General features: G+C 32.0%; 21 protein-coding genes and 2 long non-coding RNA genes across 38 annotated transcripts; 12 read left to right on the top strand and 11 right to left on the bottom strand.

Annotated features, from left to right (window-relative positions):
• On the top strand, window positions 203–854 carry LOC109352311. Its single transcript, XR_002108352.1, has 2 exons — window positions 203–490; window positions 574–854. It is a non-coding gene; the product is annotated as an uncharacterized LOC109352311 (long non-coding RNA).
• On the bottom strand, window positions 698–4,546 carry LOC109352277 (ATP synthase subunit delta', mitochondrial-like). Its single transcript, XM_019594193.1, has 2 exons — window positions 4,207–4,546; window positions 698–1,220 (listed from the first exon to the last, which is right to left on the bottom strand). The coding sequence occupies exons 1-2, from the start codon at window positions 4,465–4,467 to the stop codon at window positions 876–878; spliced, it is 606 nt and encodes a 201-aa protein (XP_019449738.1). The 5' UTR covers window positions 4,468–4,546; the 3' UTR covers window positions 698–875.
• LOC109352284 (ATP synthase subunit delta', mitochondrial-like) lies at window positions 5,747–8,878 on the top strand. Its single transcript, XM_019594206.1, has 2 exons — window positions 5,747–6,084; window positions 8,348–8,878. Exons 1-2 carry the CDS (start codon window positions 5,827–5,829, stop codon window positions 8,690–8,692), a joined length of 603 nt encoding a protein of 200 aa, XP_019449751.1. The 5' UTR covers window positions 5,747–5,826; the 3' UTR covers window positions 8,693–8,878.
• Window positions 9,916–13,199, top strand: LOC109352246 (pentatricopeptide repeat-containing protein At3g04130, mitochondrial). Of its 5 annotated transcripts, XM_019594173.1 has the most exons (4): window positions 9,916–10,009; window positions 10,918–11,023; window positions 11,479–11,564; window positions 11,788–13,199. In XM_019594173.1, exons 3-4 carry the CDS (start codon window positions 11,560–11,562, stop codon window positions 13,019–13,021), a joined length of 1,239 nt encoding a protein of 412 aa, XP_019449718.1. In that variant the 5' UTR covers window positions 9,916–10,009; window positions 10,918–11,023; window positions 11,479–11,559; the 3' UTR covers window positions 13,022–13,199. The 5 variants fall into 5 exon arrangements, with proteins under 5 accessions (XP_019449718.1, XP_019449693.1, XP_019449702.1 ...); XM_019594148.1 differs by having other exon boundaries at window positions 11,479–13,199; XM_019594157.1 differs by having other exon boundaries at window positions 11,442–13,199.
• LOC109352293 (putative invertase inhibitor) lies at window positions 13,876–14,543 on the top strand. Its single transcript, XM_019594219.1, has one exon. It carries the CDS (start codon window positions 13,946–13,948, stop codon window positions 14,516–14,518), a length of 573 nt encoding a protein of 190 aa, XP_019449764.1. The 5' UTR covers window positions 13,876–13,945; the 3' UTR covers window positions 14,519–14,543.
• Window positions 22,582–23,268, bottom strand: LOC109359492. The gene has a single exon (XM_019604220.1). The coding sequence runs from the start codon at window positions 23,266–23,268 to the stop codon at window positions 22,582–22,584; it is 687 nt and encodes a 228-aa protein (XP_019459765.1).
• LOC109352241 lies at window positions 27,981–31,810 on the bottom strand. The gene is made up of 3 exons (XM_019594136.1): window positions 31,625–31,810; window positions 30,022–30,396; window positions 27,981–29,762 (listed from the first exon to the last, which is right to left on the bottom strand). Exons 2-3 carry the CDS (start codon window positions 30,379–30,381, stop codon window positions 28,563–28,565), a joined length of 1,560 nt encoding a protein of 519 aa, XP_019449681.1. The 5' UTR covers window positions 30,382–30,396; window positions 31,625–31,810; the 3' UTR covers window positions 27,981–28,562.
• LOC109352230 (UMP-CMP kinase 3-like) lies at window positions 32,797–36,767 on the bottom strand. Of its 2 annotated transcripts, none has more exons than XM_019594114.1 (9): window positions 36,713–36,767; window positions 35,798–35,851; window positions 35,403–35,454; window positions 34,361–34,478; window positions 33,877–34,033; window positions 33,693–33,773; window positions 33,510–33,617; window positions 33,352–33,423; window positions 32,797–32,838 (listed from the first exon to the last, which is right to left on the bottom strand). In XM_019594114.1, the coding sequence occupies exons 2-9, from the start codon at window positions 35,825–35,827 to the stop codon at window positions 32,830–32,832; spliced, it is 627 nt and encodes a 208-aa protein (XP_019449659.1). In that variant the 5' UTR covers window positions 35,828–35,851; window positions 36,713–36,767; the 3' UTR covers window positions 32,797–32,829. The 2 variants fall into 2 exon arrangements, with proteins under 2 accessions (XP_019449659.1, XP_019449669.1); XM_019594124.1 differs by having other exon boundaries at window positions 35,798–35,841; window positions 36,713–36,735.
• LOC109352200 lies at window positions 40,234–49,394 on the top strand. 2 transcript variants are annotated; one of them, XM_019594084.1, is made up of 13 exons: window positions 40,234–40,595; window positions 41,309–41,386; window positions 42,018–42,163; window positions 43,724–43,787; window positions 44,213–44,280; window positions 45,571–45,829; window positions 46,027–46,158; window positions 46,288–46,394; window positions 46,473–46,526; window positions 46,639–46,722; window positions 47,640–47,803; window positions 48,198–48,347; window positions 48,995–49,394. In XM_019594084.1, exons 1-12 carry the CDS (start codon window positions 40,268–40,270, stop codon window positions 48,343–48,345), a joined length of 1,632 nt encoding a protein of 543 aa, XP_019449629.1. In that variant the 5' UTR covers window positions 40,234–40,267; the 3' UTR covers window positions 48,346–48,347; window positions 48,995–49,394. The 2 variants fall into 2 exon arrangements, with proteins under 2 accessions (XP_019449629.1, XP_019449621.1); XM_019594076.1 differs by having other exon boundaries at window positions 42,018–42,175.
• Window positions 49,839–52,478, bottom strand: LOC109352216 (protein ECERIFERUM 1-like). 2 transcript variants are annotated; one of them, XM_019594096.1, is made up of 5 exons: window positions 52,142–52,478; window positions 51,405–51,500; window positions 50,873–51,046; window positions 50,041–50,221; window positions 49,861–50,008 (listed from the first exon to the last, which is right to left on the bottom strand). In XM_019594096.1, coding segments are annotated over exons 1-5 (663 nt in total). In that variant the 5' UTR covers window positions 52,352–52,478; the 3' UTR covers window positions 49,861–50,006. The 2 variants fall into 2 exon arrangements, with proteins under 2 accessions (XP_019449649.1, XP_019449641.1); XM_019594104.1 differs by having other exon boundaries at window positions 49,839–50,221.
• On the bottom strand, window positions 53,967–64,402 carry LOC109352187 (protein ECERIFERUM 1-like). Of its 2 annotated transcripts, XM_019594056.1 has the most exons (10): window positions 64,276–64,402; window positions 63,460–63,683; window positions 61,882–62,114; window positions 60,054–60,273; window positions 57,432–57,807; window positions 56,270–56,578; window positions 55,533–55,628; window positions 55,001–55,174; window positions 54,169–54,349; window positions 53,989–54,136 (listed from the first exon to the last, which is right to left on the bottom strand). In XM_019594056.1, coding segments are annotated over exons 1-10 (1,875 nt in total). In that variant the 5' UTR covers window positions 64,336–64,402; the 3' UTR covers window positions 53,989–54,134. The 2 variants fall into 2 exon arrangements, with proteins under 2 accessions (XP_019449609.1, XP_019449601.1); XM_019594064.1 differs by having other exon boundaries at window positions 53,967–54,349.
• Window positions 68,144–69,002, bottom strand: LOC109352179. The gene has a single exon (XM_019594045.1). The coding sequence runs from the start codon at window positions 68,986–68,988 to the stop codon at window positions 68,287–68,289; it is 702 nt and encodes a 233-aa protein (XP_019449590.1). The 5' UTR covers window positions 68,989–69,002; the 3' UTR covers window positions 68,144–68,286.
• On the bottom strand, window positions 70,736–74,073 carry LOC109352122 (protein qua-1-like). Of its 3 annotated transcripts, XM_019593963.1 has the most exons (4): window positions 73,695–74,073; window positions 72,138–72,520; window positions 71,695–72,023; window positions 70,736–71,589 (listed from the first exon to the last, which is right to left on the bottom strand). In XM_019593963.1, exons 1-4 carry the CDS (start codon window positions 74,052–74,054, stop codon window positions 71,207–71,209), a joined length of 1,455 nt encoding a protein of 484 aa, XP_019449508.1. In that variant the 5' UTR covers window positions 74,055–74,073; the 3' UTR covers window positions 70,736–71,206. The 3 variants fall into 3 exon arrangements, with proteins under 3 accessions (XP_019449508.1, XP_019449490.1, XP_019449498.1); XM_019593945.1 differs by having other exon boundaries at window positions 70,736–72,023; XM_019593953.1 differs by having other exon boundaries at window positions 70,736–72,125; window positions 72,252–72,520.
• Window positions 72,029–72,270, top strand: LOC109352173. The gene is made up of 2 exons (XR_002108333.1): window positions 72,029–72,111; window positions 72,226–72,270. It is a non-coding gene; the product is annotated as an uncharacterized LOC109352173 (long non-coding RNA).
• LOC109352137 (2-alkenal reductase (NADP(+)-dependent)-like) lies at window positions 75,944–78,675 on the top strand. The gene is made up of 5 exons (XM_019593976.1): window positions 75,944–76,233; window positions 77,142–77,319; window positions 77,434–77,600; window positions 77,904–77,986; window positions 78,127–78,675. Exons 1-5 carry the CDS (start codon window positions 76,006–76,008, stop codon window positions 78,503–78,505), a joined length of 1,035 nt encoding a protein of 344 aa, XP_019449521.1. The 5' UTR covers window positions 75,944–76,005; the 3' UTR covers window positions 78,506–78,675.
• Window positions 81,082–85,820, top strand: LOC109352148 (2-alkenal reductase (NADP(+)-dependent)-like). Its single transcript, XM_019594003.1, has 5 exons — window positions 81,082–81,321; window positions 82,130–82,307; window positions 82,867–83,033; window positions 85,048–85,130; window positions 85,211–85,820. The coding sequence occupies exons 1-5, from the start codon at window positions 81,097–81,099 to the stop codon at window positions 85,587–85,589; spliced, it is 1,032 nt and encodes a 343-aa protein (XP_019449548.1). The 5' UTR covers window positions 81,082–81,096; the 3' UTR covers window positions 85,590–85,820.
• LOC109352156 lies at window positions 86,490–89,286 on the top strand. The gene is made up of 6 exons (XM_019594015.1): window positions 86,490–86,537; window positions 86,572–86,643; window positions 88,459–88,585; window positions 88,664–88,736; window positions 88,826–89,102; window positions 89,178–89,286. Exons 2-5 carry the CDS (start codon window positions 86,616–86,618, stop codon window positions 89,090–89,092), a joined length of 495 nt encoding a protein of 164 aa, XP_019449560.1. The 5' UTR covers window positions 86,490–86,537; window positions 86,572–86,615; the 3' UTR covers window positions 89,093–89,102; window positions 89,178–89,286.
• Window positions 90,221–93,132, top strand: LOC109352165. The gene is made up of 5 exons (XM_019594027.1): window positions 90,221–90,350; window positions 90,425–90,474; window positions 91,404–91,509; window positions 91,584–91,642; window positions 92,880–93,132. Exons 1-5 carry the CDS (start codon window positions 90,261–90,263, stop codon window positions 92,929–92,931), a joined length of 357 nt encoding a protein of 118 aa, XP_019449572.1. The 5' UTR covers window positions 90,221–90,260; the 3' UTR covers window positions 92,932–93,132.
• Window positions 94,895–100,789, top strand: LOC109352113 (glutamate--tRNA ligase, chloroplastic/mitochondrial-like). Its single transcript, XM_019593934.1, has 13 exons — window positions 94,895–95,126; window positions 95,265–95,383; window positions 95,653–95,774; window positions 96,196–96,375; window positions 96,749–96,867; window positions 96,953–97,001; window positions 98,337–98,438; window positions 98,593–98,695; window positions 98,811–98,874; window positions 99,205–99,319; window positions 99,482–99,582; window positions 100,067–100,220; window positions 100,326–100,789. Exons 1-13 carry the CDS (start codon window positions 94,897–94,899, stop codon window positions 100,551–100,553), a joined length of 1,686 nt encoding a protein of 561 aa, XP_019449479.1. The 5' UTR covers window positions 94,895–94,896; the 3' UTR covers window positions 100,554–100,789.
• LOC109352142 (2-alkenal reductase (NADP(+)-dependent)-like) lies at window positions 101,781–105,534 on the bottom strand. The gene is made up of 5 exons (XM_019593990.1): window positions 105,250–105,534; window positions 104,437–104,614; window positions 103,315–103,481; window positions 102,529–102,611; window positions 101,781–102,290 (listed from the first exon to the last, which is right to left on the bottom strand). The coding sequence occupies exons 1-5, from the start codon at window positions 105,472–105,474 to the stop codon at window positions 101,912–101,914; spliced, it is 1,032 nt and encodes a 343-aa protein (XP_019449535.1). The 5' UTR covers window positions 105,475–105,534; the 3' UTR covers window positions 101,781–101,911.
• LOC109352079 (uncharacterized hydrolase YNR064C) lies at window positions 106,608–112,741 on the bottom strand. 5 transcript variants are annotated; one of them, XM_019593899.1, is made up of 14 exons: window positions 112,591–112,741; window positions 112,446–112,554; window positions 111,423–111,477; window positions 111,262–111,317; window positions 110,508–110,608; window positions 110,184–110,253; window positions 110,002–110,071; window positions 109,638–109,694; window positions 109,459–109,526; window positions 109,279–109,359; window positions 108,545–108,622; window positions 108,314–108,469; window positions 107,665–107,817; window positions 106,608–106,774 (listed from the first exon to the last, which is right to left on the bottom strand). In XM_019593899.1, the coding sequence occupies exons 1-14, from the start codon at window positions 112,605–112,607 to the stop codon at window positions 106,697–106,699; spliced, it is 1,149 nt and encodes a 382-aa protein (XP_019449444.1). In that variant the 5' UTR covers window positions 112,608–112,741; the 3' UTR covers window positions 106,608–106,696. The 5 variants fall into 5 exon arrangements, with proteins under 5 accessions (XP_019449444.1, XP_019449437.1, XP_019449466.1 ...); XM_019593892.1 differs by having other exon boundaries at window positions 112,446–112,741; XM_019593921.1 differs by lacking the exon at window positions 112,591–112,741 and having other exon boundaries at window positions 111,423–111,482; window positions 112,446–112,563.
• On the top strand, window positions 114,083–121,101 carry LOC109352070 (hemolysin A). The gene is made up of 9 exons (XM_019593881.1): window positions 114,083–114,238; window positions 114,342–114,423; window positions 115,375–115,454; window positions 117,006–117,108; window positions 117,202–117,358; window positions 118,532–118,660; window positions 119,461–119,547; window positions 120,134–120,178; window positions 120,629–121,101. The coding sequence occupies exons 1-9, from the start codon at window positions 114,136–114,138 to the stop codon at window positions 120,803–120,805; spliced, it is 963 nt and encodes a 320-aa protein (XP_019449426.1). The 5' UTR covers window positions 114,083–114,135; the 3' UTR covers window positions 120,806–121,101.
• Window positions 121,731–125,600, bottom strand: LOC109352058 (FRIGIDA-like protein 3). Of its 2 annotated transcripts, none has more exons than XM_019593860.1 (4): window positions 125,457–125,600; window positions 123,602–124,659; window positions 123,250–123,419; window positions 121,731–122,473 (listed from the first exon to the last, which is right to left on the bottom strand). In XM_019593860.1, the coding sequence occupies exons 2-4, from the start codon at window positions 124,647–124,649 to the stop codon at window positions 122,054–122,056; spliced, it is 1,638 nt and encodes a 545-aa protein (XP_019449405.1). In that variant the 5' UTR covers window positions 124,650–124,659; window positions 125,457–125,600; the 3' UTR covers window positions 121,731–122,053. The 2 variants fall into 2 exon arrangements, with proteins under 2 accessions (XP_019449405.1, XP_019449413.1); XM_019593868.1 differs by having other exon boundaries at window positions 123,602–124,664; window positions 125,462–125,600.

Below are 141,114 nucleotides of genomic sequence, written 5' to 3'. Positions count from 1 at the left end.
AGAATTTTATACATTATCACTCCATTATTCACTATTCATTTTTAATCATCATTAACTTTTGAAAAAAGAAAATAATACAATGAATAGTGAATGATATATTAAATGTAGATAAATCTTTACACTGGGCAATGTATATATATTACACTCTAACTATAATGACAGAAATAAGTAACTAAGTAACTACATAAGTTTACTGTTATCTTATGAGAACTTTTTTGCACAGATGCTCCAATTATTGAAGTTGTTTCAAAAGTGGACGATGGTTCTTTAATGTGACTAGAGATGGTTTAAAATGCACAACCTTTTCCTTTAGATTTCTTTTTGCAGTTTCATGGTTTAACATGTACAAGTCTGCTACAAATTTTCACTGTGGTCAAACCATGTCAATATGATAATTAAAACATGTAAAAAAAATGTATCTTCAACATTATCAAACCTTACTCATCCTAACAAACACTTTTAACGAATATGCAAAACATAGTTTGCTTTTGTGTTCTCAGCTATTCAATTTGTGAGTGGAAATTTTGAGCTTACCCACATGCAAAAAATGAAGCCATATGGATAACTCATGAGCAAAGACATGGGTGGAGCCATATGCATAACTAAAAATCATATTGCCCATAATCCATAACATAAATGAAGCTTCTGTTTATAATTTCAAGATCTTGCTCATCTTCCCTGAGCTAGATGAAAGCTGTTGATAAATTATTTTATCAAAATTTACTTTCAACACAATACATGATAAAAATGTTCTTTACGATTCTGATTATACAAATGCTATTTTGGAAATTTGATTACCCGGAAACAAATCCATGACACATGGTCAGGCCAGAGTAAAAATCAATTATTGGAAAGGAAAAAGTGAACTAGAGTACTCAACCTGTGAGAGCTGAGTTGAGAGCACTATGGACATCAACCCCAATCTGAGCTTCAGCTTTCTCCAAATCAGTTGTGGCTGAGTTCAGCTTCTGAGTAAAATCTTGAAGACCCTTCTGGACCAAGTGTGCATCGATTTGATCGAGTGGTACAGCCTCAACAGCAATTACATCGGCAACGGAGTTTGCATGGATGAAAGCGAAGCCGCTGCTGACAAAATACTTGGTGATGTCATTCCCTTCATGTACAGATAGGACTCCTGGTTTCAACTCAGCAATTGTTGCAACATGTCCAGGGAGAACACCCATTTGTCCAGTTGTTGCTGGTACTATCACCATGTCCACCTGTTGTTACACACGAAATTCTACTCTACATTAACTACTCGGCATACATTATGTCATTTTAGACTCCACAAAGGACAAAGAATTAAGAAATGTCTTCTAGTAGGAAACATTGTTAGTTTGTTGCCAACATTTAATGTCCCAAAAGTAATAGCAATGATGAGGGTGGCAGTGGATGCAGCATGAGATAAAAGCCAGATATTAGATGTCATTCAAGATAACTACATTAATAAATTTCCAACTTGGCTACTTCGGATAGCCAAAGAACAGTCTTTCATGGTGGCACTGTAATATTTTTGAGAAAAATCTTAAGTCTTCAGTCCAATAAATGGAAGAATGGTTTCATAAGAACTCAAATTAAACACAAGATGTCCCCAAAAAATCACTCACACCCAACAAGCTTTAGAGGCATCAGTAATGTATCCCAACCCCAAAACATCTAATAAGATAAAATAACTTATTTTGAGAAAGAAAGGAATGTTCAAGTATAAGACTAACCATTTTAGCCGTTTGCATGGTCAGACCGGTTTAAACATGCCAAAAACCAGGTCTTATAACTGCAAATTGGGTCTGACTGTTTTCCATTTTTTTTAAAACTCAAGAAACCTAACTGTCTACCTTTCCTTGTGGACAAAGCCTTAAACCTCCCTTCCAGTATTATATGGAATTCTGTAGGATAAGACATCATTCCAGTTTCGGAGGTAAGAAATCCTCCAGACTTATTATTGTGGGAAATATTTCAAAGATGGAATACAATGGATCAAAAAGCATCACACAACATAAGGGAGATTCTTTAATTTGTACTAAAGTTTCTTCTGAGCTTAAATACCGATTGGTACAGAATTTGATGCAAGTTTCTAGGGCAATGATCAAATTCAAGGAGAAGCAGAGGGTCCACGTAGAGATATGTTAGGCAATATGAAGGAGATAGGTCAGATTTACAATAATTAGTACACCACCAATACAAGTCAAGCCAAATGGAAGGAAACTTCAAGAACTACTCGTGCCATGGAGATCAACCTTTAATTAGAATAGCTTTTCCTGGTAAAATAAACTATACACAGGGTTGCATCAGCTATTGCTAGATTCTTTTATGTTGTTGCATTTATTTAGTTGCACAAATCGAGCCTACTATTTGCTTATGATAAATGTCATTGCTGCTATTGATCCTGGTTCTAAAAGATCCAGTTATCATGCCATTAGTACAACATATAGTATGCTGTCTAAAAAAACAAGTTGTCAGTTGATTAGTTGAAAAAAAAACTGGATATACTCATGGCTGATGACCCAAAGTAATAGGCAGGTAGTTAATTTTCTTGTTACTTGTCCAAAAGAAATAAGTTGTCAGATTTGTTGATACATCTAATGTTGCTATAGGCTTATAGATGCTACAACATTTGTTAAGTTGGTTGAGTTTACTGGACCAATTAATGTTGTGAACTTGGTTATCAATAACGCTGCCAATTATAATCCTAAAACTCTCAGCAAACAGCTCAACCTCTTTAATTCCGTACAAGAATTTAATTCTAATGGCATGATAACTAGTTCCTTTTATAACCACCACACGGCCAATAGCACAGACATCTATGAAAGCTTATAGATTGAATTTGTGAAATTAAATGACATGCAGCAATTATCAAAGAGTCTAACAGCAATCAAATCAGTCGAAGTGGTATAGAGCATGCCAGTTTTAAGAAGGTTATATAGCATATTGGTTAAAAAAAAGGGATAACGGGAAGTGCAGACATTCCATGTTTAGGGATGCAGAAGGGGTACTCTTGCCAATTTCCTTTGCTGAGACTGAGAGTATGCCATGGACTGCCAAACTATTGAGTACTTTCCCAGACCAACAACCCTATACTTTTATAACATCAGGACTCCGATTTTCAAATTTTACTATGAGAAAGAGCAAAGAGTCAATGCATCATGTCATGTTGGCAGTATCATCGTAAACATTGTTAAAGAGATGAGAAAACATACAAGTTTCCAAATAATAATATAGATGGTTTCCTAAGTAATTATGACATACAGACATAGTAATATGCACCATCTTTGTTATGCCACATGTTGTAGTGTATGGTTCAGACATAGTTTAACGGTATGCAAATCAAACCTCACTTGAAAAGGAATTTCAAGAATTCATCCATAGAAGAGATTTTACCAAGACAAACCACAATTAATTGATATTTGCAGACTACATGTAACATAAGGGCAATGGAATCTGAATGAAGTAATAAATGACAAGCACATGTCTGGAAGAGGTGGCTAAAAACCACACTAAACGAATGTAGTATAGGCTCAGCAATGAACATAAATCAGTAGTTCTTGTGAGGAAGAAAAATAGCTTAAAAGAAAATTTAGCACCAACAAGATGGTTAAATGTTAATGGGATCCTAATTTCCATTTTTATTTCACTTAATGGATAATGTGCTGATAAAATGTTTGTATTACTCTCCTTTCCCAAGTTAAAGCATTCACTGGTCCATTTAAAAAATATATTTCATGAAATTTGGTGAAAAACGAAATAGCACTAGACAAGCTTATGTTCCACTACCAATAATCAAGGTTTCAATAAAACTACGCTAACAAAAAAGAGAAGAAATGTATGCACGGGCATTTATGAGTTTTATAATCCACCATTCATTTTCTGAAAAAAAAAAATAATACAAATAAATAGTCGGTGATGTAATAATTGTGTACGAATATTTACATCGACAGTGTGTAAATATTATACTCAACAAAAAACTTTAAAAACAATCAATTTGATCCCGGATTTTGCATCAAATTGACAAATGATATGCAAAGTCAGAACGGCATTGAAATTTTGTAATCTCATGGAACAAATTGATCTATTATATCAATCTGAGGACCATATTTTACTCGATCAATAAATTTAAATAAAACTCAGAAAATGGAAATATGAAATGAAAAAGAAAATAAAAACAAACTCATATGAAAATATAAAGAAATGACTGAGAAATGAATGTACCTCTTTGGAAGCTAATTCAGAAGAATAAGGAAGGACGAAATTAACAGTGAGCTTAGTAGGGAGAGAAGAAGGAATTGAAGGACGAGGCTTCAAGTATGACAATGGAGTCTTTGGTGGATCTATGTGTGGGCTCACTTTCTTCCATGCCTCCACGAAACTCGCATCTGTCGCTGGTTCCACGGGGAGATCGGTGGAGAATCGCTTTGATGCGGCGGCGGCGTTAAGGGGACGACGGAGGAGGGTTGTTGCTCGGCGGAACATGGCGAGGAAATGGATTAGATCGGTTTGTTGGAGAGAGAGAGTGTGTGTGAGTGTTGTGTGAAGGATGAAGGAGTTGGAGTTGTGTTGTGTGAAATAGTTTGGGTTTTAGTATTGTGGGCTTTCATTCTCTTCTACTATGGCCCAATTAATTTACCATACAATCATCATGTTGGTAACATTGTACCCAACATTGGGCTTAGATAGTAAAGGCCCACAAGAGAGTGGGGGAGCAAAGGCATAATTTTGGGGACTTAGGGTTTTCGGCTTTTTGCTTCATCTGGAAGACACTTAAAGTATTATATACTTAAACTTTGTTATATTACTTTGGTCGATCTGGATCGATGTGGATACTAGAGTTGAAATAAAAATCGAACATGATTGGTTTGTTTACTAAAAAAAATCAACACGATACAAATATATTCGATTTTTGTGTTTTCAACCTATTTTGGATCAGTTTTTCAATTTTATTTTTAGATCGATTAGGATTTGAATACACATAATATGCGTAGTAGGAAGTAAGGGTGGGCATTGATCATGTTGGACCGGGTAAGGGTCGTCCCTTACCTGGCCCAAAATATTTGTCAAATCATTTATTTGAACATGGATTCAGACTTATACCTAAACCCAATCCAACAACCTTAAGGGTTAGTTTGGGAGTTGGATTTTGGAGGGGAATGAATGGAAAAGGGAAGGCTTCAGAGCCATGAAATACACTTGTAAGATGACTCCTAAGCCATCATTTTCCCTTCCTTCCCCTCCAAAATCCAACTCCCAAACTAACCCTAAATGTCGGATGAACCAGTCTTTGAACCCGAACTCAACTAAGACCCGATCAAATATAATGCATATTCATTTTAGATAAAATCTTCTCAATATTACTTATTATTAATATGTAATTTAACATATAAAATAATATATGTATATACTGTTAAAAATATATATATGATGAAAAATTAGAGAATCAATAACACTTTCGACCAAATATGTGTCATTACTCTATACACATGCAAACATGATAAGTAAGTGACTATGTCACAGAACATGTCGAGCAATACTTGTCCCCCACCAATGTAAATACTGGTCGAGTCTAATTTTTGAACTCGAACCCAATCATAAGCTCAATGAGACTCAACTGTATTCAAACTTGATCATGACTGAGTCATATCGGATGAGCGGGTAAGTCGAATATCACTAAGTAGAGAGAGGACAAAAGTGACATTTTACTAAATAATAAATACATTTCATTTCCGCATATGAAAATATAGAGAGGAGAAGAAAATTTATCAAAACCTAACACTAATTTCATTTCCTCTTACTGCACTCTCTCTCCAACACACCGATCTAATCCATTTCCTCGCCATGTTCCGCCGAGCAACAACCCTCCTCCGTCGTCCCCTTAACGCCGCCGCATCAAAGCGATTCTCCACCGATCTCCCCGTGGAATCAGCGGCAGATGCGAGTTTCGTGGAGGCGTGGAAGAAAGTGAGCCCACACATAGATCCACCAAAGACTCCATTGTCATACTTGAAGCCTCGTCCTTCAATTCCTTCTTCTCTCCCTACTAAGCTTACTGTTAATTTCGTTCTTCCTTATTCTTCTGAATTGGCTTCCAAAGAGGTACTTTCATTTCTAGTTCCAATCTGTTTTTTTATTTTAATTTTTTGATTTTGATTTCATGTTTTAGGCTATGCTTGAATTGATAGAGATATGTGTAATGGAACTAAAAGGAATTGAATATTATTATGTTAATTTTGAACATTATGTGGCAATTGCATACAAATTAACACATACTGTGTTAGGTTCACCTTAAAGATATGGCCTTAATCATAGTGTTTCTCTAGCATTATCTCTATGTCAATTGTCAGATATAAACTATGTGTTCTGTTTTTTGTTTGTTTCTATTGTAATCATCGATGTTTTATTGCAACTTGGTTACAGGACATGGAAACATAAGCACGTGTAATTCAATTGCTATTTTCACCAAATTTTACTAATGTTTTAGAGAAAGGAAAATGATACAAACATTTGATCAATTAATTGAAATGAAAAGTAAACTCATCTTGTTTGGTGTTGAAGTTTCTTCTAGACAAGAAATGCTGCTTACCATTCATTTCTGATCATATGCTCCATCTTTGTGTGGTTTCGGTCAATTCTCCAGCCACATTTTCTTTCTATGTATGATACTTTATTTAGATTCCACTGCCCTTATGTTACATTTAGTCCACATCTTTCAATTAATTGTGGTTTGGAATTAATTTTGGTACGACTCTTTCTCCCTAAAATTATCTTGTGAGCAAAAGTGGGTATTCAAAATTTTGTTTTGATGATTATTTTAATAAGTTATATTGGTTTATCTTCTAAACATATGTATGACACTAACTGGGACCAACTCCACTACCAAAATTAGTTCGTAGGAGGAGGTCATTATAAATGATTCTTGGCTCTCCATAGTTTGGGATTCCCTTTATCAAGTAATTATCTGTATTTGTTTCCATAATGAGTGGTTTACTTGTCTGGAATGTAACAGACTCGGGGACAATTATTTGCCGATCTTACTGTCTTCTCACCACCCTCTTGATCTTAAATGCGGAATCATTTTGCTTTTATTACATGTCTTAACTTTATTATTTCATTTTGCTTTTTATTCTCTTCATTTGCGTAAACAAAATTTTAAAGAAGAAGAACGTGGCCTAATGCCAGGCCAAAATTATCATGCTCAACCTTTGCTATCATGGATGGGTTTTCCAGTAAGTTATAAAAATGCAATTTTTTAAATGCTTAGCCTTGTTCACATTTCAACTTGAGCATACTACCAAATGGAAACTTTATCAGGAAATGTATTTAATATAACCTATTCCTACTGGTTTTTGGTGTTAGGCTCTTAATAACATCTCTTTTATGAATTGACCATTCAGACTCCTTCCAGCATTGAATACTTTTCACATAAAAATGGCATCCTGTTTCAAGCGTGCTACTGTTAACTTCAACTTTCCTTCGCAAAATGTGTTTTGTTTTGCATACGTATGACACAACAAAGCATTCAACTGTACACTACAACCTATGATACAAAATATCTATCAGGAAGATGCATATTACTATGTCATAAAAGATTTCTAAACCATCTGCACCATTGTTAGAAAACTTGCATGTTTCACTCTTTTCTCATATCCAATTTTTACAATGACACTACTGAGAAAAGATCTTGCATCAGGTAGATGGGCCTCATCTCATAAAATTAATTAAAGCCTGCAATTTCTGTCATTCCCGTAATGTAGTTTCTGTTATGCCTGCCACCTTGCTGTTGAATTCAATTCCCTGTAATATGGTATGGAATATTCTGTTAGTACTTAGTAGTTTGGTCTTTTCCGGTGAGGTTGGTAAAATTAATTATATTACGCTTGGAGTAGTGTACTGTTGATAGCATCGGGAAAAAGGATGGAAATAGAAAAGAGAAATCAAAATATTTAGTAAATTTAATTTTCCAGTATGTTATTCCTCTCCACCCAGTGCACATGTTATTGGTGAATGTAATATGCAACTATCTAATCAATCCAGTGATTGGGCTGAAGTTGTTTTACAATTTCTTGAATATAATATCAATGCTACCAAGAAAGTATGTTGATGGACATGGTTATTAGAAGTACTTGTAAAATTTGTTGCAACGTAGCTATCAAGATTGACACATTTCATTCTATGGTTTTTACTTCTGCTGCAACTTTGGAATTTCCCCACCCTTGCCGTTCCCATTGTTTTTTGGGCTTTATATGTTAGTAAACGATAAGGGAGACGATATTGTTGTTCGTAGTCCCTGTAAAATCAAAAAATTACATATTGTATGCTCAGTAGTTAATATACAGTAGAATTTCCTATGTAACAACAGGTGGACATGGTGATAGTACCAGCAACAACTGGACAGATGGGTGTTCTTCCCGGACATGTTGCAACAATTGCAGAGTTGAAACCGGGAGTCCTATCTGTACATGAAGGGAATGACATCACCAAGTATTTTGTCAGCAGCGGCTTTGCTTTCATCCATGCAAACTCCGTTGCTGATGTAATTGCTGTTGAGGCTGTACCACTGGATCAAATCGACGCAAACTTGGTCCAAAAGGGTCTTCAAGATTTCACTCAGAAGCTGAACTCAGCCACAACTGATTTGGAGAAAGCTGAAGCTCAGATTGGAGTTGATGTCCATAGTGCTCTCAACTCAGCTCTCACAGGCTGAGTACTCTTATCTGATTTTTTCCTTTACAATAATTGATTTTCACTCTGGCCTTTGACCATGTGCCATGGATTTGTTTCTTGTAATAAAATTTCCAAACTAGCATTGGTGTAATAATCAAAGTTCCTAAAGAACATTTTGATCATGTATTGTGTTTGAAAGTAAATTTTGATAAAATATATTTTTCAACAGAACTTTTATGAAAATAATAAACTAACACCAAATGATTGATAAATAATGTATACATTACACAAGAACTCTATTTGGTTGGACACTGCCACATTGAGACCATGTTATATCTATTGATCTCTTTTTTTGTTGACCATTTTGGAGAAGAAAAGTAATGGGAATAATTTTCCCTTGTGAATTCACGTTTCAGTAAAAAAAAATGTAGTGAAAAGTAACATGATTTTCACCTTTTCTTTGAATGAGCAGCCACTGCATTTGGGAGAACAAGCCTTGGGCACTGTGTGTATATAACTAGTTCTTCACCTATTGGTTAGAGTTAAAAGTGATTAATATAAATCTTGGAAAATAAAAAAATATAATATCTATGTACGACTATGTAAATTTTTTACACAATTAATATATCATCTATAGTGGATAGTACAATAGTGTCAATGCATATCATTTTTTATCAACGAATGTTAGTTCAAGTGGTAAATGTTTAATTCTCTTTAAATAAGATCTCGAGTTTTTGTAGATGGAAAAAATATCCGTCGGGAGAGTTAGCCCCAATACCTATAAAAAATTTCGGCTCAAACAATATTGACTCCGGTGCGAGAATATTTATGGAAATAAAAAAAATGCATATCATTCTTGTGAGATATAAAAACTCTTACACAAGCTGAGATCATCTCTAATACCAGGGAAGAATCCAATAAGGTAAGTTTGATAATTTATAAAATTATTTTATTTAAAATGTGTATCATTTGTAATTTTTATTATACATGTCACCCTCCATTTCACATGCATATATTAAACTCTTCTAATTCTAACCAAAACTTTATGAATTTAAAATTTATGTATTAACAGTATAAAAAATTATTATTTATAGTACGAGTTTAATATTTCTAATAGTATAAAGTTTTTATATTATTAACACATTATTTATGATTAATTTATTTATATTACATATTACTTTTGTTTGATAATCAGTAGTTAATAATTAACGATAAATGATTGATGATGTAAATAAATATTAAATCCAAACTTGAAATATTTGTTGAATCATAGCATGTTTTCATTTGGGTGCTTAGTTCAGTTCAGCTTCTGCAACTCTCCAAACCATTTTCTGTTTTGATTCCATCATCTGTTCAGGTTGGTTTACTTTTCCAATTATCAGCTTCTACCATTGTATCAATTTTATGGATTCATTTTTTTTTTGCTTACTGCATTTACTAAATGGCTCGTCATGTGTTTGATAAAATGCTTCAACTAGAATAAAACTTCTATGAGTTCTATCAACTATGCATGTTTCATAAATGATTTTATCTATGGATTGTCCTTGAAATAACGAAATGTTAATGATCACTTGAAATAATGGTGATGCACCCTTTTCCTTATGTTTATGTAGTGCCCCTTTGTGGCTTTGTCTAACCTTTTTTCTCCGGATTGTTTTTGTTGTTGTTGTTGTTGATAAATTCAGCTTTTTAAGAAGCCATGTTCTCCAGCTTCTAAAAAAATCATCTTTGCCAAAATCACTTTTTTAAGCCTAAACAAAGGACCCCATAATTTGGGAGGTCTTTACTACCATTAGTACTATGTTTCAACTTTCAATCTTGGTTAGTAAACCTATCCATAATCTCCTCAAGTCTGAAGTGATGTGCGTCAAAATTATTTTCTTGCAGGCAAATGTAATTTGGCTAATACTTATCTAATCATATTCTGTCATTGATCACATATATGTAATAGCATATATGAAGTAAATTCATTAAAAAAATTGTTAAGGAAAGGGGCATTTATATTATTGAATTGTAAGCAGAGATGTCATAAATGGAAGAAAATAATTTGACACTATATTGACACATGTCAAGAGGGTGAGCCTTGATGAAATAGTAAGGTTACTACCTTGTGTCATAGAAGTCACGAGTTAAAATGTTAGATCAACCTCTCCGCTTATGGGGGAAAGGCTGCATACATCTACGTTTCCCATAACTTGCTTGGTTGGAGCCTCTTGTACTCTATTTGCAACTTTAGTTACTTACAATCTAATTTACTGATTTCAGCTTGCTTCCACCGAACAAATTTCAAGCTGTGCCCAAGAAAGTGAAGGAAGTTTGCATCCCAAGTTCTTCTATCGGTGCCATTGGCAGAGAAGAGAATAGTTTAAAGGTTCAGATTCTTGACCCCTTTTCTTTTCTTGTGTTGTTTCATTATTAGTAGGATCAGGACAATGCTTAGCTGTGAACTGCGTGCATATACTTTCCAATCTGCAATATTCTTCCCTTTATTTAGTTAATGAAACTTCTCCATTTGAATTAGCAGGATTAATGAAACTTCAATTTATATTTCTTTATTATATTGAGGAAATGGTGTGCACAATAATTAGCCCCAATCTTAAATTTTATTCCGTTCAACTACCACACAGAAATATGGAAAACATAACATACAAAGCTCTACTAGAATTGTGAGGTCATCATATTTCAATTAGTTTGCTCATATTAATAGATGATTATTAAGATATCAGTTTTTAATTTCAGTTTTTCATGGGCTCAAAGTTAATTTACTACATGCTTATATTGTGATGCAGAAATTGGTTCGTAATTATCATCTCTGGCCCTTTTCTGGACTGCAGTTGTTTCAAAATTTCTTAAAGTCAATCACATGCAGTCAATATATCGTGCTATTCTCTGGGGTTCCTCTTGCATATGTTGTAAGGCTCTTGCATCTAGAAATTTCTGTTCTTCATTAGCATCTTGTGACCTCGTAGGAACTAGAGGCTCTTGGCATAAAGAACAATGTCAAGATCTTAAGAGTTCTGCAGACATTCTTATTTCCAAAGTTTGCAAAGGAAGCAGTGAGGAAGAAATTCTTCAGTCTTTATTCAATGACCAAACTTGTGATGGTATACATCTGTCTCAAAACCTCATTGACAGGTTGCTGGATCGGTTTAAGGATGATTGGAAGTCTGCATTGGGGATATTTAAATGGGCAAGTTCACAGTCGAGCTTTAGACCCTCGCCAGAATCATATGATACGATGATAGACATATTGGGTAGAATGAAGCAAATGGAAAAGTTGAAAGATCTCTTAGAAGAAATGTGCCAGGACAGTCTCATCACTCTAAATACTATAGCTAAGGTAATGAGAAGGTTTGTTGGTGCAGGACAGTGGGAAGATGCTGTGAGGATATTTGATGACTTACAAACTCTTGGGTTGGAGAAGAACACCGAAACCATGAACTTGTTGCTTGATACCCTATGCAAAGAGCAATATGTTGAGCAAGCTCGTGATATTTATTTGGAGCTGAAGCAGCACATTGCTCCTAATGCTCACACATTTAACATATTCATTCACGGGTGGTGCAAAATCCGTCGTGTTGATGAGGCACATTGGACAATTCAAGAGATGAAAGGATATGGTTGTCGCCCTTGTGTTATAAGTTATTCCACCATCATCCAATGTTATTGTGAAGAGCAGAATTTTGACAGGGTCTATGAGCTTCTTGATGAAATGCAAGCTCATGATTGCTCCCCAAACGTGATCACTTTTACTACTATCATGCATGCACTAGCAAAGGCAGAAAAGTTCGAAGAAGCTTTGAAAATAGTTGAGAGAATGAGATTTGCTGGATGTAGGGCTGATACTCTTTTCTACAACTCGTTCATTTATACATTAGGGAGAGCAGGGAGAGTAGACGATGCTACCCATGTATTCAAGGTTGCGATGCCTCGAGCTGGTGTTGCCCCAAATACATCCTCCTATAATTCGATGATTTCTATGTTTTGTCATCATGCACAAGAAAGCAGAGCTTTCGACATACTCAAGGAGATGGAAGATTCAGGCCTTTGTAAGCCTGATGTTCAGACTTACCATCCATTGATCAAGTCATGCTTCAAAACTGGAAAAATAGATAGTTTGTTGAATGATATATTGAATGACATGGTCAATAAGCATCATATCGGTCTTGATATTTCGACCTATACGCTGCTCATTCATGGGCTTTGTAGAGCAGATAGGTGCCAGTGGGCACACCGTCTGTTCGAGGAGATGATCGAGCAAGGGATAGTGCCAAGATACAGAACTTGTCGGACGCTATTGGATGAAGTGAAACAGAAAAATATATATGAAGCTGCCGAGAAAATCGAGGTTGTTATGAAGAAACTGTGAATGCATGAGGCTCTTATTTGTGTCTTGAAGTTTGGTAAATAGTGCCATCAATAATATCATAAAATTAAAAGAGTGAGTGGCATCATACAACTGATACAAGATATCAGAGATGAAAGTGATGTATACCTAAAGCAATTTCCTTTTACTGTTATTTAATACTTTCATTTGCTTTGGTGCATACAAACATTTTTAACAAATCCTTTCACAATTTTAAAAAATGTGAACAAGTGTTTTCTTATTGTGTTTAATTTGCCCTTAGTATTCCAATCTTTAAGGTAATAATTTTAAATTAAAATTAAGTAAGTTTCCCTTGACTCAAGAAGAAGGGTTAAAGACTAGCTTTGGCAACTTGAGTTCTATAGTTAGTGTAATATAACTTACCCTTAAATCTTTTGTTATAGATTGTTTAAAAGGCAAGGTCATTGACTCTCTTTTATATACACAAAAACGGGTCTGATAATAAGTCTTATTCTTTCATCTCATTCCTTTAGATAATGAATTAATTCTTTTGGGGAAGACTGTGGTTGCCTTTCCAAAGACAACTATTTTGTAAAGGAATCAATCTTATTCTTTAACTTTATACGATGTACGAAAATGTCCAATTTTACGTAATCTCTCTTCAACAGATTCTATCCGATTTCTCCATACTTAATTACGTTTCCTTAATGTTTTTTGGGTGCACAAATCCCTCCTTCCCACAATGATAGCCTAATTAACTTAGCTTGCAATTCCTTCTTGTTTTAATGACAATTGATTCATACTTACTCTCATATAATAAGCATTCCTTCCCTACCTCATAAATTAAGAAAGCAAAACCTTTCCAAACACACTAAATACCCATTTCCACAACTATAAATTTCCCTTCACAATGTTAATCACTTAGTTGATAAAGTATAGAAAAGTTCAATACTCTAAACAAAGAAAATGAGTCCACCCTCTTTGCTCTCTCTCATGTTAATATTCTCCATCTTGTGTCATATCCATTCTACTCTTTCCACTAACCATCTCATACAACAAACATGCAAGAATTGCTCAGAAACTGATCCAAACATAAGCTACAGATTCTGCATAACATCTTTCCAATCAGATTCTAAGACCCTTTATGTCCAAAACCTCACTGAACTAGGCCTCATATCAATCAAGCTTATCAGGCACAATGTTTCAGATACCATAACTTACACCAAAAAGCTTCTAAATAAGAAGAAACTAGACCCTTTTATCAAAGAATGTTTAGATGATTGTCTTCATGTTTATTCTGATGCTTTAACAACTCTTAGAGAAGCTATTAGAGATTATAAGGGTAAGCGTTATGATGATTCAAATGTTAAGCTAAGTTCAGTTATTGATACTAGTACAACTTGTGAAGATGGGTTTAATCAAAACAATGGTGTCATTTCTCCATTGACAAAAAGAAACAAGGATAATTTTCAGCTTTCTGCAATAGCACTTTCTATTATTAACATGCTCAATGTGGATAAATTAAAGGGTGTATTTTGATTATATATTATGCTAAGATACTTTGTCATGTTTTTACTTTCGATAATTGAGTGTAATATCTATATATTGCTGACGTAAAGATTTACACACATTCAGTATATTATTCATCATTTATAATGAATGATGAAGTAACAGAATATAAAACTCTTACACTATCACTATGTATATAATAATTTTTATAATTTATCCAAAGTATAGCTCTTTGGTGTCACTTTCGTATTTATAATAATAATGATGTTAATATAATGGTTTTGCTATAACTTAAAGCAATAGTGTTTGATTTTGTCTTAGCTTATAATATTGGATATGTATGATTAATGCTATTTATAGAAGGTTAGTTACCATAAAATTTGTTCGAATATCAATATTTGAATTAACCATATTATAATGTTAATACTAGACCATTTAGCACCATAGTGAAAAGTAAACAATAGTATATGCATTTTTATGAATATTGCGGATAAAGAAGCTATTTCATTAATATAAGAGAGTAATCAAATATAAAATATAGATACTCGTACCAGTAAATCAATGGACGTAGTATATACAATTATTAGAAGGAGGATTAATTTTATGTGCTTACAAAAAAATCGAGAAATGAAATGAAAATATTTATAGGTAATGAATGAAAGAATGATGTGTGAATGCAAAAAATAAATGAGAAAAGACCATAACCGTAAAATTTGTACTAAAGAAAGACACATTTAATGTGATTAATGTTTATGCTCCAAAGATATGGCAGAGGAGCATTATAAGAAAAAAACTAGGCAGGATTTGGAAGGTGTAGTAAGAGAAAAAGTTTTTACTAATAATATGATGGTTTTTATAGCATTATGACATAGGAAACAAATAAGATTTTCCATATTTCTCCTCGTCTTTTGGTTTTATAAAGGTTGACTCCACTTAGCATAATTAAGACTTTATTGTTGTTTTTGTTTTTATTTTATAATAGCCAACGTGTGTTTTAAAAGCTAGAAAGTCATCTTATCACTTAAAAGAATGAGGTGACAAATTCTCAAATCGATCTATTTATTATATACACGAAAATTAGATAGGAATTATTACATGAACTTCAAAGTCGTATGTGGAGAGAACTGGATGACCAAACATAGTTTTGGTTATGAATGTAACTGTTAAGAGTAGACTAGAAAGAGAAAGATCAAGATAGAGTCACGAGAATCAAGGAAATTAAAAGGTGATCAAGGGCAAAGAATATACGAACAATATGTGAAATGAGATAGCACTACCAATTATGAAGATAAAAAAAAGGAATATAAAACATCTAAGACAAATTTACAATGAAATGGAATGGCATAAAACATGATCCTTTATAAAAATATTGAAAGTTGAGAAAATATAAGGCATATAAGAAAGACAACATTTAATAAAGTGAAAGATAGATCATTTCAAAGTACTAACTACATTTATATTTAGATTTTCTTTTGTTAAAAAAATATAAAAATTACATATTTTAATATGGGGTATCATATACAATAAGGATTTTTTTAAGGTCATATACAATAATGTTGAACTACATTTATATCTAAATAAGATGTTTTTATGTTTGTTATAGTATCTTTCCTAGTTAAGAATCAAAATATTTGTTATACTTTCTATTTTTATGATGTTATATAAATCTTCATGCATCACACTTTCCACTCCACACCAACGGGTGTTGATTCAAGTTCGAGTTTTGTAAATAGAAAAAATATATGTTGGGAGAGTAAGCCCTACATACTTATAGATATTTCTGACTTGAACAAAATTATCTCAAGTACTAAGATACATCTAAGAAACATAAAAAAAAACACTTTCCACTTCACTTTCCACTCCACTTTCCATTCCTATGTTAATAGGAGTGGGGTTCCTATTTTTTTCCCATGACAGCAAAAAGTCTCATGTTGTACTATCATATTTGAAACCCTCTAGTAATATTTTTTGCATACATAAACTTATAATACAATCTCCTATCACATGTGTAAGTGTCTTTATCTCTCCGTTGGTGGATATGTTAAGAGACCAAGGCTAATATTCACATATTTGAGGCCACTCACAGAAGAAAATATCTTATAACTTTTTGTTGTTGATAATGAGACTCGAACTTATAATCTCATGCACTTCATTCTTTTAAGTTTTCCCTTCATCAGATCACCACCTTATAACTCTGAAAAATATATACCTTTAATTTATTAAAGAAATCATAGACTACTTTTTAGGGGATTATGAAAATTGTATAATGTGATATGTTTCAATTTTGCAATAGAATTGATTTCTTTAAACTATGTAAAACTTAACATCAAAATTTTGAACAAAAATATCAGTTTATAAATTTAAATTTTAATGAATTCTAAAGTTTTAATCATTTTATCTCTATTATCATATTTTCATGTTAACCTTATTGAAGTAAAATTATGAAATGTAGTAAAATCATTATATGATTTATAAAAATAAAATATTAATAAAATAAAACATAAAAATGAAAATACTTAATATAAATTATTGTTTTTAAATGAATCCCTTATTATCATAGGCCTTGATCAGCTAGTATGTATGAGTTATGATTGGTTGAAAAAATATATTGAAATTAAAATTTTAATTATTAAGTATTTTTTTAATCAACCACATCTCATGACACATAGCGTACTAAGTCAATCAAAATAGGTTACTTTATTGGAATTTGTTTTTTATAAAAATATAAATTAATATTTTATATTATTTTGGGAAATACTATTGGTTAGGGACAGAATGACAGAATCTTTTAAGACATACGATCTTTATCTCATGAAGTGATATAATATTGAGAGACATAAAATATGACTCATACCTAAAAGACATATAAAATAGTTTGTCTTGTAATGTTACAATTCAGAATTTAATGATCATAAAATATTACTACCATGTTAGCATATCTTATCAATGCTCACTTAGTATATTTATTTCATACTAGAAGTTGAGTTAGAAATAAACATAATATGAGAATGCAAATTTTCCCCTCATACTCTCTATATTAAATATAATTGCTATTACCAAATATTTAACATGAAAAAAACTTGCAATACACTATCATATTATTATGCTCTTTCCTTTTATCATGTCCACTAAAGAGGCCCACATGTCCACTAAAGAGGCCCACATGTCTCTTCAATAAGAAAACAACATTATGGAAATATTATATGAGATAGGAATATTATCTTACAATGTTAAACAACTTTTTTGTCGATGTGTTGGTTCAGGTGATAAATACTTAATTCTCTTTAACCAATTTAAGGTCTCAAGTTTAAGTCATATGGATAAAATAAATAATCGCTAATAGAGTTAGTCTTACATACCTGTAGATATTTCCGACTTGGATATGATTACATTCGGTGCGAGAATATATATGAAACAAAAAACAACTTCTTTATGTAAAATATTTTGCAAGTTGGAGAACGAGGGACTTTGCATGAGTATATATTAGTATTAAATATTACTCAATCCATGTCTTTGATGCTCAACACGTGTCCCATTTGGAATCTAACGGTTGAAATAGGTTTTGCATGTTTAACGAGTATAAATTAATTAAGAACTTGAAACAGAAACATTGTGAAACTTGTCTCTTTGTCGGTGTTTCACTCAAAATCTAAAGCTGTTATATAATAAGCACTTATATGCACACAACTTATGGAAACACACACAACATTATTTCTCTCATAAATTTCTTCATTTTTTTCAGTTTGAACTAAGCTTTCTTTCTTCTCTTTGAGTTCATGTGATGGTGCAACTGTGATCCGTTTTGGTGTATCATAAAATTTTACACTTCATCTATTCATGTTTAAGAATTTTCTAGATTAAACTTTTCATAGCTCATTAAAGTGCTTTTCTTCATTTATTGCATGTAAATAATGTAATTAATATCATGGTATCTTATTATGATTTATGTTGTTTTAAGCTATATCATATATGTTAGATTTAGATCCATAATATATATTATTATCAAACTGTATGAGAAATTTGTACTTATTTATATATATATATATATATATATATATATATTATCAAAGCTTGTATTTTATGTACCAACAGGCGTTGGTTCAAGTGGTACATGCTTGATTCCTCTTAAGCAAGGTCTCGGGTTCGAGTCTTGTGGAAGGAAAAAATATATGTTGGGAGAGTTAGCCCCACGTACCTGTGGATGTTCCCGGCTCAGACAGGATTGCCTCCAGTGTGAGGAAACATGTGGGAAACAAAAAAAAGCTTGTATTTTATGTCCTTAAACTAGAATTTGTGGTGAGATTTTTTGATACACTAGCACGGGTCACTGTTGTAAGTCACATTATGGTTCTAAATTGGAAGAAGAAATTATGGAGAGCATTGGAACATGATCATGAAGGAAAGGAAGGTGATCATCTCCATCCGACAAACGGGTAACGAGTGACATGATGAAAAAATACAGTGTTAAGTTTTCGACCTGATTGGTAAGAAACTAATCTCCAAAATTGGTTAATCATATGATTAAGTTTGAACCCGTTTATATAATATTTTTTTACATATACATGAATTTAGAGATCATACCTAAAATTTCATATTTAAGTAACTTAGTTAGACCCTTTTGATTTAAACTATGACATTGAATTATATACTAGTGTATAGTATTGTATTTAAAAAATATATTTCATTTACGTACAAAATAAAGAAGCTAAAAATATCTTGTTTTGGTCTTTGACATGCAGGTAAAATTGAAGGGAGTAAAAAGTTGCATCTAAGACAAACAATAAATACACCAACAACTTATAGCAAAAATAGTACGCATTTTTATTCAAATTTAATTCCAAATATGCAGAAACGTAATTATCATATTAATGATTCTAAATTGTTGTTGAGATCATAATTATCATTAATTAGTTTTTTTTTTAGTTTGAGTCATTTAGGTTAGGACAACTATGAACAACATACATATTTGTATCAGAAGTTTAATGTAAGTAACGTAGGTACATTATTTCTCGAAGAGGTGATTGATCTTATATTTTTACATTCTTGGAATACCGTAAGTATTCGTTGTAAGAATTTCAACTTCTCATTTTCAGAATGGGTGTTGAACCCGTCTAATTGTCTTTTTTCTTGATAAATTTTGTGGTTATAAATATGATGAGTATCACTTGTTCTTCTAATTTACACATTTTATATTAATAAATTTCATTGTTGATAAAAAAAAGTTAAGGATCTAGTTAAATTAGAATATAATTACCATTAGTTTCACATACTATAGTTACAAAGTTTTGATTTCAATTTTCAAATATTAACTTACCATTATCAAATGAGTATTGTCATGAGTGTTTTGTAATAAGCTCAATTACTTTTACTAAAATAAACAAGCTCATTTACTCCCTCTCTCCTTTAATTTGTTTGTGTTCCTGTTAGGGCTATCAACCTCCTTATCATATGCAGTCGAAGTTATGTTATTGGAGTTATGACAGTTTGAAGCCTAAAGATGAGAATGATGATGTCTTCAATGATGGTTTAATTGAAATCGAGTATCAATATATGGATCAGGGCGTATTGGTTTGTAAAAGCATTGTGAATCAGTATTTGTCAATTAATTCACAAATCCCCAATCAAACTTGTCAATATAGTTTCTATTGTACGTATGTGATATAAGGAGATAATTTATCAGTTTTTATATTACTATTAGAGAATAAAGTATCTCATGATATAAGGAGATAATTTATCACTTATAGTCACTAAAATCATGACATGTGTTAGATTTAATTATTTTCTACAAAAATATTTCTAAAACTAAATGAAACAATACACCTCTCATAATTTTACTGACAACATGAAATAAGTTATATTCTAGTACGAGGAGTTACTTTATTATTACAAGAATTTGTTTTATGATGAACACACACATGATTCATAGGATTCCACACAATACATATGTTAAACGGAGGAGAACAAAGTCATGACACATTTTATATATTTTACACATTTAACACATGTTGAATTGTTTTACAACATGTGTTTATCAGTTTGTTAGCTAATTAGTTAGATAAGTTTGTTACATATTCATATACTATAATTAAGACTTTTCATGCCTTGATCAAATAATGAGAAATCATCATAATATCCATTTTACGCTTTCGCAATATTTTCGTAATACTTGGATTATCAACTCTCAAATCGATCGACACTATGTATAATTAGGATCATCAAATAATTCATGTAAAAAGACAGATTTACTAAATAAATTGACATATTTTCCATCAATTGAGAGTTGCATCTAGTGACCAAAAAGATAGATTTACTTGTAGTAAGCTAGAAATTGGGTGAATATAATTTCATAAATAATGAGAAATAGTTATTCTCAACAAATTTTAATATTGGAGCATTATTTGGGTATCTACTATTCAATTAATCTGACTTGCTAGGAGACAATATATATCAATTATGCTAAAAGTTGTAAGTTGAATTAAGAGGTTATTGTCTATCGTTGGCGTCTATGATAAGATCCGTTAGAAAAAAAAAATGAGTAGTTAGAAACAAAGTTAAACTATTGTGTTAATTTTTTATTTGGTGTCAAATTTTTATTGGATAAGACATGATTGAGAATAAATTTTTGGGATAGTTGATCTGCATTAGGAAGGAGAAATGTAAATTCAATTCTTCCAATGTGACTTTTCAATAAATTGCACACAAAGTGAAATCATAACTATAGATTAAAGGAAAAAGTGATAAATATGAAATTCAAACTTTGAATGTAATAACAACTCATGTGAAAAATGTGAAAGTCTAACTTCTTTTTATTCTTAGTCTCTACTCTATAGTCTTATTTTCGTGTTAATGATGTTATAATAAAAATGTAATATTTATGTGTTGTTGGTGTATAGATTTATACACCTTCAATATATCTTCTATAATTCATTTATATTATTTTTTAGGAGAGTTAATAATAACTAAATATAAGACAATTATAAAACTCAAATATGACATTATTTGTTGTTTAGGTAAGTTTGGTTAAATTATTCAAATTGAAATCAATTTGATCTGATTTTTTGGGGCAATAGTTTGATTCAACTATTTTTGTTGAAATTTAAATAGAAACTAAGAGAGTGAATTAATATATTAAATTTATTTTTAAAATGTTAGAGAGAGAATATAATATTATGAATTTAATCATTTATAGGAATAACTTGAAATTATGTTTGTTTATGATGTACATTACTGTAAATAAAATTTATAATTATCAAAATATCCATATTCTAAAAAATTTATTCTATTTATCAACGTACTTATACAGTTGAGAAAGCAAGAGTAATATTTTTTGATGTGATATAACTAGGGTAACAAATTTGCGGTAAATGATATTTGAATTCAACTATAGAATTAAAAAAAATTGCTATTTTCTTTATTTTTCTACAGTAAGTATGTAGTATAGAAATTATCTTTTAGTTACTTATAACGTAGAGGAGGAATCAATAGATTAAAAGAATAAATACAACATATCTAAAAATTCAAAAATATTATTAACAAAATATATATCTCTATTAATATAAATAAAAAAAACAAATATTATTCATTCATCTTAGGTTGACTCTACATATATAATATATAAATCTAAATAAAAGAAAATAAAACATAGATACAATTAGACAATTACAATTTTTAGATATGGTGAATGAAACATTTCCAAACTATTACCTGAGAATAAGAAAGTATGGAACATGAAAATATATTTACCTTATGAAAGTTTTATACCTAAAAATACAAAATATATCTCAAAAGATCACTTCTAAGAATCGAATATTTGAATTCAGACTTAGTTTAATACTTGAGAATCTAACCGAAATTACACTACCATTACTAAACCAATACGTTATTGATAATAAATTAAGAGAATATAAACATTAGAACATAACACCTGAACAACACCTCATTCATTTTTTTTTTCATACATTACATAATATATCTACATCATATGAACATTTTTTTTTAATTATGACATCATATGAACATTATATTTTAATAAAAGAAAATAGAAATTAAAATGAGAATTTGCAAAAAATAAAATAGTAGTGGGTGGGTCCCACTCAATTCTGTGCACACTTCCGTTTCTGATTCCCTCCAACCAATGGACTCAAACATATCACCATTCCTGAAACTCTCTTCCCTGACAACCCCAACCGCCACCTCTTCTCTATCGCCGCCGTCTTCTCTCTCCGACACGGCGACTTTTCGCCGATGCATCCGCCGCTCACATTTTCCTCCCTTGGATTTCCATGATCGGATTGCTCGCACTCGCGCCGTCTATTCTTCCGACGACCTGGGAGGATCGTCGAGAACCACGACGGCGACGGCGCCGCCACTGCTGACGATGAAGAAGGATCGCACGATTCGCGAGATGAGATTTCCGATTTGTTCGATCTGGAATTGAAAATGTTCGATAAGATCCATAACTTCCCGAGCTTCTTCTTCTTTGACGACGACGACGGCGGCGGCGTTTTTCCTTCACCGGAGAAGATAGGTCCTCCCTGAGGCGTGCTGTAGAACGATCGGTCGTTCCGGCGATCCGTTTTCCGGCGAGTAACATTCCCATGCTTTCCAATATCATCGGAAGCAGCAACAGCAGCAACAACAACATCAACAGCGGAGGCGCGTGGATAAACACGCGCTTGTTGAGCTTGCGCCTCAAAGAGTGGCTGAAGGCGGTGGCGAAGACATGAGGCGCAAACACCGACGGTGCTGGTAAGATCCTGTAAGTGTTTCTTACACCTCATTTACACCTTTCTTTGTTCAATACGACACCGTTTTTGGATCTGATGGAAAATTCAAAGAGGAAGAACCTTTGTGTTTTGTGTTTTGTGTTGTTGTTATTGTGAAGAGAGAATAATAGAAATAATAATAATAGAGATGAAAAATGTGAAAAATATTAGTTAAGAAGAAAACGACATAGAAACAGCATTAACAAAGTCTTTGCTGGATTACAACACCTCTTTAGGTGTATTTTATTATCATCCACTCTTTTTTTATTCTTTTCTTAAGGGTGCTTCACTCATATATGCACCCAAATTTGTTTCAGAAAATATGCATAGCGTTTAGGATATTCACATATACAATTTGTTAATTTAGTGGTGTAAGATCTTATTAAATCTTTGTGATAATCAAAAGATCAATTGTTTCGATTCACGAGAGCGACACCAGCTCCTTACTATAAGGTGAGGAAATACTCTACCAACAAGGTGTTAGTCTAGTGGTGTAAGCCCCCACTAGATTCCCAAGATCGATGATTCGATTTCTCGTAGCAACACTTATTGGGAGTAACCACGAACCCCGAAATATATTAGTTTCTTATAAAAAAATGTGAGAAAATACTCTTGATAATACCAAAAAAGAATGAGAAGATATTTTTGATAGCACAAAAAAAAATTTGTTTTTTAGGGGAAGTTATAAGAGAATCAACTTTATGATTATGACCCACTCTACTAGTTCTCCCACCAAGTGTATGTGGTTAGGATTTGTTACCCCTTCCAACTTTTTAGGATTTGAACTAACCAGCACCTTTTTATTCATTTGTTGGTTAGTGAAAAAAAGAAAAGAAAAAAGAAAGTTGTACAACTAATTTGTTATTATTGAGTAAATTGGTTAAAAAATGTGGAAAGGGTTCAAGTTTGGATATTTTTAGAAGTTTTGATTATATAAACAATGTAACATAATTATAATGATTACTTGATGTAATGTTTTGTCTCCCATGTTTTTTTGTGGGTAGTAATTCTTACCCTTATCTAATTCAGCTATAAATTCGTTATAATAAAATTGTGTTTTATCTTAATTTATATTAATAAACAATTTACCAGCTGTTTTTTTATAAAATAATAATCTAAAATGTTTAATGAGTAAATTCAGATTTTATATACCACATTTCTTTTCTGGTTTGAATATATTTAGTTACTTAAAAATTAATCTCTTTATTATGTATGAATATTTACAGCATTTAAGGGTGTGTCTAGGAGGACAAAGATCACATATCCTAAAAGTGTGTCCCACTTCATATCTCAAGCCAATCAAAGTGCCACTTTTTATTTTTAAGTTTTTTATTCACGTGTTAATATGTGATTGGATTGAGACCGAAAATGAGACAGCTTCGAAGACAAGTGATCTGATCCGTGTTTAGGGTTAGAGGTGGATTTGAATAGTTAGATCGTGTTTGAAGTTAGAAGTTTGAGGGTTCACACGTTGGTATTAAATATTAACTGAAATATTGTTGAGAATCTTTTCCTCAAATGGTCAATTTTCATGATGAGTATGGCCACGTTTGGAGAAGTTGGTATGGCTTATAAAAGTGGAAACTTGCATTGTAAATTTATCAAACTAATTGGTTGCTTTATAGTAACTCATCATAAATGTTGCAATTCCCATTTTGAAAAAAAAGAAGAAAAAAACTTCAACTCTTCTTTCCATTTTTTGTGATGTTGATGTCTATATTCAAATTTAAAATATTTGAACTTTTTTAGTATCCTTCACAATAATCATATTCAATTCTAGCATAATCAATTTTTTGGTGAAGAATATAATTAATTATGTCAATTTTTTGTGTGGATATTACCAATGATTTCTTCATTTTATGGTTAAGAAACTAATTCATTTTGGTTGCTAGCGGTCTCTCCTAACAAATGTCGCTTTCAGGAATCGAACTATTGATTTTTTAGTCATCCTAAGATTTAATTGGACATTATCAACATCGTGTTGACTTTATTAAATCCTAAATAAATCATGTATGAGGTTGATGGCAATAATATATTTTTATTTTGCTATATTTAAATGTAGGATGATATTAAAAAATTAGGATGAATCTATTTAATTACATCAACTCACATTATTAACAACTTTTTATAAAATATAAATTATCTTTTAATGGAGCAAGTTAAAAACAGATAAAGGAGTGCAAAAGCAGAGGCAATAGTATTCTCCTTCCATATTGAATGAAAATAAAGTACAATACTCATAAGACTAGTATAATATCTATATATATTTAGTGTAAAAATTTATACATAATTTTTTATCGTAATAGTATGATAATCAATACAACATCTCCCCAACAATTTTTACTTGTCTGTGAATGTATTTCCTTCCAAACAATCATTGGCTGAATACCATTATGCCATTCTTAAAACGTGAAAGATACAAAATCTTTTCTCCCAAAGTTATCCTTGTATTATGTTCCCTAATCCCTATGTTCATAAGGCTGAAGACCCTACTCCAACCATAAACGAACACATACATTATCAAATGTTCGATTCATGTTAACTATATATGTTGGGAAAGACAATCACATATCCTAAAAGAAATTAATTCTTTTACCAAAAGCTGAAGAGATACTATTGGTACTACCAAAAAAACTAACAAATATATGACGCTGAAAGAGCTAATGCTTTAAGGCACCTTCAAACTCAATCAAGTCATACCCGTTAGTACATCTACTTTGAATGCTCTTATTAAGGCTTAGGTAAGGCTGGTGATTTGGATTTTGCGCCAGCCTTTCATAGGAGGATGCTTGTTAATGGTTGTCTTCCGGATGTTGCTACTTTCATATCCATAATTGATAACTATTTTCGTTTTGGACCGGTGAGACATCGATTATGGATGTGAAAGTAGCAACAATTATTTGTTTGAGTTTATAGAGAAAATTTTGCATGAAGACAATATAACACATCACATTTAGAGATAAGTGCATTTATGTTTGTTGGTGTTATCATTTATGATTAAATTTTAATCAAAATTAAACTTTTAATGTCTTGACAAGATTTAAGTGATTGTCTCCACATACATACATTTCTATGCATAGTTATAAAACCGTACCGTACCGGCCGGTTCAACCGGAAAACCGGTGAACCGGCCCCCTAACCGGTATGGTACAGGTGTTGAATCGGCCAAGTATCAAAATCGGTCAAAACCGGTGAACCGACCGGTATTTTACTAAACTGGTTGGTTTATACAAATATATATATTTTTTAAAAAAACTTAAAAACTTAAAAATTCATTACAAGTTGACCCATCTTTCCAACATTTTGGTTCCTAACATTCGTGTGTAATCTCAGTGACATTTGTGTAATCTCAGAGTACTGTGTGAAGATAGGATTTGGTAGAAAAATATAATATTCATATAAGATAACTTTGACTCCTTGATGTTAAATGTTAAAACTCTAAATTTATTTGTTTTATAGAGTGAGTTATAAAGTTATGTCATTTATATATATTTTGTGGTTGGCAAGTGATACTTTTGGATTGATATATGTTTTTTAATTTAGATTTTGAATTTGTTAAAGACTTAAAGTTGTTTATTTATGAGAATTTTGAGTAGATTATAAATATGGATTATAAGTATGAGTATTTACCTATTTGGAATTTTTTTGTTATAGGTTTATATATATATAAATATAAGTAGGTATGTCTGGTTTAATCAGCATGCGGTTTAATTAGTGAACCACTGGTTGAACCACTATACCAGTACCTTGACCGGTTTGATAACCGGTACGGTTTTAACAACACTGTCTCTATGCAAGTCTTTCTCGAGTTTATATACTTTCTCTGTTCTTGTCGATTGTTTGTGCCAACACATTAAAAGTTTAATTTTGATCAAAATTTAATCATAAATGATAGCACCAATAAACATAAATGCACTTATCTCTAAATGTGACATGTAATATGTGTCTTCATGCAAGTTTTTATTGTTTCGAGAAAAAACTTGTATAGAGACACATGTAACACGTCATATTTGGAGACAGTGCATTTTATGGTTTCTGATGCTATCATTTAAGATTAAATTTAATTAGAATTAAAATATTAATGTGTTGTCAGGATCTTATTGATTATCTCTATATGGTTTCGTCTCCACACAAGTCTTTCTCTTAGGTTGGTTTCCTGATAATAATGCAATTGCAACCTCAAGCTCCCAAATCAAAACAACAGCATCACCTACTTTGTCCTGTTTCATCAGAATGTTAAACAAATCATTATAAACAACAGACTTCACTCCAACATTATCAGGCAACTCCCCATCACACCTCATCCAATCATACACCAATTTCGCGGAACCATGAAAATCTAATTGACAACTCAACCATAAAAGCATATTATAAGTCCAATATGAATGACTCAAATTCGACTTCGGAATTCAACAAACTTAAACCCCAAATTAGGATTGTGGAACCTAGTAATAACATATGAAGCAATCGAAGGAGTTAAATGCTTACTAAAATAACTTGTAAACCTATCAAATGAGTTATTCCTAACAAAAACAGTGCAAATTAACTTAACAAACCAAGCTTCGACCCTTCTAATTGGACCAACTTCTTCCGATTGGACCAACTTCTTCCGATGAGGTGCGATAAACGTCGTCACATGACCAATTGTTTTGAAATAGAACCTTAACAACCTCGGAAAGCAAAAAGAGGATAAACAAACTATTGAGCAAATATTGAATCTATCAATGAAGGGAAAACACACATCTAATTACATTATAGCAAATACATAACACCAAACTCAGAATCTACCAAAACAACATTAAATAAATGTTTCACATAATCGCACATAAAAGATGCAGGGACTATATTTCAAATTAGTTCAAATCACCTTAGGTCCCCCAATGTAGAATCTATATCATGATATGCATCAAGTTCTCCACCTACAACAACTCATAAAACAAGTATGAGTGTGAGTTTACTTAGTCAGATGACAAAACCTAGAGCAAATGAACACTAATCTATCATGGGGAACAATGACTGGTTACAGAATCAACTTGCATTCAATGTTTTCTTAAAATCCAAATGTAATATATACAACACATAGCTTCACACAGTGATATGATATCTTGTCCAATTTTGAGTTACCACATATAAAGTTTACAATTGTTGAACTTAAGCTAATTGGAATGGCCTACCAAAATGGAAAAAAGCATCATTCATCTTTTCCTTAAGCAATCCATTTGCCAATAGCACAACGCATTGATCACCTAAAATGCCCTTACAGAGAGTCCACGGATTTACGAACTTTCAGAGTCAGACTGATAACTATTTTAATGGAATCCATAACTCCCATCCTGTTGCAAACCCATATCGTAAATTTCAGAATCTGCATCTCTAGATCTTCGTGAAGCATAGCCTGAAGCCCCCCTACTATAATTCTTTCCTCGGACAGAATTACTCCCTCTCTGTTTCCTGCCAGAACCAACTCTTTCTGTATTCAACCGATTAGACCCAGCAATATCCTCCGACATAAACCTCTTCTCGTTCTCATCCCTCCTCATTCTACCATCATCACTCACCTCATTCCTCGTATGTTTCAAAGGAGGAGGAGATCTCCTTTCATCAGACCCACCAAGCCTATTATCATCCTTTGACATAAACCTCCTTCTATTCTCATTCGACGCCGTTCTATCATTAACATTCACTCCATTCCTCCCATAATTCATAGGAGAAGAAAACTCTCCATCAGGCCCATCAATATCCTTTGATAAAAACCTCCTTCCGTCCCCATTATTCCTCATTCTACCGTTTCCGTTTCTCCCATAATTCATAGGAGAAGAAAACTCTCCATCAAAGTCATTGATACCCTTTGCCATAAACCTCCTCCCGTTCTCATTCTTCCTCGTTCTACCGTTAACGTTCACCCCATTCCTCTGATAGTTCAAAGGAGAAGAAAACTCTCCATTAAAGTCATCAACACCTTCTGACATGAACCTTCTCTCATTCCCATTCTTCCTCGATCTTCCATCGCCACTCATCCCATTCCTCTCATAATTAAAAGGAGAAGATCTCTCTCCACCATCAGACCCGCTAGGCCCCTTAACACCCTTCGACAGAAACCGCCTTCCATTACCATTCTTGCTTCTCCTGCCATCAACATTCACTTCATTCCTCCCGTACCCACTCTTGCTCCTTCTGCCATCACCGCTCACTTCATTCCTCCCATAACTCAAAGGTGACGAAAATTCTCCATCGTCGGACCCATCATCAACACCTTTTGTAAAAAAGTTCCTTTCATTGATAATCCTACTGAATTCCCCACCAAGACTCCCCCCATTCTCCCCATCATCATCATCGTCATCATCGTCCAACTCAACTTTTCTGTAAGGCCTGATACTATGAACAACCCCTTTAGGAAAAAACCTAGCAGATGGCAACTCATCAGGAGTTTGAAATAATTGAGGCCCATCTTTATCACTCCACATATCAAACCCACCTGGCTTTTGAAACCTGTCAGCAAGAACCTTCACCTGCTCACACATTAAACGATAGAATTATGTAACTATGCATAAAACCAATTAAAAAAAGTGGCCTAATGAACGAGGCTCACACACAATGATGTATAGGGAGGGTAGTTGTATGCAGCATTATTGCTTACAAGATTTAAACCCGTGACCGCATGGTCACTCACTAAGCAACAACCTTAACTTTGAGCCAGACTCACCCTCTAAACCAATTAAATGAATTTAAATTGGGTTAAGTAAGAAAATAGCTAATATTATAGTATACCTGTTCATCAGCACCAATAGAGAACAAGTTAGGAGATTTTTCAACCACCTCCCAAGGCCTCTCAAGTTCAGAAACAGCAGCTTTGAGTTCCGCCCTTTTACGCATTTCATAAATCTGTCTCTCACGAGAAAGCCGAGCTTTGAGGAGCTGCTTCGCTTTTTTTGCCTGCATCCGTTTCCACTGCCACTTCGATACACCACCCGGAAACGTTCTTGGACCACCACCCATTCGAATTATGGTGGGTTTGGCTACGAGGGTTGTTTGAGAAATCTTGTTGTTGTTGCAGAAGAAGTGGCATTGTGATAAGGTTTTTGAGAAGGAGAGTTGTTGTTGTTGAAGGTTTGGGATTAATAGATTCATTTGCCCTTTTCTTTTCTGTTCCACAAACCCACAAAAACACATTATATAATAATCATAACTAGATATTAAAAAATGTTTTAATGGGATGTTATTTAAATCAATGCATACACCAATGTTATTAAAACCGGACCGATCATCAAACTGGTCAATATACTAATACAATGGTATAGTGGTTCAACCGGTGGTTCAGTAATTAAACCGCATGCCGATTAAACTGGACAGACATGCTTATATATATATATATGTGTAAAAGTATAACAATAATTTTCAAATATGTAGATACTCAAATTTATAATCCATGTTCATAGTCCTACTAAGAGTTCTCATAGACAAACAAATTTAACAAATCCAAAGTCTAAATTACAAACACAAATATCAATCCACAAGTATCTGTCTCACTTATCTAACTAAAAACATAAACACGTGACACAAGTTCACAAAACATATTATAAATTTGGAAATTTAACAAGAGATATTACAAAACTATACCTAGTTAAAGAATGGTAACTAGTACTTGATGGTAATAGCTTGGTTAAAGAATGGAATTTTTTTACCAAGTTCTCCAATTTCATATACTTAAATACACCACTTTCTTTAGAAATTAACTTTCCCCCCTCTTAGCATTCTCCATTTTTTTACTATTCTGTTAGCATTCTCCAAAATCATGAACATTGGTCGAGTGAATGGTATAAAGCATAACAAAAAATAACTCTGGATGAATAACAAATGAACAAATATATTGCAGATTATAAGGTGCCTGAGAAAAAATGAAGAAATATATTGCAGAGTATAATCCAGTGCTTGAGAACAAATATATTTACAAATTTTTAACTCGTTTCGTTGATTTTCTTTAGCAATGAACAAATGTTAAGTTGCAGATTATAAGCTGCCTGAGAACAACGTATTGCAGGCGAATGAAGCAATCCAACATACATGGACATAAATACTAGACGAACAAAGATCACATGTCTCCGTGTCTCTGGCCAATCAAATTCGGACGAGTACTATAAAAATGTTAGTTTATATTTTTATGATTTATCTTTTTAATTGAGTGTCACTTACATTCCAATTTCAAATTACTGTGAATGAACAAGACATATTTTGAGGCTTGTGAGTGAAGGTGAAAAATTAGTAAAGTAACTTCAACTAGAACATAACTAGAAAGAAATAATATTGTTACCTGAATGAGTAAACTAGGTTTTTCGCCCTAATTGAGTAAGAGTTTAATTTGTAATGTTGTTACCTAAGGTGAAGAAGATGCCACTGGAACCGGAAGATGCGCCGGTCGAAGAAGTGGAAACTAGACTCGACGGAGGCACGACGGAGGACGGATGCTCTACTCGCCGGAGAAACCGTGAGGAGGAAAGGGGATGGTGGACTCGACGGAGAAGGAAGAAGAAGAAGAAGAAAAAAGGGGATTTGTGTGGATTTGTTGGTCGAGAATAAAAAAGTAGAGAAAAATATGTGTTGGAGAGACAATATATACCTCTAATTTTCATTTGGAGTATTATTTTTTTTTGAGAAGTGAACAATAATTAAGTATTAATAGTGAATGATACAATAATAATGAATAAAATTCATATATTGTCAGTGTAGTTATCTACCAACACAAAAGATAAGGTGCATAATTATGAGTTATGATTGTCCTGTGGGCAGATAAGCCATTTTGTTTATAAGCCTAAGTATGATTCTCACATTTCTACCAAAATTTAAATACTTTTCTATTTACTTGCATTATTACATGAATATAATTTACACTTTATGAATTTTGCATAAAAATGATATAATTTCTAGGCATCAAGAGACTTTATTTGAATAGGAAATTTGCTTATCTACTTCAACTACCCCTCCCTACTACTTTGCTTCAACATTATTATGCATGAATAGTATAAATTATATTTTATTTTTAAATAATAAACATTCCATTAATATATGGTTGAGGACGAATAATCCTAGAATATATACACCATTGACCATACATTAATGAATAAGACTCATATATTTATAAAATCAATAATATAAATGTTTCTGGAAAAGGGAAACATAACCACATAAATAAATCCCATAGGACATTATTTATAAGAATAGAACATTTTCTATCCCACAACTCAGATATAAACTATATTTTTCTATATTTAAAAGCAAAATGGGAGGCAAACAGAAGAAGCAGCCATACCTGAAAAAACAATAAGGAAACAATAAATCAGTATTACATAAGATGCTTGAGCGTGTGACCTTGTCCACACAGATTGATCAAACATAGATCCAAAGGGTATACCCTAAAGAGAATTCATGCCTTACCAATTGGAAGGGACATTCACAGCTTAAATAACATTTTCAAACTTTACAGTAAAATGCATCATATGAAAACACAAAATATATAGGATCCTTTATTGATCATCGTAGCAGTTTTACCTCTGCATTTCCAGAATGAAGTCAAGGGTGAGTTCAATCAGCCTGCAAATACCACAAATGAACATCAATTCCTGGGACATTTATATTGTATAGAGAATGAATTGGAAATGCATATGCATAATGTTGATCTTTGATTAAACGAGATTAATATTATTCCTATTTATCAGCACTAAGCAATGATTTCTTATGACAATATGAATTTCATTTTGTATTTAGTGATATCTAAGAAGGATGTTCCTTATTTGGAAATTTATACAATAGTTATATGTTTATTATGTTTTACGGATTTTATGTACATATTTTATATGTGTATCCCAAACATATCGCATCCTACATTTTGAAGAAAATTTATATCGACATATCAATATTGGTGCTTCATAGGTTGAACCCCTATCAGGCTAGGGCTACTCTAGCTGAATTATAGTATAGAGCATTCTGAAACATCTTATGATACACTCTTAATTGACAAAGACTTTGATTTCCTAATTTTCTCTTTGATACAAAATGGAACTTGTACATATGAAGTTTTGACATAAACGGAACATATTGATTTACCTTTTCATTTTTTGGAGCAAAAATTGCTTTGACTGTCTCAAATATGTCTTGAACAGGCCTTGCAGCATCAATCTAAGAAAAATTTATGTCATGAGCATACTAGAAGAGGCAACTATGAATACCAAAAATATAGTAAATGCATAAGAAATATCAATCACCTTGCGAACTTTTGCCTTTCCATCATAATAATTAATAACTGGGAGACTAGACTCCAAGAAGACGTTAAACCGCTTCCTTATTGTTTCAATATTGTCATCTTCTCTGCCCTTTATTATCAATAAAATTATTAAGATGCTAAAAAACTATGAAATAAAAAAATCTTACAAGGAAAAAAACTCAACCTGGTTCCTACTAAGAAGTCGCCTCTCCATCTCTTCCTCAGGGCAATCAAAAAAGAGGACAAATGCTGGCTCTATTCCTGTCTACAAAGCCAGAATGCATTTTGGAAATTAAAAGCTAGTACAATTATCTATACAGGAAACAATTATAAATGAAAAAGTTCTATCTCATGAAAATAGCAATTACCACATTCTCAAATGCTGCACGGTTTTCCTCGTTGCGGGGAAAACCATCAATAAGAAATTTGTCATTGCCACTTTCCTGCATTGCTCGCTGCAGAAGCTTGATTGTTACCTCTGAGGGAACAATTTTTCCTTCTTTAATCATATTCTGAATCATTGTTCTGTCATACATGACAACATAAACATATATAAATGCCTAAAGATAATTCAAACCCAATATAAGATGGTAACAGAACAAACATATGTGTAACAGAATTAGTGGTTGTAACACCACTCCAAAAGCTAGCTCTACTAACTGATTGGGGGCAACAAATTAGGCAGTTCTTACATAATGAACTTTTTCTTTACTTTAATTACATTTTTTTTGTAAAAAAAGGATTTCTTGTGCTCCTTATACATAACTCTCTTACTTTTAGTGTCATCTCTTACAAAATTATAAAATTGTGAAACAAGCACTAATATATTTAGATGAAGCATAAAATATGTACCCATTTTCAGAACCAGATTTGATTTCTGCTCGCAGAAGATCACCAGCGCTGAGGTGAGTGTACCCAAAATGTTCCACAATGTTTGCACATTGGGTACCCTTTCCGCTGCCTGGGCCACCTGTATCATTATCCGATAAATAATCAACTTTAAATGTCAGAAAATATCTACCATAAATTCCAATGAGCAATAGAGGCATAAAAACAAAAAAAACTTCCTCTTCAAATGAAAAGGAACAGTGAAAGAAAGTAATGTGTTATATGGTAAGCAAATAAAGCAAAGTCTTTAAACTAGTGATAACTGGTAATTTATAAAAACTAATGCAAGTTTCATCCATGTTAATTGCATGACGATCGGTGTCGAAATACAAGGTTGTGGTTTATAATTTATCAAAGCAAAGCTCACATATTTTTAAACATGAGAGTATAATGCTCAAAATTATAGTATCTACAACGTAAAATTAGTCATGTACTTCCAAATTCATCAGTCAGATTTCTTGTCTACAAGGTAAACAGTATTCTGCAGCAAACCTCAAAAACGAATAGCTGAAAGTTCATGTTTTGGTTATAAAAGGTTTGTCATGAACTGAAGAACGGCAGAATAACCAAAAACACAACAAAAATTGATAGTCCTGGTGCCAAATTACTGAAGTAACAAGTGAATATCTAAAAGAAGAGGCACAAGCTGTCATTGTTTAACACTCAACCGTAAAATTAAAATAACGTATTGAAAAAACCATGAAAGTCTCCTATTATAGCATATTAAGTTGATCAGATTACATAGCTTTACTAAAGCATAAATATATTCAGTATTCCATTAGGATCATCAGATTAACTAGTAAAAAAACTACCCTCTTAGTATATATAACAAACTATTATTAATTTGTACAATATAGCAAAGATATAACATGGAATTTACAGTGAGCTACAGTCATATTGAACAATGTAAAATGAATGCAAATGCATCAGGATTTTGTCAAAAGCTAATTAGGAGGGTAGATGACTACAGAGATCCTCCACTTGAATACAGTCAATCAGGGCTCACCTAACACAAAAACGACAGTAGGATTTTTCTCTGTGATGCTTCCATTTACACCCTACAGTCAAATGAAGGACAAAGATAAAACAAAGAAAGATTGATTGAAATTGATACTGCATCAGAAGTTATATGATATCAACAACACAAGAGAAAAAGCTAAACATAATTATTTTTTGTGAAAATAACTGTATTTTACTGGACATTGCACCAATATATTCAATGAAATATTTCCCAATCAAGGAAAAATATATTTTCGAAGTTCAAACCTTCGAATTATGTATATAGCAGAATGAGAACCACAAAAAAAAAGCATTCACTTTAATCAGAATTTCGAAGAAAAAGTCTTATCAGAATATAAAAATGCTAGAAACAGGTCCATGTATAAAATAACTGTGAATTACCTTGTTTGCAGCCTCAACAACAGTTCCCATGAGCAGCTACTAAACTGTGTTTATCTGGGGTGACAAGAAAAAATAATGATGAGTCAATTAATAGTGCAGAAAAAGTATGTAAAACATGATACACAGTTATTCCAGAAAATTTCACTTAACACCATGGCACACATTTGATAAGGGGAACCCATTTGAAAACGCGGAAAATCACAGAAACTCATACTTGATCCAAAATATTACAGGTATGCAGCAAACTACTATTTAAATCTTCAGATGCTTATGCAACTCACCCAAAATTCAGCTGATTCATGACAGTCATTCACTTTTCGACAGATCAAAACACCCAAACAGAAAATTGCCTCTTTCAAAATTTTCAAGTAAAGCTGTCACTCAATTTCTATTCAGGGAAACTCCGCTAACCAAAACAGATCTAAAGAAAAGGATGCCAAAATAATGCCAAAGATACTAAAAGTGGTAAAAAAATTGCATGAAATGCACAACACATTAACTATAAACAAGTAGAAACATTATATCAGCTGCAAACATCAAAAAACTATGATGATCACAAAACTGAAAGTAAGATCACAATTCACAAATCACCTAATCAATTACAATTTGATACAATTGTTTTGAATGGAATGTACACAAAATTAACTAACAATAAGAATAAACAACATTTCAGTTGCGAAATCACAATTATCACAAAAAATGAGAGTAAGATCACAAATCACGCTCATGAATTACACATTTACAAAAATCCAGCTAAATATTCCAACACAGCAACAACAACAACAACAACAACAACAAATTGATCGATTCTTAACATAATACAACATTGAATGAATCCACAAACAGATAGAGATCGAAGATCAACGTACAGTGTCATGCAAATTCGTAGAATATGGAATGGGAATTAGGTCATACCTTTATTGACGAAGAAGAGAGATCTGAGAAAAAGTGAAAATGATGAGAAAATGAGGGAAGAAGTTAAATGCGCGTTGGTTTATATAGTGGATAGAAGGGTAAAATGGAGAATTTAAGTTTAAGAAAGGTGTTGTTAGTTTCGTGATTGTAAGTAACGGCTATCAAGCACGCTTTACTACTTTTCTTACACCGACAACCAGCTCTTTAGGGAGCAATATCTTTTATATGCATTTAATATTTTTTTTTGTTTCTCACTGGTATCCTAGACAATCCTTTCTGAGTCGGGAACATCCACAGCTATGTAGGGCTAACTCTCTCAGCGATCATTTTTTTCATCCACAAGATTCGAGCCTAAGACATTGCTTAAGAGAATTAAATATGTACCACTTGAATCATTGTTAGTTGGTATATACATTCAATATTTGATATATCAATATTATTTTTTACTTAAAAATCAACAATAATTAAAAATGGATGACACAATAATAATATAAAATTTCTTACATTATTTATACATATATATTTTTAACATATTAAAATTAATAAATATAAATTTAATATATATTAACTTTGTAACTAATAAGAATGAAGTAGTGATGGATAATATACTCTAGCTCTTTAGTGAGTATAAATTAATTATTAATTAATATATAAAATTATATATAAATAAATATTTGAGAATGAATCGATTTACTATAAGAGTAAGTGAAAAAATTATTCAACATTTAACCATTCATTTTATGAAAATCCGATGGTTAAGATTAACTCATTAATTCAAACTATTTTCCTAAATAAGATATGAAGTAGTCTTTTTCTATTTGCTCTTGGAATAAATGATCCTCTCTCCCTATATATTTTGCATAAATCATTTGTTTATCTTGTATATGGTGAAAAGTTATAAAATTAATTATAAAAGTGACTCTGAAAATAGGGTTTTCTTAGAATTGATGGTTAGAATAAAGAGTAAATTTAAAAACTTACTCTTAAAATAAGTGGATCTTTCCTATAAATTATATATATAAAATGACATATATTATGTGACAAAAGGTAATCGAAGAAACACTCAAAAGCAATTGAAGAAATAAACACTTTTAGAAAGCTGAAACTATATAATTACTTAGGTCCTTACAATAAAATGCATTTAACTACTATGAGATAAAAAATATCATTACTCTAAAATTATGATTTGTCTTAATCAATTTTGAATATTGATTGAACTAATATTTGAATTGTTGACTATATATCAAGAATGTGTATAATTATTGATGAATTTCTTATCCTAATTAATATATCACTTTATATGTCATAGTTTTTTATTGGTGGGAAAAATAATGACACTAAATTTTTAATTTAAATATATTTTTTAATCAATCACAAACAAGAATACAATATTATGAGACAATAAATATATTCGGAAATGTACAGTTATAGTCATCTTTACCGTAATATTTAATAAATTAAAAGTTTCCTTTTCATCCATATATATAAAAATATTGAAATGGAATTTCAAGGAATGATCTAGAGGTTTTATATGTCGGTGGTTGTTGTTTGGTTGATAGTAGCATTCGAACCTCGGGGTTATTAAGGTAATATCAAACCAATTACTACTTAGACCCACAATTTCAGTATCTTTTAGAGATTTAATAACTTATCTCGTCCAGAAAAAAACATTATTGGTTTAAGTGGTACATGCTTAATTCCTCTTAAGCAAAGTTTTAAGTTCGAATATTATAGATAAAAAAAATATCCACTAGGAGAATTAGTTTCACGTACTTATGGATGTTCTTGGCTATTAACTCAAGTGGGAGGAGTTTAGCTTCTTAAGAGGAAAAGGGAGAAGACCCTTTGCTTAAAGAATTAGAAACATAAGTGTGGTATTGTTAAGTAATAATTCTTTATGAGAAGTTATCATGTGGAGGTATAGTGTGGAAATTGTTAAAACACTTTTGATTACTTTACTTCAAATCAATGTTATAAAATGCATTTTGTTTAGTGCAATGTTGTTTCTAAATTTTACTTGGATCCTATATGAATTAATGTGAAACCAAATTACTCATTAAGTATTAAGTAGATTACATCTTCCGATATAACTATCTTGATAGATTTTACTAAGTCTATCTTATCCCTATTTGGGGTTAAAAACTTACAAATTTATTTGTATTAGTGTTAAAGGCTTTTGATTACTTTACTACATATCAATGTTACAAAATCTAACCGTGTACCCCAAAAAAAAAGTTATAAGATCGAGTTGTGTTAATTGTAGTGGTTAGAAATCCTATGAAAAGAAACATGCATTAAGCAGCTTCCATTGCAATCAAACCATCCTCGTCTTTGTCGGGCTAAGCCTCTTAACGACGACTAAAGGCTGGACATCTGAGAAGTACATTGATCAGACACACGCTTAGGGCTAGTGCTGGGACCATACCTATGCCACCCACCTGTCATACTGTCAACATAGGACTGCCACGTTGCTTGCAACACAAATATATGTCATACACCACATGCTACCTATAACTCTCACCTAACTTCATGTTGTACGACAAGGACAAACCTAAAATACGAATATTGAACCTACTACAGGCTATAAGTAAACTATCTATAAAGTACGACGTCCCCAGAGCCATCCATCACAGTAAAAGCAACCCCTTATTTTCGTCTGGCAGGCTGACAAGCCCACATGGTCGGCCATGTCAACATCATTTGCCAAGGAATATTCCATGCATCCTTCCATTATAAACAACGGGTTGACCCTAAATATCTATATTCTTTATCTTGCACTCTCATTATTGCATTTTATTCTCCCTAAACTCTTAACTCATTATACACTAACTTGAGCGACAAAGCAACACCTTTTTAGGTACCTCCACCGACAAGTTCAAGCTCAGCTCATACGACTTTAGGAAGGTCTCTTGCTTAGCTCACCCACCAATACCACACTAAAGAACACGTAATAATATATTTAATAAAATAAAATATATGTTTACATATTTCTATCCCAACTACTTTTTTCGGTTTCTTAATCATCTGATTAACAAGATATATAATTAGTATATAACAAATAAAAATGTGGGCACAATAGGTAAATAAGGAATCTAATAATATTTAATAGTCCTATAAGATTTTCTTCATATACATTCAATCTATCCTGTATCATTAACTTTTAAATTAAACCTAAGATATTAATATTCATGTGATATTAATGTAAATATTTATATATAATTAATACATTATTCATCATTCATTTATATTATTTTATTTTAAAAGAATAAGATGAATAATAGACTAATAGTTTATAAAACTCTTATTCTTTTAATATATATATCTATATCTCTCCAAGTAAAATACAATAAATGAACATATATAAGGATGATAAATTCACTATTTAAAAAACGTTATATTAGGAAGGTTTAAATATTAAAGAAATGAATGAATAAAATAAGAAAAGGAAATATAATTAATTAATTAAATAGTAACAAATTTGTGATAACTCAGATTTAGATCAAACTGGTAACAAACACAGTTCTTCATATTCCTCCAATTCAACCCTATTCCACAATGTTACAGAGAAGATTTTCGCTTTTTGGAATTGGAGATTCTTCTTCTTCTTCTTCTTCATCCAATTTGGTATGTAACAATAACAAAAACAATTCATTATCATCAAAGGGTGTTGCAGAAAAAGTGGTTCCAACACTGAAACTTGAAACTGATAGAGAAGTTTATAGACCTTGTGATCCACTTGTTGTGACCATTCAAATCTCAATTCCTTCAAATGGGTATTCATTTTTGGTAGAAAGACTCAGTTTTAAGATCAAAGGGATTGAGAAATTGGATACTCATTGGTTTGCTACACAGAAAACTGTACCTGGTTCTAAGCAGAAGAGAGGTTCGTTGGTTTCTTATAGCAGTGCTTGATACTTGCACTTTGGCTTTTTGTTAAAATAATCACTTTTCAATTTTACAGTTTTTGGGTGGGCTTTTATTTACTTAAAAAGTTGAAACTAAAAAAGCTACATTTCAGCTCTTGCTAGAGGTTATATTTCAGATATGAATGGAATCCCTGACATTGTTGTTCTAGAACCAAACTATTTAACAATTATGCTAGGACTTGTTGGTGCTAGAAGTTAGAGATTCTAGATTCTAAAAAAATCACTTTTTTTAGAGTAGCTTAGAGTCACTTCTTTTAAAATCTAACAAACATGCCCTTAATGTGGTTTACTCATTTAGGTTGTTTTTTTAATTTTAATTTTAGTGTAAATATTTATTGTTGTTATTGTGAAAAGTTCTGAGAAAAGAAATCTGTAAAAAAGTTTTATTATGTTTGCTATCAGCTATGAACCTCGAATGTGGTTAAATTAGTCATTTTTAGGTTCAGGGACTAGTTTGGCTGGTATTTGCGTTTTTTGGAGACCACGTTTGCACTTTTGATTTTAACTTAGGGGATGATATTTTTATTAGAGACTAAAATGAACATTTTCTCTTTTATTTCTAACATAAGATGAAAAATATATATTTTCATGTGCTACTATTGTTATCATTTTAATATTAATGTTTTCGTCGTCCGATAAAAAAATAACTATATTTGCATCTTTATTTCAGGTGAACATGTATTTTTAGAGTTCTCGACGCCAATCCTGATTGCAAACCAGATCGTTAATGCTGGCACCAGCAAATCATGTAAGCCAAATAATTTCTTGTTATTCATTCATATTAAGAGCAGCAGTCCAGACAGAAGCTTTTACCGAGTTTGTATAGTTAAGTAGAATGAAGACGTATTTGTAGGAGTTACAAGAGAAAACTCCTGAAGGATCAAGGGTCCATTTTCTATAGTCAGGAGCATAAGATGGATGAATTGTGTCAATTAAGACTAAAAGACTCTATCATGCAAATTCCTGAAAAGTGAAGGTTCGAAAGAGGAACGGTCCTGAGAGTAAAACTGGTAGACTGGGGCGTTATGCAAAGATAGGTGAAAAAGCCTAGGAAAAGACTCAAAAGGAGTGGTAGAACCCACCCAAACAAATTTCCAAAGATTAATACGAGAACCGTCGACCAAGTTAAGGACAGGTGCGAGATAAAAGAGGGTAAACCATGAGAAATAAATTTTCAAGGACAGCAAGACAAAAATTAAAACTAGATTGAAATTTTTTGTACACTCCAATTGTGAAATTTGTTTGATTGTATCCCTTGTAAGTTGCCAGTATACTTGCTTGGTGATCAAGCATGATATTGCGTACGAGCATGTCATGCTTTAGTTGTTAATCTTATTTATTTTATCAAGGAGGTTGATCATGTTGAATGTTAATTGCAGATGTGGTGCGAACTGTACTGCCTAACATCATTCCGCCATCTTACAAGGGTTCAAATATTCGCTATTTGTATTACGTTAAAAGTGCATTAACTGGAGGGTGGCTACTTATGGAAAATGGGCAATCTCGTCTAGAGTCCATAAAGCATGTAAATGATTTGGTTGGTTTTGCATTAATTTGCTCTGATTTATGCTGAAATGTAGAATCAATTTATTTGCATGCTATGAGTCTTGGCTCTAATGATGGTTTATTTTTTTTTTAAAACTTGCTTAAAAACATGTTTATTGTTTATTCGTGTTTTCTTGGGAGGAAGAGTTCTGAGAAGGAAAAGGAAAGAAAAGGCTTTAGGAGAAGCCTAAGTCTCAACACGTTAAACCTGATGATGAGTTTTCCACCAATAGCGGATAATGATAATGATGCAAGCAGATATAGAACCAAAATCTTGATCTAAACTTCAAATGTGCTTGACTTATTGAAAATGGCATATTTTAGAGTGTTTAGCCCGAGCGTAGTAGTATTACTAAACTGTAAATGTATATACACTACTTTCAGTTTGCTGCTGCTATTTGCTTCAATTCTTTAAGTTTGGAATGGGATAGTTCTTACAAGTAAAATGCTATCGCTTTTGCAGTTGTCTATTTGGGTTCATTCATATATAGTGTCCTTGCTTTATTTATCGGGTTTCTTTAGTTTATTTTGCTAAGTGGCAACAACAACAGAAGTCTTTTCCCAGTAGTTGAAGGTGCCTACATGGACCAAATATTTCCATTGTGTTTTGTTGTAAACTAGTTCTTTATGAGTGTAATTTCTATGCATTGTCTATGACTATGTGTAAAGATTTATACACAGTTAGTACATCATCCACCATTCATTTGTATTTTTTTTTGAAGAGTCGGTGATGATTGAAAATGAACGGCAGATGATACAGTGACAATGTAAAAAAATTCTTACACTATCAGTGTATACATCTTTTTCTCATTCTTTAGACAGGCCATACAGATCTAGAAGTCCTTTTTAATTGTTTCACTTAGAGTTTTTATTGGTCTCCGTCTACATTTATGGTTGGTCAAAACAAATTTGCAGTGTAGTCAGGTTACAAATAGGAGAAGTAAAATATTCTAGGCTTTCACATGTGCTTAGACATCAGGATTAAGATTTTATTGCATCATATGGTAAACAGACATACACCTAACTGAAAATATTGTAAAAACTGCTTTCTTTTCGAACACCTTGTGCTGCAGTTCCAATCCTCCCGAAACATCTTGGTATCCAAAAACGCAATTCAAAATAAATTCCAAGAAACATAGCAAGGTATTGAATGCTATAAAGTGCACATTTTCTGGGATGAGTTATAAAAAGGCTATATAACTGGCAGAAATCCCATCCTATGAAGTTTTAATAAATGAATTATTCCTTTTTTATGACATTAAATTTGAAGTTTAATGAATCTTAATTTTGGACTTACAAATCATGTTCTGAATTTATTCATAGGCTGGTGGGTTTTGCCTACGTATTTTTCAATAACTGTTGCTAGAATCCTTTATCAACATGATGGAGTATTTTACTTTGCAATGGGCATGAAGATGTTATATGCCACGAAAAGTCGTGTAGAAAACTATTTTTGTGGACATTTATTTGAACTTTTTATTAAGTTTTGATGTGCCTTTTTTTTAAAGATTTTGAAGCTTGTTTACTAAATATTTTGCAGGAAGTTCGTATTCCATTACAAATATGGATAAACCAGAAAAACACCGGCATTCTAATGGATGAAGGTTAGCTTGGTTGTTAACTTTTCTTTCTATTTTATGTTTATCGTATGTTTATTGCTAACCTATTGTAATAGTTTCTGACTTCCCTACGGAGGCATACTTTATTGTTTTTAGTTATGAATAAAACAATTTTGTCAAGTAGTGAATGTAAAGATGTTCTTTTTTATAAAATAAGATGCCTTTTTGTTAGCAAATTCAAAAAATATGCTTTAGTTGATGGAAATGGCTTATTTTCATTTTTGAATGTTAGCTTATGCAAACATAAGCTCCGCCGTGTTCCAGAGATGATGATGTGGTGTTAGCTTATGTTTATTGTTCTTTTGTTCTTCTGCATTTTTTTTCATTTAATGTAGCTTCAGAAAGTTTTAGTTATCTTAATATGCATTAAACATTCTAAGTAATATATCCGAGTATTTATATGTTTTCAGATATTGTTCCCCCTGCTACTGTCCAATTGGATATATTTTGGAAAGAGATGGATGGAGATGCTGATTGGGTATGCTATTGCTGATATTTTTTTATTGGGTAAACTAAACTTATCTGTGGTTTTAGCTTAAATTTATCTGTGACCCTCTGCTTTAAGAATGCCCTTATTGGGTTTTAATTCTAAAACATCGTATGTGCGAAATGTGAAATGACTCGAAAAGTTACACTTTAAGTTGGATAGAGCTGGCACTTTTTCTAAGAACAAAGCATCTATGTTTGTCGAAAACGAATACTGAGAATGCAATACGTGATAGTGACTTTCTAGGGAAATGAATGTGGGCTATAAATTGACAATACTCGGCTACTCACTATGCTAGTTTCTTTATTATGTTAATGCATCTTTATATTTATTTACTTTCTATTATAATATTTGTTTTTAACGGATGGCTAGATGACGATATTGTGTAGTTTTGGGAGATTCTGTTAATTCAAAACCAGGTGGTTTACTTTGATTTTAAGAACACTGGTCATAGGTGTGTGGAGATCTTAGAGGTTATATCTATCTTGAAATTTATTTCTTAATTTTTTAAATTACTGGCTAATGTTTATTTATTCATTTGATTTGTGGCTTGGCATTTGGATTTTGGATGGGCTATTTGCATTTTATTAAGAGTAGCCATGTTCATAACGCTTCGAGAAGCTATTGACTTATTCATTGATTTCGGGAAGGGAAAATGTTTGTATGGCAACTCGTTATTGTAGTTTCTATTCATGTCTATTGGAATTGATCTTCTGCATTTTGGCTTTCCTAATAATAACTAGTAGTACCAAAGCTGATGATTTGGGTAGGGCACATACTTTAATATAGTTATTGATATTATCGCGGTTGCGGCTGCTATTCAAGAAAAAACACACTTTGGTTAGACACTTAGACTATTGAGCTGATACTCCACTATCTACTTGAGCGGCACTATCTTTTGTGTTTGGTATCCTTGTTTTTTGACTCGTACTCGAGGAGGAGAACATTAGAAGGTTATGTGAGTGATGAAGCCCCTCGGGAGTAAGGAATGATTTAATTGAGGACCACATAAGTTAGAAGATCCATAGACTTAACGCTTTAAAATTTTGATTCTAGATATAGTGCCAGGCTCGGTTGTGGTTTCTCGCTTAGTCCATTGATGGAGGTCTTCCCAGATTTTGGCCTCCTATCATTATCAGCCTTAGTTAAACTCCACTTTCCCCCTATGAATCCAGATTTCTTAGGTATTTCTCTGTTTACGTTTTCTTTTGATGTAGTAACTTTTACTTACCGCATGCTATCGTTGGACCCTTGATATAACATAGAACCATTTCATTACAGGTTAGAGCAGATGATATGTATGATGGTGTTGATGAGGGATATGACAGCTCAAGAGACGATATCTCCTCTGTTTCTTCGTATAATCACTTGAAAGGAAACGTACTCAGAGGCTTTGGAAGTTCACCATCGTTGCGATCTTCTTCCACAAGATCATTGAACAGGGATACTTCTGCTTTAGAAGGCCGTCGAACAAGTGTATCTTCAAATATGGCACTTCCTCGACTATCAGCTGCCGAGGTGTTATCTGATTCAGGTCCTGGTGAGCAAGATAACCTATACCTACTGGTCAGTTTATATATGAAACTGCACATTCTTGTGGAAATGATGAATTCTGAAACAGTCTCGAGCTATGTTGGTTTGTTAATGTCTGGTACCCTGATTGATAGATGTCATCTTTTACTATTGCTTTGAATCCAAAGACTTTCTTTGCCGTATAATAATTCATTTAGCAAACAGATGTCTTATCAACCCGGAAGTCATTTGGCATTGTCTCCCCAAGTGAGCAACAGAAGCTCAGAGACCCGTTTTCTCCAGATGGTGCAGGAGGGTCGTCTTCGCCAGAAGCTGGAGCCATTGAATCTTTAGCATGTAACTTGATCAATTTTCTTCACTCCCATAAAGATTTTGCCTGCTTCAGACGGGATATAGATTGTATGTTGTTCTTCAAATTATTTGCAGATTATGCGTAAGCTAATTTTTTTTGAACATTTTCTGCAGCAGAAGGCTTCATTAGAGGAAGGTCTTATAACATCAGACTTGATGATCAAGTTTTGCTTAAATATTCCCCGAGAAATTCCGACTCGACTTATTACTTCAGTGATATGGTAACGTCAATTTTGTAGACTTGGATACAAGCCGAGAACAGGTTATGAGTCTAATCAAAATTGACTTCCTTGTTACAGATAGGAGGGACTCTTACTTTTTTTCACGAAGAAGTAGCTAGGAGATGCCTTGAGGTGACTGCCCATTTTTGTCAACTGTGGAGAGTTAAATTTATAGCTAACAAACTATTTGTTTTGTTTGATGCACTGGAAGGGAAACATATTATTGTTTTTGTTGTTTTTTTAGATCTCAATAACATTGGAAACTTCGGAAACTATAAATCGGCGATTTGTCCACCCTTCTCGGAGGAATTCACCTACAATCACCAAGGTATTTGGGCTGTTCTTTTAGCTCTTACTGTCACTGGCCATGCTTCTTTTGCATTTTTGCTGAATGCTTGTATAAAAAACCGGAGTTTCATTTAATCCATTTAGATTAAGGTCTTTGTTAATGGTTCTCCTGAAGTTTTGTTTGGTCTTCCTCAGCTCCTCTACCTCTTTTAATCTGACTATCTATCATTTTATTCACCTTTTCTCACTAGAGCCTCCCTCTTTTGGTCTACACCTCACATGATCCAACCTCCTTACGTGAGTTTATATCATTTTCTCTCAATAGGTGGTACTCCAACTTTCTCCCAAGTACATCATTCATGGTAATTTAGATCCTTATAGGTGTATTAAATATTAATCTGTCTCAAGATTCTCATTCGCTAAAGTTATTTGTTTTTGCTCTTGTCGGAACTTTACTTCCAATATTCACTACCATAGCTAAATGAAATGCTTCAAATAGTGGTCCAAAGCTATATGCACCATTTGCTATGGGCCTAAATGCCAATTGTCACTATGAGTGTGTTATTTGGTTTGGTTTGTTGGTACGTTTTGATCGGACAAAATGCCAGGATTATTAAATTGTCCATTTAGTGTCTTTGTCTGCATTATGTTGTGTCTTGGGCCGTGTTTTGTCTACCTATGTCCTCTCTTCTCTATCCAAGAAAAGTTCAGGAATATTTGAAGGCCAATATTTTGTTTTTGAAAGAATTATTCATTTAGTTTCTGTCCGTATTATGTTGTGTCCCGTGTCGTGTGTCATTTTTGCCTTTGTATGTCCTACCTTTTTTATGCAATAGTCAAGAGAAAAAGCAATAGGGTCATGATTTAACTATTGATAATTTGTTAATATGTCTATATTATTATAATGTGATATGAGCGCTTCTGATTCTGACAGTTATGTTCTCAATTTGCTTTTAGGTTCTGAGTGACCATCACGAGGTTGTTGCAGATTTGGTGCAGACAAGCTTTCTATTTTCTGTCCCCATGGATGGCCCAATGTCCTTCTCCACTGCACATGTATCTGTGCAATGGGTTCTCCGCTTCGAATTTTTCACCACTCCGAAGCATGTGGATTGGAAAAAGTATTTATTTCACCCTTGACCTCTCATACTGTCCATCCACTGCATGTTTTCTTTGCTGGTCTTACATGCAAGCATCTCATTCTACATTCCACAATCCACACTAATGCAATCTTCGGCCGCAGGCCACATAATTTAGTGTTTACGATTACGCTTTTTGCAATTCTCCATTCCAAGACTATTTGACACGTACATGAACTTGTCTTCTTCGGTTCGGCCCATTTTTTGTCATTTTAACATAATGCACACATATTATAGGCTTCCAAACCATTTTTTTGTCATTTCAACCTGCGCATGCACACGAAGTAGAATTGTCACTTTTTTCGCCTAGGAATAAAAAAGAATTGCTACTTTTAAGGCATTTGTCATTCAAATTTATATGGTTTTTGAACCACAGATATGAGCATCCTCTTCTGATTGAAGGAAGGGACAAAACTGAATGGGTTCTTCCAATCACGGTGCATGCGCTGCCACCTAGAACTCCTGCTTCTGGCACAAGAAATGAGAAGCTCTTCTCTTTGGATCCTATGTGGGTGCATAATTGAAGGTACTAGTGAATCTTTGATTGATGTTGAACTAGCTCCATTTTTAATTGGTATATGGTAATTAGCATTGATATTGAGATAGAGGTGGCAGTGGAGAGTGGTGCAAATTTAGGTTATCAATACCTTTTAGTTGTCTATGTTATTGAGATTTTGGAATTAAAAAATGGTAGCTTACTACACGAGGCTTCCACCTACTGGTGTCTGGGAAGGGTAAATGTACGCAGTCTTACTCTCGTAAGTAAAGAGATTGTTTCCGGGGTTTAAACTCATGACATCTAGGTTACAAAGACAAAAACCTTCATATTGCGCTGAGACTCACCCTCTCTATTGAGATTTTGGAATTAATAGAAAAATTATTGTATTTTAGAATTCTGAGAATTTATGAAACGAATACAGCACACAAACATGTAATTTTGCAGCCATTTTCGGGCTTGTTTTGACTGGCTGGCCAAAGTAGAATTGGCCATTCATCGGCAACAGTTTCGTACTCAACAGCATTGATGTAAAATTACTGTGTGAACTGAGATTTCCTGGTTGTTGGAACCTTGAGGGTTCTATGTTTTCTTCTCATATGGTTATCACTTTCTCATCATCATGATTGTTTATTGACTAAGAATAACTGGTTTTGATGTTTATTTGTTTTCTGCAGTTTGTATAAAAATACCTGAAGCTGATATAGTATCACTCAAGCTTCACTTCATGTACAAATTTTTTACACGATCGCTGGCAGCGAAATGTTAGAATGATCAGTTCTAGCATACCAAAATCGGGACAATTTATCGTGATTACAAGCTTCATCCTTCTGCCCGTTGTTTCTCGTTTTTCTTATTCGCCTTTTGCGGTGATTATGACTTAGAGTTCATCCACTTCTCGATTTTGTTTTCCTTTTCAAACCTGAGTTTCTTACTAAACTGTAACGATGAATTTTTCCTGTAGTTATCAAATTTTCAATTAGAGATTGAAGTGTTGCAGTTTGTCCCTTAGATTTGATGGTTTGGAGTATTTGGACATATTGGATTAACTAGAACTTGTAAAAATATAAGGTTCATTATCTACAAACATATGACATAAACAATGATGAAATTTTGACTAGGGGTGTGAACGATAAAGCTGTGTATATTTATTCTCGGCGGACTCAACTAGATAGGAGTCTCATGAAATACGCTATCCCTTTTATACAAGCAACCATTGATTCTAGACTGTGTTTAAAGAATGTTTTTTCCAATTCAACACTAATTGACATATTATTCATAATATTTTATTTCCAAAAAATAAAATGTAAAAATGAAAATAATTATTCATAACATATTATTTATTAAAAAAAAATTAATTTATAGGTGGATATAAAAATTGTAACACAATAAGTTATTTTGTTTCACATATGGATTAGAAAAGAAATTTTTATATTGAAGAGTGAAATATTCATATACTAATAGTGTAAAAATTCATAAGACAGTTAATGCATAATTTACTATTCATTTGCATTATTTTTATTTAAGAACAAACTACTATATATAACAAAATGATAAAGACAACTTAAACAAACTATAGGGTATTAATGTTGTTGTGCATGCATTATCATGCATGTAGTACATATATAAAGACTTATTTTAGGAAATGATAATCATAACTAGGATATTATAAGAAGCATACATGTTTGATTTTTCCCATATATTCATTCATTAATAATGACCTAATTCTTTGGATAAGATGGGACAGGAATAGGGATAGGTATAAACCCATGTTGAATAGTTGTATTCCAAACTTTGTCAATGTTATGCATTTTGTAGCCACACTCATTTTCATTCCATCCTTCTAAAGAGTGCACTATCCCAGCTATGCGCCATGCACTCATTACCCTCCTTGGCAACCAACCCTGCATTGTATATAACAACATCTTTCAAATCGAACTACAAAATATATCGATTATGCGTTGATAGTGTAAATATTTGTACACTAATTTACTATGACGAATTAGACAACTATATAATATATATTCGTTGTGCTGTTAATAAATGTATATATATGCATGTATTAATGTGTACAATAATTAATGGTGTTTGTTAGGAGAAGCTCTGAGAAACGCTGTTGTATGTAATACATACAACGATGCTCCTTGTAGGAAGTGTTATTGTATGTATAACATTCAACAACGCTCACGTTAGAGAGCGATGTTATATATGATACATACAACAGCGTTCATTCTGTGGAACATTGTTATATGTGATACATCCAACAATATTTTCTAAAAGGAGTGTTGTTATATGTATCATATAATAACGCTCTATAGAGAGGGACGCTATTATAAGTACAACATATAACAGAGCTCCATGCAGCTACTGTCCGCGGCATTGAATCATACCCGACATTCTACTGCACTTATGTAATCAGCGCCCGAAAATGCCGTTGAATCCTAAAAATGAGTGTTGTTGAATTGTAACTCTGACATAGTGAATATGTGGTGATGGTGTAAATGTTTTTTACCCTATATATACATGCATGGAAGTGAAAAGATGGTAGAAATTACCTCACAAGAATGAACATTTTCAAGAGAAGTTGGAGTTAGCATTGCAGGAGTGCAATGGAAGGAACAATCTTTGCGGTATTTCTTTGGTGGGAATTGTGAGTATGGAATAAATAATGTTCCTTTTGGTGCCTTTTTTTGTTCCTCTTCACTCAAATCTTCTCCAACTAACCATGTCTATTCATCAAACAAACATAGAATAATAAGGAACAATTCAATAACAACCACTATCAGGGTGAAGAGGGCGATAGTAAGGAATAGAGCGTAGGAGGTTGTGGGTTCGAGTCCCACCATCAACAAAAATAGGAGTTATAAGGGTGGTTTGATGATAGGGTGTAGGAGGTTGAAAGTGGAGTCTCACCACAACAAAATACTAACATATTAACAACTAATATACATATTAACCATTGCCGATAAAAAAGAAAAACCACTATCAAGGTTCTAACTTGTAGAATTGAGAACTTATTTAAGTGTTTCTTGTTAAGCAAAATTCTAAAATTGAAATAAGAAAATAGTTTTTGTTATGTTATGTTACCGTCTGAGTGAAACTTTTAGTCATGATCAAATTAGTTTCTGAGCCATTGAATGACTTATTGAGCTTCACATAATCATCTTCATACATTGTAGCAACCTGAAATAAAGTCACATGATCAAAATTTAAGGTAGAGATTTAAATAAACATTTTTCCCTAGATATCTAACAAGCAATATTGTCATAATTCCATAATCACAATTAATAAGACTCAGATTTTTTTTAAAAAAATATTTAGTTTAACACGTCATATTTTAGACCATTTAAAAGACCTATTAACCTGAAGAGATCAACCTATTTAGTTATATTATATAACAACGTTGATATTATACTATTTTAATATAGATAATATTATTATAAAAATGTATACAAAAATATAATTTAATTATTTGAGTTATATCGGTCTAGCTAAAAGTAAGCTTATTAGCCCATGTAAATAAGACATAATGACCTATTTCATGACCAATATAGTAGACCTTCAAATAGGTTAACATGTCGGACCTTTAAACAGTTACTATGAATTTTTTTTAAACAAGCTAAAGGTCAGGTTCAGACTTCTATATGATATATAAGTTCGGCCTATTTGAAGCAAAACCTGACCTAACCTAACCTGTTTTCACCTTCGTACAATACTAGTCCTAATATTATGATTTTCCTACTTTGCTGAACAATGTTGTGATTGCATTGTATTTTATAAGATTATTTGACTGCAACTACAATTTAAAACATTAATAAGCGTACCTGAACACCTTGCTGGCACAAGGTGTAGGCAATAGCATAAGCAACCTTGGTGAGTTTGCCCCTAAGTAATACTTGAGTTTTTCCTTTAGGAATGGTGTTAAGAACAATAGCAACTGCAAGAGTGCTTCCATCAACAACCTTAACTTTGAGCTTTGGATTCTTACTAACATATAATCCTCCATTCATGTTAAGCTCTTCATCTTGATTCATGAGCCCTAAGCTCACTACTTTTATGCCTTTTCTATCAGCATCCAATATTGCTTCCTCAATTATTCTGTTGATAGGCCCTTTTTGCCATTCTAGAAAGTACTGAAAAAATTTGAGCAGAAAGTAAATCACATCATTATATAATGTGTTGGGTTTATTCAAGTGTGAAGTCCCACATTAGATATGTGGGCATTGATATTGAGATAGAGGTGGCAGTGGAGAGTGGTGCAAATTTAGGTTATCAATACCTTTTAGTTGTCTATGTTATTGAGATTTTGGAATTAAAAAATGGTAGCTTACTACACGAGGCTTCCACCTACTGGTGTCTGGGAAGGGTAAATGTACGCAGTCTTACTCTCGTAAGTAAAGAGATTGTTTCCGGGGTTTAAACTCATGACATCTAGGTTACAAAGACAAAAACCTTCATATTGCGCTGAGACTCACCCTCTCTATTGAGATTTTGGAATTAATAGAAAAATTATTGTATTTTAGAATTCTGAGAATTTATGAAACGAATACAGCACACAAACATGTAATTTTGCAGCCATTTTCGGGCTTGTTTTGACTGGCTGGCCAAAGTAGAATTGGCCATTCATCGGCAACAGTTTCGTACTCAACAGCATTGATGTAAAATTACTGTGTGAACTGAGATTTCCTGGTTGTTGGAACCTTGAGGGTTCTATGTTTTCTTCTCATATGGTTATCACTTTCTCATCATCATGATTGTTTATTGACTAAGAATAACTGGTTTTGATGTTTATTTGTTTTCTGCAGTTTGTATAAAAATACCTGAAGCTGATATAGTATCACTCAAGCTTCACTTCATGTACAAATTTTTTACACGATCGCTGGCAGCGAAATGTTAGAATGATCAGTTCTAGCATACCAAAATCGGGACAATTTATCGTGATTACAAGCTTCATCCTTCTGCCCGTTGTTTCTCGTTTTTCTTATTCGCCTTTTGCGGTGATTATGACTTAGAGTTCATCCACTTCTCGATTTTGTTTTCCTTTTCAAACCTGAGTTTCTTACTAAACTGTAACGATGAATTTTTCCTGTAGTTATCAAATTTTCAATTAGAGATTGAAGTGTTGCAGTTTGTCCCTTAGATTTGATGGTTTGGAGTATTTGGACATATTGGATTAACTAGAACTTGTAAAAATATAAGGTTCATTATCTACAAACATATGACATAAACAATGATGAAATTTTGACTAGGGGTGTGAACGATAAAGCTGTGTATATTTATTCTCGGCGGACTCAACTAGATAGGAGTCTCATGAAATACGCTATCCCTTTTATACAAGCAACCATTGATTCTAGACTGTGTTTAAAGAATGTTTTTTCCAATTCAACACTAATTGACATATTATTCATAATATTTTATTTCCAAAAAATAAAATGTAAAAATGAAAATAATTATTCATAACATATTATTTATTAAAAAAAAATTAATTTATAGGTGGATATAAAAATTGTAACACAATAAGTTATTTTGTTTCACATATGGATTAGAAAAGAAATTTTTATATTGAAGAGTGAAATATTCATATACTAATAGTGTAAAAATTCATAAGACAGTTAATGCATAATTTACTATTCATTTGCATTATTTTTATTTAAGAACAAACTACTATATATAACAAAATGATAAAGACAACTTAAACAAACTATAGGGTATTAATGTTGTTGTGCATGCATTATCATGCATGTAGTACATATATAAAGACTTATTTTAGGAAATGATAATCATAACTAGGATATTATAAGAAGCATACATGTTTGATTTTTCCCATATATTCATTCATTAATAATGACCTAATTCTTTGGATAAGATGGGACAGGAATAGGGATAGGTATAAACCCATGTTGAATAGTTGTATTCCAAACTTTGTCAATGTTATGCATTTTGTAGCCACACTCATTTTCATTCCATCCTTCTAAAGAGTGCACTATCCCAGCTATGCGCCATGCACTCATTACCCTCCTTGGCAACCAACCCTGCATTGTATATAACAACATCTTTCAAATCGAACTACAAAATATATCGATTATGCGTTGATAGTGTAAATATTTGTACACTAATTTACTATGACGAATTAGACAACTATATAATATATATTCGTTGTGCTGTTAATAAATGTATATATATGCATGTATTAATGTGTACAATAATTAATGGTGTTTGTTAGGAGAAGCTCTGAGAAACGCTGTTGTATGTAATACATACAACGATGCTCCTTGTAGGAAGTGTTATTGTATGTATAACATTCAACAACGCTCACGTTAGAGAGCGATGTTATATATGATACATACAACAGCGTTCATTCTGTGGAACATTGTTATATGTGATACATCCAACAATATTTTCTAAAAGGAGTGTTGTTATATGTATCATATAATAACGCTCTATAGAGAGGGACGCTATTATAAGTACAACATATAACAGAGCTCCATGCAGCTACTGTCCGCGGCATTGAATCATACCCGACATTCTACTGCACTTATGTAATCAGCGCCCGAAAATGCCGTTGAATCCTAAAAATGAGTGTTGTTGAATTGTAACTCTGACATAGTGAATATGTGGTGATGGTGTAAATGTTTTTTACCCTATATATACATGCATGGAAGTGAAAAGATGGTAGAAATTACCTCACAAGAATGAACATTTTCAAGAGAAGTTGGAGTTAGCATTGCAGGAGTGCAATGGAAGGAACAATCTTTGCGGTATTTCTTTGGTGGGAATTGTGAGTATGGAATAAATAATGTTCCTTTTGGTGCCTTTTTTTGTTCCTCTTCACTCAAATCTTCTCCAACTAACCATGTCTATTCATCAAACAAACATAGAATAATAAGGAACAATTCAATAACAACCACTATCAGGGTGAAGAGGGCGATAGTAAGGAATAGAGCGTAGGAGGTTGTGGGTTCGAGTCCCACCATCAACAAAAATAGGAGTTATAAGGGTGGTTTGATGATAGGGTGTAGGAGGTTGAAAGTGGAGTCTCACCACAACAAAATACTAACATATTAACAACTAATATACATATTAACCATTGCCGATAAAAAAGAAAAACCACTATCAAGGTTCTAACTTGTAGAATTGAGAACTTATTTAAGTGTTTCTTGTTAAGCAAAATTCTAAAATTGAAATAAGAAAATAGTTTTTGTTATGTTATGTTACCGTCTGAGTGAAACTTTTAGTCATGATCAAATTAGTTTCTGAGCCATTGAATGACTTATTGAGCTTCACATAATCATCTTCATACATTGTAGCAACCTGAAATAAAGTCACATGATCAAAATTTAAGGTAGAGATTTAAATAAACATTTTTCCCTAGATATCTAACAAGCAATATTGTCATAATTCCATAATCACAATTAATAAGACTCAGATTTTTTTTAAAAAAATATTTAGTTTAACACGTCATATTTTAGACCATTTAAAAGACCTATTAACCTGAAGAGATCAACCTATTTAGTTATATTATATAACAACGTTGATATTATACTATTTTAATATAGATAATATTATTATAAAAATGTATACAAAAATATAATTTAATTATTTGAGTTATATCGGTCTAGCTAAAAGTAAGCTTATTAGCCCATGTAAATAAGACATAATGACCTATTTCATGACCAATATAGTAGACCTTCAAATAGGTTAACATGTCGGACCTTTAAACAGTTACTATGAATTTTTTTTAAACAAGCTAAAGGTCAGGTTCAGACTTCTATATGATATATAAGTTCGGCCTATTTGAAGCAAAACCTGACCTAACCTAACCTGTTTTCACCTTCGTACAATACTAGTCCTAATATTATGATTTTCCTACTTTGCTGAACAATGTTGTGATTGCATTGTATTTTATAAGATTATTTGACTGCAACTACAATTTAAAACATTAATAAGCGTACCTGAACACCTTGCTGGCACAAGGTGTAGGCAATAGCATAAGCAACCTTGGTGAGTTTGCCCCTAAGTAATACTTGAGTTTTTCCTTTAGGAATGGTGTTAAGAACAATAGCAACTGCAAGAGTGCTTCCATCAACAACCTTAACTTTGAGCTTTGGATTCTTACTAACATATAATCCTCCATTCATGTTAAGCTCTTCATCTTGATTCATGAGCCCTAAGCTCACTACTTTTATGCCTTTTCTATCAGCATCCAATATTGCTTCCTCAATTATTCTGTTGATAGGCCCTTTTTGCCATTCTAGAAAGTACTGAAAAAATTTGAGCAGAAAGTAAATCACATCATTATATAATGTGTTGGGTTTATTCAAGTGTGAAGTCCCACATTAGATATGTGGGGAGGAGTGAAAGAGTTTATAAGAAGGAAAAGCCCATGGAACTAATGCCTTAAAGTTTTAGTTCAAGACGTGGTGTCTCACTTATGAAATAGTTAATCTTATTAATATTGAAAATACATTAAATTTCACTTGGGTGCAATAAAATGTAAAGGTTTTTTTTACATTATGAATATATCATCAATCATTTCCATTATTAATACTACTGTATTAACCGACACTTTGTGTCTGTTACCTGCATATTCTTATAAAAAGTTTCTATAAATTTCTCAACTTATGCCTCTAATCATGATTAGTGTGTCATTGGATGTTTTTTCGTGTGGGTCAAAGTTTTTCTCCTTGGAGGGATGAAGAGAGAAATAGAAGTAGGAGAATGTATAAAATAATAGTGATACATTGACAGAAAAGAATAAAAGAACATATGAAAGTTTATTGTAGTTATTATTAGGATGTTACAAACGGATAAAATTGTAATATGAAAATTATGTCATAATGGTTACTAAATGAAATTATACAGGTTCAATTACATAAATATCCTTTAGGCATATTTCACATTTATATAATAGCAAGGACAACGTTATAATATAGAAATTACGCCTCTTCAATTACCTAAATGTAAAACCTTGATTTGCCCTAGATATTCAACATATTAAAGTCATGCAATATAATTATTAGGCTTCTATAAAAGATATTCTATATGTATAAATGAATCCAAAAACATGCAATTAATCATAATTTAATGTAAAGAAGTGAAAATGAATGTACTTACTTGGAAACTATACTTAGGTATTGCCCAAGTTTGAATTTTGAGTTTGTGAAAAGTGTTCCTTTCAACAATGAATGTGTGACCATAGAACCATGTGAGTATCATGGACCATGCTGTAATAGGCCACATTAAAGAAATGTACCATTTTTGCATGTAAGGTTTAGAAGCTAATGAAGGAAATCCAAGTCTGAGATGATAAATGGATTCAGGAGTAGTAAAATGTGTTAAGTGAATAACATTTGGTGTATCTTCTTCTCTTTTTAATGCTGATTCATGTAATTCATCTGAATTCTTGTCCATGGTGCCATAAATGTAATCATATAATGGCATAAATAAGGAGTAATTTGTTCTAAACTGGGTATGGTGCAATGAGTGGAACCTGCAACACATTAAGGAAAGATATAACAAAGTTTATAGGTTGTAATAGTATGCCACTCCGAATGCAGATCCATTGTCTCACTTTTTGTGTTTCATTGTGTCTCAATCCAATAAAAAATTGACACATACTTAAAAATAAAACAACATTTTAGTGTTATTTGGTAAAATATAATTGGTTTGGAATATAGGGACAAAAAGTGTTTGAGAAAGAAGGTAAAACTAGATACAAGTGAAAAGATAAGATCATTAATGGATCAAAATTGGTCTATAAAGTGTTTACAATTTTTGCAGCTTTACTTTTTATTTAATAAAAATATTAAGTGATCACTAAATATTGAGTAAATTTATATGACAAGAGAAAAGTAAAGATTCTACGTGCATGTTGAGAGGGATGAGAATCACCTATTTCATTCTTATCTAATTAGAAAATTTTATTTAATTAAAAAAAATTATGATAACATAAATTAATATTTTTATATTATTTTATGAAATTTGATTGATCAGATAGATAGTAATAAAAATTTCTCGGATAAAACATCCTTATATTGTGTTGAGAGAAGTATGTGTATTCTCCATTCTCATATATGAACTAGACAAACCATGTGATCCAATCAGTCATGCTGTTATCATGACAAGACAACTTTAAGACATTTAGTACTATGGTTTTCTAAGAAAGTGACAAATTTAAGAGATTAGAACCTATGATTTTTAATGTAGTATTTAATCATTGGCTTATGTTTAATTCTTTATTCTTATAAAACTATTATTCTTATATGTTACCTTTGTTAGAAGTTCCTGTGGTTTTCTTCCTTCTAATGAAATGAAAATTATCTTCAAGCATATATATTATTTATTAAACTAATGGAAATTACTATTCAACTACAATTTCAAGTCTCAATTTAATGTTCTATAATAAAATGATAAATAATAAAAATGTTAAAATAAATTGAAATCTACTATTTTATTTTAGAGTTAAAAATGTTAGTACTTCAATTATACATATTATTAATACTACGTTTCCATCAAATGTTAGTATAAATTTCAAGTTTTGAAAATATTTTTAAATGCAATCATAAGAGACTTCAAAATTCTGTAAAAGAAAATGACTTCGAAATTTAGAAATCATACATAAAGTAAAATTGAAATTAAAAATTTACTCTTCTCAAATATAAATATGTGCCCTAATTTATTCCATCACAATAAAAAATCAATATGAGTTGAATGACATATGTTAAGGATTTTAATCAAAAGCTAAATAAATTTCATTAGAAAATAATATATTTATCATTCTATTAGTTTTACATATGAACATGGTTCTAATAATTTTTGTAGCATGTATCATTATTCTACTCTCATAATAAGCTCTTAATATTGCGTATCTAATTAATGTTGAAAATTGAAACAGGTGAATCATAATGAAGAAAGATTTGAATATGATTCCATGGCTGTGGTTAGAACATAGAAGCATTAATTGATATGAAGAATATATATACACTGTTATTATGGCAGAGACTTTTTTCTCTTCATAGGTTAGATATTATATTGGGTTTTGAGTACCCTTTATAACAAGGTTTATAATTATTTGGTGGTTGAAAATTGATTTAGTTTTGGTTTTAATCTTTAATTTTTTTTGTTTGTGTTTTGGTCTTCTATATGTTTTAGAAATTTGGTTTTAATTGTTAATAATAATGTAGTTAAGATCCATATGTGACAATGTTCTATTAATGTTTGACATGAACAATTATTATTTTATAATATTATCTATAGAGGTTTAAATCAAATTTTAAAATATATAAAAACAAAAAAAATTAAAGAAAAAGTTACAAGAATGAATTAAAATCAAAACTTGCTAATTAAACTTTAGGGAAAAGAAAATATATTTAACCATTAATTATTTGCCTATTTGTATGTGTATATATATATCATATTAAGTACTACGAGAGAGCATCATGACTTAAATATCATATTAAGTTTGTTATTCTACTCAATGTGAGACTCCTAACATTTATCATTCCCTTTAAGGGTCGACATAACAGTCGCTTTCACTATATCGACACTGACTCGACGATATCTCTTTCTCTCTTGACAGCTTCACTCACGTATTCAGTAATCAGTAATGTACCTTAACCCAACCTATACCTAGCCATTTTCGTAACACAACTTTCAATATAAAATCGGCATGCTAGTATTAATAATGTAGATGTATTATTGCATATGTATAAGTATTTGAAGTAGTAAAATACTTACGATGGTGTATACATGAGATACTTGAGAGGAGGGAAGATTTTGAAGAGCCATTTAGGAACAATCTCAAAATTGCAATGACCCAAATTGTTCATAAAATCAATGTAAATGACATATCCAACCATGGCCACCAATGAGGCTCTTTGTGTGAAAACTAGGGTTAAAAGTGGAATTGCAAAAAGAAGGAAATATGATATGTGTTCTGCAAATGGATGTATAACAGCTGCAAACAAAGTAAGTAATAAGAGATTAATATTATTTTAGACTAACAATTCAACAAACATGTGCTAAAAAAATAAGAGAATAATATTTTTAGGATAAGATAATGAGAAAAAATGTATACACTAATACTGAATGAGTTTGATATATTTTTATTATATTATCCATAATTTAATCTTCAAAAAATATAATTTAAATGAGTAATAAATGATATAGTGACTATATATAAATCTATACTCTAACAATACATATATATTACACTAAAAAATAATAGTGGTTATGGAAAACAAATAAAAACTCAAAATAAACCTACATGGTGCTCATAATAAATAAAAAATAGGCAACTTAATGTATGAGGCTCTCGCTTAATAATGTACGAGGAAAACAAATGTATATAAATTTATCCTATAAACAAAAAATTGTTTCCAGAACTCGAACATATAACTTTATAATTACTAAGTAACAATCTTATCATTTTATGGAAGTCTCTCATGACTTAATGGGACAAAACTGTTATTTTGAGTTGTCTCAATAATGAGTTTGCATGTAACCTTCTATACCTAACTTATAATATTCATTTCTAATGTTGGTACTGTGAGATATGACATTCAATGAGTCAGATACATACACCAATACCTCTATAGGGGTAGCTGTACACTTTGATTTGGTAATAACTATGGTGGAATATTCTAGTATGGTTAAATAATTGTCATTTATATTTATATTTATATATGCATGATTCATACTAAAGTTCTTAATGGTAACATCACCATCTATAAAAAAAATTAACTACTTAACATATTTATATTTTTGTGTGTCAATCACAACAGTTTAAACCAATAAGATTTGGTCTAGGTATAAGGTCTTGTTAGATCTTTAGGATAATTAAAATAACAATAGTTCGATTCCTAGAAGGCAACCACACGTTCCAAAAAAAATTAGTTTCTTATCCAAAATGGGTGAGGGAATATATTGATAGTACCAAAAAAATCACATCAGTTTAACGCAGCACATATAAATAGTGACCTACCAATAATGAGAGCACATCTGTTGTCCCACTGTATGTATCATCCGCTTATGATTGGTTGAAAAATAAATATTTTGAAATTAAAAAATTAATAATTAATCATTTTTCTGACCAATCGCATATGATGTTACATGTAGTGGGACAACATATGTGTACTTACCAATAAGATATTGATCAAGTGGTGTAAAATCTTGTTAGATTTTCACGATGACTAAAATATCAAAAAATTCGATTCTTATGAGCGACATTTGTTCGGATACAAAAAGAAAATATAAATAGTGACCCAAAATATTGGCACATTTATATCTCATAAATAAGTGAGATATTTTGAGTGAAGTTGATCTCTATCTTTGAATTTGAACCAATTATAATTTCCTCTACTTGTTGTACTTTATAAAGTGGTCCTCCCTATAACATATCCTTATGTAAATGACAAGCATGCATTGTATTTGAGCAATGCTGACATTTAACATTTAAATGCATTTATGAAGTTGCATGGTTATATATAAAAGTAAAAGGGTAGTTAGAAATGGTTTGAATTCTAAACCAAAAGCAATTAATGTATATATAATGATGATAACTCACAAGTAATGGGTTCAGTGACAATAGAAGAATGATGATGAGAATGGTATCTTGAATAGAGATAATGATGATGAAGTGCTCTATGTAACCAATAGTAAAGAAATTCTACTGGTCCAGCATGAAGAAATATAGCCATAATAACTCCATCACTTCTCCAAAATGGAAGATTTGATGCACCAACTAAGGTATAGCTTGCCAAATAGTATAGTAATCCATTGAATAATATTTGGTCATCCCTACATGGTGATCCACACAAAAAAATAATCAAGAAAAAGTTTAACTCGGCTATTTTGTTATCGCACTTTTGTATATACAATGACAATAAAGTCTTAATCTTATCGGGTAAGATCGATAATATGAAATGAATGATAACTTAATGTTCTGTTATGTTTTCACTGACAAAATATCGATCTTTAAATTCTTCTTAATTGTTTCTCCTATAATAATATTCGTCTAGAAATTGGATTAATTTTTATTATAGTCTTTCGAGGTTTTTAAATTACTTAAGATATAATATGTACAATAATATGTACTCCAACTTTGTCTAAGGAGGTTGTTTTTTATTCATCAAATTTATAATTATTGATAAAAAACTTTTACCAAGTATTAAAAACAAGAAAGAAAATTCTCATTTCATCCTAAAATATGGTGAAAAGTGGTGTTAATGAAGTTAGTGTAAGAATATCCTTATTTGTTAAAAAGGAAAAAAGAATCTATGATTAACACATATATTCAGCACACAAAAAATATGTCTCCCATTTCATATATTTTGTTGTTTAAAATATTTTATTTTTTAAACTACTTTTGTATTACAATTTCAAGATTTGAAAAATATTCTTCAAAGTTTATCCTAATTCAATAAATACATCTATTTTCTTTTTATTAATTAGTTACACTTTCTCTTCTCTTTCTTCAGAAATAAATAGGGATATTTTAGTCAAAAACACAAATTTGTTAATCATTTATTAACCTTAAAATATGAAATGAGTGGTGTATTTGACATTATTTATGATTTTGTTAGAAAAAGACATCACTCTTGAGGAGCACTTATCAACCTTTATTAGAATAGTAATAATATGTTCCGTTATTTGTCATTTGATTAAACAAAAATTTAATTTATATTCCTTGTATCATTATATTTGATTTGCACCTACTTTTAGATTCTCTGATTTGCACCTTCAATAATAGTAATAGTAGTGTCCCACAAATATAAATTTATAGACAAATTAAAGATTAAGTTAATTAAATGTCATTAACTAATATATATTACCAATAAGTTTAGTTGTGTAAGACTTCACTAGATCCCTAGGATAATCAATCAGTCAAGGATTCGATTTATGGAAACAACATTTGTTGAAAAGAACATTCACACACCCCAAAATCGATTAATTCTTTTCCCAAAGAGTTAATATCCGTCAAAGAAGTGAGTGCAATCATGATTTGTGATCGATGTACATATGTATACATTTGAGTACAAGTTTTGCGATCGTAATTCTAGTCGATCACGATAATATCTTGAATATAGTAATTATGTTCATGTTACGTATATGATAAAAGATGAACGATGAATAAAGTACTGACCAGTTTCTTTCTCTATCAACTTGATCAAATTCAATCCCTTTATCAACAATTCTAGTAGTTCCTTTTGCAGTTCTATAACGAGAGAAACTTATCCATATCTGATTATGAAGCATACGAAGCAACAAAAATGGAAATATGAGAGAAGTTGATATATCTCTTTCACTCTTATCCTTCACAAACACTGAATATGTGCTATGAATAATCCATGGAGTCAGTATCACATACTGCAAAATAAATTCAAACAATATCAAACATTTTCATTAACAACTAAAAGTAATAACAATAATACTAGTATTAATAAAGGGTAATAAAAAGGTTTAGAAATAAATACACTTTTAGTTGTTACCACTAGTATAAATACAGGAGTTAATGTCTACAACTGCAGAATTTAAATCCTTTAAAAGAATAAAGAATATGAGATATTGTAAAAGAGAAAAATAAAATACATTTTTGTAGATATATTATTGCATGTAATTAAAAAAATTGTTCATGGTGTATTTTTTTATGGAATACTATTGCACCAAAGAGAAAAAGTAAAGCATGTTCAATGTATACTTTGATCTAAAAAAATGAAGTTCTTTAAGGTCACGCAATGTTTATGTGTAAGGTTATATAACTATCAAATATAAAACATATCTAAAGTATATTCAATTTCGTGATTTTTGCAGTATCCACAACCGTGATCGTCGCTAAAATATAGAACATCGAACAACAATGATCACTTTAGAGACAAAATCACTTTCGAAAAAAACATAATAAGATGTATATGCATGGGGTGCATGAGAGAGGAATGACTAAGGAAGAATGTAAGACAACCTTAAAGTTTCCAAGAGGTTTCCATGGCCAATCAGTGAGAATTCCTGGTCTTGAAGCCATTGTTGTTAATCTATATTATTGGAGAAAACGTGTTGTATAACAATCACAGGTGTTTTTTCTGCTTTGAATCTCAATTGGTAACTTCATTTATAGATCTAAGTTCAAGTTGGAACAGTTGAAGAATTTAATTCTCAACACTAACCAAACTCAACCACCAATCACATTGTCCAATAGCCAAGCTGACACGTAATGTTTTCTTAATTAATAATAACCCTATTTTACGAGAATATAGATCTGTTGTCGTAAATTATATCTTGTATACCAATAAGACATTGATTTAGTAGTATAAGATCCCGCTGGATCTCAAAGGTCGAATGTTTGATTCTTGTGAGCGATACTTGTTGAAAGGGGCAAACCTCGAAAGAGATTAATTCATTATCAAAAGTTAGGAAATATCTTTGGTAGTACAAAAAAATCATATCTCATACGTTCTCTAATATAATGATAATGAAACAAAAGTATCAATAATAAATAATAATCGAGGTTTAATATCTAAATTGTATTAAGGACAATATTTCAGGACAACAAAACTTTTATTTATTGTAAGATGAGAGTTGTTTTATGGTGAAAATTTGGTATATGTAGTGAAGAACAGCTAATAAAATACACTTTTGATAATATTTCTCATAATATGTTGTTTTTGTTTTTTTATGTCAAACATTAATTTAATTGGATTTTTTAGTTAATATGGTTTAAATTGTGCATGTGAACGAAGTACAAATATATTCGAAAACAAAAGTAATTGGATTTTTGTTTTTTATGCCAAAACATTAAATTGATTGGAATTTCTTGTATTGAATATTGTGTATTCAAATATATAAATAACTCTCACTTTTGATAATATTTCTCAAAATATGTTGTTTTTGTTTTTATGTTAAAACACGAATTTAATTGGATTTTTTAGTTAATAAGGTTTAAATTGTGCATGTGAACGAAGTACAAATATATTGGGAAAAAAACCAATGGAAAACAAAAGTAATTGGATTTTTGTTTTTTATGTCAAAACATGAAATTGATTGGAATTTCTTGTATTGAAAAATTGTGTATTCAAATATATAAATATCAACCAAGTACGTAATAATTTTGGGTTATTGTAAAATTTTATATAACGTTTTCAAAAAAATATGATAAAAGTTTTAAACCCATTAGTTGCATCGTTGTAACTAGTTATATCATACAAAAAAAATGTGAATGATAAAAACAAAGTGTATTTATTTTTGTTGTTGTTATTGGGTAAGTGAATGACAAGCTGAACAAGGTTTATGTATCTTTCCCCATGACCTCGTATATTGATTATTTGATTAATATACCTCATACCCAAATCGAGTAACTTCTATGTATTTTTAGTGGAAAGATTTATACATAATTATTATATCAATTATTTAAATTATTTTTTGAAAAGTTAATAATTATTAAATATGAATGATAAATGATATAGTAAATATGTTAGAACTCATATATTATCGGTATATACGATTTTTCTGTTTTAAATTCTATAAATGGTAGTATGACCGACACGTTGCCCCTCCAATTAATGGGTAAGACACTATATATGTTATTCTCATTGATTGGCCTCACCAAACATTTGTAATGGGTGGGCAAGCTTTGGAACCGAATCATTAACTCAAATTTCTATTTTGGTGTTCATTTTTAAATTACTTTAATTCAAGTGCTAAAAATGTATAACATTTATCAATTTCATTCTTCTCACTACTTTATCTAGGGGTGGCAATACGGGTCAGCCCAGCCCGGCCCGACCCGGCCCAACCCTTATTGTTAAAAGGACTCAAAATGCCAGCCCGACCCATATTTGGCAGGGCTGGCAGGCCGGCGGGCTGGCCCATTTTGTTTTTTTTTTAAAACACATATTAAAACTTTTAGACAAAAGTAAATAATTCAAACAATTCATAAATGTCTTTTAAAACAAAAAATCACAAACAAAAGACACAATCGCATAATAACATATTACATTAGTACAAAACTTGTAAATTATAAACAATAAACCACCATAGTCTTAAACTTTTAGACTCCTAGTTCATAATAGAGTTTATAACTCTAAAGTTTTAAAAATGTATAAGAATCAAAACTATTATATTATAAATAAATCACAATAAAATATATATATTACTCAATTTAATTTGAATTCGAGTACATTAAAAATATAAATTGAAACTCAGTCGAATTCAATTAATTTTCCAAAAGGTATCAAAATCAGTAGTTATATTTGAGTTTCCAATTTTCTATTTCAATTAATTAAATGTTTAAACTTGATTCAAACACCCCTAATTGTCAGTGAAATTCCACATTCTCATAACAAGCACAATAATTGAATAAGAGTGAAGATAATAGATAATTACATAATGAGATATTAAATGTCCATTTTACAAAAGAGAAAGAATAATTATATGCTTAAGGATTCAAACATAAGTTAAAATTGTAAAAGTTTAATCTTAATTGCAACGAGCAACATGATAGACAAATGAACTTTAATTTTAACGTTGCCCTGCCGGGCCAGCTCGGCCCGTCTAAAAAACGGGCTTCCAAAACTGGTTGAATACGGGCTTTTGGGCTAAAACCCCCAGCCCGACCCGCTAAAAACACCCATCCGAACGGGCCGGCCCGTCGGGCCAAGCCCATTTTGCCACCCCTAACTTTATCCATCACTTTTATTACTTTTTGTTTTTATTTATCGATCTAATCAGAGTACTTTTTGTTTTTATTCATGGGTCTAAGAGGTTAATAGGTTGACCAATATACAAAGACCTAAATCCGAAAGCTTTAGATAATCTTAATACAAGAATCGACTCATCAAGATTTGGTAAGGTGCACGACCTAGACTAGAGGATAACTTAAAGGGAATTTTCCCCTGAAGGGTGTCTTATAGCCGCCATAGGCTAAGACACAAGATTGTCATGACATTAACTATGATACTGTCAGACCATCCTTCGATACAAAATAAGCTTATTACATTCAGTATAAATGGAGGAATCATTTACCATTCACTCGCTTCTCAATACCTCACTCTCTCTAGTTTATATGTGTCCTCTATAGATATCGACTTCAGCGTTATAATCTATTACTCAGTAAAGTTGTTAGTGGAGAAATTATTATATTCAAAATTGAAGATGTATTTCATAGACTTTAATTCATATTAATAAAAAAAAATAAAGAGAATATATTTGTGTGTGTAAATGATTGTAATATATGCCTTAGACACTGAACCATATATAAGTGAATATTAAGAGAAAGAATGAACCAAACAATGCAGTTTCATAATGTTAATAATTTATTTGGCATACACCCTTACTAAACAATGAACCATATATAAGGGTTTTTATACGAGTTCAGTTTTAAAGGGGAATGCTTCAAAGTTATAAAATACATTTGTGAGATGAGTATGAAATTTTCTATTTCTCTTTATTCATCTCCAAAACTCAACTCGTAAATGGATCCTTAATAGAAGCTCCGAGGTCATTCTCCATAACTACTGATTCAAGTTGCTCCTAAACCACAAACAAAAGATAAAGAACAACAGTGCTGAAAGGAATAACAAGCAATATTCAAAACAAAATCACTTGAAACTATATAAACAAATTGAAGCAGCTTGCATGTTCTTATTCTGCTTTGTTATAATGCACAAATGTACATAGCTTATGATTATGATTCGGAATTTTAGTAGAGACTCTTTCATTCCATATTAAAGATTCTTTCGAGATTCGACCCTTATATTATTTTCCAATTATACTCTTATTTATTATATCCGATTTCCACCTCCAACTTAGTCCTCTAAGTCTAGGTAATTGAAGTATTATGCAAATATTAATCTGCATGTTAATTATTTGTATTGAAAACAACCAAGTTTGTTCCATCACAGCTTCTGAAGCAGTTATAGCTGGAACATTTATTATTAACCAAGTACATAATCTTCTTATTCAGAAAAGTGTAAAAATTCTAGTTGATAGCATATTTGGCCTTGTAATCACTCCACAGCTGAGAAACCGGTTTCCCTAGAAGCTCAACAAAGTAAGTATCACTATAACTGCTCTTCATCTTCTTGTTTAACTCGGCCACAAATCCGTTTTCGATAGTATTGCAATAGTCTAAAAATCGAGCCGTGACATCGTATCCTTGAAACCAATCATCTCCACGGCCGGGCGGAACCCAGTTGTTCGATACATAGCCAGCCTTCAACCTCACGAAATCCGCTATCCCTTCAATGAGTCCGGAAGGAGCTTGGCCATTTGCATTCCACTGCCATACATGTGTCATTTCATGATATAGCATACCAGTTATCTCACTTTTGATATCTCCATTGAACCTTTCAATGAAGCTTGCACTAACATGAATCTCATTGTTGCTATCAAATGCCACCCCTTCAATGTTTTCAATTACCAACTTCACTTCTTCGACGTTTTTTCGGTCCGCAGCATCGACGTTTTCTTGAAACAGCTTCAGTATGAAGTCTGTGGCAGAGTTCATAGTTTGCTTGGCATAATCTGCACCTATACTTTTATCAAACTTCTGGCCACCAATGCTTGATTCAGCAGTGTTGGACACAACATATTCCACTGCCATAGACCCATATACACTAGCTAGAGTTAGTATTGTTAAGCATAAGAAGATGTACTGACCCATGATTGTTTTGTTTTGCATAATTGTTTGTGTATGAGGCTTTTATTTATAGCAGGATTTTGGAGTCAAAACAGCTTTTTGCAAAGAAGTGCTTTTCACATTTAGCCTTATTTGATGCCAATAAAAGTGGGTATCAAGGCATAATTTTAGAGTCATGTCAAGTTTGTGAGTTATTTGTTTTCTCCCAAAGTTGCCAATTGTTTCAGGATCATTACATCCATATGAGGGCTAATACTCATGATTTAAGGCTTTCCAATGAGTTAATTCTCTCTTTTCTAACAACAACAATTCGTAGGGACACTTTTTCGCTCATATCTAGGGCTAGAAACGAGTTGAACCAGAGTTCAGCTCGGTTCAACCCAATAAGGGTTTGCTCAACTCGAAATTTGATTCGAGTTTGATATGAACTATTGTTTTAGCTTGAGTTTGACTTAGTTAAAATTCACAAATTGTTCAGCTCAGTTCGAATTGGTTCATTTGGACAACTCAAATAATTAACTGCAAAATATTATATATATATATGGGAATGAAGTATCTCCTGGTATACGGAGATAAATTATCTCCTCCTGCCAGTGAAATCATGACATTTGTCATGTTTCATCATTTTCTATAAAAATAAACAAAATAGCACACATGTCAAATTTTTATTGGCTAGAGGAGATAAGTTATATATGAGGAGATACATTATTCTATATATATATATATAAATATTGAGTCAGTTCATGAACTTAATAAGTTGAACTATATTCAATTTAAGTTCAGCTCATTTATTTAACGAGCTTAGTTTTCAGCTTAAGTTCAGCTTATTTGATTCATGAATCAAATTCATCGAGTTAAATAACGAGTCGAATTTCGAACGAATACCGAATTAGTTAATTTCATTGTCAGCCATATTTATATCTACCTTCCCCAACATCTTTATTTGCTTTATTCACATTGGATTAGACAATATCTGATGTGAAGTTTAGAACAACATTTTTTGTTCAGACTATAAAGAGACACCAAGGAAACAACTATATGTTTTACGGCAAAAACAACCTCATCATAGATAACATAATTTTATGTAAAAATGACAAGATTGACATAACATAACCAAATATATCAATGATTCGATTCCTAACAAGTGTTACTCTTAGGAATCAAATCATTGATATCTTTAGTATCATCACCAAAGGTATCTCCTTGCCTTTTGATAACAAACTAATCTCTTTCGGGGACGTGATTGTTATTCCCAACAAGTGTCACTCTCAAGAATTGAACCATTATATTGATCTGGGAATCTAATAGGGTCTTACACCACTAGACCAACGCGTTGTTGGTGCTCATCTTAAACTCTTAAATCAATATAATGATGAGTAAGTGTCATGCTGTACTTATTTTTTTTCAGTCCCCATTCTTGTGCACCATATAATGAAAGTTAAAACAGTATTTATCATCTAAGTTTTGGTAGATTATAGAAATTTGTTATTCTCAAATAAAATTTACAGAGCTCTACCAGAAACATAGTTAAAAGTCTAAATTTGTAGTTGTTGGTTGCCCTTGTTTCAATTTTCAAAAGTTCCCTTTTAAATTTTAATAAGGATTTTGTTTCAATATCAACAAGTATTTAGCTTTTTCTGTAATAATTTTTCCTGAATTCTTTTGTGATATTTACAGTAATTTTCCTTTTCAATAATATAAACATGTAGTAAACTTGTTTAAAACCTCAGAAAGCAAAAAGAGGATAAACAAAGTATTGAGCACATATTGAATCTATCAATCAAAGGAAAACATTAAACAAATGTTTCACATAATATATGCAGAGACTACATTTCAAAGAAGTTCAATTCACCTTGTAGAATCTATATCATGATATACATTAAAGTTCTCCTGCTACAACAACTCATAAAACAAGAATGGACCAAAATCTAGAGCAAATGAACACTAATCTATTGTGGAGAACAAAGACATGTTACAGAATCAACTTGCATTCAATGTTTTCTCAAAATCAAAATGTAATATATACAACATATAGCTTCACACAATGATATGATATCTTGTCCAATTTTGACTTGTCACATATAAGGATCATAATTGTTGAAATTAAGCCAACTAGAAAGACCTACCAAAATGTAGAAGTAGCATCAGTCATCTTCCATAAGCAACCCTTTTGCGAATAGCACAACTCATTGATCACCTAAAATGCCGTTACCGAGAGTCCACGGTTTTAACAGTTTTTAGAGTCGGATTGATAACTATTTTACTGGAATCCATAGCTCCCATCCTGTTGCAAACCCATATCATAAACTTCAGAATCTGCGTCTCTAGATCTTCGTGAAGCGTAGCCGGAAGTTCCCCGACTATAATTCTTTCCTCGGACAGAATTACTCCCTCTCTGTTTCCTGCCAGAACCAACTTTCCCTGTATTCAACCCATTAGACCCACCAATGTTCTTTGACATAAACCTTCTCTCGTTCTCATCCCTCATCATTCTGCCATCACCACTCATCCCATTCCTCCTATGTTTCAAAGGAGAAGAAGATTTCTCGTTATCAGACCCATCAAGCCTATTATCATCCTTTGACATAAACCTTCTTCTATTCTCATTCGGCGTCGTTCTGTCATTAACATTCACTCCATTCCCTCCATAATTCATAGGAGAAGAAAACTCTCCAGCAGGACGATCAATATCATTTGACAAAAACCTCCTTCCATCCCCATTATTCCTCATTCTACCGTTTCCGTTTCTCCCATAGTTCATAGGAGAAGAAAACTCTCCATCGAAGTCATTGACACCCTTTGCCATAAACCTCCTCCCGTTCTCATTCTTCCTCGTTCTACCATTAACGTTCACCCGATTCCTCTCATAGTTCAAAGGAGAAGAAAACTCTCCATTAAAGTCATCAACACCTTCTGACATGAACCTTCTCTCATTCCCATTCTTCCTCGATCTTCCATCGCCACTCATCCCATTCCTCTCATAATTAAAAGGAGAAGATCTCTCTCCACCATCAGACCCGCTAGGCCCCTTAACACCCTTCGGCAAAAACCGCCTTCCATTACCATTCTTGCTTCTCCTGCCATCAACATTCACTTCATTCCTCCCGTACCCATTCTTGCTCCTTATGCCATCACCGCTCACTTCATTCCTCCCATAATTCAAAGGTGACGAAAATTCCCCATCGTCGGACCCACCATCAACATTCACTTCATTCCTCCCGTACCCACTCTTGCTCCTTCTGCCATCACCGCTCACTTCATTCCTCCCATAACTCAAAGGTGACGAAAATTCTCCATCGTCGGACCCATCATCAACACCTTTTGTAAAAAAGTTCCTTTCATTGATAATCCTACTGAATTCCCCACCAAGACTCCCCCCATTCTCCCCATCATCATCATCGTCATCATCGTCCAACTCAACTTTTCTGTAAGGCCTGATACTATGAACAACCCCTTTAGGAAAAAACCTAGCAGATGGCAACTCATCAGGAGTTTGAAATAATTGAGGCCCATCTTTATCACTCCACATATCAAACCCACCTGGCTTTTGAAACCTGTCAGCAAGAACCTTCACCTGCTCACACATTAAACGAGAGAATTATGTAACTATGCGTAAAACCAATTAAAAAAAGTGACTCATTGCACAAGGCTATCACATAGTAGGGGTCTGAGAATGGTAGATGTATTCTATGAAGCACGGATACAGATACGTGTGTCGGATACGATAAGTATCCGATACGTCGACACACATTTTTTCTAAAATATAGGATACGATACGTTCAGGGATACGATATGCGTAATCGCGTATAAAATAATAAAAAACACATAAAATATAATAAAATTATAAGTGTAAATCAAAATATCCAAAGTAAAAAATATAATGGAAATTGAAAATCATTGCCTTTCATAACAAATCTATTTTATCCTATTTTGTTGAAAACAAATCTATCTTATCCTATTTTATTGAAAACGAATCTATATATCCTATATTTTTTGAAAACGAATTCATATATCATATACTTTATTGAAAACTAATCTGATACGTGTCTTGATATTTATTTATTTTATTTTTGGATACTCTACAGATACGTATCCTTCGCGAATCCAAGCATACGTGTCGGACACCGACACGTGAGAGCGTTTGACGAATCCGTACTTCGGATGATGTATTTAGTCTTACCCATGCAAACATGAGAAAACATCTTCTATCCCAAAAAGAATGTACCACTCCATATATCACTCCTTGTTATTGGCCAGAAAAATACTTAGATTTTTAAATTTAAATTAAATATATTTTTCAAACAATCACAAACAAACAGTAATACATAGAGTAAAACATCATATGAGACAATAGATGTGATCCCCGCATGTAGATAGGTTTGTTCCCAGGATTTCAACCAATGACTTCATAACAATTTTAATGTTGCGCCAGACTCACTCAATTAACCAATTAAATTAAATTATGTGGTTACTAAGCAACAAATTTACAGTTGTGTCAAATTACTCGATTAAGCGATTGAATTAAATAAAATCGTTTTAAGTAAGAAATGAGATAACATTAGATAATTATGTAACTATACTATAAGTGAAACCAATTAAAAAGGGTGGCTCATTGTACAAAACTCCCCCTCACCCCAATCTGACAGACTGTTTCCACAATTTGAACCTGTAATCTCCCGCTCAGTAATCAACAAACAACCTTACGATTGCGTCACGATCTTAACGAATTAAATGAAATAATAGTATACCTGTTCATCAGCAGCAATAGAGAACAAGTTAGGAGATATTTGAACAAGTTCCCAAGGCCTCTCAAGTTCAGAAACCGCAGCTTTAAGTTCAGCTCTTTTACGCATTTCATAAATCTGTCTCTCACGAGAAAGACGAGCTTTCAAGAGTTGCTTGGCTTTCTTCGCCTGCATCCGTTTCCACTGCCACTTTGATACACCGCCGGGAAATGTTCTTGGACCACCACCCATTCCAATTATGGTGGGTTTGGATATGAGGGTTGATTGAGAAATCTTGTTGTTGTTGCAGAACAAGTGCCATTGTGATAAGGTTTTTGAGAATGAGAGTTGTTGTTGTTGAAGGTTTGGGATTAAGAGATTCATTTTCCCTTCTCTTCCACATACCTAAACACATTATTTAATAATCATAACTATATATATATATATATATATAAAGAGGAGTATGGTTTAGGATTGAGGTCTATTTCTTTTTCTTATTCTTGGAGTAAGTGGATCTTCGCTCTATATATAAAAAAATTAATATGTATAAGTGTTATTTACAAGGTCATTAAATTTTTCATCATTCATATGAGAGCTAATATTAGCTTTTAAGCAAAAATAGATTTTACACTGGCATTGAAAAAACTTTACACTGTCAGTATATAGATTTTAAACTATAAAAAAGAGGAAAAATAGTGTTTCTCCGTTGTAAGAAATTTTTATACTATCACGTTTTATTTACTCTCGAATAAAGCAATACAAATAAGGATGGGGTTGTCAGTCCCACTTGGTGTGCTAACTCAGTTAAAAAAATTAATTTAATTAAAAATAAATATTATAATAATATAAATTCACATTTTCATATTATTCTATGTAGTTTGGATAGAATTATCTTGGAATAGAGTATCATTGTCCTATAGATAAAAGATGAATAACATATTGATCGTATAATTTTTTTTATACTATCATCATTAGTTAGAGGTGAATAGGACTCGACCTTACTCGCTCAATTATTATGGTCTGATCATGATCGAGCACAAATAGGATTGGGTTTCATCAGGTTTAAGGTCAGGTTTAAGTTAAAAAATTAGACTCATCTAATATTTAGGGTTAGGTAGGGAACAAACATGACTCATCCCAAAACGTCTCATGTTCACTCATTCTTATGTTTGTATGTATCTCTATTCGATTATGTATATCTCTATTCGATTATGTTCACTCATTGACACTTAAGATACCAGGGTGTGTAATGTGAGTTGTTTTTTTGGTTTATTACATGTATTCTCGTACTGGAGACAATCTTGTTCAAGTCAGGAATATCCACAGGTATGTGAGACTAACTCTCTTAGCGTGTATTTTTTATCTACAAGACTTGAACTCAAAACATTGCTCAAAGAGAATCAATCATGTACTACTTAAACAAATACACATTAGTTATATAATGTGAGTTTGACTGAATGAAGGAGGTGCAGACTTTGAATGGAGATGTTAGATACATGATCGCTGGTTTTATAACATGATACTCACCATTAAGAATATGTTGAGAGTGAGATTGGAATGTCACCCTCTCTTACATCACTTAAGAGCTTAATGTCACCCTAGCTCACGTACAGTTTTAATGGACAAACAACCCAACCCTTGGAACATACTACAGCTCCAGGTGGTGAAGAGTTGACATCAAGGTGCCAAACCTTCCACTCGATGTGAGCTCTTAGGGGAGTGACATTCTTGTTTAGATTAGTGTTCTTCATTTTGTAACAAAAAAATGGAGAGAAATGAGAACATTGTATAAAAAAAACATCATTCACTCTTTATCATTTTTTATATTTGTATAACTAACTAATTCCTTTCGGCGGTTTATGATCATCTCCTCCTAACAAGTAATAAGTATCACTCATAAAAATTGATTATTTGACTAATATGATCTTACGATACTACCGTCATACTAATTTTTAGAACTTAGGAAATAATAATAATTTTATTATTATAATAAAAACCAACTTATTAACTCCAAAAAAAACGTTTTATCCGGGCTAATATTATATTGGTGTCATTTAAAATGTCCCAAAACAAAACTAATAGTATGGTAGACATCTTTTGTTTTTTCATTGTATTTTTTTGTGTGCTTATAATTGATCAGAAAAATATTTAATTATTAAAATTTTAATTTGAATAATTTTTTTCTATCCATCATAGAGCAATAGCTGGAGTATGACACAGACAACAGATGTGCTCCCGACTCGAATATTATATGACTATTTTATTTGTTGGAAGATATTTATTTCCTTATCCACCACTGCTTTTCGCCGCTGACGTTTTTCTTCACTGAAGAGTAATGGCGGAAGTAAGGAACAAGCAAGTGATTCTTCGAGACTATGTCACTGGTTTTCCTAAAGAATCTGACATGAACATTGTTGAAAGCACCATAACTTTGAATCTTCCAGAAGGTTCCAATGATGTGTTACTCAAGAATCTCTACCTCTCATGTGATCCATACATGAGAATACTCATGAACAAGGATCTTCCTCCTGAACTTAGTAACCGTTCTTATTCACCTGGATCTGTAAGTCACGCTCTCTATCAAAATTCCAAACCCTTCTATTCTTTTTATTTATGAATCCAATGTTCTGTTTTTTTTTGCTTAGGTTTTTGTTTTAGAGTTTCAAGTAATTGATGCAAGTTAGGAAATGGGTTATGTAATTTTTATTTTTGTGACATTTTTTTTTTCATTATGGAAATCAATTTGGTTTTATATGGGAGACGGTGGTTGCGTTTATTGGGATTGCAGTCATTGCAATACGAATTGAGGTGGATACGATATGAATTATTTTGAGATTAAAAAAATATTTTCGTATATGATGCAGTCCAAATATGGTCCGATGTGGTTGTATTGTGGACTGATGTGGCCATATTATTGTGATTCGGAGTAACACCACAATTGTGATGTGATGCGGTGCGGCAATCACCACAACCATAATATTGCGGCTGCGTCAGGTGATGCGCGGTCTGCAATTTAAATCAATGACGATCGACTGAGAGATAATTGTTTTTATTTTGTGGCAATATCTGATTGACTCGGGACATGAAATAAGATATCCTTGGGGGACAGAGATAACTTGTCCCCAAGAATGTCTCATTCCTTGTCCCAGACTAATCAAATTTTAACGAATAATATAAAAATTGTACTTTTTTTGTTGTTGAAAGTTTTCTTTTTATTTATGTGACAATATCTGATTAGTCCGGGACACGAAATAGGACATCTTGGGTCACGTGATCTATGTCCCAATCAATGATATGTATGATGGGAACATGGATACATGCCTTGAGGCTACTTTTCAGTAGTTTCTGTGTTATTTTTGTTAAAAATAATCATGGAACTTAGGAATGGTGGTTGTGCTATTCTTGCCTAAAACTCATGAAACTTAGTTTGTGTTCTCAAGATTTTCATGTCACTCAGTTGGGTAATTGCAGCCTATAACAGGATATGGAGTTTCTAAAGTTTTGGAATCAGGACACCCAGATTATAAGACAGGTGATTTAGTGTGGGGGACTACTAAATGGGAAGAATACAGCTTGGTCCCCGCAACTCAAATACTTTTCAAAATCGAGCATACCGATGTTCCACTTTCCTACTATACTGGAATTCTCGGTACATTTTCATCAATTTCAATTTTGTCGACTCTTAGTGAATGGCCAGCTTTGTTTTTGATTAGTACAAATATTGATTTACCTTTGGATTGTATTATTTTTTCTTGGTACACAGGTATGCCGGGAATGACTGCCTATGCTGGGTTTTTTGAACTCGGCTCTCCGAAGAAAGGAGAAAATGTTTTCGTTTCAGCTGCCTCTGGTGCAGTTGGTCAACTTGTTGGGCAATTTGCTAAATTGCATGGTTGTTATGTAGTCGGAAGTGCTGGAAGCAAAGAGAAGGTATGAATATAGTTATTGGTATGTAATGTATACCTTCATAAATGATAAAACCGCCTCTTTCATACAGAACTATTTGTGTCAATTTCCAAGCAATAGTAATATTTTTTTGTAATAAGAAATCTCTTGTCAATGTCGCGACCCGATCTTCGGTTGGACCGGCTCTACGACTATATTTATGTCATCTATCAAAGTTAACTGTGCCGAAGTTTGTTTGTGAATGTACTATCATGTATCCAATCCCTTCTCTCTCAGAAGAAATACTTACTCCTCCTTTCACTTAATGTATTTTCTTTTTACAACCAGGTGGATCTATTGAAGAATAAATTAGGATTTGATGAAGCTTTCAATTATAAAGAAGAGCCAGATCTGAATGCAGCTTTGAAAAGGTCATTATCTAATAGTTTTGTTTGTACTAGAGAAATTTTAATTTAATTTGTTTATTTATCGCCATAAAAAATGTTTAAGTCATTGCACCTAACAACACTATACACAATAATATTTACGATTGGATCGATTTACAAATCAGGTACTTTCCAGAAGGCATTGACATTAACTTCGAGAATGTTGGGGGCAAGACACTTGACGCCGTACTCTTGAATTTGAGACTCCATGCTCGCATACCCGTTTGTGGAATGATCTCACAGTATAATCTTACTCAACTCGAAGGTGTAACAAATTTGCCAAGTCTCTTATTTAAGCGGGTTCACATGCAAGGTTTCAATGTCAGTGATTACTATCACCTATATCCCAAATTCTTGGAGTATCTCTTGCCTCATATCAGAGAAGGGAAGGTCGTGTATGTGGAAGACATAGCCGAAGGCCTCGAGAATGGCCCTGCAGCCTTGGTTGGTCTTTACAGTGGTCGCAATTTCGGTAAACAAGTGCTTGTTGTTGCTCATGAATAAAAAACTATGCTTTTGTTAGTTTTGTGCCTTGAATTTGTGTCCAATATTGACCTGACCCTTCTTTATATGACCTTAGCTTCTGTATTTATGATTGTTAGTGCATGGGTTGAAGTGTAATTCCTGCATGACTGAAATCTTATGATAAATAATAAAGTCTTTAGTACACTATATATGCAATTTTCTTATTTACCTTTTGGCTTGAAACTAATCACTTATGAGCTTTGCATGATTGCTTCAGTAACAGAAAATTAAGTTTATATAGATGAGTGTGATGTTTAACTTTGCATTATTTGGTAGATTTGTCAAAAAGGGTATGTTCTATGATTATTTACTTTATAAATAGAATGGGACATACTTTGTTTTCACTAAAAAGTTTGTACTTGATTATGAAACTAGTGTAGTACTTATACACTATGAGTGTAAAGACGTGTATATATATATTATTCATCATTCATTTGTATTACTTTTTTTGAAGAGTTAACGTTGATTAAAAATGAATGAATTTCATCACCAAATTACAAGTTACTCTACTAACTTATAGGCCCTTTTGTAATGGGTGTAACACCCCACTCAAATTCAATTAAAAATGGTAATGTAGAATATATCACTACTGTAAAATTTGTGATTGCAATTGGATCTCTCTTTTAGATGATTTATCTTAATCTCACTCTACAATGATGAAATATAATATATGAGAAAAAATGTATGCACTAAAACAATGTAAGAGATTTCTATATTGCAGTCTATTATCGATCAATTATTTTTAATTATCATTAACTTTTCAAATAAGTAATACAAATGAAAAGATGATGTACTACTTATATATAAATTTTTAGACTAAAAATACATAGATATTATATCATAGAGTAAATTACACTGACACCCCATGAGTTTTAGTGAAATTACACAAACCACCCCTCACTTTTCTATACCTACACAAACCTCTCCTAGTTTTGATACTTTCGTTACATTGACCACTCCTGCATAAGAAATAAGTGTAATCTTTTAAACAAAAAAATGTGATAAATGCAATTAACATTTTTGTTTAAGTTAAACAAAACATGATATATCGTGTAGACAATTCCAAATAATATACAAATCGATGTATCTTTATTATTTTAATCTTATAATATAGTGTAATGAACCAAAAATAATAAAGAAATATTGACTCACATTTTTTGTTTAAAAGATTAAACAATATTTTTTTAGAAATGTTGATGCATTATGTAACCAAAAATAATAAAGATACATCGATTTGTATATTATTTGGACTTGTCTACACGATATATCATGTTTTGTTTAATTTAACCAAAAATGTTAATTGCATTTATCACATTTTTTTGTTTAAAAGATTAGACTTATTTCTTATGCAGGGATGGTTAGTGTAATGAAAATATAAAAATTAGGGGAGATTTGTGTAGGTGTAAAAAAGTGATGAGTAGTTTGTATAATTGTACTAAAACTCAGGAGTGTCAGTGCAATTTACTCTATATCATAATAAATTAGCTTCTCACTTGAACCTCTCATCTCTATGTATGGTGGATCTGCTCTCTACATATCTGGAACAATAAACTCTCGTCCCCACCATTTTATTTAAAGTGAATAAATACTTTGAAGTGATAAAACAAGATGAGGTAAAAGCCATAAACATGAGATGCAATAATGAAGAAGTTAGAGTTTTGACAATGAATGTGTGACCATCCAAGACCACAACTTCAGATGATAATAATGGAAAGAGACAAGGACTGTCAGTCTGCCAACTACATTCATGTCTCGAAAAATCGATCATTTTGTATTTCACACCAATACAAACATGTAATGTTAATTAAAAAAAGTAAATATTCATTATTCTTTCTATGTTTGCTTCAACATTGTTGTTACGCCACATGATTTGGGATACATATCTATTGTCTGATAGTGTCTGTCACTCTACGTGGCATGAACTTGTGATTAGTCAAACAAAATTTATTTAAGTTAAAATTTAATTATTAAATATTTTTTTGACCAATCACAAACTCATGATATAGGAGTGACACAAATTGTAAAACAATAGACGTGCTCCCTGATTTGGTACATGCTTTGGAATATTATATATTTCTTGCATATCTCAACTTTTGTTAATTTTCAACTGTTGCTCCACAAACACATATTTTATTCATTAGGGGTGTAAATGGTATCAGTTTAAACCACAAAACCGACGAGATCGAACCTAACCGAACCAAACCAAACCCCTCAATAATAATAATTGAGGAAAAAAACTATATCTATCAAAAAAAGTATAGGAGCTTTTTATGCTTAATATCAAATTCACTATTAACCACGGGCGTTGGTTTAAGTGGTACATGTTTGATTCCTCTTAAGCAAGGTCTCGGGTTCGAGTCTTATGGACGAAAAAATATCCGTTGGGAGAGTTAGCCCCTGTGGATGTTCCCGGCTCGGACAGGATGACCACCAGTGCGAGGATAGACGTGAGAAACCAAAAAAATAATTTGCATTTTCTTGTTTTCTCCATTTCCATTCTCTATATAAATTCTGAGTTCATCTCAATAAGGCACAACACACACAAAGAAGAAGAATATAATTGAGACACAATGGCACAGGTGAGGAACAACCAAGTCATTCTCCGAAACTATGTTACTGGTTTTCCTAAAGAATCTGACATGAACATAGTTGAAAGTAGCATAACTTTGAATCTTCCAGAAGGTTCCAATGATGTGTTGATCAAGAATCTGTATTTATCATGTGATCCATACATGAGAATACTCATGAACAAGGTGGAAGTCTTTGAGGGATTTCCTCCCTTTACTCCTGCCTCTGTAAGTCATGCTTGCACGGCATGTGTTAGTTCCTCGTATTTTTTGACCTTACTAGTTTAGTACTTCAAAAAAGAAAGACGTAAAATTATCGCCAAAATTTTGAATGTAGGTCGAATTAGTCATTTTAGTATGTTTTATAATACTTGATATGGACTAATTTGACCCTAAGAATGACTAATTTGACCCACATTAAAAATTTTTGGGACCATTTTAGGTCTTTCTTTTTTTGAAAGACTAAACTGGTAATGTGCAAAAAATATGAGAGACTAAAATAAATATTTACTTTATATTTTATAGGTAACATCTAATGTTTTTCTTTTATATAGAATTTATAAACAACAAGTTTGTAAAATTTTCGAGAATAGTTAACCAGACTCAGCTATATGGATCGAACGATGTTATATAACGAGGTTTCTGTTGTCTTTTCATATATATATATATCTGAGACATTTTCTGTTCAGTAGTAAATTGAGTTAGTTCTATTCCATGGAAATTAATAAATTATTGAATGCATATAGAAATATAACAAATGCAACGAAGCTTTATCAAAATCTCTCATGTTTTGATTATGAAAATGACTTGTGAGGTTACATTTTAAACTGCACCAATTTGTTAGAAGTGTGTCTAAGGTTTTAATATTGTATTGCGGTCACAATTGCAGTTACTTTTCTACAAAATGTAGAATTGCGGCCGAGATGCGGTTGCGGACAGGAGAGACTATCAAAACATGCATTTGAAAATGCTATACTGAAAATGCATTTGATTTAATCATAAATTTGTGTAGCTACTAACATTTCAGTAATTGCAGCCATTAGGTGGATTTGGTGTGGCTAAAGTACTTGAATCGGGACATTCAGATTATAAGAAAGGTGATTTAATATGGGGTTTTACTCGATGGGAAGAGTATAGCTTGGTTCCCTCAACTCAAATATTTTCCAAAATTGAGCACACTGATGTTCCACTTTCCTATTATGCTGGAATTCTTGGTATGTACTTGCCAATTTCACTTTATATAGAATGGATCTGGGAGGGTAATTGCGGTTGCGGTCAGGGTTACTATAACTGCGACCATTACGATGTGGATTGAGGTTGTTACAGTATGAGTTATTTTATGATTAAAAAAATATTATTGAATTCGATGATTCAGTTTAGATGTGGTTGTGTTGCGGCATATGCGATTACATCATTGTGATTCGGCGTCACACCGTAATTACCGTATGCTGTGGTTGCGACATCACAACAATATTGCGGCTACATCATGTGATGCGGTCCACAATTTGAATAATTGGGTCAACATATAATGTTTGCATGCATGTGATGAATTAGTCCTTAGTTTGTTTAGTATCATCAAGCTATTATATAGTGTTTTAAACTGAGGTTGCAGTTACATTGCATTTACCACGGTCGTAGTAAGTTGCAGGAAAATGCAGCTAATGTGGCTGCAATGACTTTGCGGAAACTCCCATAATCGTAATATTGTGGCCGCGATTGCGGGATGCAATTTAAAACACTTATGCCGAAAATGACTCTTAACCAACTACACAGGTATGGCAGGATTAACTGCTTATGCAGGTTTCTTTGAATTAGGCACTCCAAAGAAAGGAGAGAATGTTTTTGTTTCAGCTGCATCTGGTGCTGTTGGTCAACTTGTTGGTCAATTTGCTAAATTGAGTGGTTGTTATGTTGTTGGAAGTGCTGGAACTAAAGAAAAGGTATTTGTCTAATATTATAATATGTTTATGTTTGAATATCTCAATCGAAAATTCAATAACTAATCTGTTTTGTTTTGGTACGGTAGAAATATTATTTTCTTATATGATAAATTATAGAAAAGGGTAGGAGGTTATTTGTTTATGTTATGATTATTATATTTTTTTTACACTATTTTTTAAATATATATTTTAAATATAGTTTTTAATATTTTGTTTATCAAAGGCTAAAAATATATTAAAATAAAATGCAATATAAAAACCAATATGAATATTTTTTTGATAAACAAAATATGTATTAAAAATGCATACAAGAGGTGCCATCCTAAATACAAAGGAGAGCTAAAAGGACTATAAGATTAAATAGAAGGTATAAATCAATATCAATATTAAAAAAATAATACGACACACAAATAAATACAAGTTGTTAAACTTGAATTACACAATTCACAAAATAAATAATACACAAATATCAAGTTTTATACAAAAATTTTAATAATCTCATCCTTAATTGAATCTCAAACAAGACACATGTGTTCAGAAGATATATTATCCATGTGTTCAGCAAGATCACCATCATCATCATCATTGGTCTCATCATCATCATCAATATTTGGTATATCACCATCATGATCATCAACAATCTTAAACTCAGCAGCTGAGATGTTATTTTGTCTACTAAAATTATGTATTGCCTTGTAGCAATAACTAGTTGGACTTGAGTAGAATATTTAAATTTGGGCATGATGCAAAATTATAAAACTATTTTTCCAAACACTGATTACTCTTTCTATGGAATGAGATTCCTCTCCAGTAATAGAGAGACAAGTGACGTCAAAAACCAAAGAAAATGTGATATGCTTTTACACTTATACCCTTATGTTTATTATGATAAAACAAATTTACCCTTCAAACTAAAGGGAAAAATTGCAGTTGCTAATGGAGAGGAGCCTAACCCCTTTCTATGGTGTTCCTTAAGCTAGAGTGATGATACTTGAAGATTTCATTCTGACTATTAAAATCAGTAGCTTGCTTGAATTCAGGAAGATGAATCGCTCACATTTATATGGCTCCAAGTATCCAGAGGGTGTTGGATAACCAACATTTAGCAAATAATATTTACCTGACAAACAATTAAAAAAAGTGAAGAGAAATTAGAACTCAATAAGATTAGTAGGATTACAAATAGTATAAATTAAAATGAAACTATTGAAGGAAATTGATTATAAAACCATTTGGAGGATGTGAAAATTTTAAGTTTGTATGACGGATTGCTTCATAAAAAATTATAGAATCATGTGATCTCCCTTCCCATCCTGCCAATGCCAATGCCAATGCCAATGCCAATGCCAATGCCAATGCAAATGTGAAACACATATCCCAATCATACACGACCATAACATTCTGACTCGTGTACCCCTTTCTACCTATATATTTTGCATGCTGAGTTCGAGGCATTACACAAGGAACATGAGTTCCATCAATTGCTCCAATGAATCTGCGAATGAACATTATTGAAATAGGATCTTGTGGCTTGAGCAGTTCCATGGATAACTTCAAACAAGCCATAAAACTTTGTGGAAACATCTACTAACAGTTTCACGTGAGTGTTGAAATCTTTCTTGTATAATTCTATTGCCTCCTCCATGTCCAACAACAAGCTTAAACATGGCAACCATTTCAAACACCCCCATATTTTTAGAATGCTTTTATCCATATTCAACTAATTTATCACAAAAACCAATGGATGTTGGTTCAAATGGTACATGCGTGATTCCCCTTAAGCAACGTCTCGGGTTCAAGTCTTGTAGATGAAAAAAAATACCTACTGGGAGAGTTAGCCCCACATACCTGTGGATGTTCCCGGCTCGGACAAGATTGCCTCCGGTGCAAGTATACATGTGGGAAACCAAAAAAAACTAATTTATCACAAAAGGCTGTAAAAACATTTGGTGAATTGGTCCACAAGAAATTATTTTGTTAACCTTTTTCTTGAATGTATGTTCTTTACAACTAGGTGAATCTATTGAAGAACAAATTAGGATTTGATGAAGCTTTCAACTATAAAGAAGAGCCAGATCTCAATGCAGCTTTGAAAAGGTTGTGATAGAGTAATTTTCATTTGTCTATTGCCATAAAAAATGTGACAATAATGACTATTGGATCAATCAACATATCAGGTACTTCCCAGAAGGCATTGACATTTACTTCGAGAATGTCGGGGGCAAGACACTCGACGCCGTACTCTTGAATTTGAGATCGAATTCGCGGATACCCGTTTGTGGAATGGTCTCACAGTATAATCTTATTGAACCTGAAGGTGTAAAAAATTTGACAAACCTTATATTTAAGCAAGTTCATATGCAAGGCTTTCTTGTTACTAATTACTATCATCTATATCCCAAGTTCTTGGAGTATCTTTTGCCTTATATCAGAGAAGGGAAGGTTGTTTATGTGGAAGATAGAGCTGAGGGCCTTGAGAATGGTCCTAAAGCCTTAGTTGGCCTTTATAGTGGTCGCAATGTTGGTAAACAAGTGGTTGCGGTTGCTCGCGAATAAAAAACAACATATGTTGGGTATTTCAAGTGTGTATGATGTATGATTGTCGTGTCGGCATTGACTCGGTCTAAATGTAAGTCATGCTTGATTGATAATTTATGGTATGTTAATAAATGAGAATGGAAAGTGATCTTTATATTTGTCTCTTTGGTTGGAAAGAGAGCATTGCATGGTTGTTTTATGTTGATGTTGTACAAGATAAATTGTGAATGGATGAGTGTGATGTTTAACCTAGATTCTAGGCTTTGTTTTGTTTTCGAGTTTATAATTTATGTACTGACAATGTAATCTAACATTTTTTATACGGTCAACACATTATTCACCATTGATTTGTATTACGTTTTGTTTGAGAGAGTAAATAATGATTAACAAATCAATAGTGAATGATTCACTAACAGTGTAAAAAACTCTTACACGGTTAGTGTATACATATTAAATCCTTATTATTTTAAGGGTATTATGGCATTTGTCATACTAAAAGGTAGCATAAATATTTCATTTTATTTTCAAGAAAAAACTAATTGTATATATATGTTACTAGTTACCAATTACTTTCGATATGTACCCAAAAATTATTAGTATAAAGATATATACATAACCACTATATTATGTATCATTCATTTATATTAGAGATGATGCATAGAAAATATATAAAAGTTATAAAGTATCATACATCTTTTACTCTTCTAAGAATTAATTTAAATATTTATATTTCCACAGATTAATAATGAAAGGTACAAAATTTGAGGTACCATGTTCAATTTCACTTAAGTGAAATCGTTTGATGAAAGAGAAATTAACCAAGGTGATGAACCATTTTATCCAAAGTTTGAAACTTTGAGAGATTAATTTATTAACATAATTTTTTCCCCAAAAGGGTACATACAAATTTGAAGATTTTGGAAAAGTAAGAAACAAAATGTGTGATATAGAAGACAAGAATGTAAGTTTTGTAAAAGTCACACTCTCTCTCCTTCACAAGTGTTAAAGCTTCATAGCAGAATCATAACAACCTTTGATTGTGTCATGGGACAAGTCTTAGATAAGTTACATGGTAATTCATATCAACCACTTCTCTTTCTCCTTTTTTTTTTCTTCTTATCTTGATTCTATTATCTCATTTTAGCAAAAAAAAATAATCTTTTCTGCAGTTTTCATTTTTAATTTGTTGATTACTATAGAAAAAATTGTAACTTGGAATTACCCTTTATATGTGCTGAGAAATCAGGGTTAAGTGTATAGCATAGAGTACAAAAATATAGGTTTAATTTAATGACTTGAAAATTAGTTCTGTTTTCCTTTAAATCCCTTTTCTGAATGTAAGGTCAATAATTGATCCATTTATGAGTTGATTTTTCATGTTTTTAAGGCCAGCAATTGAAACTTGCTTGCTTATTTTTTTCACACACATAGATTGATATATATATATATATATGTGTGTGTGTGTGTGTGTGTATATATGGGTGTATATATATGTATATATGTGTATATGTATTTAGTTAACTGCAAAGAGATTTAAGCACCCAACTCATTTTTTGTGGAAGGTGAGTGATAGTATCATAGAACTCATGTTATTTGTGCACCATTGTCTTGTTTTTATCATGGGATCTTGTATACTGCTGTCGGGGTGATTTCAAGTGGATAGGCTGAGATTCTATCACCCGTTTGTGTAGTGGAAGCGCGATCCTCAGAAACTGGATCTCACCCTTGCTTGCTGGGGGTGAGGTATCCGGTGCTCCTCAGGAGTCTGCTCGCTGGACGACCGACTCTTCTCCACTGGATCTCGGAGCTGGACCCTGTTCCAGGTCGATAACTAAATATGCTTTATGTTTTTTGACCCAAAGAAGAACCACTCATCTCCGAAATCGGTTGAAAAGAAGGAAAAACCTTTCCTATTTTCTGCTTGTTGTGCTATTATATTCACTGTTCTATGATTGATATTATCATGTTGTCCATGGAAATCATGAAATCAAGGGATGTATTACAATTGACTATGATAAATTTAGTGAAGTAGTACTAAGAAAACTGCTCAACTTGTATGTTCGATTTCTGCGGGAAATTAACCTGTGAGTTTGTTTTAAAACTCGAAAGTTGCATAAATCCCTCAGCAGGGCTTATATATTAGTTATCTTTCGATGTGTTGGACATTCTGCTTGCAAAGTCTATGCACTTTATCATTTTTTCTGTGTATACAGACAAGCCTTTTCATCTAATGGCTATAGTCTCTAAAGCTTAGTATTGTAATAACTTCAATATGCAAATGGTAGAAAAGGTAGCTCACAGTTGGGTAAAAAGGGCGGTCTAGCTAATAAGGCTCCGACTTAGTATGGTCTGGGCAGAGTAGATATACACGGTCTTACCTCACAAGCGGGGGGTCTGTTTCCAAGATTGTAGCTCGTGACCTTTTGGTCACTAATCAACAACCTTACCATTGCATCAAACTCACCCTCTTATAGCTCACGGTAAAGATGGATCAAGAAGAAAGAATAACATGTGAGAATCACAGAAAAAGGAGGGAAGAGAAAGTATGAGAATCGATTATAGAGAGGTCTTAGACAGGCAAACCAATGATAATTTGAGTTCCACTAGAATAAGATATGATAGCTTGTTAATCGAATATCATAAATCGAATATCATAAGTTCGGAAAGGAGAAATTCATTTAATGGTACTTCCTAAATCTTTCAATTTCTTAACCAGAGCTAACCCCTAAGTTATTGATGATTCTGTTCAGCATAATTGGTAGTTCGATAAAACGGTACCCTTGATTATTAAAAACATTAACATTTCCTTCATTAACCAGATATAGCATGCATGTGACTGGTAAAGTTGTTGTACTCAATGGCCTTGCTTGTGTTTAATTTTACACAGGTAAGGAGTGGAGGCAAAAGCAAATAAGGAAGATAACGAACCGAGTTTACGAATATGTAAAGATTCAACCAGGAACAGCTAATCTCACTTTTGAAGATCTCTATATTGCTGTTTTGCTTGTGTACAAGTAAGAAATCTGTTTTATAATTATCTCCAACATTGTTTTGAATAGTTCTTCTAATACTGAATTGTTTTTCTCTTGTAGTGATATCAATAAGCTTTTGCCTGGTCCACATTTTGATCCTCCATCAAAAGACAAAGTTAGAGAAATCATTAAGGTACTTTATTGTGTTATAATGAGATCAAATTATGTACCATGTTTACTTCTAAATGTGTAATTGTTGCTGACTCATATAACAATGTGCAGAACTGCGATATCAACCTCGATGGGGAGATCGACCGCGAAGAATTTTTTAGTTTCATCCAGCAGATGACAGCTGATACATTCACTTATGTTAGTCAGAAACTTATTGTGACTATGGTTGTAGCGCCAACAATTGCTGTGGCAACAAAGAGAGCCACCGAAGGTGTCCCAGGTGTTGGTCGGGTGGTGCAAAGGTTACCCAATTCGGTCTACGCGACCCTTGTGACAGTTGCAGCTATGTGGTTCCAAAACATGGGACAAGATTCTTAATTTTTAGTCATTGCTCATAATGTCTTTTAAGCATGATGATAGAATTCTATTGTTTATTTACATAGGATTGATTCTGTTTCTATGTTAACATCAATTATTGATTCTTCTAAGGTTATGACTTATGCATGTAAATAAATAGTCTTCAATATAATCATGTGCAATTATTTATTATCATATCATTGATATTTCGATTTGTATTTTTATTTTATTTTACTTATCTCTTCCTGATTTCGAGCTTGATTAAGATTTGAAGTACATGCAGTGACAAGTATGGTCGAGTCATTGCAAGGACAAGAGCGACAAGGATGGTCGAGTCATTGCGAGGACAAGAGCTCGAGTTCGAGCTCATTAGCCATAACCTTAGACTTTGTTAGGTTTTGGTATAAGCATCAAATGTTTGTGTTGTGATTGTGGGAGTTTTTGGTATTCAAACATGATTTATTTTAAAAATACTATTTGAAAAAAAGGATAATTCCCAACTAAAAAAAGAGAGTCCCATTTTGAAACAACCCATATATTTGGGTATAAAAAACTATTTACTACCAAACTTAAAACAAAATATTTCCAAAGTTTAAGACTTAATCAAACCAAGGCTCATATCGATAATGATTTAGTCGGCTCAAAATTCGACTCGAGGTCGAAATAAGTTATGTTTTTAGCTCAAATTTAATTTGATTAAAGTTTGCGAAATGATTGATTCAAGTCGTCAGTTCGAATTGGTTTGGTTCATCATAAGTTCACTAACTATTTAGTTCAATTCATTAAATCGATTAGTCCACTCCATCAAATTAATTTTTTATATATATATATAATAGAGTTAACTCATAAACTTAATGAATCGAATTATAATCAAGTTCGTCTTGTTTATTGAAAGAGTTTAATCTTTAGGTGAGGTTCTACACGGTTCATAAACCAAATTAACTATCTAAATAAATTGAAATTGATTAAAATTGTGTATAAACTATCAACCAGACGTTAATTTAGTAGTATAAAATTGCATTGGATGTCCATATAAATTAAGAAGTAAAATATTCGATTCAACCTGAAAGGAGATTAGTTCATTGCCGATGGTCGTGCAAAAATTAAAAGGTGGTTCAGTGTGCGAATACAATGTTTGTATCCAGTATCTAGCAATTCAACAAGCTTCTCTCTTTTTCCAATCGTAACAATGGATTCCTTCTTATGTTTTGTGTTAATATCATCACTCTTATTCTCTTTTTCATCACCAATCCTTGCCAAATCTCGTGAACCAATCTCTGTAACCACCTCTTATCTTCTTCGTTCATTCTCAATTATTGATTTCTCTGAATTATTCTAATTAGGTTTATGCAGGATGCTGGAATTAGGCAAAGGAAACTTCAATGCTATGCTGATATTGACAGGTTCATCCAATTTCTATCTTATGTTACTTTTCATCCCGAAATACAAACGATTGAAACACAATTCTCTCATTTTGTTACGGAACTGCCGATTGTTTCTTTTACGAAATGGTTCCCTTTAGACTTTGTTTGGGAGTGAGATTTTGGAAGGGAAGGAAATGAATGACTTTGAAAAACATTCTCTTTGTTTGGGAGTTGGATGAAGGAGAGAGGAAGGTTTTCGAGTTTCTCGGCCCCTCCAAAAACCTCCTCTATGTGTCTATTTTTTTAAGATAAAATGTGAAAATAACTCAATATATTTAGTAATATTATATAATCGTAAGTTATTGTTCATTTTTCATTGTTAATTATATTTTTAAAGGAAAAATAAAAAATATTCTTGCATTACCATTAGTTTACTCTCCCTTATCTAAATTTCATACTCTCAATCAAGGCAAAAGATTTGCTTCATTTTCCCTTCCATTCTTCCCCTTCGTAACCCTTTGATCCCTCGTTTTATCTTTCCCTCAAAACTCTCAAACAAAATCTTAAGGAAAGAACCAGATTTTTGTATACTTTTTAAGTAAAAGAAAAGAAGAACAATTGATAATATATACTCACTTACATGAATGAGTTAAAACAAACAAGAAAGAATTTTATTTTTGGGTATTGGAAATGATTGTGCAGAGAGTGTAGAAACCCTACTGAATATACACTGACACAACAACAATTTCTTTGTACTCACACCCGTATGAAAGAGAACCACATATGATACAAACATCATAATAATAATAAAGACAACCTTTTTTTACCCAATTTCTTTGTTCTATCAACCAATTTACTGAAAAAACATTTGATTCCACTTCAGAATCTAATTGGGTTTCATTACAATATATGTGTGTGTGATATTTGGCAACTTCTTCGGATGCTTCTTTGCAATTTTTGGTGAATAGTGGAATGTGGGGTTGGTCATGTAAATCATCAATGATAGCAAGGGAAAATTGTGCATTGCAATGTCTTTCACCTCCTTGTTATGAACTCATATATGAGACTGATCCGGTGAGTCATGCTTTTGTTTTTAAATCCTTTCTTTATTGGTTTTCAGATTAATACTGTTTCCTTCTTTGTTGTAGCTTGAAGAGGGAGAGAAGGATGCGAATCGGAGCCAAGAGTATAAATACTGTATGCACAAGTATGTCTACTTTCTATGCATCTTCTCATATTTTTTGTTTTAGTTTACAAAAAAATGTTGAATTTGTGCAATGTATGGTTCTCAATTATAGATTAAGTAATGAAGATACTGACACGATAAGGCCTAGTTGAAATTCCGTAAATAATCTCTCTGCTTGTAGGATGGGATAAGTCTGCTTACATCTACCATTGTCAGACCCCGTTAAGTGAGAGTCTGGTAAATTGGGCCGCCTTTTTTAATGAAAAAACAGAAAATAAGAACAAAATATGGCTTTCCGTTATACCAGCTTGGTGTATGCATGTACTAGATCCTATGTTAAGATAGATAATTTAAACTATTATCATTTACGCTTCAAAAAGAGTACAAAGCAAAGAACTTTCTTATTCCCTATCATCTATCCTATGAGGCTATGACAGATTTTGATCTTCTGAACTTCCCATTATACTGAGAACTTCAAACAAATAGAGAAACAATGTGCAGGAGATACACCCTGTCCGATTCTTGGATGGTGGAACCTGCACGTTGTTCTTTCTGTTTCCAAAATTTGTAGGGTAAGAAACTTAAGGGGTCCAATTCTGATGCAGTGCTCAAAGGGAGTATCGGCAGGTTTTCTGCCGACATTGTTGAAGTGTAATGTTGGGCACCCTCTATCGGAGGAAAATCTGTTATCTGGTTCACGAGGGAAGCAAGGAAGGGAAAGAGAAAATTGGAGTGAACTCTTTTAGAGAGAATATAAAGAGTATATGGATGAAATAAAGAGGGGAAAAGAAGGTGAGAGTAAGAGACATGGGGAGAGAACTAGGAATCTCAAATACTTGAGTTATGAGTGCCTTTTGTTTCTATTTCCTGCTAGTTTCAAGAGAGTGACTTAAGTCCTAAATAACCCCTAGCATGTAAGCGTAATGATACATGAGTTCAAATCCTGGAAATAGTCTTTTAGCTTGTAGAGTAAGACTGTTTACATCTACCCTCCTCAGACGATAGACCTCACTGGATAAGAGCCTCGTACACCGAGCCACCCTTTTACTTCTTCAAAATATTAGCATTTTTTTGGTTATTTGTGAATGTATTCTCTTTTGTTTAGTAAATATTACAGTGAGTTTGAATTGAGATGATTGGGTTTGTATTACTTATCATTGTTTTTATAATTGCTGTTAAATTAATAATTGAGATACCAACATGGCCATGTATAGATGAAGCATTTATTCTAAGCATTATTTATTTATTTATCTTGTAGGTTGTCCTTGGGAGAGAGCATTGATAATGTTAAGGGTGCCTTTTCACACTAAAAAATCCAAAATTCTGAATTGAAGGCTAAAGCTATGGTGAAGTTATATAGGAAAATGATTTCTTATGTTACTTCATGTTCATTCCCTTTTGAATATGCTTTTTCTTTGGAGTAATTTATAAATTTATAATTAAGTTACAAATAAATGTGTTTTCTTAGAAATTGAATATAAACTAGCATTAAATAGTGCTTATGTTTTGTTTTTTATGACCAAACAAACAATACTTCCCAAAAGGTTTGGAAATTGGGTTGGAAAGTTGGATAGTGTAATGTTTTCCTCCCCTTGGATAGCTTCAAGGCAATCACTCTCCAATGTAACATGTCAATATCCCACCTTCCAAGTTAACTCGAGACCGTGCTCAATGGCCAAGAGTTCAACTTGGATAGAAGAGTTTATTCCAAAATGATCACTGAAACCAGATATCCAAGGTCGTACTAATTGCGAATAAAGTTTAACCCTTCCAGCTTCCGAATAATACCAATGGACAATTGGCAGTGTTTCTTCAACCATCATTATATCAATAGTATACTAATCCCTAAGACTATGGTTTCGCCACCTCCATGACCATTGGATGCCTGCTAAGAAGAGACGTTCATTGAGGAGTCTCGCATGAGTTTCCATCTAAGACAAAATGATTGATTAGCCGAGAAAGTTTGAATATTGAAACTCGGTGATACCAAAGTAGAGATGAGTTTCCACAATCTCTCAATAGCTTCTTTAAGGTTGATTTTAGAAATTCTATATAATTTTAATTATATTGTCATTATTTAGTTGACTTATTTAAAGTCACTCAAACAAGAGGAAAATAATATTTTTTTATCACCAAACATTATAAAAATATAGTTAATTTATATTAGGAGTAAGCAGGATCTGGCCATACTCGCTCACCCGATATGGTCCGATCATGATCTGACCTAGATAGGGTTAGGTCTAATCGAGTTTAGGTCCAAATTCAAAAATTAGAACTGGTCAATATTTAGGGCTGAATATGGACTAAACATGACCCGACCCCGACTCATCCTATGATCACTCACTCATCATGTTTGTATGTGTCTCCATTCAAATATGTACAATGTAATGATACATTTTGGTCGAAAGTATCATTGATTCTCTAATTATTACATCATACATCATGATTAATAATATATATACATATATCATTTTATATGTCAAATTATATTTTCATAATAATAAATAATATCGAGAATATTTTATTTAAAATGATATGCATCATATTTAATCAAGTCTAGGGTCGGGTTTAGGTTTAAAGGCTGACACAATCAATATTTAAGTTAAGTTAACTTCGAGTCAAGGTCCTGGTTCAAAAAAATGGGCCGACAAACATTTAAAGTCAGGTAAGGACAAACCTTAACCCGTCTCAACCCGACCATAATCACCTTTAATTTATATTATTCTTTTCTTTTGCTATTATCTCGTATTTATCTCTTCCATTTTTTTCGATTCATCCATGAATTAACATTACACTATAAGTTGCTTTAAAACATTAAATTTATAATATATTGGACTAAGTAAATATATATTGTTGGACTAATTTTAGACATGCGTGTAATATATTATGGTTTTTCCATTTAGAGATCAATTTTTGAATAAATCACATTTAAACTCTAGAATTTTATTGAAATACTTAAATTAATCACAACTATTCATTTTCTTAAATCCAACGATGAAGGAAAAAAAATCTTACTAACTTTTAAGTTTACCTTATTTAGTCCATTAAATTTAAGAAGATGTATGACTAAAATATAACTTTAAGTCTAAATATATCAATCGTTTACGCCCCAATTTAAGTAAGAGTAATTACATGAGAAGATGTTAGTGTAATTTAGTGTTAATTTTGTTATCCTATCATATAATCTCCTGAAAAGATAGATATAAATTGAAAAGCTATAGCATTATCATTTCATTCATTCTATCTATCTTGTAAGGAAAGCGAAGCAGTTAGAAATGGCGATGATGTTGTTTGGTGCTGTTACTCCATTCATTAAGCTTTCTTCTTCTTCTTCTTCTCCATTTCTACTTCATTCAATTACAACAACAACAAGAAGAAGAAGATCCTTTTCAGTAACTGCTCTTTCATCTTCCTCACCCGTTCGTGTTCGTTTCGCTCCTTCTCCTACCGGTAACCTCCATGTTGGTGGTGCCAGAACTGCTTTGTTCAATTACTTGTTCGCTAGGTTCCTTTTCATTCATCACTCTCTCTCTCTCTCTCTCTATATATATATATATATATATGTGTGTGTGTGTGTGTGTTTTCTTAATGCATCGTTCTCTCTCTATATGTGTTATGTTTTAATATTTTGATGCAATTTTAGGTCTAATGGCGGGAAATTTGTTCTGAGAATTGAGGATACTGATTTGGAGAGGTCTACTCGTGAATCTGAGGAAGCTGTGCTACGAGATCTTGCTTGGCTTGGACTTGATTGGGATGAAGGTGAGTCAAATGCTTATTTCACTAACATTTTCTGAATCACGTGTGAATTTTCAGTTTTTACTTCAGTTAGGTTGATTCATGAATGATAGAGAATGACTTAGAGCCGAATGTTTTATGAATAAACATGATTTATGATAGAGCATTATGATGTTATTGTCGTTCGATTTATGTAGCCGACTTCACGTAGTGGGATAAAGGCTTGGTTGTTGTTGTAACATTTATTCATGATTAAGTTAAGTCTCTGAATTGTAATACGGTGAACTTGTTAGGTCCTGGTGTTGGTGGGGATTATGGTCCATATAGGCAGACTGAGAGGACTTCCTTGTACAAACAATATGCTGATAAACTCCATGAATCTGGTCATGTTTATCGATGCTTCTGCTCTAATGAGGTATTTATCAACAAGCCCTATAACATGGAATGTAACACTTTTTTTGCCTTAACATATAAAGTGGGAATTCGCCCATGTTCTTGAAAATGTTTGCAATACATTTTGTTTTGTCATCGTAAAAAAACGTAACAGTTTTTTTTTTGTTGCCTGAATTTGCTATTATGGATTCACTGTGTGTCTTTGCCATATAAACTCTATTTGTTTTGCATATGTGACTATGATTTTTGATTCTGTTTATTTGAAAATTAATTTTCACAAAGGTTTTTTTTTTTTGGGATTTACACCACTTAGAAAAAAGTATGCAATTCTGAGGCTGTGCCATTGGGGCTTGTTCATATTTACTCTACCACTTTTAAAGCATATGTATCTTCTGATTGAGACTTTCATGAAGATTCTTCTTGATTCGTATTCATCTTGACAGGAACTAGAAAAAATGAAGGAGATTGCCAAACTAAAGAACCTGCCTCCAGTATATACAGGTAAATGGGCTAGTGCAACTAATGAGGAAGTAGAAGAAGAGCTGGCAAAGGGAACTCCTTATACATACCGGTTTCGTGTCCCCGAAGGAAGTTTAAAAATTAATGATATCATACGAGGCGAAGTGAGTTCTTTCTTTCTGTACTTTTTTGTTAGTTCATTCTTTCTTTGTGTTTTCATTTTGATATGGTTGGAGATTTCTTACCATGTATGGTAAAATCATATGCTTCATATCTTTTTATATATGTTACATTATTTCCAGAAGTCAAGTGATATCTTTGAACTTGAAAGTATTTTTATTTCATTTCATAAGCTGCCCCTGTGGAGTTTAGAAATGGCTGATTAAATATACCGTATTGTCATAGAAGTGGTTTTGTTCTTTTGTTTTCGTTTTTTTACACATTTAAGATGTGCCAGTCATTAATAAAAAATGTGTATAATGTTTCTTGTAAAATAGCATTTACCAGCTATTAACTTTCTTTGTTAGTGTCTTGAAGGTTAGTTGGAACTTGGATACGCTTGGAGATTTTGTGATAATGAGAAGTAATGGTCTGCCTGTTTACAACTTTTGTGTAACGGTGGATGATGCTACCATGGCTATTTCTCATGTCATCAGGTAGTCTTTATAATTTTTTTAGTTAATTAGTATGTATCACTGAACGGTTTTCACTAATTCATTCCACAAAATATTGGTAATTCAGAGCAGAGGAGCATTTACCAAACACTCTAAGGCAGGCATTAATATATAAGGTAAACTTCAAACCATATACATCTTTTCTTTCTCAAGTTTCAAAGCTGAAGCCTGCCACAACAAATTAAAATCCAAATTCAATTGAGAAAATGTTGTGTGAAGTTGGTATTATCTGTATTTTGAACTTGCCCGAAATCGGAGCATGTCTAGATCAGCATATATGGTATAGCCATATCAAGTCTCAATCGAAACATATGTTGGAACATCTATAGACCCTTGTTAAGGATATGCACGTGAGTAATGTAGAAAGGGAGCCAGTGCTTTTGGCCAAGGGTACAATAAAGGCAGGATTCAAAATTTTCAAGCTAAATGGTCTGCAGAATACCAGTCTGCTTACATGACAGTGAGAAATGGATGAGAAGGAGAATTCAGTTGGGGGTTAGTGGGGGACTTGGGATAGATGGAAGGACAGCATAGAGTGAGAGCAGGCAAGAACTCAGTCAGTATTTGGGGCCTTCGGGCAGTAGGGAGCAGAGACCCCTCACATAGTCTACATTGTCTATATCATTTTGTGGTTCTCTTATTCTCTCTATTTCCTGTTGTCGTAATTAGGTAGAGGGAGTTTTTTAAAAAAAAATCTACTGGAGGTATGAAATTTAATGTTATGAGGTGAATGAAAGTACAGAGCCAGAGAGGAAATTTGATGGAGGAGTCAGTAAATTGGACTTGTTGGAAAAGAGTGGTCTAGAGTATGGCAGACTGTGTTTAGTTATTTGGGGTATATGAAAGATTTTATATGAAAGGCATTTAACATTTTTTAAAGATGGCAAAAGTGGAAAACATGTACTGTAGTAGATGGCTAGACGCAACCCCATAATGTAGGACAATTAAATTAAATAAATTTCAATTGAAATCAGAAAATAAAGTAACACAAGAAGGTTGGGGATAGTTCTTAAATGTTGATTGTCTCAGTTGAGAATAGGAAAAATGACTTTGAGAAAGTTGTATTGATTTATTGATTTTTCACAATATATTCTTAGTATTCTGGGTTGTCAGTTTATATATAGGCTAGATGCATTTCTTGTTTTACTAGTTTCATTTATTTCTAAAATTTATTGTCAGTAAAATGGGGGAAGATCTTTTGAGGGAGTTGTGATTTAGGAAATCTGGATTGCGAAAGTCCAACTTAGTGAAAATTAACCAATATTGTGGTTGATTAAGTCAGTATGTGGTTAAACCATTGAGCTAGCTTTTGGTTGAATTCCTCTTTCCAAAATACATTGGTTGGATTTCCGACATTGAAATTGTTGTTTTAATTTTATTCCTTGTGCTATGCAATAATCTAGAAATCTGATTATGGTTTTCAATTCTGCTGTACATGAATGTGTTTACAGGCACTAGGATTTCCCATGCCTCACTTTGCACATGTTTCCTTGATTTTAGCTCCTGATCGCAGTAAATTATCAAAACGACATGGTGCAACATCAGTGGGTCAGGTAAGATTGATTCATCTCAATATGTTATTTGTCTCAAGTTATGCGATGATGTATTACTTGGCTCTTGTTTCTTTTAAATTTACGAAGTTCCTATTAAAGCTTCATCTCTTGTAAGGATAATTAGTTCCAAACTTTGATCTCTGCTATATAACAGTTCAGGGAGATGGGATACTTACCTCAAGCAATGACGAATTACCTAGCATTATTAGGCTGGGGTGATGGGACCGAAAATGAATTTTTCACCCTTGATCAACTTGGTTAGTGAGTTTTGTCTGAATTCCTTTTTGTAGTACTCTATCCATAGTTTGTTGGCTAAGAAGAAAATTGGTTTGACGATTTCTTACTTTAGAATGCATTTCTTTTGTTAAACAGTTGATAAATTCACTATTGAACGTGTTAACAAAAGTGGTGCTGTTTTTGATTTGACGAAGTTAAGGTAATTGTTGCTTTTTCTCTGCTTAATATGAATAATCCTATGTGTTGTTTCCCATTGTAGGCCTTTGTTTTCATCTTGAGATGAAATAGGTCAAATTTCTTACTGACACTTTTTTGTTGTAAATGTTAAATTCTTGTTTCTGTTTTTCCAATATAGGATATATATTGCTTTTTATTTCCATATGGCTGTTGTATGTATTGTTAGTTAATTTATTTGAATTGGAAAGTTGGAGTTCTACCATTGGCTGTTCTTTCAAAGCTTTGTTGATAAAATAAAAATATAATAACAGTCAGTGCCCTTCTAATTTTGTTCTTTCTATCTTATATTTAGGTGGATGAATGGTCATTATTTAAGAGCACGTCCATCAGAAGAGTTGACCAACCTTATTGGAGAGCAGTGGAAGACATCTGGTTTACTTACAGTTTCGGCAGGGCCCTTTATTGACGTGAGACTCAATTGCATGCATTCTTATTCCAGTCTCTCGGTCAATATAATTAGTTTTAGTTTTCATTTTCTGAGGCATGATGATTTATTTAGTATGGTGTTTTCATGTCTTGTAACGGTAGACTCAAAAGCAAGTGATATTAATACATGGTTGTCTTAACAGGAAGCAACTCAGCTACTTAAGGATGGGATTGACTTGAAAACTGATGCAGACAAGGCGCTTGCTAATTTGCTTTCTTATCCTTTAAATCTAACTTTAGAGAGGTGAGGTTCACATTCTTCTCAGAGGACATTCTTTGTTATATAAAAGTTTGGCTTAAATTAGTCTTTGGTTCCTATAAATAAGGCATATTTTGTATTCTAGTCAAAGTTTATTTGTACTATTTTGATCTCTGTAAAGTTAAGATCTTGTCATCCATCCCTCTATCCAAAATCTACCGTTAAGTGATGACGTGACTGACTGTGTGGCACATTGCTGATAACCGTGCCAATTGATGAAACGTGTAATCCATGTGGATTATTTAAAAAAAACTAGGTAAAATATGTGGATGACACATTTTTTGTTTTTTCTTCATAGTATACTGTATTTTTTATTAGAAAATCCGTGTGGATGACACGTGTCACCGATCGCCATGTTGGCTGTGATGTAGCCACACTGGCTTGGTACCCCATAGCCATGTCATCATTCATGATGGTATATGCTCTAACAATGATTATCTAATTATTGGTTTCCACATGTCCTTGGCAGCCAAGAAGCAGAATCTGTCTTACAAGATAATCTTTCGGAATTTTCCACCAGCCTCTTGGCTGCCTATGATAATGGTGATCTGATAGCTGCACTTGAAAGCCAAGATAGTTGGAAAAAGTGGGTCAAAGACTTTGGTAAATCACTTAAGCGTAAGGTGAGTAATCACAATGTCAGTTGCATTCAGTAAAGTTTAGCCTTTATATTTTCAATTATGATAGGCTTGTCAACAACATCAAATATACTCTTCTTCATGTTAAAGGGAAAATCACTTTTCATGCCCCTCCGACTTTTGCTGACCGGAAAACTCCACGGACCTGATATGGGGGCTAGTGTTTTACTGCTACATAAAGCTGGAAAATCCGGTATCGTAGCACCTGAAGTTGGCTTTGTGACACTGGAGGAAAGATTTGAAATGCTTCGGCAAGTTAACTGGGAAACATTGTCCAAGGACCACCCTGTCAAAGAAACAGCCACTTCTGTTAATTGAGAAGTGAGTTTTCTGGTTCACTACATAGCACTATGGTTTTAGACTTGTGTTTGGACCCTTCCTTTGTGTTCTTTTTACCAAGAGAAATCTCATTGTAATTTTTTACTGAGGGAATTGACATTAGTTTCAGATATTTTTTTCTTTGAGATCAGTTCAGGTTTTTGTTTTAATTTGATTACAAATATTTCCTCTTGTACCTCGGATGTGAATAGAAGTTATTCTCTAATTCTTTTTTGTTGTTGAGATCTATGAATCACATATACGGATATGTGTTGGATACGATACGTATCCGATATGTCGATGCACATTTTTCTAAAATATAGGATACGATACGTTTAGGGAAACATGTATAAAATAATAAAAAATACATAAAATATGATAAAATTATAAGTGTTAATCAAAATATCAAAAGTAGAAAATAGAATGGAAATTGTAAATCATTGTCCTCCAAAACTCCAAGTACCAAAACTAGAAAATATAGTAGAATAATTCATAAAATTGATAAAACGAATCTTATCCTTTTTTTGTTGAAAATGTATTAGATACGTATCTTCATTTTTATTTTTCTTATTTTTTTTAACTTTTGGATACTCTATGGATATGTATCCTTCATGAATCCGAGCGTATCCGTGTCCGACACTGACATGTAAGGGTCTTCAATATATCCGTGTTGAGATTGTCTACCTTGATATAATCTCTCATATGTTTTTTTAACATGTGTCTTGAGATTGATCTTTAAACATTTTAATAAAAAATAAGTGAAAATTGCAATATTAGTTGGGTAATATTTTATATTTTGAAATTGGTTCTATTATTTTTTTTAAAACATGTCAGGGAAGAAATTGAAGTACTTGCCTCCTCTTCATGATCCCTATTCGTATTGTGTGTCCACAAAAAATTGAGAATTTTGATTAAGAAATGATACTGTAATGAAAAAAAAGAGCAATGGATCCAAATTGAAAAAAAAAAACAAAGTTACAAGACAAAACTGAAATAAATAATCAAACTCCTAATTTTACAAAAAAGTATGTTACTCACATTCAGACTTGACATCTGCATAGGATAATATCATCAGACTCTAGCATGGAAAACATTTTAAACATACATTACTTTCATACTGCACTCAGTGCATTACTGCTTACAGTTGAGGAAATCACTGCAATGTGATATACACACTGCTAACTTTTCAACAAAACAGATAAAAAAACTATCAAGATTACAATATACAACAACAACCAAGCCTTTATCCCCTAGATGAAGTCGGCTACATAGATCGGACAAAGTCATAGTACTCTATCATAAATCATGTTCATTGACAGAACATTATTAAGATTACAATATAGAAAGATCAAATGTTTTTATTCATGGGCAACAACAAGCACTTGTTTTCCAACATTCTGTCCACTGAAAAGTCCAATCAAGGCAGAGGGACCATTCTCAAGACCCTCAGCTATGTCTTCCACATACACAATCTTACCCTCTCTGATATGAGGCAGTACAAACTCCAAGAATTTCGGATATAGGTGATAGTAATCAGTGGAATTGAAACCTTCGATACGGATTCGCTTATAAATGATCGATGCCAAATTTGTTACACCTTCATGTTCAGTTAGATTATACTGTGAGATCATTCCACAAGCAGGTATGCGGCCATGGACTCTCATATTCAGAAGTACAGCATCAAGTGTCTTGCCACCAACATTCTCAAAATATACGTCAATGCCTTCTGGAAAGTACCTGATTTGTACATCGATATACACTAGTCACTATGTTGTTATATTACTCGGGATAAAAAAAGGGCAACTCAATGCACGAGCCACCTACTTAGTGAGGCCTGGGGAGAGTAGATGTACGCGGCCTTACCCTGCAAGCGGAAAGACTATTTCCAGGTGTAATATTACTAGGGATAGTATATTTTTTCCCATACACAAGGAATGATACAAGTTTCTCTAGCATAAAACTGATAAATAGTGACCTTTTCAATGCTGCATTGAGGTCAGGCTCTTCCTTGTAGTTAAAACCATCATCAAATCCAAATTTGTTCTTCAAAAGATCCACCTTCATTGTAAAATTGAAATACATTCAAGTAAGAGGAGGAATAAGTACTTTTTCAAGGTGAACAGAAGTTATTTCAGGCCTTAGTGATCATAATCCTTTGATTATGAAGTTGGAATCTTGAATGTTAATTATGGATATACTAAAAAGAGCGGCCAATGTACGAGGATCCCACTTAGTGGGGCCTGAAGAGGGTAGATGTATGCAGCCTTATTCAGCGAGCGGAAAGACTGTTTCTAGGATTTGAACCTCTGACTTCATGGTTACTAAGCAACCTTACCGTTTCGCCATGCTATTACGGTATGTTTTTAAATTATGTTTCAGTATTATGATATGTTTTCAAAATATAAAATAATATTTTTGAAGGAGATAACTTCTAACAAGTTTATGACTCAACTTTACCATTTGTATTGCTGAGGCACTATGAGTTTACCTATGCTCTAGTTCCACAACCTTGACTATTAATATTGTTAATCTATGCTGTAAATCATTTTCTGAATTTCTTCTTCAAATTTTCTTTTACTGAGAAGGGATTTTTGTTTAAAATGCAATATTGCTCACACTCTAAAATTGGTAAAAATATTTCTATAAGCTAATTATGCTAATGAAAAAAAGTAGTAGTAATTTGAACAACAGAACAAATAAGGAATAGGTGTTTGTTGCTGATTAATGCAGGTATGCATAACTTCAACAATTAGAACAATACCTTCTCTTTGGTTCCAGCACTTCCAACGACATAGCAATCGGAAAGTTTCGCGAATTGGCCAACAAGTTGACCAACGGCACCAGATGCAGCTGATACAAAAACATTCTCTCCTTTTTTGAGAGCGCCTACTTCAAAGAGACCTCCGTAAGCCGTTACTCCTGGCATACCTGTGTTGAAATATTACAATACATCGGTCAAATAAAAAACACAATAAAATGAAGATGAAACATGTATACTAAGAATATAAAACAAAACAAAAAGTGTATAGCATCAATTGAGAGTATATCACAGAGATTTAGCTGCAACAAACATGCAAAAGAATTATGTTATCGGTTCCAAATGAACATAACCCGTTATTTAGTACTTGTTTTTTTCTCGAAATTGAAGTTGGCCCACCAATTAATCTACTTCATCAATAATCAATCAATAACAAAGTCTTATTCCTACTAGGTTGGGTCGGATACATGGATCAATCAAGCCAAATAATCGTCGCTGAACAGAGAAAGGAAATGGTAACGGATTATAGAAACAAACAGCAAGAAAACCACCAATGCAGTAGGTTTCTTCTATGATGGTTAAACCATAACCTTAAATGATACAAGATTAACAAAGGCTTATTTATCAGATTAAAACATAACTTTTTAGGAGGAACTATGCATCTAACACACAGACAGAACCTAGCTTCCATGCTTGCAAAGATTTAACATGAAGAAGAATGTGATGTCGGAATTCGTAAAATAAAACTAAACAGTAGAAGATGAACACTATAACTGAGACAACTTCAACAGAAAAAGTATGGCTGTAACAGATATACAAAAGCCGCGAGCTTTTAGTTCCAGATGAGTATAAAGGCCATTTAATATTTGTTCTTCCTGAAAATAAAGCTGATCAGCCAAATACTGTAATGAAATCAAAGATGAATTCAGGCCAATAATCTTCATTGAACAAAGTCGGAAAATGGAAAGAGATAAGTACAAAAGAGCCAGACAACCACGAACTCCGAAACAGGTTTCATCTAATGACACTAAACTAACACAAATATCCATTAATCTCATGAAAATTGTATCAACTACACATCATTCATTCAGAATCAACATAAAATGAAATTATTGAAATACATACCAAGAATTCCAGTATAGTAGGTAAGTGGAACATCAAAGTGTTCAATTTTGAAAAGTATTTTAGCTGAGGGAACCAAACTGTATTCTTCCCATTGAGTAAATCCCCATACTAAATCTCCTTTCTTATATTTTGGGTCTCCAGATTCAAGGACTTTAGACACACCAAATCCTCCTAATGGCTGAAAATTCAAATTACTCAACAGTTAGTTAGTAGCTCCATAAATATATGCTTAATAAGTCGTTAGTCTAGTGGTGTAAGGCCCTACTGAATCCCCAGATAGACTAAAATATCAAATTTTCGATTCCGGGGAAGGATGCTTTTTGGGAGGGATAGACACGCATCCTAAAAGGGATTAGTTCCTTATCCAAAGAGTTTTGACAACAGTTTTCTTTGAAGAGTATCATACCAATTATTATACAACAATACTAAATTCTAATCACATAAACTTAAACTATAAACTTCAAGGACTTCTAAGCACAAATTACATAACTAACAATATATTAATCAAGTAGACATGTGTTTTTATTAAAAAACAAACCAAACCAAACGAAATCACGTATAATTTTTGGATCAGATTGGATCGAATGTCTTAATGTAAAGAGACCAAAATGAACCAGATGGCATGTTTTTTTATGTTTTCGGATCAAATGATTTTTTTCTACTAATTATTAAAAAATTATAATCAAACCCCCTAAAAGACTACATTTTTAACTAGTAGAAACCTTTTCTGAAACTTTAAATTATAAATCTAAAAATCTATTTAAATATTTAATGACAATATAAACATCAAAAAAGTAAAAGAAATAAACTTACTGAGCCAGGTGTATAAGAAAGAGTATCTTTAGGACCATCTTTCTTGTTCATAAGATTCCTCATGAATGGATCACAAGACAAGTATAGATTTTTAAGCAATACATCATTTGAACCTTGTGGAATGTTCAAGATTATGGTACCTTCAACAATGTTCAAGTCTGATTCTTTAGGAAAACCAGTGACATAGTTTGTTAGAATGACTTGTTTGTTCTTCACTTCTGTCATGTTTTGTTAATCAGATTGGATCATTTCACTTCAAATGATGATAAGAAAATGAAGATGATGGAACATGTTTCTAAAGCACGTTTTTCTTTTCTATATCATTCAATAATAATCATGTGCAGCACACCATTATTTTTATTTTCATTTTTCTAAACCATAGAGATATTTTTTATGTGAACCATACTCTAGTTCAAAATATACACATCATATTTTTTGTTTCTCACATGTATCCTCGCACTAGAGGCAATTATGTCCGAGTCGGAATATCCAGAGATACGTGGTGCTAACTCTCCCAGTGGACATTTTTTCCATCCACACGACTCGAACTCGAGACCTTGCTTAAGGGGAATCAAACATGTACCACTTGAATCAAAATATACACGCCATGTATAATGAGACTGTAATATTTATATATTATTGTAAAGATTTGTACTATTTATTATATCATCTATCATTTATTTGTATTATTTTTTGAAGAATCAATTATAATTAAATATGAATGATAAATGATGCAATAATATTATAAAACTCATAAACTTTTACTTATACATTTTTTCTTCATATAACTAATTCTCTATTTTATCATAGGGGAAGGGGACTTAATATATATCTACTAAATAATATTTTATATAATTTATATTTAATAATCATTGGGCTTATATAAATGATTGGGAGATGATATATTATTATAAGAAAATATAAATATTGAACTTATAAATAGAAATGACCTTTTTTGGTTCCCAAAGTAAAAGTGTTTTAATTTTGATTTTTGTAAAAAATATTATTTATTAAAGATAAGTGTTGTATCCTCGCACCGGAGGCAATCCTGTCCGAGTCGGGAACATCCACAGGTATGTGTGGCTAACTCTCCCAACGAGCATTTTTTCCATCCACAAGACTCAGATTCTTGCTTAAGGGAATCAAATATGTACCACTTGAACCAACGTTCGTTTGTAACAGAAGAGAATATCAAAACAAAAGAGCTTACATGTACTATAAACAATTTTTTATAAGATCCAAAATTGAAGGAGTGCAACTTTACAAATATTAAAAACATATTCAAATAAATAAAAAATCCTTTGTGCATAGACATAAAACAATAAAGATGAAAAAGAAAGGATTTGATTTTAATATAAAAGTTTTGTATATAACATTCAATCTCATGTATCATAATGTCAAAAAAATTATATTGGATTATGATAATAATTAGAAAATATCCTATTGTCTATTTCCTTCTGCTTATTATCTCATAAATTAGTTGACCAATTTCTTCACCACAATCTTCTTGTACATGATGACCTGCCTGCAAAGTAAATAAACCAACAAGTCGTTAGTTTAGTAGTGTAAGGTTTCACTTGATCACCAAAGTCGATGATTCGATTCCTGAGAGCGACATTTGTTGGAAGGGACAATCATAGATCCCGAAAGGGATTAGTTTCTTACCAAAAAAGGTGAAAAGATAAAAACAACTTTTAAGTTTTAAAGGAAGGAAGACTATGGAAGAGAAGAGAGTGTTATGAGCAAAAGAATTAATATTTATGAACAAAAAAGTGTACAACCTAAGTATCTATCTTGAATTAATATAAAATATGAATAATCATAATGTACAGGATGATTAATAAGTGTTAATCATGAAAGTATCCATTAAATAACCTATTACCCATCCAATAAATATGAATAATCACAAATTTATACATCAACAAATAAAAAATTAGTCAAATGGTGATTTTTGTTATTCAGAATTTAACAATAACAATTAAACCTTATTCTTATCAAATAAAATCGGTTACATGATTGGAATGACAATGTAATGTTCTATCATAAACTATGCCAAACAATATTTCTAAGTCTTTACTAACCGTTTAGCCCATAGTTTTTCCTACCCTTCATATACCTTTAGAAATTAAACCAACTTTCATTTTTTTTAGTTTCCCACTGAATATCCTCGCACTAGAGGCAATCCTGTCCGAGTCGGGAATATCCACAGGTACGTGGGGCTAACTCTCTCAACGGACATTTTTTTCATCCACAAGACTCGAACCCGAGACCTTACTTAAGGGAATCAAGAAACCAACTTTCATTCGAAGTACTCTAGGAAAGCTTCTAAAGTTAATCATAGAAAAATTTATATGAGGTTGTAAGAGAACCTTGAATACTAAAGAAGCATGCACAAATGAATACTAAAGAATTTACCATTGGAACTTCTATAAGTGCATGGTTGGAATCTTTGCAGAAATCTTGTACTCCATCATAGCTCAACCAACGATCTCTTTGACCCCAACATATTGCAGTTCTAACTTTCCAATTCTTGTCCCTTAGTATACTCTGCATATCCTTCACATATGTCTGCAATGAAATGGAATCAAATCAATGCTCACACTTAGGAAGTTTCACGAAAAATAGATGGGAAGCCTCGAAGGTCTCGAGGGAGAACCAACGATTCATGGAAACAATAGATGAAGCGTAGCATTCGGCTTCTCTTCAACCTGCCTTGTTTAGCAAGGAATAAATGGAGATTCTACATGAGAACGTGGATGCATATACAACACTTTGATGACTGCAAATGACGCGCAACAGGCTCCAAGATCGAGCTTAAAGTACGCATTCTATTTGGATACCCTAGGACTCTATTCTGCAACGCAATGCAAGACTTGAACTAAGCTCACATATTAAATCCTTCTTGAAGTTTCTTGGAGAAGTTAGTTTTTCATAATTGATTAACGGGGGGACTCTTTTCAATCATATTTTCGAAACATACTTAAACTCGTTTAATTGGCTCAAAAACTTGTTTTCGATGTTCTAAAAAACTTCAAACAAGTTCAAATGAGCTTTAAATGTTCACCTTCAGCTCTTTCTTCATAGTCCTGCTAAGGGCATTTAGTGCAAAGCCTGAGGAACCCGATGTGAGATACGGTCTTCTATACACCATTGCATCTTCTTCTTTCATTTTATACGGTCCACAGCTTGTAAGAGCTTTGTCACTTGCTCTCAATGGATCCTAATCAATCAGAAGAACAATGCATTATGTAGAAACAAGGTACACCTTTTACTAGGATAAGTGAACATTTTATACCTGTGAAAATATTTCACCAAGCAAAAAATTGCTGAATATAGACAAAGTCGGCGGAAGCTCAGCATGTCGGGCTGTTAGCTTATAAAACAAGGAAGGTGAGTTGAAGTTAGTAATTGTTAAAAAGCATTTAGGATACTTCTAAATGAGTGATTAAATACTGTTAAGAATGTGCTTGCAGTGTAGCATTGCAGCAATTTTCACATTGCTTAAACCTGCACCCTTCCTATTTGTCTTTATCATCTATAACCCTATTCTAGAGCTAGATTTTCTCTCAATTTTCCACTCTACTCATCATAACTTGGAAAAGAAGGAGATGACAAAAGGAAATTATTGTAAATTGATAGTTGACTGTTAGACCTGACTGCAACCGGGGAGCCTCCAACGACTGAGGAGTCTCATTGTTACGGGGCATGGGAAGAGTGGAGAGCCACAAGTAAGACACCACGTCTTGAACCAAAACCTTAAGGTAATGATTCCTGAGCCTTTTCCACTTATAAACTCTTTCTCTCATTCCCTCGTATCCAATGCAGGACTTCACACTTGAATAAACCTCATATTGACATTATTGTTTATAGAAAATTACTTAAAATTCAAAAGAAGTTGTGATTTTTTCGGCATATAAAGAAAACCGAAGTTGTATAACACTCAGGTAAACTTCTGTATCCAATGGATGATGTCAAATGCAGAATGAGTTCAGTAAGCAAAAGATAATTTGAGGAGTAAAATAGACATACAGGTGGATTAAGGAGTATTAAGTTGTTGATCTTTTCCTGATGCAAGCTGGCATACTTAACTACGACCGGCGAAAAGTATCCCTAAGAAGAAAGAAGATTAAAGAACTTCATATCATAGGCCAAAAGAATAGATACTTTTACTCGGTAGATCAATGTTTCTTATCGACTAAGGCAACTTACCTGGACAACAAGTGAGACTTTACTAACAGCAAGTTCATTGATCAGTGACTCCAACGATGAAACGTATTCTGCAAGAAAGAAGAAAAATAGTTCATTTTCACTACCATTTTGTTTTCAAAACAAGAATCACCAATAAACAAAAAGTTATCACTTAAGATTTCTTGGTCTAAGGCAATTACCATCTAGTGTGTAGTCAAACCCATATCTTGGCTGAGGCTTATCCGAAAACCCAAATCCTGATGAAGGACAATAAGCCGAGTTAACTTTTCTGTTTCAGCAATGGTGAACTAAGAAGTTTTCAAAATCAAAAAAATAGTATGAATCCATATCTCGCGTATATCTTTATAACAAACATCGATAAATGACACAAGTCGTTACACAAAATTTGAACCGAGGCTCTATTAAGAGATAAATGAAAGGCTAACCCTTCTGAATACTATAACAGTCAACTTGAACAAAAAAATTATCAGACAAATTTGTTGTCAATAGTTGTTCTTGAAAAGTGATTCAATTACAAATCTAATAGAAACTTTGTAACATTACCTAACCAGTCAAAAGCTATGGCGTGATAGTCCTTCGAGAGTATCGGAAGAACTTTACGATACGAATATGCCTGACAGCAACATCAATTTGTCATTTAATCTAATAGAGCACTCATTAAAATTTCATAAGCAATATTATTATAGAGATCCTCATCACATACATTGTTGATCAATAAAACTCACCTGTGAAGGGAAACCATGGACTAATATGACTGAAGGATTATCAGCATTTCCTCTTTCAACACAAAACCATCTATTGTATAAAATCATATTCACAAAATATGATTCAATTAGTAACCCTGAAAATAATACCATTTGTTATTTTTACGTCATACAAGTTCAAATAAGTTTCGTATTTATTATTGTTGTTCTGCATTTTTATATATTCATATCGTTCGATCCATGTAGCCGACCCCATCTAGTGAGATTAAGGCTTAGTTGGTGTTATTTTCTCTATTTTCCATCCCCTTCCTTCGAACCAAAACCGTGAAAACATATCTAGTTTACCTGAAACGATTACCGGTAGCTTGAGAACTAGCACCCATAGTGAGTCCAAATATTGGATCTTTAGCCTTTTCACCAGTGCCAGGAGTTGAATAGGCTCTAACCTGAAAACATCATAATATTGATGGATAATAAAACCATATATAAGTCTTCAAAATGAGAACATTATGAACTGAAGTTGAAATAAAAACAGAACCACACTTTCTCCATGCTATGTTACTGTAACCAAACAAATGAAACAATCAACCTAGTCATGTTTTGATAAAATTTATTTTCAGTACAAGTCAATATCTTAACAAAAGGTATTACATTGTAAAGGATACTAAAATAAAAAACAACAACCAAGCCTTTCTCCTACGAGGTGGGGTCGGCTACATGGATCGAACAACGTACAATGCTCTATCATAAATCATGTTAATTGACAAAACATTGATATCTAAATCTTTCTTAATAATTTCGCCTATGGTTTTTCTTGGTTTCCTTTTTATTCCTCTAGGAATTGGACTAGCTTCCATTTGGTCTACTATCCTGACCGGTCTCTTCTAAACCATCTAAGACCCGATTCTACCATCTTTTCTACAATACGAGTTACTCTAACTTTCTCTCTAATGCAATCATTTCTAGTCATATTCCGTGTGTTCACTCATCCAACACAACATTTTCATCTCAGCTACATCGAAAAATAAAGGAAAATATTAAAAATTCAAAAATAAAGCAAAAGATAAAGAAATGGATAAAAAAAATAGTCATTAGTTACCATTTTCCCTTGTTTGAACCATTCATCACTTGGACTAGGCTCATCTGAATATTTTCCTATCAGAAGATACCATAATATTTCAATAAGTTTATCAGATTGCAGAAAAAAATGCATTAGATTATGTAATATTTCCAACAAATCTATGATCCTTGTAAAAGTACCTCCACTGAAAGAGAATCCATCTCCTACAGAAACTGGAGCATCCAATAGATAATCCTGCACTATAAACAAATTCAAGACAATGCTAGCAACATATTATTAAATTTCATGTAAGACCAATTAACTTATCGGCTTAAATATGTTTTTGCTCCTCGAAAGTTAGTCGATTTTGTTGTAGTTCCTAAAACTTTTTCGTCATTCTTATCGTCGATTTGATCGGTTGTGATACATCACTTAACTAATCAGACGAGTTAAACCCAAAATTTTGGAGCTTATCATTCGCTATTCAAGTGTTAATTCAAGTGTTAGTGACCATTTGACTATAGACCATGCTAGCAACATGCACTTGTCTTGTATTCAATTTCATGTAAGCTCGATTAAATTATCGACTTAAATATGTGTTTACTCTATGTTTGATTCGGTTTTGTTTTTAGATTCTAAAATCTTTCTATCGATCCGATCTTTATCATTAAATGTTCAAAAGTTCAATTTTAGTCTTTGTCATAAGTTAAATGATAACATTGTTAACATCATCACAGCCACGTGTCATTTCGAGTTTCGGACTGTTTGACATGACCATTTATGGTGTTAACATGTTACCATAAGATATGAATTAAAACCAAACTTTTAGAACATTTATATGTCACATAATCTCTACCAATAAGTAAGTGTTTTGTTATAATGGCAACATCATTGAAACACAATTCTCTCATTTTGGTAGAGAATCGCGAATTGGTTCTTGCATACTAATTTGTGTTTTTTTGGTTCTCCATAATTTTATGCTATGGCATTTCTCCTAGGATGAAGCTAAAGTTGATTCAAACCTACAAGAAGTGACACTGAGAATGATTGTGCATAGAGCTATAGAAACCCTACTGAGTATACCCTAACGCCGATATTTGACAGGGGTAGCATATCATGTACTACGTACCCGTACAAAAGAGAATCGTATATTAGGTGACTATAGTAAGCATTTGTAAGTTGCAAAAGGCAAAGGTGGAAAATTCATGAATAAATAAACGTACTTGGTCCTTGCCATTGTTTCCATTTGAGGTGCACTTCAACTTGAGAGACCCTCTTGAAGGATAAGGAGCCAATGATTGTAAAGTTTGAGGAAGAATTGAGGAATGGAAAGAAAAAGAATAGCCATGAAAAAATGGTTTGGTTTGAAATGCTTGAATAATCATGGCTTGAAGTAGAAGCAACAAAGAAAAGTGGCTTAAACTGAAAGAGTTTTAGTACTTTTGATCACAACAAAGAAAATGAAAACATGTTTTTTTGGGAAAGGATAGAGATTCTATGGTCCTAAGTCCTTAAAACTTATGGCCTTTAATTATGAGGACTTGGGAAAATGAGTGGAAGATATTGAGCAGAATGAGAGATATAATGTATTAAACTATGTATCAAATCATATCTCGTATCGATGAAAAATTAACTAATGATTATTTTTTTCTATTTTTGCTTTAATTTCGTTCATGCAAGACATGATTTAGATACATTTTAGTACAACATAGTTTGGAGCATTGCATTACAACAACTTACCTGAATTTGTCTTTGCCTTTCCTCTTTTCGATGAGTGAGCCACTTACTTAAGAATAAGTTTTTTAAACTTACTTTTCATCTTAGCTATTAATTTTATGGACATCACATGGTTTAGATTTATCCATTAATTGAAACTATTTCCCTAAAATTGATGACTAAGATGTGAAATAAGTTTAAAAAACTTACGAGTAATTGGATCCCCTCCCCTTTCTGATTTATAGTTGGTTTGTAACTATGTTGTCCCTTGTGCCTAAAATCCTTCAGGTTGTTTTAAAATCTTACATAATACATATTATCTTATCAACCAATAATGTATTTATTGATAATGTATGAGTTTTATATATTTTTTATTGCATAATATACTATTTACTTTTAATTAATTATTATTGACTCTTCAAAAAATACAAATGAATATAAAATGACATAATAATTATATAAATGTTTAGACTAATAGTACAACATCTAAGAAGGAAACATTCATTTACCCCAATGGATTATAGTGGAGATATGATTAATTTGGAATATGTGATACTTAATTCTTCAACACAACAAAAACAGAAGAACAATTAAGTGAATATTCACAAATAAGCAAATTTTGTTTCCTAACCGATAAAGAACTATTCCCTTTCGGTTTTGTGATTGTCCCTCTAACAAATATTATTCTCATGAATTGAATTTTTGACGGGAATTCAATAGTACCTTAAACCACTAGACCAACGTCTTCATAATAGTATAACCAAATTAATGTCACTTATATAAAATTATAATAAGGAAAAAGGATGAAGGGTATTTTGGGATTTTCAGCCAAAATGAAAACTCATTATTTGTTGGTTTCCCATAGGTTTCCTCGCATTAGAGGCAATGCTAACATCCACCGTGAGGTCCAGCAGGTATTTTTTCCATCCACAATAGTCAAACCCGATACCTTGCTTAAGAGGAATCAAATATCTACCACTTGAAAACTCATTATTTATCTACAAGTACGTGAGGCTAACTCTTCCAGCAAATATTTTTTCCATCTACAAGACTCGACCAGAAACTTTATTTGGAATCAAACATCTACCACTTACCACTTGAAAACTCATTATTTATCTACACTATTATAAATTATTAAGAAATGAAGAAGAGCAGCATTATTTGAATGTTTTTAGAGTGAGAAGAAGAAAAAGATAAATGGCGTTACATTTTCTGAAGTATCCAATTTCAATTTCAACAAGTTTACACTGCGATTCAACCTTCACTTTACTTTCTCGCTTACGGATTCTCAATCTCCCAGGTACACATCGTTACCAATTTGTTACTTCCTATTTTATGTTTCTAGCATTTAATCAAACACGTGTGCTGCACTAATTATTTTGCTCTTGGAAATTCAATTTTAGTGAGATGGTTCAATGTTCATATTCCAACTTCGTTTAGGAGCTATGCTACTGCAAAATCAGAAAAGATTTTACCTTTAAAGAAGTAAGCTTTTATGAATTCTGATGTTATTTTTTTTTAATTCTTGTGTTATGTTGACTAATTTTATCAATTACTATGTTCATTCTGATGCATTGCTTTAATGGTGTGTATAAAGTAGTTGATAAAATTTTAGCATTCTTTGATTAGCTTTGTGTTAAGAATACAAATTTTCTATAGGCAAAGTGTTTAGTTTTTGTTTTGATTTTTTAATGGGAGAGGGGAGAGCGCATACCCAAGGTTTTAAATAGCAGTTTCGGTTTTGGATAATCTCAAAACCTTGGCTTTACAGATTAGTTCTGGCAATTGCAGCCACAATTGTGGTGACCATGTGATTTCACCGACTCCAAAAATTGACATTTTGGTGCCTATAATGGTTGCGGTCCAGATTTAGAACCTTGACTGCAGCTGCCGGGATGGTGATGGTAGTCGTGCTTATAGTAAGGATGATGATGGTAACATTTACATGAAGAGAATGAAAAGTTTTGCATTTTACTGTTGAATCCTGTTTGAAACCACTATAAGTTGTATATTTTTTACAACCTCGGGGTTAATGACCAAATTAATTTACTTTTATATGGGCCAATGCCTTATAAGGCTTAGTGTTTTGTTTGTATCTTTAAACACTTCATGTGCAGTTGTGCATATACTTTTACGCATATCATTTTAAATATGCCTAACACATTAGGTTAGGACTTAGGAGTACTTGGCCTTTCTAGAGTTATGCTTTTGATTTTGTTGTGGAGGGCTCTTTTCAACCAATGCGACTTGATTGCTTTTTATACCAATGATTGTATTTTTTGTTCTATTTTTTAATCCTATTTTTTAATATGACTGGAATATGTTATCCTCACCTTGTTCCTACTTTCAGCTTATACCCATTAATTTTTCACCCCACAAGAAAAAACATGGATGGCTCTGAAATGCTTTGTATCTACTTTTGCATTTACCTTTCAGGAAAAAGAGGCTGGATGAAGTATGTCTTGAAAGATATGAGCAATATAGTAGATCCATCATCCAGTCATGGATTTTGCAAGGTAATTAATTTCATTTTTTATTTCCAACATAATATATAGATGATCGGTTCAGGAGCCCAATTTGGTTATACTATTTTTCTATTTATAAAAAAGGTCATCCTAATTAAATTTAAATTAAGTGACATCGAATGCTTCATTCGATCCATATAGCCGACCCCACCTAGTAGAATTAAGGCTTGGTTGTTATTGGCATCTAATATGATACGCTTTTGTAATTTCTTGTTCTAGCCTTTTTGTGATTTCAAATATCATAGTGGTTGAAGATTTTGTTCAGGAATTAATTGAAGTTTTCTACTTTTGCAAACATTCATTCTTGTTGAAATTGTATCTTTGATAGGGAAGGAGGAAAAGAGAGTAAAGGAAATCAGAATATTAAGATAAGATTATATTATATGGTGTGTAAGGATGTGTTGCAAAATATAAACCCAGTGGTCCTATTTATCTAATAATTTTTCTTTTTTGATAGGAATTTTTTATTAAGGAAAACAAAAATAGAGAATAAGACATCCTCGGAAGAAAACAACTAAATATACAAAACTTAAGGTACTGAAGCACATAAGAAACATGCCAACCCTCTGCATGAATGACAAAGATACCTCCCCCCAAAGACCTCTAAAGAGGCCATGAACATAACATCAAACACAAGTAAAAACATTACTCTGTCCAAATGAAAGTTTGAGCATTTTTTTTCCAGTGGTAAACACCGTAAAATATGAAGGAGGCAAAGACTGAGCACTGACATAAAATCTTCACTTTCTTATGTGATATTTTCTTCTTATAATAATAGTGCATGAGGCTTCGACCTGTTATGCATTAAACATTCTAACAAAACATAATAGTTTTGTTTTGCCCTTTTCCAGCTCTCGCAGAAACTCTATTTTTGAATAAAATGGGAATTCTATTACTCATATGCAAAGATATTGGGCTGCTTTTTTTATTTATGTTTTTCTATATATTATATCATCTCTGATTGTACTTTCTCTCTCTTTTCTTCTGTCATAAAAACTAACGTGGTTACAAACGTTTTCACAGCCTTGGATACTCTGTTGTTAAATTAGCAACTTTAGCTGGTATTGACATATGGTAATAGTATTATCATCTATTATGTTCTTTGCACTGAGGTGAAAAGCTTTATCATGACCTTTTCTCTTGCAGTTAGAGGTCGGAGATCATGACCTAGGCTCTGCATGCATTCCTTTACCTGAATGAGCTAGAGTCCTAGGATCTTATATAATTGATTTATATATCAGTAGGGTGTTTCTAAAAGCATGAGTTTAAATTTAACTTCACTACAATCAATTTTGAGCCTCTCTAAAGCTTCAAGTTGCATGCAATATAAAAACTAAGTACGGCAACTTATCTAATTCAGAACCTTATTCTTTTTCTCTCTTTTTTCTGTGTTGTACTATCCTTGACTCAATACATGCTTAATATGTTTAATTTTGAAATCATGATTACTTTGTTATCCAGACTTTTTTATGGTCATTCATTGTAAGAATAGAAAATATAGCATCCAACTATCCAATAAAACAAATTACATTGATGATGCAGGCAAAGTATTTGTGAATGGGAAGGTGATACATAAAGCTGGTACCCCCGTGTCTGATAAATCTGTGGTGGAGATTGTGGCTGATGTTCCGAAATATGTATGTAGGTGAAGCCATCTAGCTCTCTTTACTTGAAATAATATCTCTACAGAAACTTTGGTGAAAGTGTGTTTCTGTTTGGCCTTTTTATACCAACACAGAGCTGGATATAAGTTGGAAGGAGCCATTGAACAGCTTGGTGTTGATGTTGCTGGTAAAGTAGCTCTTGATTCTGGGCTATCAACTGGAGGATTTACTGATTGCTTACTTCAGTATGGTGCATCACATGTTTATGGAGTTGACGTAGGCTATGGACAGGTAATTTATTACATAACACACATATATTTGGGTTAAGTTGGAGGTGCAAACACTTGGTAATAGAGTGGGAAAGGTGACTCGGTGGAGAATTTAACATCTCACAACAACATCACACATAAGTCTTTATGATTTGGGTCAGTGCCAATTAAGCTTCACTGTACAAGCTCATTGGCTTTGTATTTTTCCATCTATTTTTTTGGTTAAGTGCAAAGCTGACTGTATTTTTCCTTTTACTTCTTAGTTTTTTACAAAGACAGTTGCTTATGTTCAGTGTTTATGTGTTGAATGTTTGGCTTATGCCTTGGAGTCCTAAAACTTATTTAGGATTTGATGCTGTAGTTTTTATCTGGTTATGCATTTTGATGTCGTGAGGGTCAGCTCGGTACAACGGTAAGGTTGTTTGCCTTGTGACCTGAATGTCATGGGTTCAAAATCCTGGAAATAGCCTCTTCGCTCGCAAGGGCAATGATACCTCACTAGGTGGGAACCTTGTTTACTGGGCTGCCCTTACGTTTTTTGATGTTCTCATTCCCTACCGAGTGAGAAAAGGCTTTGGTTGTTTAAAAGTTTGAACACTCAATTAAACTGATAATACCTGTTTATAATTAGAAAGGACGAAAAACTCACTGTAACAGTGAATTCGTCTTGAAAAGTATAACAAGGATTACAAAGGGAAATGATGCATGGAAGTCTAGAAGCAAATTCTCTCTCAATTTGTTGAATACGCGCATGTATCACATGTTAATTGTACAGTAACTAGTGTACTGATAGTCATACAGCTGATTATTGTCCACTAAGCTCTACATAAGAAGTGAAAAGTAATTAATGAAAATGTTACCTCAGAGTAAAAGGAAGCATGACTGTGCCTTGAACATTTACACCTGGAGTTGGATTTGTGAGGTTCTTTGCATTTGAGTTTTTAATGTAAAAAATTATAATTTAGTAGTTTTAGAACTTTTTTTTGAAGTTAAGTAAACTCATCTAAACAATTAATCTTATTTTATAAGTTAAGCAAGAATGTGGAATTATGTTCTTTGGAGTCTCTGTTTTATATTTGCTTTTGGAGATTTTATACTCTTATTTTCCCATGAGTTTCCCCTAGCTGCACTACTTTATTGCATATGAACCTTTTCTCTGTGATACAGTATTGGTAATGACTCTTGACTTACTTAGGTAGCAGACAAAATTCGTAGAGATGAACGCGTATCTGTGATAGAGCGGACAAATTTAAGATATCTTGCAGGACTCCCACAAAATGTTGATTTGGTGACTTTGGACCTCTCATTCATCTCTATTCTAATGGTAAGCTCTGAAATCAGGTTAAATGTAGTCATATACTCCTATTACTGTGTATAGCTTTTATGTTTCTGAAAATTGGATTGGACCAGTCAGTTGAAGCAGGAACTACCCATTTACCAGTCTGGTTTATCCCACTTATCCAAACTTTGTCAAAATTGTCAAAACGATTGGCAGAACTGGATGCTTTATGGTGTACCGTTTAAGCATCTCTGGTTTTGGTAGTTGGATTGACCACTTTCTCTAACATGGCAACATTTTAAGGTTCCATGTTATAATGTTAAAAATTGCTTGAAAGCTCAATGTGAGGATCAAACTTGGGCATATAAAATAGCCAAGCCTGCAGCTACCAAGCTAAAACATCTTGATTTAAAATCAGGAATGTATATAAAGCAAAACCTTAATCCCACTAGGTGGGGTTCGCTACATGGAGTGGAAGACTTTAACTATTTACATAAGCTGTCTCTTATCACTCAAGCGCTGTATTGTGAATGGCATAGGAATAGTTTGGATACACAGCCACGCATATAAATAGCTAGAAATGCATTTGACTGGTATCTTATGGGTGGTTTTCAAAAACAGCTTTTCAGTTTGACATGTTTTTTAAATGAATTTTTTTGGTATCATGACCTTTTTTCTCCATATTCTCTTGATTATCAAGCTCCCAACCACCCTTCTTTGGAAACAAGAGGAAGACGGAGAGGAGACACTTGAGATGATTTTCACTGATTTTTTAAGAATTAAGTTACCTGTATGATTAGTCTTCTTGATCCACTAAATATTCTTTAATTATTTTAATTCAACAGGTCATGCCTGCTGTGGTCAATGTCATGAAGGAAGATGCAGCACTAGTGACCTTGGTTAAACCACAATTTGAAGCTCGTAGATCTCAAGTAAGGAATACAAACTTCTATTATTTCTTTTCTGTTCATTTTGATACTATCAGCAATAGAGTCAGTTTAGCTTTGGGTGAACAAAAAGATAGCAGATGCAGTTTTGTATTTTCCTCCCCTCCTTTTGCATCGATTCATTGAGAGATTGCTGTGTATTTGGTAAACCTAGGTGCATCCTAGAGTTTGAGCTGTTTCTTTAGATAAATTTAAGAGATTTTGGCCTGAGAAAGGAGAGTGTAGTATCATGAGTGGTTTGGATGGTGTCTTTAGCTAGACAGGAATGCTTGGATATAGAAGGAATACCTCTCTGCTTAGATATGCTATGGCATGTTCTTTCTTTGGTACCAGTATAATGTTGATTTTGTTGTGTAGTTTGCATCAGTCCATGTGCCAAGTCCTTAAAAAATGCACATGTTTTGCAATATACACAACTGTCAACCCATCTCCTATGTACAAATGGAAAGAGCCGGAATGCCGGATTATGAATTTTAATATAATAATTAGCAGTTCTATCCTAGTTTCTTGGAATAAAGAGGAAACAAAATGCTATTATTTCTAAACTTTTGGAATATAATTTTCTGTGCAGGTAGGAAAAGGGGGGATAGTGAAAGATCCCAATGTCCATCAAGAGGTGCGTAGTTATTGTTTTGCTTACACAATCATTCAAACCTTTTATGGGACAAAACTCATTCGGATGCTTATTTTGATTAAAATGATGATGTCTTTTTTTTTCTAATTAAAAAGTTTCTTATATTATTTATCATGGTTGGAAAGCACTCAAAAAAATTTCCTAGTTAGGTTTTTATACTTGTCAGAGAAGTTTTTTCTCATAACATGGCGATGTGATTCAAATATAAAAAAATGAACTTGACATAAAACTAGCTTTTACTTTTTTAAAACATCTATAAAAAATATGCTTTAAAAGAAGAAACCGATTTTAGAAGCTCATCCAAAGAGCCTAGTTTATGCTCTTTGGTTATGGTAGGACAATTCCTAGTTTATGCTCTTTGGTTATGTTTTTATATTTGACTTGTAAATAAGAGAAGAATATGTAAAAGTAATGTATTGTTGCACAATTCAGGTTCTTGAGAGGATTATAAAGGGAGTAGAGAATTTTGGTTTCTGCAGTAAAGGTTGGATTGAATCCCCTCTCAAAGGTGCTGAGGGTAATACAGAATTCCTTGTTCACTTCAACAGAACCCATTCAACACAACCCATAGCAAAGGTTCCTGAAATCATGAACAAATTAGATAACTAATCACATTTCTTGAAACTTCATTGAAGAAGATTGCTAGTTTGGAAGACATAACATTGCAGGAGAACTGTATTTTTGTGTACTGATTTGTTGTCGAAATCGTTGATGGTGGTAGTGATAAAATTTTGTATGAACCGTTACAAGAAATGACCGATGATGGATGAGTAAGGTTAACAGGGCATTTTGAGCCTGGAAATGGTTATAGATGCTTGGTCACATGAAATGGTTATACATGTGTTAGTTTGATCATACCTGTACTTTTTTCCCCTTCCAATCTAATGAAGCATAGCCCTTTATTTATATATGAATGTTTAATTTAGTCATTTATCTTCTTTTGTATTTATTTTGATTCTTTATATTTAAAAAAAATTAAATTTGGTCCTGTCATTGTAGCAGTTTTAGTTTGAGTGAAGTATTTTGGAAAAACCAGATTCCTACTAGGAATGGCAGAAGGCATAAACTAAGTTTTTTTCAAAAGGGATCAAAATAAATCTAAACAAAGATAAAAGACCAAATTAAATATGGTAAATGTCCAAAAATATATATAAGCCTTATTTATTTGCTTATTTGCCCTTCTTAATGACTTTGACTTTAACTCTCTTTTTTGTCTTTGGAATTGTTGACTATAAGACTATCAACTAAGAAGTGCTAAAATGTTAAATGATGGTAAAATTATAATGTTTAACATAATTTTTTGTTTACCTAAATTACCTAATTTAGTTGAAAGTGCTTATATGATGAGCAGTAGAGGGAGTATATAGTAAAATAAAAGGTGTGTAGTAATAAATAACCAAGATAACTTGTTTAGCTTTTTTTCTAGTTGAGGTGTTCTAATAACAAAGATTGTTAAAAAGCATGTAGAAGAGTGCAGTAATATAATTAGCATTTCTCAAAGAAATAAGTATTAACACTCTCATATCTTAGGAGACAAGAAAACTAGAACAGAGTGCATATATTAGAGGATCAGAATATCTTCTAATACAAAAGTTAAAAACTTTAACATTACATGTTTGCCCTTTGACCTGCAAGGTCATGGATTCAAATCATGGAAACGGTCTTTTCGCTTATGAGGGTAAGGCTGTGTACAGTTACCCTCCCCATAACTCACTAGGTATGAGCCTCATGCACTTGACCAACCGTTTAAGTGTTTCTTAAATACTACATTTTAAAAGTGCAACATACAACAACACACAAGTTAACACTAAATATTAAACAAAAGGATCATAATCACCCTGTTCACAACTCTGTTAACTAGTGGAGATATGTAGCTTGGTACTGATAGCCATTTCCATAGTAAATGGCATGAGTAGGAGAGGGGTTGTAGGTTGCAGAGCCAAAGAACGGGGGGCTATGATTGTCCGTTGGTCCGGCGTACATGTAAGGCCGGTCATACACATAATGTTGTTGGTACCTGTCAGCAGGTCTAGCATAGGAAAGTTTATCGGAAGGAATGTTAGTGACACGGGGACTGTATCCGACACCATTAGCACGAGGTCTCTTCGGTTGAGGCTTTGTCGCTTCAGTTTCCTTCTTCTTGTCAGCTTTGGCCTTCTCTAGTTGGACTACTCGTTTCTGGAGAGGATCCACAGGATACTGCTCATCGAGTTTATGTTCTTCAATGCATTTGATTACAACCTTAAGAGCAATCAGTTCTCGCTCATTGACCTCAATCTGAGACAATAGCATGTCATTAGGAATAGTAAAAAGATGAAAAATAATATATTACCACAAAAATCAATGAAGAATCAAACATAAAAATGCGTTGTATTGAGGTATCATGCAAATAAGGTCCGGCAGAAACACGAAAATGTATACTTGAGTACATATGTAGATATACATTTTATCCCTCTACTTTTCGGAATGATGCACTTTTGTTCCTATTGTTTCAATTTCCACAATGCCAAGCTTCATAATTTCATCGGGGGACATCTTTTAACTGCCACTTGAGAAAGATACTAAAATAGTTTACTATGTAAAACAAAGAAAACCTCCGATGTTGACGACTACATTATTTGTAAACAAACAGCATAAACAAAGGCTTGGTGAACACTGTACATTAAGGATCTCAAAGATCTTTCCCAACAAGCATATCCCAAAAGCCCTAAACTCCAAAGATGCCAAATTCCACAATCAAATTTTATACTGCTAAGACTTTCACGAAGCTCTAGCACCAAAGACATATGAAGTTTAAGGTAAAAATTTCAGTCACAGTTACAAATAATCGTTAACAGTCTTACTACACAACTAGTTTCTACAACAGCAAAAATTTATCTGTAACTCCCGAAATCGATATTTCATGATGGCAATAAAGACTATTAGGGTACCTCAATTGGAACTGGACAGAAATATCAAAAGAATCCACAATATTTCTGATCAATAGTTCAAATCATTAAAAGAAACCAGCAGAGGGAAGAAATACTTATTATAGAAGAGACTCAATAACACACCTGTGCGGTGGGAGATGAGTTAACACTTTTGACAGGAGAAGCTTTTCTTGCATCATTCAAGTAAGACTTCAGTAAAGGCACAGGAGAAAACTGTTCTGTAAGATCAAATGCAAAAGTCAAGTTAACGGCATCAATTTGCCGACCACTGCTCACCAAAATTTCGATCACACCTGCACATTCAAAAGTAAAACAAAGCATAAATTTAAATATGCAACTGCTGCATATGTTAGTTCCATGAACTTTTCATTTAGTTGTCTCAAATTTAGCTTACTATTGTTCAGAAAATCAGAAGGTTTTTAACTTTTTACAAGGTTTTGACCTATGATGACATTAAAAGTGAACATATACACACCAGGCATCTTCTCGGATAACCGAAGTGAACGACATAAATCAGCAGTTTGTCTACGCCGAGACACCATTGGAATCAGCCTGGACAATTCCTCCTCATTAAAATCTGAGGCAATACCAAAACTGGCTAAAAGTTGCAAAAATGCGTGAGCCTCCAAGGAATTCCCATTGCTAGCATCTATGTCAAGCATATCTAATCTTGGTTTCCACTCTTCAGCAACTGCCTTTGCCTTGTCCTTGATATCCTTTGAAATCATATCAGAGTCACTATTTGAGTTGGTTAGAAGAACACTTAAACACTCCATCAGCATGATACAGGTTCGGCGAAGACCCAATAAGTTTGCATCCTTCTTTACATCTTGATTTGCCACTTCGGTACAGTAAAATCCTTCCAAGGAATCTAAAACTAAACGAGCAGCATTAGGAGCAGCTCTTAAAGCTAGTGGCACTTCCTCCTTTACAGCAGCAAGGTTCTTACGGTTATCAGAAATAAACTTGTTAAGTCCTCCAACATCCATCCCTTTACAAAGTTTTACCAACTCTGGAAAGGACATCGACTCCACATTTCTACTTGCAGAAGAAATTTTCACGTCTTCTAAGTTGCCTTCAGCAGCAACAGACACACTATCCACCAGTTTCTCCTCCACTCCTGGTGTCCCATGACCCCCATCTGAGATGATAGCCATTACGTTTGCTGAAACTTTTCTGTGTTTTTCTCGACCATTAAGAATGGCCAATACAGCAGCATCCCTTTTCTCTTGAAGCCTCTGCAACGTAGCTTGCTCCTTGGCAAAAACAGCTGCTTCCCGCTTCTTCACAATTTCCCGAGCTTTCATTGTTTTGTTTTCTAACTCTTTCTCTTGGTCTTCCAATTCATGAAAGCGTCTCTTCAAGGATTTCTCAAGTCCATGGAAATGTTCCTCAAGTTCTTTCCATTTCAAGTTCAGTGTAACAGCTCGATAACTTTCAAGTTCAGCAAACGCCTTTTGGAGCTTTTGTATCTTCGAATTTGTAGAATCTATCAGTGTAGCAACTGACTCTATGTCCTCCATGGCAGAGAAGCTGAACAAGATAAAATAATGAAACAAATACCATTATTCAAGTTACATAAGCAGGAACCCTATGCAGCATTATGAACTAAATACTTATCAGCAATTACAGATACTCATCATTTCGATTTGGATGAACACAAATATGATCGCCATGTAGTAAATCTATGCGTAAGTTCGTGATAAAACGATATTGTCAATGCAATACTCTATGGTTAATAATATCCCTCACAAAGTTTAACTCTTTGTGATTAAAAGGAGAAGCTTCCCATGCTAAAATCTTAAGACAAAATCTCAAGACCTCGACCGACATCACTATTTTCAACAGCATACTTTAATCCCTCAAGTATTCATTTCTTTACAATTTGCTTAGTTGCTTGATTGGTAACTAAAACCCCCAAGGAAACAAGCAAAAACTGGATTAATGATCAATTTTTTGAGTCACAATAACAAAAACCCTAAAAAGGAAATTGGGGCAAAATCAGCACAACATTTCTATATAAACAATTATGGCAAGAAAAAAACAATACAAATATAATCAGAAAACTTAATATAAAAACTCTCCTCTTCTAAGTCATCAAAATTTTCACCCAGCATAGTAATAATGAATTTCCAAAAAATAACAAAAACTCTAAAAAGTTCTATTTTTTAATGGAATGTGTTGAAGAGAAAATAAAATGGTAAAGTGGGAAATGGGTTTTGTTCCATAAAAATGTTAAACAAAGCCGATCTAAACTGATCATAAGGAAAAAATAGAATTGAATAAATTAAATAAAAAAATAAAAAATAAAAGAAGAGAAGAGTTTTTACCTTATTGATGTAATGGAAATAAATTAAGGAGAGAAAGAAATAGAGAGTTGTAAATCCATTTTTGTGTTCTCTGTGTGTGAAGCTGAAACTATAAGAGAGATATGAGAAGAAGAAGAAGAAGAAGAAGAAAGAGAAAGGAAGAGTGTGTGGTGTTGCTGTTTCTGATACGTAAAAGAGTATCAGGTCACGAGACTAATACTAGTATACGTAAAAGAGTTGTAAATCCATTATTGATCGTTGATGATGTGTATACTTTTGTTTAAGAGTATAGTGGTTAATAAATTAACGGTTTATAATTTGATCACAATGTAAAAATACTTATACTATCGGTGCATATATTACATCATTCACCAATTAGGTGACAATCACTAATAAGAAAACTAATCTAGTGATATGAATATCTAAATGTTTGATTTATGTGAATGTTACTTGTTGAGAAAATCAATTATATAGGGGAAATGATGGAATATTTTTAGTAGTACTAAAAATAACTATTCATATATAGTTAGCAAAATAAAATTAATACATTCATGGTGTTTTGTGTTTGAAGAGGTATTCAATTTGGCTCGTAAATTTGGAATTGAGATCCTCTCTAGTACTACATATGAACTCAACTCAAGTTGTTATTTATATAGAAGAGGTGCATGTTATTGGCAATGTTTTATGCATGAAGAACGTTTGTTGGTGTAGTAGGTGATGACTCGACTCAAGGGCGGGCGTGGGTAGTGCTTTCACGTACCCAAACTCGCAATATTTGTAGGTACCCGTGTGAGTACCCAACGAGTTTTTAGTTTTAATTATATATTTATATAATTTTTAATAATCAATATGCAAATATAAATGTTACATGAATAATACGATAAATTTATTATCATAGTTAAATATGTGTAATTAATTATGAAATAATAATAACAAAGTATATGATATATAATCTAAAAATAATAATAAATATATATATAAATTTAACTAAAAACTAAATATATAGACTTGCAAATACCCGTGGGGTGGGTATCACAAAACCCGCTCCCGCCCATAAGCTATTATTGCTGGTATCCGTTGCGGGTATTTCTACGGGTACTCACGGGTCGGGATTTTTGTCATCCCTAAAAGTGAGTTAGAACATATGTCTTCATAAAATTTCTCTAGAAAGACATATATGTGGTGAACTCTAACATATACATGAGATATGAAAGGTATATTGTATTAATTGTGGCTTCTAGTGGTATAATTCCTTTATTATTACAAAAGGGTAGAACAACACACTCTAAATTCAAGATGCATGTACAATTGAAAACTTTGTTTGTAACATTCATCAAGCATCTAAACTTGCAGGCCTACTGAAACAAAACAAAAATAATTATATGAGGTGAAGCTCTGATGACAATTAATTTTTGCTTCGAATCACTTGATAAAAGTATTTGAGACATAATAGGTACAACAACCAATGACTCAATTGTATTTGGAGGTGATTTCAGTCAAATATTGATAATGGTTCCAAGAAGGTATCATTCATATATTGTACATACAATGATCAATACATCATATATTTGGTATCATTGTATAATGTTAACTCTTACAAAAGAATATGCATCTACAAAATAAGGATAATGCAATAGAAGTCAAGGAATTTTCTGAATAGATATTAAAGGTGGGGAATGAAAATATATCTGAGCTTAATGATGGTTGTGTTGAAATAGGTATTTCAAAAGAACTTTTGATTCTTGATTTTGATAACTCAATTGATGTCATGGTGCATATCGCCTATCCAAACTTACAACATCACTATAAGGATGAACATTTTCTACAATCTAACTAGGATAATACTGGCATCAACAATTGAATTTGTTGATCAAATAAATGAATATGTTATGAGAATAATTTCAGGTGAAATTTTATTTTAATTATTTCAACTTATAATTATCTCCGTGTTAAAATCCAAGAGTGAATCTTTTGGATGAGAGTATGAAAGTATTTGTTTTAGTTCCAATCAACAAAATAATTTATTTTATGTATAGGAATATGTTTATTACTATATTTACTCTCAAATCACTTTTACGATTTAATTATAATATAGTATAGAACTATGTCAATCCCATAAGGAATTGAAATAGAAATATGAATCATACTTTAGTTTTACATCAATTACAATGGAATACATATTTTGGTTGGTTTTGTGTTGCTTGCAAGTGAAGTAATTTGCAAGAAAAGTAAAAGTAATATTTAAAATTGAAGAGTAGAGTAGTATTTGCAAATGGATGTAAATTTCTTTAATATTTCAATATCAAAATGATTGAATACACAAGTTAATGTTTTATGCTTGATTTCACCACACATAAGTTCTTAACTAACTTCATCTGGTGATTTTCAAACCTTGTTTAATACACTACCACCATTGGTTTACACACGGTGAAATGAGTCTCTCACATCTCATTTTAGCTTCCACAATGTTTGATACCCTTGAAAACAAATTGCCTCATTTGGATGCTTAATATTTTTTTGGTTTCCCAGAGGTATCCTCACACTGTGGGCAATCCTGTCCGAGCCGGGAACATCCACATGTATGTAGGTCTCTCAACATGTATTTTTTCCATCCACAAGACTCGAACTCAAGACCTTATTTAAGGGGAATCAAACATGTACCACTTCAATAGTGATTAATGTGTTTTCTTTTTCCCTTTTGAATAGAACATGCATACCATGGTTGAGCCTATAATTGTATAAAATTATGCATCAATATTACATACACTTTTCCCTCTCCATTTTTATTATACATATTTTTCTTCTTTGTCATTTTTGAATTATTTTGTCTCTTATATAAACTATACATTATAAATAATTAAAAAAATATGACATTGTCATGTATTAATATAAACTCTAATTGTATTATCTTGAAAATTGAAAAGAGTATAAATGCAAATTTTATATAAACTTAAAAATTAAAGAAGTACCTAACTTTACCTAATTGGCTTAGTGCATATAATTTGGTTAAAAACTAATTGCATTATCTTTATTGTGTATGATGTGCTTGCTTCGCTAGATTCAACCACATATGAAGAAGAAAAGAAATTAATAGAATATGTTTGTCATTATTAAAGTGGAATGAATCCAATGAAGACATCACATGGGTAAGATAGAATTGATCGAATAAAGATTTATTGTCTCAAAATATGTCTTGTATTAACAAAAATTTGTCATATTAATTAAAAAAACATTACTTTTTATATTTTTATTTTATTATTATTGATATATAACATAATTTATGACATGATTTAAGATAATAGATTATTCTATTAGAGTATTGGTCTATTTATTCATCACAAAAATACGTGCATTGAAAATGACTTCAACGTGTAGTATTTGGTCAGAGACTCACACGGCTTAAGATTTTGACACGTGGAAAGTTGACATAAAAATTCTCTCTCCTCAACTTCACTATAAATTGGTGTAAGCACTTATTATGAAAACTCATTCTTCTGTTAATTATTACAATAATTTCATTCATAATACTATTAATTTCCTTTACCTTGTGAGAATGTCTAGCTCTAACTGTGGGTGTGGAAGTAGCTGCAAATGTGGCAGTGGATGCAAGTAAGATATTAATTTAATCACATGTTCATACAAATAATTGTTAGAAAGATTTTGTCATGTTTTTCAGATATTATTTTTATTATATGAAAGTGTTTGATTTGATCAACAAAGAGTTATTTTTTCTCTTACAAGTTCTGTTCTTCTGAATGTTTTGATTGATTTTTGGATACCCTTTGGGATGAATTTTATGAATATCAATACTTTCATTATGTTCCTGCATGGGTTCTTAAGCTTATGATTTTTTTGTTCTTACCCATGCTCTATTTCGGTTTTCAAAGTGTCTTTTGATAGGAGTACCACTTATTCTCCTAATATTTTTATCTCTTAGTTAATAAAGTTTTCAGGTCTTTATCATTTATTTTATGGGTTTTGGTTATGTTTGTCTAGGTATAGTTTTGAAAAATTCTCTGGTTGATTTGATTATCTATTTGGGTACCCTTATTCTCTAAATAAGCAATAATACTTTTAACTTTTGTTTTTTTTATGTTCTTCACATATTTTACACCATGTGTTAGTTATGTTGATTAATGTGTTCATTATTCTTGTGTTGCAGCTGTAACAAGTACTCAGAGATGACAACATCGGAGACTCTTATTATGGGAGTTGCACCTTTGAAGACCCAATTTGAGGATGCTGAAATGGGTTTTGAAGCTGAAGATGGTGGCTGCAAGTGTGGATCAAGTTGTACTTGTGACCCTTGCAATTGCAAATGAAAGATTGAATCATAAAAAGATGTAATAATAATAATAATATATACATGTATTCTATGTTAGGGTTTGTGTTTGGTTGGAATAAAGTAGTAGTCATGGCTCATGACTCATCTTTACAAAATTTGAATTCTAGCTTTCTAGGATTTGGATTTGTATTGGATTTGGATTTGGATTTGGATTTGGATTTGGATTTGTATTTGTATTGGATTTGGATTTGGATTTATTGTATGTATTTCAATTCTCATCCTTTGGTTGTGTTTGGTTGTTCTTGTATAAAAGTTTAAGATAATTTGAAAGGATAAGGATCCTCTATCCTAAGAAAATCTTGTCGACATATACCAAACTAATGAAATCTCATAGAATAGCGTACAAATATTAATTTATGTTATTATAAATTATACTTTTAATCAAATAAAATTTTCTGATTGGATAGGGACACTAAATGAGACACCCAATGTGACAAGTGATCCCCATCCAATTTGAAACACCAATCTTGCTTATTAATCGAATACTATTATGCCTTTTGGATTGGGCGGAGATTACCTGTTCCAACTTGATGTTCTCAATTTTGTCTCACCCACTTATATCTAGACATGTGGATTAAATATATTATTTTTATAAAATAAAATATTTTTATTTGTTAGCAAATACTGATTGATCCGAAACAAGAAAACATGAAACTTAATGACATCTCTTGCTTTTGGAATAAGGTGTTGTCAATTTAATTCACCAAGTTGTGCATAGTGGTAATAAAGAATCTAGAATTGATAAATATGACATGACAAAGATACTCTTTTCACTCATATATCCAAGTAGTCAAAACATAAAACACAAGACTAATTAAGAAGATAAACATGGTTGACATATAATTAAATTGTTTAAATATGTAATATATAATTGAGTTGTTTAAATATGATGTTAGGTGTTAAATTTTTTACATGTGAATGAGAAAGACTTTATTATTAAATATGAAGTACTTTTCAATAATCTCAACTACTGAAGAATCATTGTTGCACAAAAAAGGAAGAGTTATTGTCATCATTTTGTTGCAGTGCACTACTTCTTTAGTTGACTTAGTGTTTGGGTTCCTCTAATTTTTGGGAAACATTATGTGAAAGGGTAATATTTTTTTGTATTATCAAGACTATTCTTTCACTCTTTTGGGTAAAGAATTAATCTCTTTCGGAATGTATGATTGTCTTTTCCAACAAATATCACTCACAGGATAACTTTTTGGTCATTCTCAGGATCTAGCAGGGTCTTACATCACTAAATCAACATATTATTGATTGTGAAAGGGTGACATGTTTGTTCACATATATCATCATAAATTATTGAAGTGCTACATAGGTAAGTGGACCATCAATGGAACTTGACTTTACCCATGGGCTTTGCTAATAAAAGTTATTGATGATGACTTGTAAGGGTTTTATAAGCACATGTATTTACGAGTGTTGTGAGAATCCGATCGGACTTAACAATTGGATCGGTTTGATCGTTGATCAAACTTAAAAACGGCTTTATATTGCAGTGCTTTATATTGCAGTCTTAATCAAATGAGAGTTGGACCACTTTGAAGCAGAGAAATTCTGATTCAATCGTGTTAAACCTGCTTAAAGCCGAATTAACCCGGGAAGTTAACCGAACGGTTCACTTAAAAATAAATAAAAAATGTAATACTACTCTAATATGTTGTTTTACTACCATCCAAAAAATATGAAGATGTTATTACTTCAACATAATTATATAAAGTTTTACATTTATATACTATTATATATTTTTAGATAAAAATTATTAATCATGTATGGAATCACCCAATAAGACCGTACGATTTAACCGTTTAAACCAGTTAAACATAATATGAAACCTCTACTGATTTGATGTCTGGCTCAGGTTTCACAATATTGATATTTACTCATCCATATTATATTATGATCGGGTAACTTAGTTAAAAAAACTAATAGAGCATAATAATAATAATCCATTATATAAATGCACATATGCGTTTGTTTCAAGGAAAGATGATAAACTTCAAAGATGGGGGAACTAAAGAATAAACAAAATCGGGTAAGACATTAATTTAATTTAATTTTTAAAAGATATAGTTATCATCATAAATAAGTCTAAAAAGTTTAAGATCGCTATTATATTAGTCCTTCTAGTTCTAGAAACTAATTTGACAGTTATGTGAACTTTCACACCCTAAAGTTTACATACATTATAATATATATAATATATTTATTGCATGTAATCATTTTAGGCTTTGAGAATTATTTGTTGACAATCTTCTTTATAGATATTGGTAAAGTGAGCACGTTGATGATGACCAAAGTCAAAGATTATATAGATTGAGTAACTATATATATATATCTATATTTCTATATAATGTCAAAGCATAACTAAAAGGTATATATATAATTGATCAGACATAATTTTTATATTCTAAAATTGATATTTTTAAATCCAAGTAAGGTTTTAAGTAATAAAAATTGATAATACGTGCAAGGACAATGTTTTTACAACTTTTGAGTTGATAGAGGATGAATGATAAATTCATTTTTCAATACAAAAGCATAACATAAATTGTTATACGTTAGTAATATTATAACAACAATCATATTTGATTAAGCACAATAAATCTTTTGAGTGAAACAAAGAACACATTAATACATAATACTACTAAACTATAATGTATATATACGTTGCATATAATTTTACAATTTGTACCCAAAAAAATATAATCTTACAATAATTGAATGTACGTGGAAATGTAAAAACATGGTCATAAAAGGGCTCGAATAACATATTTTTTATTTGTAACATTCAAAAACTAAAAAAAAAGTGTAATATTTATGCACTGACAATGTAAAGATGTATAAACAGTCGTGTATTATCTATCCTTTATTTTGATTACTTTTTTATGAAGAGTCAATAATGATGGAGAATGAATGGTAGATGATGGAATGATAGTGTAAAAAACTCTTACACTATCAATATATACATCTTTTTCTCAACTAAAAAATTTCATTATATTCAACTGCAAATTATAATATCTAATATAACTTACTATATTTAACATTTATAATATGTAGACTGCACATTACAAACAATAGGAAAATGAATTAATATGTATAGAAGTGTATGTTAACACACTAGTATATAATAAAGTAAAAAAAATGATATAGATTGTTTAAGAATTACTATACCAGAATTCCCATGTAACACTCATTCAACAGTGTCCGTATGTAGAACACTATTAAATGATAGGTAGAAGAAAATTAATAGTGTTCGGTGAAGAAGTAAATATTGTTAAATATGATAAGTGAATATATATTCAACATGACTTAATTTATTGAGCGTTGTTTAATGTATGACTGAAAGATTCAACAACACTCCATAAAATAAATGTTGTTGTTTCTTACACACTCAACAACGCTCACTTCAATGTGTAAGAATTAGTCTCGCTTCACTGAGCGATGTCGAATCTTTGGTATAGATCTAAAATAAAACTTCACACATATTACTCGTTCATTCAGAAACTAAAACTCAGAAAACCTCCATACAACTCAGAACCTTCCTACGCTAAAACTCACACAACATTCATTCATTCAACTCATCTTCCCACAAAACTTTCACATGACACTTATTCATTAAACTCAAATTCCCACAAGACTCACGACAGTAATCATTTATTTATTGAAGATATTGAAAGTGAGTTATTAGTTTTTCCTTTTTGTAGCTCACTATAGATGATTTAGGTTATGATTTATGCCCAATGTAACTTTTTGTTAAATATAATCGGTTTTAGGTAGTCCATCTCATACATTTGTAATCTAGTTAGAATTAAATATTATTTTATCATTCTTATGGATCAAGACAAAGTTTTCTTTGTTGATAAAAAATGAATGAATGGCACTGAATTGACGAAAGAATATGAGGTTAGAGTGAAATCCTTTATTCAGTTTGCCACTAAGCGTGCCTAAAACTCTTATAGAATTGCATCTCATTGTTTAAAATATTGTTATATAAGGCGATTTATTTCAAATGAGTTAAAAGTTCATATGAGGGTGATCGTTTGGAAGAACTGACAAATGTGATCGAAGAGGATCTTCGTGTTTGTCTTGAGATATTTGAGTGATTGTTAAGTGATACTGATAAATTGTTATATGATGGTTGTGCTAAATTCACAAGATTGACAGCACTATCAAGGTTGTATAAGTTGAAATATATTAATGGATGAAGTGATAAGAGGTTTACAGAGTTACTTGCACTTTTGAAGGATATGTTATCGCAAGATAATATGTTCTCTTCTCAAACCTATGATGCTAAACAATTGTTGTGCTCTATTGGCTAGACTATGAGAGGATACATGCATGTGAAAATAATTGCATTTTATTTTTGAATGAGTAAGTTTCGTTAAAGTTTTGTCATAAATGTAATGTCTCGCAATATAATAAGAAAGACTTAACTCTAGCAAAGGTTGTATGGTATTTTCCGATCAAATCAAAATTTAAGCGCATGTTCAACTATGAAAAAGACGCAAAGTATTTGACATGGCCTGATGATGAATCGATTAAAAATGACAAACTTTAGCATCCTGTAGATTCTCCTCAATGAAAAAAATTGATCATGACTATCCTAGTTTCGGTTAAGAATCATGAAATCTACACATTGAATTATATATTGATGAAATTAGCCCACATAGTGTTCATAGTAACTCCCACAATACATGGCCAGTGATGTTGATGATATACAACCTACCTCATTGGTTATGCTTGAAGTGCAAGTTTATGATGTTATCTATGTTAGTTTCTTGTCCTAAACAACCAGAAAATAATATAGACATATATTCGGCTACATTAATTTAAAACATGAAGTAAATGTGGGAGACATGTATAGAGGTATATGACGGGTATAAGGATGAAAGGTTCAACTGAAAGACTTCGTTATTCGACACCCGACATATAGTAATCTATCAGGATATAGTATAAAAAATAATTTTGCATGTCATGTTTGTGAAGAGAACACACATTTGACGAGATTGGAATATTATAAGAAGAATGTATTCAATAGGTATCGTAGATTTTTGCATCCAAATCATCATTATCGGCAATAGAGAAAAACATCCAATACAAACCATGAAGAAGGTAAGGCTCCTTTGTTTTTAGCGAGTGACCAATTATTTCAAAAGTTAAAAGACTTAACTAATAACTTTAGTAAACCTTTTGTAGGAGAAATGGGCATAAACGAGTGGAAGAAAATGTCAATCTTCTTTGATTTGTCATATCGAAAGTCATTATATGTAACACATTTTCCAGATGTTATGCATATTGAAAAAATTATATTTGAAAATCTCTTAGTACCTTACTCAATATTCACGGTCAGTGACGATGCTATGTGGTGTTGAGGATGTGCAAATGCACACCCTGGAACTTTTTGGGAAAAAATCTATATTAGTTATTGAGAAAAAATATATATATTGAGAGTGTAAGTGTTCTATACATTGTTATTGCATTATCCATTATCCATATTTAATCATCATTTACTCTTAAAATAAAAGTAATTCAAACAAATGATATATTATCTAGTGACTATAAATATTTAAGCATTGCATATATATTACATTCTTACTTAAATTCTACAAGTCCAAAATTTATTCTTTTGTAAATGACATGACATGCTTCGTGAAAAATAAATAATCATTATTATATTGAATTATTTTATAATTATAGATATGCAACTCGAGGAACTTCATAATCGAATATCTAAGACAAATACTATGTTGTTTCTTTGTGTGTCTTGTTTGAGTCTAGCTGACTTCTTATCTAGTTTTGATATGACAAAACTGATTGAATTTGTAAAGTTTTATCCACATGATTTTTTGTTCAACTGATTTTTTGATGTTTGATAATCAACTTGAGACATATATCATTGATATGCATAATACTGTGGAATTTGCTTCTTTGAAATGAATAAATAATCTTAAGATAAGTTGATTGGAGGTGGAAGACACACCGTTTCTCATTAATTTATCTTCTTTTGAAGTTAACAATACAATTTTAAAAAAAAATTCCAACTATGAAAATTGTAAAAGATAGATTGTGTAATAGAATGGAAAATGCATGAATGAATAACTATTTAGTGACTTATAATTGATTAGAAGTGTTCAACAATATTGACAATGAAATAAATATATATTTCAACAATTTCAAAATATGAAATCACATAGAGATTAGTTATGAAATATATATTTTATTTGATTAAATATATTTAAATTTTGTAATTTTGACATCAATATTTTCATTTTTTTAATTATGATATTTATTATTTTTATTTTAACCTATGTTGCACAACCTGCCTCTACATCCTAGAATCGTCACTGTTCACGATAAGACTAAAAATGAATTGAATGTAATATTGGAATTGGTTAGTATGAGAGTAAGAACAAATTGATAAAGATGAAAAATATACATTTTTACCCCCTGCAAATTATATTTTGTCTAGGAAAGAGAAAACATAATCCTATAAGTTTTTTCATAGCGTTAAAATTCCAGATATTCATTCTTCAAATATTCAATACATCATTTCAAATATTAGTATGTTAGTATTTTTATGGTGAGTAATATTTGAATTCTCAATCTCCTTATCGCTCTACTTCTTATGTATTCCACCTTAACCACTTAACCATTTTATAACTCCCTACAAATCAATTCTTATAACTCATCCTTAACTATGTAGTCTCATTTATACTAATATATTAAGCGAAAACATGACTTAAGAGTAAATAAGTAATTGAACAAATGTTATTTTAAATTCCAAGATTTTCCTTCTCTATAACACTTCTCTATTTCAAACTGAAAATAAAATAGTATTAATAAATCATATTAATGCATATAGGTTGAATTTCAATTATGAAGGTTTCTTGACATTATTGCACATGAATTTGTTAATCTGTATTAATCATGCTCTTCTCAATCACGTAATTAGGCAATAAACGAAAAGATAATAAATTAAACGGTATTCCATTTAATTTGAATACAAGAAATATGTAAAAGATTATAAATTAACATTTAACATGTAATAATTAATATATTCCATCACATAGAAAATTTTACAAAAATTAACATATTCCATTAAGCACTCAGCGTTAAAAATCACATTCAATATAGAGAAATGCCTCATCCCAAAAAGATTCAACAATTGTAAATTATTATTTGCCAAATTCTCATCTTAAAAATGTAACAATTTATGAATTATGTATTTCTTTATAGAACTTTTATTGTTTTGTGAAAAAATGCTTTTAGATGAAAATCTTCATATTTTTTAAGAAGTGTAAAAAATAATCAAATCAAATCAAAGATTGCCGGCTTATTTCTTCTTTTGAAAAAGTAATTTTTTATAAGAAGTTATAGTATATAAACATTGTACGTTCAATCCCAAACAATATGAATGTGGGTTGACAAATATTAAGAGGCATTCCTTACTCAGCTACCCATAATAATAATATTATTATATAAATACGAGAAAAACTTGGCTGGAGACGATCCCAACACCTCATATTTATATGTTGTTAATCATAGTTTGACAGGTCATTAACTTATAAGCCACACTTTACCAAATCGTTAAATATGAGATCAAGATAGAGGAAAGAGAAAGAGGAAAAAACTTAAAAAACCTCATAATTTAATGTCTTATCAAACTATGATTGGTTATATGTAAATATGAGGTATTGATGTTATCTTCAACCAAGTTTTTATCTATAATAAATACATGGTTATTAAAATATTATTTCATTAATTAATATATTGATGTTTAAGATTATGATAATATATTATAAACTAAATAAATGCAGTACGTTTTGACTAAAATTTATATTATTTCTTATTATTAATCACATTAATAATTTCATACAAAAAATAATACACCAAAATTTCTTTAGTTTTCCATTTATTTGTACTAATGTATTGAAACATGTGAAAAATAATATTGTTTGTATGGAGAGAGACAAATTGGAAGTGAAAAAGATGATGTGAAAAATAAATGTATAATTAAAAATGTATATTTAAATTCTGGATTTCTAAAACAATAAGATATTTAGAACGAAGAAAAATGTTAAAACATCAATATATGATCAGTCGAGTGATGATTATTTTCTCTCTAATTTTTTCATTCTACCTCCTTATTTTTAATAGGGTTTTTCAAATCCCAACCAATCCAAATATAAAATCGAAAATCTGTCAAAAATAAATCAAAATTGTAAAAATCGAATGTTATTAGATTGCATTGATTTAAAAAAATGATCAGTCTCTTTAGTATTTGGTTGTAACTCTAGGAATTAGACCGACTCAAATTGAACCTCATTAATTTGGCTTATTAGTGATCTGCACAAAGATGTGCATTAAAGTGTTTAACACTTAACACTTCAGTTCTGTAATATTTGAAACAAACTAAAATGTAATTTCAACAATCAACTAGTCATATGATGGGTTTAATAATATTCATTTAATATGACTAAAAAATATGTATTTTCTATATGATATATTACACGTAGGTAAAATGTTTATATTATAGTTAATATATTTGTTTCTTTTTTAATGAGAACATCCTTATGAATATTCTTATTCATTTGTCATGGTGTCAATTATGATGGGCTTTGAAATAGTAATTTTTTAAATTTGTATAATTGTTATTTGCTTGTATATTAAAATCATGCTACGGAGAAGGTTGTGAACTTGTGATATTATATTTTTATAGTGTATGTAAATAGTAATATGAATAGGGATGGAAATGAGAACCCATATATGCAGGTACCTTCCGATAATACCTACAACAGGTCAGGTTCGGATCCATATTTTTGGACTCACGGGAAGTTGGTAACGAAGATTTTGAAACTTACTGTTGAAAGAGTTTAAGTTTGGCTAATGAGATATTGAGACTCGTAATTCTGAAATATATATACTTATATATATAATACAATAATATAAGTAGACATATTTTCCATCATAAGTGTGATGTTATGTTGTTGAGTAGCAATGTTATGATTGTTATTTCATAATTATGATGTAATATTATGTTGATGGAATGATTTTAGATATTTGATGTAATTTATTGTCTTATTTTAAATTACATTTTTTAGTAAAAAGATTTATATTTAAGTGACAATTTAAAGTTATGTATTTGTACTTTAATTACGTTTTGTAATTGTTAATATTCTTTTTCCTTTTCATTGTCTAAAATAATATACATGATCATAGGAAAGGTACATGTGAACAAATGTATAAGTTGTTTGTAATTTTTTAAATTTTTCTAAATTTTTTATACTCGTGGATCTACTGGGTACTCAAGAACTCATGGATAGAATATCCAATGAATACCTATGAGACTTTGGGGCAAGTTTAATATCGAAGTAGCGTAACGGAGTGAGTCTGAATACCCGAACCGATCTAGACTCATTGTCAACCTTAACTACAACAAGGTTGTGATTATGTTAACATCAATGCATGTGAACTTCTCATTCAAAGTATATATATAGTTTCAATCATTTATAATAAAAAATCAATCCAAATCTATCCAAATCATATATAATATTTGTATTGAATATCTTAATATAAACAAATCAGAATAGACTATATATTAATTATGTATTTTGATTGGATTTTTTTTTAATACCTAAAAGCAATTTAAATCAACTGCAAACACCCCTAATTTTTACCATGGAATGTAGTCAATAATTGGGAAAGTCAAAGGGAAATAAATTAATATGAAAAAATATTATTTATATATTTAAATAGAAATTGTTTAATATATTAAAAAGTTGGAATTTTAATATTTAAAACATTAAATCCAAAACATTTAAATCTAAATATTATCTAGGTCATCATTTCCTTTGTTTCCTTAATTAATATAATCTTTCTTTTAGACTTTACATTCATATTGTATTTAATACAAATTATTCACTATTATATAAAGGTAAAACCTACTTATATTACATACCAGTAATTGAACTAGTATAATTTCTATATATAATTACAAACTTTGCCCATTTTAAAAGTTATCACTTACTTCCTCTTTTGATGTTGCATTATTGTTAATATCTATCTTATTTATAATCTATTCAACCAATCTTTTAACAATTTCATTTTTTTTCATTTATCTATAATATAATTTTCGTTTATTTTGTAGAAGCAAGATCACTATCTCAAGACTATCAAGTTTTTTAGTTCATTTTGTCTTTCCTTTAGAATTTTTTCTAAGTATTATGCTTTTTTTAACATTAGATGATATTTGTAATCATTAGCATAATCAATATTTACAAATCGTTTAATTATATAATTGTTATCATTGTTACAATAAGAAATTTAATATATATATATATATATATATATATATTATTTTAAGGAATTCATTGCATCTTAGATACATTGCTTCCTTCAGAGATTTTACGTTTTCTTTGTTACTTTATAGATTCACATTTTTATTCTATATCTCTTTGTTTATGAGTGTGAATTTTTCATTTTTTATTCTTTTGAATTAGAATGTGTTATTTAATTCATATACATGTATTTTATGTTATTCTTTGTATTTTATTTCCATATTCTGATTTGGAATTTAGCATAGAGAAAAAGAAATGTATTTCATTTATTTAACTCATTCACTTCAATAAGCAAGTCTTTTTGACCAAGGTTTTATCTTTTTTATAAATAAAATTCGGATTTTTTATTCTTTTTTTGTGTGTTTCTCTTTTCACTTTGACTCTTGATTTTTTAGAGTCTTTCTTTCTTCATACCCCATAACCCAAAATGAAAACTTTTAGGTGAGTTTTACTTCATTTTTATATGGTTCGCTTTTTTTCTTTGATTTTGCAATGGAAAAAAGTTTTAAATCAGAAAGTTCACACTTTAAATGAGGTGTTAAAAAACGATTACTTCAAAGTTTGCTAGTTTATTCTTAATTGGAAGATAATTCTTTTATAAGAATTTATAGCATGTAAAGATCTAACATTAGGAATGTGAGTTTATAATATTTAAATCTATATCATATTTACGTCATTATTTAATTTCCTCTATTTTCTTAATTAACATTTTTCTTTCTTTGAGACTTTAACAAGAGTTAGGGAGTAGATTAGGAATCAAAAAAGATATTAGCATCTCATTTATCCATATTAAACAGTATCATCACTAATTACATACACTTTGATACCTTTAATTTATTTTCAAATTTTATTTATTAAAATAAAACAATTTACTTTTTTTCCCGTGTCATATAAGAGTTCATCTTGTTCTTATGTATTTCTTAATATAGTAGGAAAATCAAGAGCAAGTGACTCAAGGTAAAATACTAATTGATTGATTTGATTTTCT

Source organism: Lupinus angustifolius, chromosome LG01, assembly GCF_001865875.1.
Source record: "Lupinus angustifolius cultivar Tanjil chromosome LG01, LupAngTanjil_v1.0, whole genome shotgun sequence".
Lineage (NCBI taxonomy): Eukaryota > Viridiplantae > Streptophyta > Magnoliopsida > Fabales > Fabaceae > Lupinus > Lupinus angustifolius.
This window is presented reverse-complemented; position numbering and strand designations above follow the sequence as displayed.

Excerpts from the sequence above, each read along its gene's own strand:
- LOC109352277 (XM_019594193.1), bottom strand. The coding sequence starts at position 4,467 with ATGTTCCGCCGAGCAACAACCCTCCTCCGTCGTCCCCTTAACGCCGCC. Across the intron at positions 1,221-4,206 it reads CTGAATTAGCTTCCAAAGAG|GTGGACATGGTGATAGTACC; the intron begins GTACATTCATTT and ends GTGTAACAACAG.
- LOC109352284 (XM_019594206.1), top strand. The coding sequence starts at position 5,827 with ATGTTCCGCCGAGCAACAACCCTCCTCCGTCGTCCCCTTAACGCCGCC. Across the intron at positions 6,085-8,347 it reads CTGAATTGGCTTCCAAAGAG|GTGGACATGGTGATAGTACC; the intron begins GTACTTTCATTT and ends ATGTAACAACAG.
- LOC109352246 (XM_019594148.1), top strand. The coding sequence starts at position 11,516 with ATGCAGTCAATATATCGTGCTATTCTCTGGGGTTCCTCTTGCATATGT.
- LOC109352293 (XM_019594219.1), top strand. The coding sequence starts at position 13,946 with ATGAGTCCACCCTCTTTGCTCTCTCTCATGTTAATATTCTCCATCTTG.
- LOC109359492 (XM_019604220.1), bottom strand. The coding sequence starts at position 23,268 with ATGAGGTGTAAGAAACACTTACAGGATCTTACCAGCACCGTCGGTGTT.
- LOC109352241 (XM_019594136.1), bottom strand. The coding sequence starts at position 30,381 with ATGAATCTATTAATCCCAAACCTTCAACAACAACAACTCTCCTTCTCA. Across the intron at positions 29,763-30,021 it reads CTATTGGTGCTGATGAACAG|GTGAAGGTTCTTGCTGACAG; the intron begins GTATACTATAAT and ends ATGTGTGAGCAG.
- LOC109352230 (XM_019594114.1), bottom strand. The coding sequence starts at position 35,827 with ATGGGAACTGTTGTTGAGGCTGCAAACAAG. Across the intron at positions 34,034-34,360 it reads AAATCTGGTTCTGAAAATGG|AACAATGATTCAGAATATGA; the intron begins GTACATATTTTA and ends CATGTATGACAG. Across the intron at positions 33,774-33,876 it reads GTGCAGCATTTGAGAATGTG|ACAGGAATAGAGCCAGCATT; the intron begins GTAATTGCTATT and ends CTGGCTTTGTAG.
- LOC109352200 (XM_019594076.1), top strand. The coding sequence starts at position 40,268 with ATGTTACAGAGAAGATTTTCGCTTTTTGGAATTGGAGATTCTTCTTCT. Across the intron at positions 44,281-45,570 it reads TGGATGGAGATGCTGATTGG|GTTAGAGCAGATGATATGTA; the intron begins GTATGCTATTGC and ends ATTTCATTACAG. Across the intron at positions 47,804-48,197 it reads AAGCATGTGGATTGGAAAAA|ATATGAGCATCCTCTTCTGA; the intron begins GTATTTATTTCA and ends TTTGAACCACAG.
- LOC109352216 (XM_019594104.1), bottom strand. The coding sequence starts at position 52,351 with ATGAATCAAGATGAAGAGCTTAACATGAATGGAGGATTATATGTTAGT. Across the intron at positions 51,501-52,141 it reads TGTGCCAGCAAGGTGTTCAG|GTTGCTACAATGTATGAAGA; the intron begins GTACGCTTATTA and ends ACTTTATTTCAG. Across the intron at positions 50,222-50,872 it reads AAAATGTTCATTCTTGTGAG|GGTTGGTTGCCAAGGAGGGT; the intron begins GTAATTTCTACC and ends TATACAATGCAG.
- LOC109352187 (XM_019594064.1), bottom strand. The coding sequence starts at position 64,335 with ATGGCTTCAAGACCAGGAATTCTCACTGATTGGCCATGGAAACCTCTT. Across the intron at positions 63,684-64,275 it reads AACCTCTTGGAAACTTTAAG|TATGTGATACTGACTCCATG; the intron begins GTTGTCTTACAT and ends TTTATTTTGCAG. Across the intron at positions 55,175-55,532 it reads CTAAAAGTTTCACTCAGACG|ACATGGTTAGTTGGAGAAGA; the intron begins GTAACATAACAT and ends TTTGATGAATAG.
- LOC109352179 (XM_019594045.1), bottom strand. The coding sequence starts at position 68,988 with ATGCAAAACAAAACAATCATGGGTCAGTACATCTTCTTATGCTTAACA.
- LOC109352122 (XM_019593945.1), bottom strand. The coding sequence starts at position 74,054 with ATGAATCTCTTAATCCCAAACCTTCAACAACAACAACTCTCATTCTCA. Across the intron at positions 72,521-73,694 it reads CTATTGCTGCTGATGAACAG|GTGAAGGTTCTTGCTGACAG; the intron begins GTATACTATTAT and ends ATGTGTGAGCAG. Across the intron at positions 72,024-72,137 it reads GAAGTGAATGTTGATGGTGG|GAGAAGCAAGAATGGTAATG; the intron begins GTCCGACGATGG and ends TGTTGATGGCAG.
- LOC109352137 (XM_019593976.1), top strand. The coding sequence starts at position 76,006 with ATGGCGGAAGTAAGGAACAAGCAAGTGATTCTTCGAGACTATGTCACT. Across the intron at positions 76,234-77,141 it reads GTTCTTATTCACCTGGATCT|CCTATAACAGGATATGGAGT; the intron begins GTAAGTCACGCT and ends GGGTAATTGCAG. Across the intron at positions 77,601-77,903 it reads GTGCTGGAAGCAAAGAGAAG|GTGGATCTATTGAAGAATAA; the intron begins GTATGAATATAG and ends TTTTACAACCAG.
- LOC109352148 (XM_019594003.1), top strand. The coding sequence starts at position 81,097 with ATGGCACAGGTGAGGAACAACCAAGTCATTCTCCGAAACTATGTTACT. Across the intron at positions 82,308-82,866 it reads CTATTATGCTGGAATTCTTG|GTATGGCAGGATTAACTGCT; the intron begins GTATGTACTTGC and ends CCAACTACACAG. Across the intron at positions 83,034-85,047 it reads GTGCTGGAACTAAAGAAAAG|GTGAATCTATTGAAGAACAA; the intron begins GTATTTGTCTAA and ends CTTTACAACTAG.
- LOC109352156 (XM_019594015.1), top strand. The coding sequence starts at position 86,616 with ATGGGACAAGTCTTAGATAAGTTACATG. Across the intron at positions 86,644-88,458 it reads AGTCTTAGATAAGTTACATG|GTAAGGAGTGGAGGCAAAAG; the intron begins GTAATTCATATC and ends AATTTTACACAG. Across the intron at positions 88,586-88,663 it reads GCTGTTTTGCTTGTGTACAA|TGATATCAATAAGCTTTTGC; the intron begins GTAAGAAATCTG and ends TTTCTCTTGTAG.
- LOC109352165 (XM_019594027.1), top strand. The coding sequence starts at position 90,261 with ATGGATTCCTTCTTATGTTTTGTGTTAATATCATCACTCTTATTCTCT. Across the intron at positions 90,351-90,424 it reads AATCTCGTGAACCAATCTCT|GATGCTGGAATTAGGCAAAG; the intron begins GTAACCACCTCT and ends AGGTTTATGCAG. Across the intron at positions 90,475-91,403 it reads TGCTATGCTGATATTGACAG|TGGAATGTGGGGTTGGTCAT; the intron begins GTTCATCCAATT and ends TTTGGTGAATAG.
- LOC109352113 (XM_019593934.1), top strand. The coding sequence starts at position 94,897 with ATGGCGATGATGTTGTTTGGTGCTGTTACTCCATTCATTAAGCTTTCT. Across the intron at positions 97,002-98,336 it reads GGCAGGCATTAATATATAAG|GCACTAGGATTTCCCATGCC; the intron begins GTAAACTTCAAA and ends ATGTGTTTACAG. Across the intron at positions 98,875-99,204 it reads TTTGATTTGACGAAGTTAAG|GTGGATGAATGGTCATTATT; the intron begins GTAATTGTTGCT and ends TCTTATATTTAG.
- LOC109352142 (XM_019593990.1), bottom strand. The coding sequence starts at position 105,474 with ATGACAGAAGTGAAGAACAAACAAGTCATTCTAACAAACTATGTCACT. Across the intron at positions 103,482-104,436 it reads CTACTATACTGGAATTCTTG|GTATGCCAGGAGTAACGGCT; the intron begins GTATGTATTTCA and ends ATTTCAACACAG. Across the intron at positions 102,291-102,528 it reads CTCAATGCAGCATTGAAAAG|GTACTTTCCAGAAGGCATTG; the intron begins GTCACTATTTAT and ends TGTACAAATCAG.
- LOC109352079 (XM_019593892.1), bottom strand. The coding sequence starts at position 112,607 with ATGATTATTCAAGCATTTCAAACCAAACCATTTTTTCATGGCTATTCT. Across the intron at positions 110,609-111,261 it reads GGTTCAAACAAGGGAAAATG|GTTAGAGCCTATTCAACTCC; the intron begins GTAACTAATGAC and ends TGATGTTTTCAG. Across the intron at positions 110,254-110,507 it reads GCTACCGGTAATCGTTTCAG|ATGGTTTTGTGTTGAAAGAG; the intron begins GTAAACTAGATA and ends TTTATACAATAG.
- LOC109352070 (XM_019593881.1), top strand. The coding sequence starts at position 114,136 with ATGGCGTTACATTTTCTGAAGTATCCAATTTCAATTTCAACAAGTTTA. Across the intron at positions 114,424-115,374 it reads AAGATTTTACCTTTAAAGAA|GAAAAAGAGGCTGGATGAAG; the intron begins GTAAGCTTTTAT and ends TTTACCTTTCAG. Across the intron at positions 120,179-120,628 it reads ATCCCAATGTCCATCAAGAG|GTTCTTGAGAGGATTATAAA; the intron begins GTGCGTAGTTAT and ends TGCACAATTCAG.
- LOC109352058 (XM_019593860.1), bottom strand. The coding sequence starts at position 124,649 with ATGGAGGACATAGAGTCAGTTGCTACACTGATAGATTCTACAAATTCG. Across the intron at positions 123,420-123,601 it reads GTTATCCGAGAAGATGCCTG|GTGTGATCGAAATTTTGGTG; the intron begins GTGTGTATATGT and ends TTGAATGTGCAG. Across the intron at positions 122,474-123,249 it reads ACTCATCTCCCACCGCACAG|ATTGAGGTCAATGAGCGAGA; the intron begins GTGTGTTATTGA and ends CTATTGTCTCAG.